Genomic DNA, 142,978 nt, shown 5'->3' with positions numbered 1-142,978 from the left:
TATTTACTCATGAGACACACAGAGAGAGGCAGAGACACAGGCAGAGGGAGAAGCAGGCTCCATGCAGGGAGCCCGACGTGGGACTCGATCCTGGTTCTCCAGGATCACGCCCTGGGCTGAATTCAGCGCTAAACTGCTGGGCCACCCGGGCTGCCCCCCCCCTTTTTTTTTTAAGATTTTATTTAAGATTTTACTTAAATATCTCCTGACTCAGTCCACTGGTCCCCCTGCCAGCCACCACTTGCCTGCTTTCTCTTGCCACCACCTGTGGCAGCTTTCTAAATAATCCTTCCGTATCCATGCCTGTTGCGACCAGAGAGCTTTTTAGGATGCAAATCTGATCTCCTGGGACTTTCTTCCCTCACCCTGTTAAGAGAGTTTCCATTGCTTTTAGATTTCAGACCACGCTCTTGACAGTGTTCTACAGGACCCTGCCTGGTCAGGCCCTGTGCACTTCACCAGTCCTGAAGTGCCCCCTTGTCCCACACATGTCTCTGCATTCAGTTCCTCACATATGCTAAACTTCCTACCACAGGGCGTTTGTACATGCTCTTCCCACTGCCTAGAAGGCTCAGACTCCACCATCCTCACCAGTTCACTCCTCTCACTTTTCAGAGATTGGGTGAAACATTGTATTTCTCAGCAAACCTTCCCTGTTACCACCACTCCCACTCCTCAGACTAGGTCCCAGGATCTTTATCTTCCTTTGGGAGCCTTTGCTTTTCTGTCATTTTGTTCTTCCCCCACTAGATTGCAGTTTCTGTGAGGGCGGGGCTCAGTCTGTTTTTCATTCAATACTCTCTCCCCTCTGCCAGGGACTGAGCCTTGCACACAGTTAATCTTACTGCATAACCCAGGGGGTGGGCTTGCATTTCAGCTTGGCTAGCTGAGTGTCCTTGCAGAAGGGCCTCTGAGACAGGTGTGGCACACTCTGTATAGAGGGTAAAACTGTGGATGAGTTGGCCATGCATATTTATTTTCCTGCTACATCGGTGATTGCTAGTCTGGGGGAGGAGGGTTGACGGAAAAACTGGAGGGCGAGGAACTAGCACTGCATACCAGGCTTATTGGCCTCATTGCCACAAGCAGGGCAATGTCCTGTTGACATTGGAAGAAATTAAACCTCAGAGAGGCTTTAGAGGTCATGGAGTGGGGGCACTGGCAGAGAAAACACTTGACCCCCGCTATATTTTAAGCCAGAGAAATGAAGGACACAACAAACTTGTCTTCGTGTCACCTTGTTTCTAGCTCTTGTAAATGATTGGATGGGGAAAGTCACTGGAAATTGCCTTTGTGAAGCCTCTCTTCTCCCGGCCCTAGCCAAGCTGGCCCGGAGGGTGCCTTCAGAGGAGCTGCATAAACTAATGCCTTCTTCTTTGGCACAGGGAAACCTGGAGAGCATGGCTCAGCATCCACGCACAAACCCATACATTTTGCGAAAAAGCTCCCAAGTAAGTAACTCTGCTGCTGTTCCTGGGGCGCAGCACGGCTGTGGCCAGCCGGGGCTCCAGCCGAGACCCTTACAGGCATGGCTGCTCCCACCAGCCTGGCCCAAATTGCTGGGGGAGGGGGGCGAGTGCCTCTGGAGATGCATTTGGCCATGGGCCACTGAGTAGGAGCTGGAGGGGCTGTGGTGAGAGCTCCCCTGGGGTGCTCAGCAGGACTGGCCCATCAGCACTGGCTCTGCAGGTGGCCTGGGCCAGCAAGGTTACCAAAGCCCGCTTGTCTTGAGAAATATTTGCCAACACCCAAGTTTTGGTCCTTAGACAGAGTCGTCCCCCCTGGTCCCCATCCCGGGAGGAGCCTGGCGATGGTCCCCGAGAGAGCCAAGGTGGCTGCCCCTCACGGAGCTCAGAGCTGTTCTGTCTTGAGTCATCCTGTGCTTCTGCTGGCAGGGCACTTCCTGACCTTCCTCCCTTGATTGTCTTTCCCTTACTGCCCCCTGCCCCCCCCCAGCCACTGAAGACATTATTTTCCTAATCGCCCCCACCCATGAAATTTTAATACCGTGCATATGCAGTATGTCTATTTATAGACTATGCTTTTATACATATAAAGAATAAGATTTTTTTCACCTTCTACCAAAAATCCATTTTGGCCCGCTTGGGGGCATATCACCACCACGGTGAGAAGGCACGTGCTATTAGAACAGAATAGAGCCAGGGCCTGGGTGCTGGGTATGGGTGGAGTGGGGAGCCCCCAGCTCAGTGGGCAGATGTGGAAGGACACTTGGCGTGACCAAGGGAAAAGGAAAAATAGAACCAATGCAGTGCCCCTGTGTCCTTCTCAGAGCACCACCCCTGCCCCCAGCAGAATTTCTTGCCCCTGCCCCAGATCACAGCGCCACTCTGGCAGGAGTGAGCTGTGGATGCTGGCCACGGGCTGCCATGGGGCAACGGGCAGGGAAGGAGTGGACCAGTCACAGTGTAGACGGGACTCGGAGCAACTGCGATGACCTGGGAGGGGGCCCTCTGGAGATGGTGGTCCTGCGGGAGTGGGCGGGAGAGAGGGAGATGGGGCCAGTGTGAAGACAGCATCTGGAAACAGGACTCAGGAGTGGGAGGAAGGGGGACACGGGGTCATGTGGGGCTGAATGGGGGCTGGCGGGGAGGTGGAGAATGATAGAAGAGAGCCGGGCATGTCCACCACGTGAAGTGCCCTGCAGGCAGGCAGGGATAAGAGCCAAAACACCCCTTTTCATTCTAGGGGTGGGGAAGGTGGCAGAAGGAACCCGAAATCCTCTAGCTCCAGTAGACTCGAATATGTTTCAGACTTACCAGGGGTTTGTAAAACACAGATCGCTGGGCCCCACCCGCAGACTTTCAGATTCATCAGGGTCATGGGTGGGATCCAAGAGTTTGCATTTCCTACAGATTGCCCAGCAGTGCTGATGCTGCTGGGTGGTGGGGAGGTACACTTTGAGAGTCTTTGCTTTAGCTAAATTCAGTTTTCATAGGTGCATAGTCCAGATAGTTTTTTTTTTATTTTAAAGATTTTATTTATTCATGAGACACAAAGGGGGAGAGAGAGAGAGAGAGAGAGAGAGAGGCAGAGAGAGGCAGAGACACAGGCAGAGGGAGAAGCAGGCTCCATGCAGAGAGTCTGATGTGGGACTTGATCCTGGGACTCCAGGATCATGCCTGGGGCTGAAGGCAGGTGCTCAACCACTGAGCCACCCAGGCATCCCTCTCCAGACAGTTTTTATAAATTTTTATTTATTTATGATAGTCACACACACACAGAGGCAGAGACACAGGCAGAGGGAGAGAGGGAGAAGCAGGCTCCATGCACCGGGAGCCCGACGTGGGATTCGATCCCGGGTCTCCAGGATCGCGCCCTGGGCCAAAGGCAGGCACCAAACTGCTGCGCCACCCAGGGATCCCTCCAGACAGTTTTTAAAGACTCTTGTGGTACTCGGCAAGCACCTTTCTTTGCTGACTCCCTTTTCCATCTTTTTTTCTTTTTTGGGGGTATATTTTCTTTTGTATTTTTATTTTACAGAGGTATAATTTAATTAGAGTACAGTTAATTTTGACAGACGTGTATGTGTGTGCCACCTTACCCAAATCAAGTTAGAGAATTACCCCAGAAAATTCCTTCATGCTCCTCATTATCGGTCCCAACCCCCGAAACCACTGATGCATGTTTCTGTCATCATTGATTTGTGTGCTTGCATCCAATGAAAATATCCTAGTGAAATATATTCCCAGTGAAAGTATCTGTGTGGATCACATTCATGCAAATGGTTCTCATGGGATTTTGAAGGTGTCATTGGGCTGTGCTTGCAAAGATCTTCATTCTGAAAATTTTCTTTTTCAGAAGAAGAAAAGAAAACCAAGAAACCTGGTAGGTTATGTACCTGTGCATCTTTTTGTTTCTGGAGATTGCTCATGTGTGGAGCTAAGTGCTGGCAGGCCGTGAAGGCTGTCCTCTGGCATTGGGGCTCTGGGATGGAGCCCGAGTTCTGGGATTATGTTCCTTTGGGGCAGGGTGGGGATGAGGCCTGAGGTTGAGGGTGAGCTCAAGTACATGTGAGCGAGATGAATAGTGAATGTTGCCCTGGGTGGGCTCACCTGTATCATGCCAGCTGTCCAGGTGTGTTTGTGGAAGTAGCTCCTGAAGATGAGTGTGGAAGGGAGGACAGGCCATCTAATCGCTCAGTGTCATGTTTCTCCTTCTCATCTGCAGCCACTGCCTCTGCCTCAGCCTCGTCTGTCAAGATGCCCACCTTCGGAGCCCCAGAGCAGTTACTGGACCTCAAACAAGAAGGCCTGGAGAGTGAGTTATTGCGGGCAAGGGGCAGTGCGGGGTGCCCACGCGGACTTTGTTCTGAAAATGGCTGTCTGTGTCCTCACCCAGCTGGAGCCAAAGCCACCTCCGAGCAGCCAAACCTCGTGTCCCTCAAAGCCAAGGTGCTGGAGAACTTCTTACTCAAGTCCAGGCCCGAGCTCCTGGAGTGTGAGTAGTGTTGTCTCTGAGATGTGATGCTGTTGGCTCTCAGGCTCTGGGTGGCTCTGTGCATGACTTTGCCTTCGCCTCCGCTGGGAGGTCCAGCTTGGTCCCCCTTCTTGCTGGTGACTGGCCTATCCTCCACTCTGCCGCAGCCTGACTGGCACCGTCCCACCAGCACCTGCCTCCCCCCTCCCCAGCTTCTCGCCAGCACAGATTCCATAGATGGTGCTCTGAACCCCTAGCCCTGCGTGAGCCCAGCTCCCCGCTTTCTCTGGGGTCCCACCTGCTGTGCCTCAGGCATTGCTGGGGGCCCACTGCCGGTACTCTTGGTTCCAGTTTTCTCCTGACTCCTCTGCCATTCCAGAACCTTCCCACTTGCCATAGCCAGTCTTCTCCCTGTCCCCCACCACCCTCGCTTCATGGAGAAGAGGGGCCCCTCCTTCCCTTGTTACTGCCATCTCTCCTGCATCTCCACCTGCCCCCTCCTGCACCCACCCCAAGGCCAGCTACTCCTGTTCTGTCTGGACTCAGGCTCTGAGTTAGGCCTCCCATCCCCACCTCTTCACCCTCACTGGCTCTCCTGGGGCCTGCCCCTCCACAGCGTGTTTAAATTTTCCTCATCACGAGAGCAAAAGCGAAACAGAGGAACACAAAAGCAGCCAAGGCAGCCCGCCTTTCTTGGCTGCTGCTCTGTGTCTGCTTCCCTCTCACCTGAATACTGGTTAAAAATACAAATTCCTGGGCGCCGGGCCAGTGCTGCAAGATCAGGCTGCAGGGGACCAGCACAGAAGGCTGTGTGGTTGTCTCATTTCCTCCGTGATCCTATTGAGGGAAGTTGGAAAAATACAGCCGTGTGGAGGGGAGACTCCAGTGCTGGGCCTCAACTGTGGCTGCATGTCAGACCCCCCCCTCTGCCCTGCCCGCCCCAGGCTTGACCAAACCCTGCTGGTGGAGCTGTAAGTCTCCATGTTGCTGGAAGCCCCCCAGGGCTGTGGGGGCCAGAGCCACGGGCCTCATTCTCCCACGGCAGTCTGGCCTCTGACCCTGCTTCCTCTCCAGGCCAGCTCTGGCTGCGGGTAGTGGCAGCCCCATGCAGCTAAATGTTAAAGCTGCTTTGGCTGGGCAAAAGCAGCCAAAGCTTCAGTTGGCTGGGCTGCGCAGCTCAGCAACATTCATCATTCTAGAAGGGAATACTCGCCATGCTGCTCTGGTGCTCTTCCTTAAGCTCCTTTGTGAGCTTGCCTCCCTCAACCAACTGGAAGTGGTTGGAGTTGCGTCCTCAGGCCCAGCTCTGGGCTCCTCCTGCTTGCTCTTTCTGTTTCCCATCCGCACCCGCAGCCTCGCTCAACAGCCACCCGTACCCTCGTCCACGCAGTAGCCGAGACTCCGCCACGGAGCGTGCCCCTGGCCCTGCTCCCTCCGCAGCTGCAGGGGGCCAGGTGTGGGGGGGCGAGGGGGCTCGGCTTTCTCAGGGCCTGCCTCCCCGGAACTTCCTGCTTTCCTGCCCCCATCAAGACCCAGGCCTGGCAGAGCCTCGTAGCCGCTGGTGGTGCCCTGACCCTTGTGTTTCTGGAGCCCTGTGCTCCTTGGGAGCAGACACATGAGCAAGGGAAGGCAGTTCTAGCAACTCAGGGCCTTAGAGAACATTTTCCCTTGTCCGTTCGTTCATTTTGCCCAGGGGGAGCCTACGGCCTCCATGAAAAGCATCTTGCCCTAAACCACCTAGCAAGGGAGTGGCAGGTGGGGGGAGACTCCAGGCCTCTTGGTTCCCAAGTTCCCGGGCTAGGGATTTCCCCTCTGCCCTGCTGCCCTGGGACCTGTTTCCCACAGTCCAGGGTCTCCTGGGAGGGGAGGGGCAGAGATGAGTGTGTCCCAGGAAGGAGGTGGAGAGTCAGGACAACAAGCAGCTGTGCTCCATCTTCAGATCTCCTGGAACTGGTTGAAAGTGTGGCAGGAAGGGTGGGGAGGCCAGTGCTGGTGTCCCAACTAGGAATATTCAGGTAATCGCTATGTTTACAAATGCCATTTGGCTCCCTGCTGCCCACCAAGTAGAGTCTAGATTCTTTAGCTCTCAGCTATGTGGCCCAGACATGTCTCTCTTCTCCTGCTAGGGCTTCTCTCCCAGGTGCTCAGCCTTGCCTGGTCCCACCACGTGCCCACCAATCATTGTGACCCCAAGCTTTGCTCTCAGTATCCCCTCTGTCCAGAACAGCCTCTCCCTACCCTACTTGCTTCTGTTTAATTTTCCTCATCAAACAGCGATATGTTTCCCTGTACCCTCCCCACCCTTCAAGTAGGGCCACTTGTCCCTCTAGCAGTGTAGGCAACCATTCTGTGGGGTGCGGTCTCACCGTGTTGTTATTGATGGGCTTGTCTTGCTTGTTGCAGTGTGTACTCTGTGGGGTCAGGTACCATGTCTAGTCAGAGTTGTGCATCTTGCCCAGAATCGGGTGCTAAGTAAATGGCCTTGGGTGGATAAATAGACAGCTTGGGTGACTGATAGATGGAGAGACAGATGGACAAATGTCTGGCTGGCTGGACAAAGTGGATGGATGGATGTGTGTATGATGGGTGGATGGGTGGGTAGATGAATGGATAGATGGATGGATTGGTGGAAGGATGGATGGATGGATTAAAAACCTTTCCCAGTTAGGAAAGGCTTAAAAGTGAGAGCACTTTGGGCTCCTTGTAATCGATTCCTTGGGTGATGCTTTCTTAGATGCTGTGAAATTCAGCCTGGACTACAACACTGCCCACAACAAGGTAGCTCTGTTGGAGAACTACACTGTAGCTTCTGTGGCAGACTTACCCCTGAACTACCAGCCACATCCCAAGAGGTTCACATACTGCTCCCAGGTGCTGGGCCTGCACTGCTACAAGAAAGGGATCCACTACTGGGAGGTGGAGCTGCAGAAGAACAACTTCTGTGGGGTGGGCATCTGCTATGGCAGCATGCTGCGCCAGGGCCCGGAGAGCCGGCTTGGCCGCAACAGTGCCTCCTGGTGCGTGGAGTGGTTCAACACCAAGATCTCTGCCTGGCACAACAATGTAGAGAAAACGCTGCCTTCCACCAAGGCCACACGGGTCGGCGTGCTGCTCAACTGTGACCATGGCTTCGTCATCTTCTTTGGGGTCTCTGACAAGGTCCACCTGATGTATAAGTACAGGGTGGACTTCACTGAGGCTCTGTACCCAGCCTTCTGGGTGTTCTCTGCCGGGGCCATGCTCTCCATCTGCTCCTACAAGTAGGCAGGCCGCAGACACTGGCCTCTGGGTGCCCGGGACTGGGATGACAGAGCTGCCAGTGGACCTCTCCGAGAGCTTCCTGAGATTTCCTCAAGGGTTGGGAGTGTGGGAGAGGACCTGTGGAAAGCTAGGGTTAGGGGGTTGGGGTAAGAGGAGCGATCTGACCAGGGGAAGAGGTGGGGTGATTGCACTATGGGCCAGGAATCACGGCCACCTCCTGGTGCCCATCAGGGCAGGGAAACCTCCTCCCCCTTGTTCTGCTAGGTCCCTGGCTACTGGCAGGTGGAGGGGGCTTTGGGGAGTAAAATCATTAGCACCCTTTCCTCTTGGAGGGAATCTGTAGCCACTGCACACTCTTTCTCAGGCCATGTGGTATAGGCTCCTTTGCTCTCCGGAGCAGCCTTTGGATCTTAGCTTTTTTGATTACTCTCTATAGGGCTATTCAACTCAATAGATTTTTTTAAAAATTCCAAAATAATTGAATTTCAATATTATTCATCCCCCACCTGTGGGGGGTTCAGGTGTATGCTCAGGTTCCTGGTTATTTTCTATCCTTAAGCTACCCATAGCGGGTCTCCACCCAGATCAGTTTCTGGAAGAAGTGTGTCCTCTCCCTCCACTGGAAAATAGCCCTGCTTCGCTTCCTCTCCTCATACCTGACACCCCTTGGATGGTTTTTAGGACGTTGAATCCAATGGGAAACTTTTCAGGCTAAGGTTTTGAGCCCTGATCTGAATCCCCCTGTGTGGGATTTGTGATTCAATATCAGGGTGACCCAGGTCCCACGTATGGCAACCCCTCCCAGTCCTATCCTTGGTAGATACTCTGGCGGCACCCAGAGAGCCTTGTGGGAGGCCTTCTTCCCAAAGCTCAGGCATTGGGGCAAGGGACTCTACTGGGCGAGGGCTGCCCTGGGTTGACAAGGTGTGGTGGTCCTGCTCTCCGGAGTGTTCTCTTGCCTTGCTGCTAACTGTGCTCAGCGAGAGCCTCTCCTCTCCTGGCTGGTGTAGATACCACGATGGCTGGCAGTCAAGTGCCTACAATCGTGTGGACAGGTCACTGGGACAGCCTTGGGGACCATGTGAGCTCACCTGCTGGGGTGACTACCTAGGGCCAGAAGTGCCTTCTGGCAAATCCCAGGGAAATGGCAACGTTCCTGTTTACCCCTGGCCATGGGCTGCACACCCAGTGCTGGCCTTCGTGGGAGTCAGATGCCCGTCACTGGCTCTGGCCCCTTCTCTTTTCCTCCTTTGAGCTAATTCCAGATGTGGGGATTGACCAGGACAAGGGGCACGGAGACTTTCCGGGCCAGGGAGGGAACACGCTCCAGGGCCCAAGCAGAAGGGGATGACTTTCCTGCAGTGTTTCTCTGCAGTGAAAAGAACCGTAGCCCACGAAGGGGAAGGAGGGCATGGATTGCCGAATTCCCCGAGCTCCTTATGTCCTGATGTTGTCAGGACATAAATTCCCAATCCAAGAGTGGGAGGAATTTAGCCTCTTGCTGGTGAAATGAATCCTGCTCTGGACTTTCCTAAGAGGGGAGCTCAGATCAGGCTCTTTGTGATATAAAGAAGAGGTCACCATTGGGGACGTGGGGACCCCAGACCTCTTCTATGAATATTTGAGAATTTAACACATCTCTGACCTTGTGCTGGAATTCCAGGGCACTTCACTCAGGCCCAGAGCACTGGAAATTCCTGACAGGTGTGTTCGTCTGGATTGTCTCCCAGCAAGGACTTTGACTTCCTTGGGAGGGAGATCATCTTTGTAGGGAAGAGATCCCTGCAGTAGCTGAGATGTGGTTTTTAAAAAGCTTTCTTCCCTTGATACTGGGAAGGAGAGTTCTTTAGTGATTCTTCTCTGCTTTTGGCCCAGGTCAGAAGCATCTTTATTGATCTTCTGAAACAAAAGTCCTGTCTGAAGCCAATTCCTACTTGGGGAATGGGGTTAGAGGAGGGGAATGCTGAAGGCGAATCCAAGGGTCCTGCTGTGGCCTCCTTATGCACACCTGAGACTCACAGAGTGCTCGTCCCTGGAGATCATACAGCTCGGGACAGGGAAGCAGGGTTGCCTCTGTTTCTAAAAGAGGCAAGTAGGTAACCCATGCTGAGCTCTGTACAGGGCACTCTGGAGTTGTAAATGGAGGAGTGCACCCTTGCTGTCTCGAGCCATTCTATTTGCATTGGGGAGACAGTGTTCCCTCCCCACTGCCCACCCCAGAGTTTGGGGCAACTTTGTATTTATCTGACTTCTTGTTTTGCAAAGTAAGTCAGATGAGGAGGTTGGAGGACTCTGCTTCCTACTCTTGCCATCCCATCATGGAGGAGATGCCTCCTAGATGCCCCCTGGTACCCTGGGGAAGAGTCAGAAATCCCCAGGAACACAAACATAAAAATACTATCCTAGATCCGGGTATCAGGGACTGACAGTCACTCTGGCATGATCAGGTCAGGGTCAGGTTTTTGTATTATTCAAGGCTGGCTGGTCTGTCTGCTTTAATTGTTCTGAAATGGATCTGTGATCTGTAATATTGAGACATAATCTCTTTATTCTTCCTCCACCCCCACCCAACACACTATTGATTTTAGTTAATTAGGAGTATTTGAGCTGTTATTTCACAATTTTTTTAGGGAGTCGATTCTTTCTTTTTAAGATTTTACCTATCTATCCATGAGGGACACACAGAGAGAGAGGCAGAGACACAGGCAGAGGGACAAGCAGGCTCCATGCAGGGAGCCCAACGTGGTACTCGTGGTACTCGATCCCAGGTCTCCAGGATCACGCCCTGGGCCAAAGGCAGCGCTAAACCACTAAGCTACCCGGGCTGCCCAGGGAGTTGATTGTTTAAGAGCTGATTAGGGTCATTACCACAGATCTTTTGAAACCCAGAAGAACTACCAGCACCAAGGCTGGTTGACGTGCCTAGGAAGCTGTAATGTAACAAAGCAGTGTCTGGTACTTTTTCTTGCGTTGGAGACATTGTATGTATGCATTGTCTACACACAGCAAAAAGTATAGCACTTTCTGAGTTCTGTGAGTCCTTCATGATTTTTTTTTTTTTTAAGTTTTCACGAATTCTTGAGCCGGAGGGAGGTCGTGTGCCATAGACTAGGTGTTTGCATTGCTTCAAAGATTATATGTTGAAAATTAGCCCCCAGTGCAATGGTATGGGGGGGGTGGGTTAGGTCATAAAAGTGAAGCCCTCATGAATGAGATTAAGTACCCTTATAAAGAGACCTCCATAGAACTCCCTCGCCCCTTGTGCCATGTGGGGACATAGCAAGAAGACGGCTGTCTTAATCAGCAAGTGGTTCCTCACCAGACATTGAATCTACCAACAATGGATCTTGGCTGGATCTTCCAGCCTTCAGAACTGTGAGAAATAAAGTTTGTGATTTAAGCCATCCAGTTTCTGGTATTTTTGTTATAGCATCCCAGACGAAGACACCGTGGGAGCTGAGAAACTGAATAAAGGAAACTTCATTTAAAATGGAGTTGAGGGTGGGCACCTGGGTGGCTTAGTTGGTTAAGTGTCCAACTCTTGGTTTCAGCTCAGCTCATGATCTCAGAGTCATGAAATTCAGTGCTACCCTGGGCTCTGCTCAGAGCAGTGTCTGCTTGTCCCCCTCCCTCTGTTCCTCCCCCTGCTTATGCCCCATCCCCCCAAATAAATAAAATATTTTTTCCTAAAAAAAATAAAAAAATAAAAAAATAAAAAAAACAAAAAAATAAAAAAAATAAAAAAAAACTCCTCCAATGGAGTTGGGAAGCCAGAAGGGGGAGTTCTCATGCTGTACCACTCCTTGCAGCCCTTTGCAGACCCAATGGGAAGAAAGCACCTTGCATTCCCAACAGGAAAGCACCTGCACTTTACCACCCCAGCAGGAGGAAGGGAGATTTTTCTCCTCCTCCTGGCAACAGCTCAGCCAATGAGAGACCCTTACAACTTAGCCAGTGGAAAGCCTCTTAGAACTCCCAGTTTACTCCAGCAGGTGTTTTGTTGGTAACAGCCCTCCCAACTCCCCCCACCCCACTTTCCTCTATAAAAGAATGTCCATCCCAGGTGGTATTGGAACACCACTGCATTCCTGGACGATGGATGGAACCTAGCCTTTCCTGACCCTGTAGTTATAGTCTGCCTGCATTCTGCTGCAGAACAATCTCAATACGTAAACTATAGGGGGGCAGGTCTAAGGGGAAGAGAAGGGACAGTAACATAATAAGGACGGCTAGGCAGGTGGGAACTGTTTTGGGTGTTTTGGGTGAAAACACGTCATGACCGATGATTTCCCCGGCCCATTTTTGTGACAGAATTTTCTATGTTGAACAGTTGTTTCCTTTGGGAAGTCCAAACACTTGAGGTTTTTCATTTTTTCCATGTGCTCCTCCTGGGTTTTCTCAGTTGAAAACTTATAGCTGGGGGCACATCTCCCAGTTGGATTTTGAAACATTCCTGGTTGAATGTCCATGAAGCTTGCTGATGAGATGCCAATGCATGGGGCTAGGGCATGGTGCATGCTATGGTGCTTCTAGGATGTTCAGCTGTTGCATGTGTAGCTTTGTGGGGGCATTTATTGTGCTTGGTTTTCTGTGAGCTTCCTGGATCTGGACTGATGTCTGACATTAATTTGGGGAAATCTGCAGTCATTATTCTGAGGAATAGTTCTGTTCTTTTTTTTTTTTTCTTCTTCTGGTATTCCATTATGTGTATATTATACCTTTTTAGTAATCCCATGGTCCTTGGATATTCTGTTCTGTTTTTTTTTTCAGTCTTTCTTTTTTATGCTTTTTAGTTTTTGAGGATTCTGTTGAGGTACATACTTTAGCTCAGAGATTCTTTCCTCAGCCATGTCCAGGCTACTAATAAGTCTGTTAAAGGTATTCTTTAGTTGTTACAATGTTTCTGATTTCTGCCATTTCTTTCTCTCTTTTTTTGAAAATATTTAATTTATTTATTTGAGAGAGAGCATGAGCAGGGAGGAAGGGCAGAGGGAGAGGGAGAAGCAGACTGCCTGCTGAGCAGGGAGCCCGACTCTGGGATCATGACCTGAGCCAAAGGCAGATGCTTAACTGACTGAGCCACCCGGGCGCCCCCATCTTTTTGGTTCTTTCTGCTTACAGCACCCATTGTTCCTGTATGCTGTTTACTTATCTATTAAAGCCCTTAGCTTATTATAGTTGTTTTAGTTTTTTATTTTATTTTTTAAGATTTTATTTATTCATGAGAGACCCAGAGAGAGAGAGAGAGGCAGAGACACAGGCTGAGGGAGAAGCAGGCTCCATGAAGGGAGCACGATGCGGGACTCGATCTCGTGACTCGATCATGTCCTGAGCCAAAGGCAGGTGCCAAACCACTGAGCAACCCAGGCGTCCCAATTATAGTTGTTTTAAATTCCCGGTCTGATAATTCCAACCTCCCTGCCATGTCTGGTTCTGATGCTTGCTCTATCTTTTCAGCTTATGTTGTTTGCCTTTTGGTGTGCTTTGTAACTTCTGACTAGCCAGACGTGGTGAACTAGGTGAACCTGCTGTAGACAGGCCTTTGGTGTGGTGGGGAGGAGACATGTACCATTGTCCTGTGATGAGGTCTCAGATTTGGGTGAGCCTATTCCTCTGGACTGTGAACTTCACAAATATTTATCAGTTTTATTTTCCTCCCTCTAAGTAGGACAGGATGGCTAGAGGGGGCTGGAATTGAGTATTCCTCTGCCCCCAGATCATTAAGCCCTGATAAAACCCCAGCAGTGTAGGCTCTGGTTAAATAGTTTCTCCTGAGGGCAGGCCTTGCTAAGAAGAGCAGAGTGCTCTGCTGTGTTTCAAAATGGTTCCTCTTGCCCACCCTCCTGAAAACTCAAGAGGATTATTTTCCAATATTTACTGTGGGAAACCTGATTGAGCTCTTGGAGGTAAATCTCACAATATAGTGGGAGTACCTCCATGACTGGGTCCCCTTGGAGTTTTTAACCTTCAGAGTCGTCTACAGAGCCTCCAGCAATTCTTCAATTACACTCTAGGTGTTTCTACTCCAGCACTGGTTCCACTGGTGAGTGTCTACTTTCGGAAGTCATGATTCCTTGTGTTTGCCTGTCTTTCCAATCTTGGGGACAGCAGTTTGCCCTGTGTCCTCCCCTCTCATATGGGTCCAATGGTTGATCATTCAATCTGTCAGCTTTTTACTTCTTGGTAGGAGGAAATTGCAGCTTCTAAGCTTCCTATCTATGTGTGGAACTGGAAACTGGACATTCATTCATGCTTTTATTTTTATTCAGTTCAAAATACTTTTTAGTTTCCCTTATTTCTTCTTTGACCCATCAGTTATTTAGAAGTGTGTTTTTTTTTTTAAACATATTTGGGGGTTTTCTAGATATCTTTGTTACTGGTTTTTAATTTAATTCCATTGTGGTCTGAGAATATACTTCGCATTGTTTGAAATTTATCAAGTTTTTTTAAAAAAGATTTTATTTATTTATTTATGAGAGATAGAGAGAGAGAGGCAGAGACATAGGCAGAGGGAGAAGCAGGCTCCTCGCAAGGAGCTCGATGTAGGACTCAATCCTCGGACCCCGGGATGACAACCTGGGCCAAAGATATCTGGCTCAACCACTGAGCCACCCAGGCATCCTGAAATTTATCAGGTTTTGATTTATGACTCAGAATATGATACAGCTTGGAAAATGTTCATATGCCCTTGAGAAGATTGTGTATACTGCTGTTGCTGGGTGGAGTGTTCTATAAATGTCAGTTGGTCAAGTTGGTTGATAGTGTTGTTCAAGTCTTTTATTTATATCTTTACTGATTTACATCTATTTATTGTATTGATTCTTGGGAGAAGGGAGTTACAGTCTTTGACTCAAAGTGTGGGTGTATCTACTTTCCTTTTTATCAGCCTCATATTATGAAATTTGAAGCCTTCCTATAAGCACCTAAATATCAGTTAGGGTTTTTATATCCTTTTGTTGAAGTGACCCTCTTATTCTTATGAAGTGACCATTATATGTCCCACTAGAATTCTTCACTCTGAAAACTACTTGTCTGATATTAATACAGACATTCTAGCTTTCTTTTGATTAATGTTAGCAAGGCATATCTTTTTTCCATCCTTTTGCTTTTAACCTATGTCATATTTAAAGTGGATTTCTTATAGATGGCATATATTTGGTTCTTGCTTCTATCTGCAATCTGACAATCTCGTTTTTTACCTGGTATGTTTAGACTATTTATATGTAATGTAATTATGCATGTAGAATGGGAAATAATGCTCTGGTCATCTTTGAAAAAAAAAACTGCCATAATGCTCTTCCTTTTTTTCACCTCTCCTCAAACACTTCTATGTGGGTTTTGGAGTGGCCAGTATCTATGTTAATTTATTTTTTGTTCTGTGAGATTACTATTATTTTACTTTTGAGAATAGGGAAAAGTTCATATGAAAAAAACTACTCAGCTTGTAATTTTACATTCATCTTCTCTATGTAGAAGATTCACACACACACACACGCACACACAATAACATTTGAACCTTACTACCAATATTTATTAATAATATTGTATTATTCCCCTTTGATGTTCCTGGGACTACCAAATGTGAAAACTCTTGAAGTGACACAAAGAGTAGTGTCACCTGCTTAGTTGCACAGAAACTAAATTCTTAAAAGGCAAAGGCCTTTTTTAAAATTTATTTTTAAGTAATCTCTGCACACAACATCGAGCTCAAACTCACAACCCTGAGATCGAGAGTTGCACGCTCCACCAACTAAGCCAGCCAGGTGCCCCCAGAAATTATTTTTTTTTCAGAAACTAAACTCTTAAAATGCCAAACCAAATTAATGCTTCATTAACAGAAATTGCTTCTTTATTAAAAAAAAAAGCTCAGAAATGCATACCCACTTTATAAAACACTCATTTATAAAGGAATCACATCTCTTTATGCAAGACCAAATGAAAAGGCTGAATGCAGTATGTGCTCTATTTCTTTTTGGGAAAGTTATTTTTAAAAATATAAATCGAAATTTGCTAATGATAGAAGGAGTGTCAACTAACTTTAGTCAGAAATAGATGCCAGCAATGTAATCTTAAAAAGAATTCTATGAAACGTAAACAAAAAAGCTTCCCCATTTACTTCCCTGTTGTGGGGTGGCCACACAATTTTGTACTCTTCTATGAGCAGACCTCTGCTCTATTACCAGGAGTCCTGCCTATTAGGTGGGGTGGTTTCTGTTTTGCCTTTGTATTCCTTAATGACTCATAATGAGACATTACTCTTGATGTCTAGCAGTTGGATATTTCTTTAGCATATTTTAACAGTGACACAGAAGTGACCTTTCATTTATCACCTTTCTGGAAGGTGGCCAATAACCAGAAACTAAGTGCAACAGTATTAGGTATGGTTGTACACTTAGGAAACTGCAGGCTTTGCCATGGGGAAAAGGAGAGAGAATGCTAGAAGTGATCATTCCCAACCTTCTGGCAAGGTGGAGACTAAATGAAGGTGAAAAGTAGATGCTGGAATTGTATCCCAGAGTTGTGTCTCTTCTCTGTTGTGTTTGTGATCATTCCCTTTCCATGTAGTTCCTTTCCCCTGTGCGGCCAAGTATGCCCTGTGTTCCTTTAACAAAGCAACAATAGTTGGTGAAAACCCCACCAACTTGCCAAATCTGGTATAGCTTAAGGGCGAGCCTCCCCAGGTCATAGGTCATCTTCTGTTGCTCTATTTAGGACACTTGTCCCGCCCCTGCCCCAGATATGCCTCTGTGGGTCATCAGTGGTTCCTTACGTGAAACTCTGACTACAGATCCCCTCCCCACAATGCTACTGTTGCCACACTGGCCTAATGGAGGGGTGACTTACTCATTCAGTGAATACTTTGGAATTCTTACTATATGCCAGGTATTGTTCCAATGCCGGGGATACAGCAGGGCAAAAAAAACAAACCCAAATCCCTGCCTTCATGGAGTCTATGTTCTAGGAGAGAGAACAGAAAACACAGATAAATATTAGGGAAACAGTGCTGTGAAGAAAATAAAGCAAGGTCAGGACATAGTGTCATAGATTTATGTGTGTGTGTGGTGGTCTAGATAAGATATTCAAGGAAGACCCCTCTGACGGGGTGGCATTTGATCAACATCCAGAATGAAGTGATGTAGAAGGTCAGACCATATGAAGCTAAGCTTGGGGAGAAGAGCAAAGGCCTTGTGGCAGGAATGTGTCTGTCATCTGGAGGACATCATGGCATAGTTTTGGATTTTATTCCAAGTGTGAGGTAATGCAAGGAAGGCCACACTTCCCTGTAGTCTTTCTCTCTCATTTCCCTCCAGAAAGTAAGCTCCATGAGAACAGGAATTTCAACTCTCTTGTTCACGGCTATTTTGCAAACATGCAGAAAAGTGCCCGGGACATAGTAGATGCACAAGAAATGTTTGTCAGTTTGTGAATGAACATTGAGAATACATGCTCCAATGTGCATGAAAGACTGCAATATGTTTGGGGTCAGCCAGAGGAATTTAGAGCAAAAAAGTCATAATATTTAACACTTGATGCTAAACATGACTATTTCCAGAGTTCTAGGGGAAAAAAGCAAAAGTTAAATCCTTCACAGATATTCCCTAGAAGCCTTCTGGAGCTTAGCCTATCTTTTCTGGTCTGAGTCCATCTCATTTTACTGGGAGGAGAGAGCCCTTTCTTCAAACTTGAAGAAAGAGAAAACAGAGAAAACCTCCATACCCCTCACAAACCCCGGATACAGACTGATTTTTGCTCTGGGATTTAGTTCTTCCCGTTTCTCCCCAAAGGACAATTCATACGACACAACATCCTTAGGAGCAAATTCCCTTACACCTAGGTATTTAGTCTGGATGATTCTCAGACATTAGACGCATTTGAATCACCTGGAGGACTTGTTAAAACAGATTTCTGGGCTCTATCCCCAGAGTTTCAGATTCAGTAGGTCTTGAGACTTAACATTTCTTTTTTTTTTAAGATTTTATTTATTTATTCATGAGACAGAGAGACAGAGACAGAGAGACAGAGAGAGGCAGAGACACAGGCAGAGGGAGAAGCAGGCTCCATGCAGGGAGCCTGATTGTGGGACTCGATCTCGGGTCTCCAGGATCACATCCTGGGCTGAAGGTGACACTAAACCGCTGAGCCACCCAGGCTGCCCGAGACTTAACATTTCTAGCATGTTCTCAGGTGTTGCTGATGCCGTAGATCTGGGGACTGCACTTTGAGAATCACTGGTCTAGAAGAACACCTTCGGGGGCATCAATAAGTATATCCATCTGGGCTTTTGCGTGTCTAGTTTGGGTCCCTTTGACGTCCACTGACGCAAGAGAAAGAACGTTCATTTGGCAGCTCTCTACATGGTGGAGCCTTCCCTTGAATACTGATATTTCTCATCTCCTTGACTTGGATCATACTTCACTTCCCCTTTCCTGGTTATTTGTCATTTCATCCTGTCAATCCTACTTGTCCACTTCCCCTTAAAGGTGAGTGTCCAGGGTCCCTGCTATTCTCACCGTAGCACTCTGCCCTCCAGGAACCCACCCACCATCACCATCACCACCATCATCAACATCACCATCATAGTTAACACTGATTTCCACTTCTTATGTTCCTGGTATCAGACTTTATACACACATATTAGTTAGGACTCCACTTTTGATGCCAATGAATAGAAAACCCAACTTTAAAAAATTGGGAAAATTTTCATCTCACGCACCAAGTAGTCTCAAGGTAGGGCAATTCCAACGTTGACTGACTCAGTGGCTCAACATTGTCATCAGTGGGTCTTTCCTTCCTTCCACACTGCCATTCTTAGCCTGTTGGCTTTGTCTTCCTTCAGGTCTGCTTATCTCATGGTCAGAAAGCGACTGCAATGGCTGCAGGCATTCTGTGTAGTCATGATGATGCTGCAGACCCTAACACATATTACCTTATTACATCTTCCAAGCCACGCTGAGAAGGTTCTATTCTCAATTTTTTTTTTTTTTTGTAGATGAGGAACACAGGCTCAAGAGATGTTAGAACCCTGAAGGCGTTATGTTATGTGAAGTAAGCCAGATGCAAAAGGACAAATAGCGTATGATGCTATTTGTATGAGGTACATAGAATAGGCACATTCGTGAAGAGAGAGGGCAGGACAGTGGCTCGCAGGGGCTGGGAGAAGCAGGGAGTTGGGAGTTAGCGTTTCATGGGTAGGTGGTTTTGGTTGGAGAAGATGAGAAAGTTCTGGAGATGGATGGATGGTGGTGACGGTTGCACAAGGGGAATGTACTTAGGCCACTGCATTGCACACTTAAAAATGGTTAAAATGATACATTTTGTTATGTGTACTCTACCAACAGAGCAAGAGCGAGATTCCCCAAACGGCCACAGCCCTTCATGCTTTTCCAGAACCTTCCCACACTCTAACAGGCAGAGCTTATTGCTCATTTTGTTGAGATTTGGCAGTTTTGTCACCACCTTGGTGCTAGAAAGTGATAGAGGTGACACTGTGGGACTTTACAGGCCAAGTCACAAAAGGAGCTAGGGCTTCCGCCTGGCTCTCCCTCTCCGGCTTTCCTGGGAACTCAGACACCGCAGATGCCAGCTGGCGTCCCCACCCGAGGGGTATGTGAATGCGTGAGCCCGCAGCAAACAGACCCCGTGAGAAGTGCACGGGCCCCGCCCAGATTGCAGATTCAGGAGCAAAGTAAATCTTGGTACTTGAAGCTACTAAGTTTTCAGGTAACTGGTCACACAGCCGGGCAGACTGGAACGCACACACAGTGAGTGACAGCCAGAGCCCGGACCCAGGACCTGGGGCTGACAACTGCTTGCTGGTCCCCCCACTTCTCCAACGATGACGCACAAATCTGGTCACGGGGCTCCAGCCGGCGTGACTGTCCCGCAACTTCAGTCTCTGGGAGTGTGTAGGACCGAGCTTATGTCCTGTTGCTCAAAGCCAGCTCTCCCTCGCCTAGAGGACCAGCTCTGCCAGGCCAGCGTGACGTCCTTGCCGGTACCGCTCAGGCCAAGGCTTGAAGCACGCCGTAACTGAATCTTGCTAGAATGCCTTGTGATCCTCCCAGACGTGAGACGCGAGGTCCGTGAGGAGCTGGTGCAAGGCTGTCTTCTGTTGGTCTCCGCATCCCTCCTGGGAAGCTGTCATGAGAGCGTTTCTCAGCTCCCTGAGGTTCCGGCGAGGCGTGGGTCTCAGAATCTCAAACCACTTCCCTGCAGTGTAGAACCAGCTCCTCAGCAATGCTTGCTCCACGCTCATGCTGCAGTCACCTGGCCCCCTTTCGTGTCGCTGGTGTGCTTTTTGGTGTGTGAGGCAAAGATCCCTGGGAGCTCATGCTTTCTCTCTCTCTCTCTCAAATAAATAAATAAATAAATAAATAAATAAATAAATAAATAAATAAATAAAATCGTTAAAAAAATAAAAATAACAGTTTATTACTTAAAAAGCAAAAAGAATAAGCAGAAGGTGCAAGCTCCCAGGGAAAGGGTGAAGTAGAGTCCTCGCTGAGCAGGGAGCCCGATGCAGGGCTCCATTCCAGGACCCTGGGATCATGACCTGAACTGAAGGCAGACGCTTAGCTGACTGGGCTCCCCGGGAATCCAGGAAAAAACTGTTTAAATCTAAAAGTGGCTCCTTGTAACTTCACTGATTCAATCAGTCAGGGCTTAGCCTTGGCAATGTATGTGTGAACTTGAAATCCTGCATTTCTCCATTCCTGTCATTTATGTATTCACAATTCATATTTATTGAACAAATTCATTCTTCCAAGGCTTGGAATCTTTTTTTTTTTTAACTTATTTTTATATATATAGAGGCAGAGACACAGGCAGAGGAGAGGGAGAAGCAGGCTCCATGCCAGGAGCCCAACACAGGACCCGATCCCGGGACTCCAGGATCGCGCCCTGGGCCAAAGGCAGGCGCGAAACCGCTGAGCCACCCAGGGATCCCTAAGGCTTGGAATCTTGAGACAGCTTAACCCTTTCCTTGAGGTATCCTTCATCCAGACCTGTCAATTCTTCCTCTGTAAATGTTCTCATTTCTGCCTCTATTCTCATCTGTGGTGTCCACCTGCCTTTAAACCCTCATCCGCTCACTCCTAGATTGTAGTAGTGTCCTTGAACTAGGCTTCCTATTTCCAATCCTTCTCCTTGTGAATCATCTTCCACGGTACTGCCCGAGTAATGTCAAAATGCCATTTCATACGTGGTACCCCAAGGTTTTCAGGCGTACAGTGATGCTTTGGCTTCTTGTTCAAGGCTCTCCGATTTTTGCTGTTATCTCCACATTCATCTTCCAGTAATCCTCCATGTTAACCTTTTCTTCTCACCAGCTTGGCCAAAACAATGCTCTTTGAATATGATGCCAGGTGGCATCTCCCGTGAGGTTCAGGCCAAGTGCCACTTTCTTCCTTCCTGATCCCGTGTGCTGCTGAGTTCTCTGTAGTACTCAGTGGGTTTGTGGATGAGTCCGAAAAGAAAATGACTAGATTGCAGAGGATAATCAGAACAAGTTCACTGCCAGTTGGTAGTAAATGTCTGAGACATCTCTGCTGAGACTGGTGATCGTGGCTCAGAAGTTCGTTAAGTGGAGTCTAGGAGGTCCCTGGAGCTGGTTGTAAAATTCTGCTGTGCATGTATAGCAAGACTGTAACACTGTGTGTGTGGGTGTGTGTGTCTGTAACTATAACTGGCCTCTTACAAGGTCTGCTTGTGACCTAGTAAAGGCTGAGAACCCCTGACCTAGACAAAACATGGCAGGACTTAGAGACAGAGCAACAACAAACCCCATTAGATTTTGGAGTCACAAGACTGACCGGAATCCCAGCTCTGTGAGACACTGGCATGTCACTAGCCTTTCCGAATCACAGTGTACTTGTTTGGAAAACAAATTACATCTCCTCTGCCTACTTCAGTTGGGCTTTTGTGAGGAATAAATAAAATATATGAAATTGCTTCATAAATGATCACTCTACAAGCATAAATTATTATACCACTTAATTCCAAGCCATATGGTTCTGTGTGTATGTTCCAGTTTACACAATTTATTACCTATCTTGAAATAACAAGTTCTTACCAGTCTTTTTAATTTGAAATAGAATTGACAAATTCTTATTTGTCCTCTCTCCCCCTCCTTCCTGTGATCTGTTTCCTTGGTTCAAAGTCCTTTGTCATTACCTGGATCATGGCCACAAACTTTGGTAGGATACTAAAGGTCACTGCTCCTATCACCAAATTGCAGCAAGTCTCCTGCAACATTTCAGGCAGAGCTTCTTTGTGAGGAGACTCATTGCAACTGGGCCCCCTCCTCTACTGAGGGATGTAAGGATTTATTTAAAGCAGGGCTTCTCAAAGCTAACTGTGGTGGACCAGGTGGACCAGGAGCCTGGTCAACGCATTAGATATTGGTATTTTTATAAAATAGAGAAAAATGACATGAAAAAGACAAACTATAAGCCACATTTGATTATCTTTAGATTCAATAATCAACTGCCAAAATAAGGTATAAAAATGTCTAAATTCTTTTTTTTAATTTTTTAAAAAAATTATTTATGATAGTCACACACACACAGAGAGAGAGAGGCAGAGACATAGGCAGAGGGAGAAGCAGGCTTCATGCACCGGGAGCCCGATGTGGGACTCGATCCCGGGTCTCCAGGATTGCGCCCTGGACCAAAGGCAGGCGCTAAACCGCTGCACCACCCAGGGATCCCCAATGTCTAAATTCTTAACTCAATTTCTGCATTTACTGCCTGATAGATTGCAATCAATTTATGGGCCATGCTTTGAGTATGGATTTACAGGGGTTATGTGAAAACAAAGCCCGGCAGAGAATCTGGTTACTGGTCAATTGACGGGCTCCTGGGTCCAATCAGCCACAAGGGAGGAATGATCATATGGCCCTTTGGCAGTCTTGGACTGGGGCCACTTCCCAGGGAATGGGGCATGAGATACACACAGGTATGCTGTTTGCCTGGACTGCCCTAGGACTGTGCCTAGCAAGTTCATTTGTTTGAAGACTATGGAGTGTGCTCTGTATGCTGGAAATTGGATGCTGAAAGTACTGTCCTGCAGAGTTAAGTGTTCTGTAACACAGACGGAACTTTCATAAAAGATGTGCAAATGCTCGTTAATTTGAATGCAGGGATGAACAAGATAAGCTCCCTGCCCTCAAGAGCTCAGAGTGTACACAGCTTTCTCACAGACTAATTAATTCAGTTCCTAGTTCCTAGTTCCAAAACCCTACTGAAAAAATTACATTCTTGTGGCCAATGTGCAATGCTTTCAGTTCATCAAAATCTCTGAACAAGTAATTCGTCTTTTTATGTATGCGATGAGTTTCCTTGTGTGTGTGTGTGTGGGGGGGGGAGTCCCTTTGAGGGCTTATCATAAACCCTAGCATTCTCAGTGCCCAGCATAATGACGTGTCTGCCCACACCTTACACTGCTTTCCATACTGTACAGGGTTGATGGGTGTGTCGAGGGTAAAAAAAGCAGCAGGCGTGAGGACCTGGCATTAGCATCCAGCTCTGGGTGAGCAATCTGTAAAATGGACTTGAAAATGTCTACTTGCAGCACTGCAGACTATGAGTTGAAAGTAAAAACATCTAACATAGGACCTAAATGCCCAATAATGTGTTAAATAAAACTGCATAAAAAAAAAAAAAAGTACTTGTCCAGGGTTCTTCAGTTAATAGACTCTTCCTTGTGAACTTCCATGGGGGTCACAGCCAAGCGGGGTAATTCATGTTTAAACTGACCGATCAGGAAAAGGTACACTGTCCTTGGCATTGTCTGTTTAAAAAAAGCAGGTAAGTGAATAGGGAATTTTAAGTTACTTCAAAAAATTTGTAAGAATGGAACTTTTGGGTAAAGATGACAAGAATGAATGTGCGTTCAAGTACAAGTGCTTTGCCCCAGGCTACAAGAACCATTAGCGGTACAAATCTCATTCTTCTTTCTGTTCGCAAGCAGCTGACCCAGAGTCTCCCACACAGTTTGTCCTGCTGCAGACCAAGGACCATCTTCTGGGAAACTAATTCAAAGCTGCCTCTTTTATCTCACTGTTGTGTCAAAAAACGCAGGATCACGCTTTTTGGAGTGAACTTTAAGTTTTATTAAAAAACAAGCAAACGTTTTCAACGTATCAAATGCTTTAATTCCATTTCTCTGTCTGTAGGCATCGACCACAACAATACAGAGCAAATGCAACAAAGGCAAGTACAGCAGGGTAGTTAAGTGATAGGTCTGTGGCCCTGGGGCCGGGGTGGGGGAGGAATGCACAGGGCCGGTGGGCTGTGTCAGCGGGGCCATCCCAAGTGCTGACGCTCTGGGCTCCGAGAACAAGTGCCGCCAGCTTACCTGCCAGTGATCAGGGCCAAGGATCCAGGCTGCTCTAGACTTGTATAAAATAGAATTACAAACCAGAGTGCGCCCTATCTGTAGGGCTCATTCAAGCCAACCATTCTACAGAGAGACTGCCAGGCCCAGAACTAGAGGAACAAGATCAAATGTTCTGATGAGCCACCGTCCTCTGACACGAGCACGGCCACCCTTCCAGCAGGAATGTTCTCATACATGGCATGGTCTGGGCATCTGACGGATCCGTCAGATGCCCTGTTAGTCTGGACAGTGTGAGGGGAACAAGGACAGCAATCTAACTTCCCAGCTCTCCTCTTCAACTCCCCACACTGGTCACCAAAAAGCACCACACTGTGGCAACTTCTATGGTCTATCCTGCTCAGTGCCTGTGTATGCACGCTTCCCTTTCATGGGGAGGCAGCCCAGGCCCCAGCAGAAACTGAGGAAGTGTCTGGTGTCAGCAATGTGCTTGAATCTGCAGCTTCTAGGTGACTCACTTTCTTCAGACGTTTCTGGAGATTACTAACTTCAATCATTTAAGTTTTGTGAACTTCTGTATGAGACAGTGACATTTTTGGATTCTTTCTCCAGATCCTTGGAATGTACCCTTTTGATATTCCTGTGAGCCTCACACACAGACTACAGTCAGGGCCTTGGGAGTAAGTATGTGCGTGTGTGTGTGTGCGCGCACGTGCACACTGTCAGAACTAAAATTAACTGGATTCTCAGACCATTTCTTCACTAAAATTAGAAACATGAGGAACAGAGGTTAAGTCAGTGCTCTACTATTCAACAAAATGTCTTTAAAACTTTGAAATAGCCAAGTTGTCATATTCCAAGCAGCAACCAAGACCTCCAAAATATTTTTCACCAAAAAACATGAGGTTTCTGAATATGTACAAATCAGCAGAAAATTAACCAGGTGACAAAAGTCGTCAGAGTAGTGGCTTCTAAACCCTTAAAAAAAAAAAATACAGTGGAATCCTTTTTTTCAAGAAGAGGAAGGATTTTATCTACGGAAACTTATTTTAAGCAGCATCCAGCAGGGGGCTGTGCCGCATGAAGAGAGAAAGCAGGAGCTCCGAGGGGGTCTACTCCACTGATCCCTGAGCACTGCTTGTGCTCTAAGCTTCCATGGATCACAGTCCAAAACCGATTTCCATAGAAGGATCTGAGGCTACCAATTTTTAAGCAGTCGGATAGATTAATTTGGATAGGATATGAACAAACTGTTCATAGAATTCCTTTAGAAGAATGATTTGGGCGGGGGGAAGAAAGCAGTTAGTGGAATCTCCCTTCCTAAAATTTTTCTTAGACAATTTTAAGAACATCCAATTAATTCGATTTGTCTGCAAGGTATCGATTCAACAGAAGCCAACATGAGGTACAGTATGGGCCAGTAGGTTTAAAAATTTCAGGGCAGCCCTGGTGGCTCAGCGGTTTAGCGCCGCTTTCAGCCTGGGGCCTGATCCTGGAGACCCAGGATCGAGTCCCATGTCAGGGTCCCTGCATGGAGCCTGCTTCTCCCTCTGCCTGTGTCTCTGCATCTCTCTCTCTGTCTCTCTCATGAATAAATAAATAAAATCTTAAAAAAATTTTTTTTCAGTGTGCATCAGGAGCACTCGAGGTCCTTGTGAATAAAACCAGAGATGCCTATGTCCCATCTCCTGAAACACTGATTCATCAAGTCAGGGGCTGGGCTTCAGCATCAGAGTCAGTCAGCTCCCCAGGGGCTTCTGATGCTGCAGACCACCCGTAGATCACACTCTGAGAAACAGGAGATAGGCCTTAAAGGGAAAATTTGAGAAAGTAGGGACAAACTGTAAAACCAAAACCACCTCTTCCATCTTGTTGCTGGGAACATACCTTCATTCAGATTGGGACAGAGTAACACCACTGTTTTTTCTTTTTAAATTCCTAGATATTTTTTAGATAAATCTACCTATACTCTATTGTTCCAAATTAGGTAGAATTAAAAAAAATTCTGAATATAAAGTGCTGGTTCTTGCTTCAATATTATCACTTTAAGGAAAAACCACACAAAATTATCACCTATTCTGTTGACCTTTTTGGCCAAACAAGTACAAATTATGAATTCAGATCCACGTGAATCTGTAAATTAATATAACCTTTAAAGTCTTCTATTTAGTGCAAATTTAAAATTCCATAATATACAGTAAATACAATTTTACTTTATATTACAAATGCAAACCATTTTTCTTTTGACATGCTGGTAGTATTAATTTTTACAATGCCAAAAGGACTTTACAATTTCTGAGTCACAGAATATTTTACAATTCTAGGCAAACATATTTCAAAAAGCAAATACTACATGTTTTGACACACCCTACAAAAATAAAAATAAATAATTTTGACTATAAAATTTTTATAAACATTAGCTACATTAAGAGTTCACAGCTAATTGTTACAGAAAACCTAAAACTCATTTAAGATCACGTAATCTCCCTATTAGACAACCTGTATTTTAAAACACAAGTCAGTTTGATTTCTGCTAAACATAACAAAGCACTGAAAATTATCACCATCTACTGGAGGGATCCCTAGGAGCTGCCAGGTATTCAGTGTTTAAGCCACTAAGTTTAAGGAATTGGGAATGTACTAAGACGGTGAAGGAGAGAAATCTAAAAACAGACAAGGAGATATGCTTTACTTCATGTATTTCTTCCTGAGAATGTAGACTTTGCTATTATGTTTAAGTCAAGACACTTTAAAATGAACAGGAAAATATCATGGCAAGTTATTTTTGGAAAGTACAGAATCCCTGGTAATGTTGACATCTGCTACTCTAATATATAACTTGCAAACATGAGCCTTGTAAACTGCCCTTATTTAAAACAAGACATGTGCCTATCCATTTATTTGAAATGCTGGGTAAATGTACCTAAAAAGTAAATGGGCTTTGCTAAAATGGTACTTTATGATAATGATATTCAGAAATAACTTTCCTAAATGAAAATGAAGTCTGAATGACTGAATAAAGCAACAGAAAAACTTCATGAATGGTCAGTAGGGGAAAAAAACCTTACTGGATTATGAAAATTGAAAAAATTTGTTTAAATACACAAGGGTGTTATACATAAACCTGTTTTTAAGTCCAATGTAACATCAGGGTTAGAGTATAGTTTTAACGGTTAAAAACAAACTAGTTATTTTGGTTATTTTAATTCTGATATCCCAAACTACTTTGATTCTATAATTAGCATTATGGAATTATATTATAGATAAATTACAGCCTAAAGCAAAGTGAATTTAACATTGTATTTATAAAATGTGGTATCTGTAACAATGTTGACCATGAGTTAAGGAATAAAATTCACTATACTCAAAACATGATCAGTCCATAAAAGAAAATCTATAAAACTCTCCCACCAACCTCGACAAAGGCGTATGAAAAAGGTGAAAACAGATTTACTTACAAAATCTTTCAATACTAGAATTTAACATCTCCTGTTGAGATCTGGAAGAGAGGTTAACTTAAGCCGAATAAAAGTATTTTATATATATATATAATGCACTGACTACTCATTACTTTTTTCCTTCAAAACATGGCCCCAGCCTGAGGATCAATGAAATTTAAGTTTATGGCAATTCACGGATGACAGATCCAAAATGGATCCCTAAAGAAGGTTAATGTTGTTTTGGGAGTTACAGTCTAGTCTTTCAGAGATGAATGTCATGAAAGACCACCAAGCCCACAAAATGGGCCATTTGTTAGAAAAACACCAGGCTGGTTCACACCAGAAGAGCGCCCTCTAACGGTGAACCATGAGACTAGCCCTTCCATAAGTTTTTGGCAAATGAGGGTCAAATAAAAACAATGAAACAAAACTTTCAGTTATGCAAAAGTTGTTTGCCAGTGCTTTCATTCCCCTCTTTTTAAAAAATATTGAGTAATATTTTTGGAAATGAGATTATCTGGGTAATATATATATGTCAGGAGAATTAAATTATGGGTTTTAATTACTTAGTCAATAGGCTACATTTCTAATTGTGACTATGTGATAAATTTAACATATTAAATAAAGCCATGTATTGTAAACAGTAACCACAAGTATACCACAACGAAGAAAATAAATAAATAAATAAATAAATGTCTCTCTCATTTTAAAATAAATAAATATAAACATTTTAGCAAAGGAATCTGTCCACTTCCCCAAGGGAAATTTCTGTTAAATACTTTGGATATCAAAAACTACTGTACTTCAAAATACTACAAGACCACTGGACTTTTAGAAGTTAGTAATCATGACTGAACTTTTTTTTGAACAATTACTATGACAAATTTTCTGCAGTATTTTTTTTGAACTGTTGATACTGTCTTTTACTCAGGAGAAACTGGTCAACAGTCCAACTCAGAAACCCTACCTTTCAATCCAAAGTGCTCTGAATGTTCATCTTTACCATTTCACCTATGTGACTGTCTGCTGGCTACACGTGGTCATAAATGAGATGCTGAATTTCAGTTCAACGTGTTCATTAGTAAGATTAACCGAACAACATTTGGGGGTCTGAAAATGCTCTCAAGATAAAAATTATAACAAAAAATTTAAGTATTGTCTTTAACACTTGTCCTTTTAGGTTTCCTGGAAATAGATCCTTGCAGATCCACTCAGTGCTGGGAGGCAGGAAGTGTTCAGGGGCAAGCTGCAGGAGGAGGCCCTGCATTAACCATGCTGGTTTGACACTAAGCATATCCTTTCAAAAAAGTAGGTTAATTATTTAAAAATGTTATGGTGTCACACATTAAGAAGATGGCAATGATTTTTCCACCTACATCTTGCTGGATGGGTAACATGTCCATCAAATGTGTGCTCAAGAATAAGGAATGAGGGTGCATGCCTCAGAGCAAGGCCCATTCTCCAACATAAAGCCATGAGAAACACTTCACCTTCAAGTAATTAACATTCTGTGACTTTTTAAAGTTAGTGCATTATGAATGGGATGTTCTGCTGAAAAAGGAACAGGCATCTGTAAACAAATGGAAATTTGGCTGTCTGGGAAATGCTATTTACATAAATGTATCTCCATTATGCTACTGGTGAAATTAAGACTAAACAGTTGGTAGAGAATTTCTAACTTCCTGATGACTACGTATCTACTTGTTGGTGAGGATTTTACTCTTTCATTTCCTCATCCGCCTACTCAGTTTCCTTTATGTCCTCTTGATCTGAAGTACTGGAGATGTCATCATCTGTCTGTTCTCCCGAGAAATACAACATCAGTGCGTGTGTCTTGTGAGTTATGGTGACGGTGCAGGGCCCCTGGGCCCATGGCTCCCCATCTACCTGCATGGGCATCATCGAGCACTTCAAAATCAACTGGTATGGGGGAGATAATTAGACAAAAGTCAGTCCCCAAAAGTTCAGAAGGGGGTCCTCCTTAAGACTACCATCCACAGCCCCTTAACCTTTCTCAGGGAGTTCTTAGTCTTTCATTCTTACAAAATTAATCTGAATTTATCTTTGGTCATCAATGGTTTAAGGGATTCTTTTCCACTGAAAGCTTTGTTTCTTCTACACTTCCTGTCTCTTCCCCCTCACACCCAATCCTTCAGCAGAGGCTGAACAACAGTGCAGGCTGTAGAGCACCCTTCAAGGGAAGCTATAGTGTGCAGATCTTCTAACGCAGCAGTGGCTTAGAAATGAACTCAGACCATGAGCCTACGTACATATGAAACACAGAGCAACATTCCACCTACCCGCACCGTGTGCGCTTGTCCTATTCGGAAAGGGTTTGCCAGTTTCACTTGAATCTGAGCGCAGTGGAAAGACCCGTACACTCCAACGACCTCCAGCAAACCGTCGTCATGCCTACGGGTGGAAAAAGGAAACACCAAAAAAAAAAAAAAAAAAAAAAGGAAACACCAATTAGGTGATGCTGTGAAATACAACCAGCCATGTTAGGACAACATTTTCACCAAGGTGGACAACTTACTTATTAAATATTCGTATTAATGAGGTATGGAAAAATGAAAAAGTTTGAACACAAAATATTAACAGTTTATAGAGAACGAGGGAACATGACATATCAAAAGTGACCACAAGTGTACCCACCTGGCTAGAGGGTAAGTCTCGTCTCCCATCCCTTCCCACAGTCTGCAGCCACCGCCCCAGTATCCGATGTTCAGAACTATAATACCTTCCAGGTTAGGCAGTTCTACTCGCTCGCCATCCAGTTCTAGCTTTAAAGAAATCCGAGGAGTTAGTTACTATGGGGCATGCTATTTCCAGACATATCCCCTCAGGATTCACATCCATTTCCATACATGTAGGGTGTGAGAGACGCACATGTAAGAGTCCTTCCTACCCGCCCCCCAACCCCCCCCCCAAGGAATCTGCCTTCCTATTCAGTGGTTATTATAATACATTAATGGTAACGTTCTTTTTTTTTTTTTTTTTTTTTTAGGATTTTATCTATTTATTCATGAGACACACAGAGAGAGAGAGAGAGGCAGAGGGAGAATTCCATGCAGGGGGCCCAATGTGGGACTCAATCCTGGCACTCCAGGATCATGCCCTGAGCTGAAGGCAGGCACTTAACTGCTGAGCCACCTGGGCATCCCTCATTTTTTTTTTTTTACCAAGGTTAAAATGGCACAGTTTTTGTTAAATCTCAGTATCTTTTTTCCGGCCTCTTCTGATTTGCTGTGGCACCTGATCTACTCCCTTATTTTGCTTCTGGAAGCCAGACTCTCCTTCCTGGGGTGGTCCTTCTCAGACAACACTGACAGCCCCACCTCCTGCCTCAGGTTGGCTATGTCCAAGGCTCCACACTCTTCTCAGGCTGCAGACTATGGAGGAGAAGCTCAGGCACTGCCACGTCGTTAACTGCCATCTCGGGGCTGCTAACTCTAGCTCACTGGGCCGGGAAAAGCACTGGGCCAGAACTGTGTATCCTACTGCCCATAAAACACTTCAACCAATTGCGGCCCTTGAAACTGCTATGCATGGCACTGAGCTAATGTGAAGCATCTTCTCTACGGCCCCGACTACCTACTTCCCAGGAGAGAAGGCTTCAGGCCCCAGCTACCTAAGCCACAAAGCTAGGGCCATCTTTGCCTTCTTCGCTTTCACCCTCCACTTCTAAGGAGCTACCATTTCCCTCACTCCCAGTGATAACCTGGGAGTGAGGGAGGGCACTTCCTCAAGCTCCTCCCCCACGTGCTCCCACCAGCTGTCTCTCCTCTTCTTCATCGCTCTCAGAGCACTAACCAAATGCAAACATGCCATTCCCGATGATAGCCTGTCAGTGCCCGATTCGTGCTCAGCACAAAATCCAACTTCTCTGACAGGCCACCATGGCCCCTCTGTCATCTGGCCTCAGCTCTTGCCCCTCTCCCAGCCACAAGCTATGCTCCAGCTACAACTCACTCAAAGACACCACGTTCTTTCTTCCCTCTGGGTCTCTACACGTGTTCTTCTTAGCCTAGGACAATCTTCTTTTTTTGGAGGGGGATGGCAGTAAAGGTTGACTGAGCAAGAGTGAAGGTTATTGAATGATAGAGCACAAAGCTCCCAAAACCCATCTGAGAGGGTTGCCCAGCCTAGAACAATTTTCACCTCCTTTTTCACTTAGCTATCTCTTACTTAATTTTCAGATTCCACCTTGTCACTTCTTCAAGAAAGACTTGGTATGGTCCCTTTCCCTAGACAGTTTCTCCAGCCTCTGGGTTATGCGCTGCTCTTATTCTTTTAAGATCAAATACTTTCCTTATCACGTCATCCCTCATTCTGTATTGCAGCGTGGTTTAAGTATCTTCCTTCTCTCTACACCATAACCTTAGTGAGAATGAGGGATTGATTGATTGATTTACTAATCTCTGACTTGTCAAATTTCCTAATTTTTTAAAAAAGATTTTTATTTATTTATTAATGAGACACACACAGAGAGAGACAGGCAGAGGGAGAAGCAGGCTCCATGTTGGGAGCCCAAGGCGGGACTCGATCCTGGGTCTCCAGGATCATGCTCTGGGCCAAAGGCAGGCGCTGAACCATTGAGCCACCCGGGCTGCCCAGAATGAGGGATTTATCACTGTATTTCCAGTACCTAAGAGACAGTGCTTGGCATTTTATAGGTGGCTTCACAAGTAAATTTTTTTTTTTTGTAATATTTTACTTATTTATCTGACAGCGCAAGTAGGCAGAATGACAGGCAGAAGCAAAGGGAGAAGCAGGCTCCCTGCTGAGATGTGGCGCTCAATCCCAGGACCCCAGGATTATGACTTGAGCCTAAAGCAGATGCTTAACTGACAGAGCCAGCCAGGCACCCCCACAAATAATTTTTGTATAAATAAAATATCAGACACATAAAAATAAAGTATTATCATGTTTGCTTCACTTTACCAATGCTATCAGAGCCCAGGATAAAGGAAAGATGATAAAGTAGATGATAAAACTTTTTTTTTTAATGGCAAATCTTGCTATCTATCCTGAGCCGTGGCTGCAAAATCTGTGAGCTCAGCATCAGCCTGACCGCCACACTCTTCCTCAGTGTACATATCATCAGGCTCCTCACATTCCCTATTTTTCTTTTTTCCAAGCTGTTTGCCTGGCTTTCCCTTTTACTTATTTTACTAGTTCTAGGCTTTTCTGGCTTAATGTCTTTGTTGGTATGGTTAGCCATTACAGATTCTTTCTGGAAGCAAGCAAGGAATATATATATATATAAGACTTTGCCATATCATGATGTCAGGGATACTGCAGCAATAAGCACTCATTAACATTCTACTTTTGCTGCTTGTACATCATCTTTACTTTAGTATAGAAGAAAGATACATATCGCAACCTAATATAAATTCAACTTTGTGTTTAAACTTCCTCTGAGAGTCACTGATGAGGTCAGGCACTGTGTGAGGTTGCTTCACATCTGTCATCCAGTATGAAGGGAAGCTGTTCAGTATCAGTTAAACAGACTGGAGGTGGATAAACTTGGGTTCAGATCCTGATTATGGGTGTATATGGATGGACACTGTGTTAATTTGGGCAAATTACTTAATTTCACACAGTTTTCTCCTCTGCATAATGAGAATATAAAAGTACCTGCCCTATAGGGTTGTGGTGACAATTTAGTGGGATAATGCATATAAGGCATTTAATAAATTACGTGGCACATAGTAAGTATTCCATGTATGTTAGTGAAATATGTTAACAGAAAATTCAGCACTTTTGTTTAAAGAAAAAAAAAAGTTTACAACCCACAGATCACCTAAAACTTTAAAAACTTACCTCAATTTTTTTATTCAAATCTTTACATTCTTGCACTAAACAGTCTTTGGTTCCATAGAATAAGTAAACAGCCTATGAGAAATGGACAGAAAAAGGGATATTAAAGCAACCTACCAAGCTCTGAAAGCAAGACAAAGACCAAAGTTTCCTGACATGACCATTGAGCCATGTTTCCTTAGAATGGACCAGATTCTCATGGGAATAATGGGCACCATTACTTTTGAGCTGAATTAGTCCATTTTTCAGGGAACGTGAGAGGGAGAGGTTCGCCTAAGTGATGTTTTCTCTCAGTTTATCCAAAAAGCTGCATTTTACAAAGAAATACTATATTAAAATCAGAAAATTCTACCTTTTCCTAAGGTAGAATTATTCACTGAAACAGGAATACACATTATTCTCGTGAACATTTTATAATCACTTTTGGATATAGGAAGGTTGATGGAGGCTCTGAGATGTTAATCACTAATCATACAAACAGCAACACTGCCTTAGTAACTATATGAATAGGAAAGAACTCTGTAAATTTGAAATGTCTGTGAAACAAAACCAGGAGAAAAACTGTTTTGCATTTAATTTTCACATCTTGTTGCTTAATTATCAAGTCATTAAAAAAACTCCAAAATCAAACCTCCACCGAAGGAATTAATGGTACTAGAAATTAGAGTGATGATCATAGTTAAAAGCCATAGTAAACAAATTGCTGCTTCTCTTACTTCATCTGCATTTTGGAGTTTTTTGAGGCTATAGGAATCTGTTTTTTCCACTGAGGCCTTCACCCAAACTTTCTCCTGCCTAAAATTTTTTTCCTTAGTTTACATTTACATAAATAAGATAAGCAACATGTGTCTTTCCATTCCCAACTTCCATTAGTTGTCACCTAAGCAAAATGTGAATTTTAGAAAGCTTGTCACAGTTATAAATTACTCTGATAAAATACATTTAAGGATCTAATTTGACAGTCTTACACAAAACAGAGCAAGTAAATGATTCCATAAGTTCTATCCGAATCTACTTGAAAGAGTGCGAGATAGAATCGAACTATTGATTTTTACTGTACCTTCAGTGATAAGCAGGAAATGTTATTTTATCCAACACACCTTATTAAGAATTCTGCTAGAAAACAGAGATGGTGCCTTCTCACGATGAGCATGAAAATTGAGAGCCATGAGAGCATCAGGTCCAACAGAAAAATAGTTGTTCATTGTGAATTCCTGTGCAAAAGGGTAAGAGTAAGCAACAGATTATGCTTCAGTCTAAGTCTATGACATATGTAAAAAATGTAAATCTTAGTCTTTAAGTTTTTTGTGAAAATTTAATACTTTCTGCAGTTACTTTTCACTTAGAGCTGATGCTACCCAGTGAGGTTTCCAGAAATAAAGCTTCAGTTCAAAGGCCAATAACAACCTATATGAATTTCATTTTGGTCTTCTGGTTCACATGCTACACCTCAGATCTTTTCGTCTAGCACAGCTCTACTTTGCATCCAGGCTTTCCACGCCTGTGTTCCCATCACATGTGCTTTTCACTTTCATTGCAACTCTCAGGGTCCCTGCTTCATCTACTTCCCACCCTGCACAAAGCCCTCAGTCTCCATCTCAGCTCTGTCTCTTGCCCCTGAGCCTGGAGCCTGCACTTCCAACTTCCATCCAATGTGCCACAGCCTTGAGGGTGGTGTGCCCCAAATCTAACTTATCTTCCTCTTCTTTAAACTGAAACTCTTTCTCTTTTTCTTAGCTTGGTTAATGTCATTTCCATACATCCAGCTGAAACAACCAGAAACATGGTATAATGTGTTATCTTCTCTTTCCCTAATATCCAACAGCTGCCACATCACCCCTCAATTCTACCTCTAGAATATCTTTTAACTGTCTTCCTGCTGAGAGTCCCAGTGTTTTGCCCTTGTGCAAGTTTCCAGGCTATTTTCCATCCCCAGAGTACCTGCTGGAAAATACAGAGCTACTGAGCTACTGTCTCTGTAGTTGTTGCTACCCAAAATCTGCAACCTGTAGGATCTACTTCCTCTGCCTGGAAAGCCTTGTGTGCCTTTCTCTGTTGCTCTAGATTGTGTTTGCCTTGTAAGGACCCTGCACACATCACTTCCCTTGTAGTCCTTCCTGCCTGATCTGCTGAGGAGGTAAGAAGTGCACCTGCCCTATGTTTTCCCCCATGGCCCTCTTTGCAGTTCAACTTGAGGGCTGAACATGTGGGTTTCTTTTCTGCTCTGGGAGCAGTCCCTGGCGGTAATAAGCACCACATCTCTGCATCCCGGCACTGGGCCACACGTGTACAAGGGGCACTTCCCCATGTCTGCTGAAACCATCTGCTACTGAGGCCCGAAAAACATACCTTGGGTTTTCTTAAGTTGTAGTACCCTTTATTTGTTACTTGAACTTTCCATCTAAAAAACAAAAGTTACAAAAAAAAAAAAAAGGTAATTATTACTAAATTAACCACCAGTTAACTATAATTATTACCAGTCAATTCTGCATGCCTATAGATGAGGTTCTTCTATGAAAACAGGATTTGAAGAAATAAGCACGCCTAAATGACGATGCAAATTCTGAGGGATATCCTCAGCCTCCGTGACTCCAGTCCTTCCAATAATAACACAGTAGATAGCAAGAAAACAGAAGCCCAGTGCCTGTGGATGAGGACAACTAACACCATCTTGTACATTTAAATGACATCCGATAACCACAGGAGTCTTCATCTTTAAACCAAACGATATTCCTGAAGCTCCAGAAATCCAGTGTTCAGGGGAAATACTGCTCACCTGTCTAGTTTAATTCCATCTGCTTCCATCACGTTTCTTAAGACCTGTGCGACTGGGATCTCCCCTGCGTACCCCGTGCCCCAGCCCAGGGTGTTGGACAGATCGTTGCCTGTTCCCAAGGGCAGGACCGCCACCTGTGGAATGTACTTTTCTTGTCCCTAGAAAACCAGAGATACAGGTGAGAGGCTTCTCTTCAGACCATCTGTGGGGTAACAGTATTTGGTAAAACTCATAGACTGAACCATATGTTGCTTTTCTGAAGGTTAGGAAATCTGCTTAGTCATTATATTCAAAACTGGTAAAGTCTTCTAACACTCCTCAGTGTAGAAAGAAAGGCAGCCTGAATACCATAACCCTTGTTTTGGAGCTGCTGCTGTGGGAGGCGTACAGGTCTCAAAGACAGATACCTTCATCTTCATCTCATCCACTGCGTCCAGGACCCAGCCCACTGTGCCGTCCCCGCCGCAAACAAGCACTCGGGCTGAGTGATAGGGGAGAAGAGTACAGAGCTGCAGGGCTTTGATTGGGGGAGTTTTAGTCACATCGAAAACCTAGAAATGAAAGAAAAGGAAAGATTACTTTTATCCAACATTGTTCTCCATCTGTGAGGACAAGCTCCTTTCAGAGGAGTACACAAACGGGGAGCAGCAGGCACAGTGAGAGGGAGAAGCAGGCTCCCCACTGAACGGGGAGGCTGATGCAGCACTCGATCCCAGGACTCTGAGATCATGACCTGAGCTGAAGGTAGACGCTTCACCAACTGAGCTACCAGGCGCCCTGATTCTTATTTTTTTTTTAAATTTTTTTAAAGGCATTTTTTATTTATTTATGATAGTCACAGAGAGAGAGAGAGAGGCAGAGACATAGGCAGAGGGAGAAGCAGGCTCCATGCACCGGGAGCCCGATGTGGGATTCGATCCTGGGCCTCCAGGATCACGCCCTGGGCCAAAGGCAGGCGCCAAACCGCTGCGCCACCCAGAGATCCCCTGATTCTTATTTTTTAAATTGAGGTATAAGTTACATATAACAAAACTCTCATTTAAAATGAACCCACTGAAAGTGGACAATGAAGTGATTTTTGGTAAGTTTATGGAGTTGTGCAAGCACCACTAGAATCCAGTTCAGGACATTTTCACTGCTCTAAGAAGATCCCTTGGTGTCTGGATGCAAGCACTGGATGTAGGATCCCACACTGCCTGGCTTCAGGCAGCCACGCACCTCCTCTGTCTCTGTGCTCCTGGCTTTTCTGGATAGGTTATATAAATGGAGCCAAACTATATGGGTCCTTGCACTTGGCTCACTTTGTGCGTTTTGAGATTCACCCATGGTAGCATGTATGCATCAGTACTTTGTCCCTTCTTATCGCTGACTGATATTCCCTTGGGTAGGTACAAATTTGGTTTTACCAACTTGGCAGCTGATGGACAGCTGGGTTGTTTCCACTTTCTGGCTATTATGAATATTGCTGCTATGAACATCTGCATTAAAAGTCTTTGTGGGATGTCCCCTATGCTTTCACTTCCCTTGGGCAGTCTGCTGGAAATGGGATTGCTATGTGGTTTTGGTGAATTTCTGTTTAACTTTTCAAGAAATTGCTGCGCTGTTTTCTTAAGTGGATGCACCATTTTATATCCCCACCATGAGAACATCCCTTTCTCCATATATTCAAATGGTCTGATACTCTTATAATTTTTTCCTATAACAGAGTGACAACTGGTTTAAAGCATTAACCACCACTACAATTTAGGGAAAATGAAAAGCTAAATGTGACAAGATTAATATAGACAGAAGCTTTTCTCTTTCATTACCTGGACTGGGTTTAGGAGGATCCTAAATTCTCCCAGCAGCCCTTCTCCCATGTTAGTTCCACTACGAGAGTTGGCCAGGATTATTAATGGGGTCCACTGCTTTCCAAGCTTAGAGGCTAGCTAAAAAAAATTAATGTAAGTGAAAAGGATTTAATATCTCAAAGATACTGAGCAATAAAATTTTCATTTTGGTAATGGGTGCTGTAAATTTGCTGGGAGAAAAACAACTATCCCAGCACAATGAATACAATGTATAAATCAAAGAATTCTAGGAATGGAAAGTGAACTCAGAGAGAATAATTTAACTTGCACTTATGTCTTAATTCTCTTCTCCATTATTCTAGATAAGTCACCTGGGTGATGCCTAAATAATAATAAGGAACTAACAAGGTAGCCCATTCCACTATTAACTCAAATTATTAGGAAGTTTGACTTAAACGGAGTTAAAAATCTTTCAATAATGTCTCTTTATTGTTCTAATTTTGCTTTCTAGAGCAATCAGAAATAGTTTTATTTGTTCTTCCACAAAACTTCTGCTCCAACACCTGAAGCATTGTATCTTTTATGAGCCTTGTCTTCTACGTGATCCATTTTAAGTTCTTTCAACTGTTCACAGAATAGACAGATTTTCTCTGCTCTCTTACTTTGTCCTTTTCTGGATGTATTCTAATGTATTTTAGTTTGCAAGGTTTTTTTTTTTTATTAAAAAAAACTTTTTTTTTTAAATGGGGTACTCAAAATTAGTTTTAAGAATTCAGATTTGCACAAAGGCCAAAGTCAAATGAAATTCATGATCTTTTAACCAATCATTTCTTCCCTCTCCCTTCTCCTTGTGGATGTAAACCTGAATGGAGATGCTCCCTGGCCTTACTTACCATTTCTCATCCTGCAGGGTCTCAGATTGAATTCAGACATATTAAGGGACTGTATATTTAAAAAAAACATGTATAACATTAAACATAATGCCTTAATTAAAAAAAAAATATTTTAGAGAGCAAGTGAGCATGTGTGAGCTGGGGGAAGCCCAGGGCAGAGCGAGAGGGACAAGCAAACTCCATGCTGAGGGAGGAACCCAGGCTCAGGACCCTGAGATCACAACCAGAGCCAAAACCAGGACTTGGATGTTCAACCCACTGAGCCACCCAGGCGTCCCACTGTTTTAAAATTTTAAAAGGTCTTTTTCTTCAGCAGGAATACTGACAAAGATGACATTTAAGATATAAAATCCTAACTTGGAAAAGACATAAAATATAATTTCAAAATAAAATAGTTCAATTATTTTGGCATATTCAAGTAGGAAATAAATGCAGATTTTTAAAGTTATCCCTTAAGAACTACATAAAGACTGAGAGATGCATTTATATCAGTTTCCATACACATATATCCTGCAAAGTGTTAACACCTTTAATGTTCAAATTATTTGTAAGGAGCGCCTAATGTGCAAGGTAAATCTATCTTTAGGCACCCTACATAAAGTTCCAAATAAAAAATTCGGTTAGAATAACGTGTGAGGAAAATCCATATTTTCTTTTCACAGATAGTAATAAAGAATTTCAAAGCTGGATGTTTATCAGAGTTATCTGAGGACCCTAAAGAAATACAGATTCCTGGGACCTGCCTTCCACCCACTAAACCAAACCTGGTGATGGCGGGGGGGGGGGGGCGGGGGGGCTTGGGAATTTATTCTCAAAAAGCTCCCCGTGTGATTCAGATGCAGGCACTGATTGAGAAACCAGTAAGAGAACATTTCCAATTTCCCTTTCAACATGAAAGCGCTCCAGAGCCAAACCCTGTGGCACATCCCTGACCACTAGGCGGGGTTCTACAGCTCACCATAGTGATTCTTCCCTCAATGCCCCGTACTTGTTGCACACTGACTTCAATGACTTGTGAAAATCAATTACATAAGGAAAAATGAACTCTAATTACCACTGCATAATCCGTTTTTTTGTCTTTACGCATCTGATTGATAGAAGTCAAATAACTTGGGGGGATGATGAGGTTTCTGAATTCTCCAAAATCACATTTTTCATTCTTCAAGCTATTTTTCATGCACTCGTCATGTACTGTTTTCTGACACCAAATGCACCTGTGGGAAGAAAGAAACAAAGACAATACTTAATTTTAAACCATAATTTCACTGATGTGTAAACAGACTGTTCCTGTAAAAAAAAATTAATAGTAATCTCATCATTATTAGAACATAAAATCGGGATCCCTGGGTGGTGCAGCGGTTTAGCGCCTGCCTTTGGCCCAGGGCGTGATCCTGGAGACCCGGGATCGAATCCCACGTCGGGCTCCCGGTGCATGGAGCCCGCTTCTCCCTCTGCCTGTGTCTCTGCCTCTCTCTCTCTCTCTCTGTGTGACTATCATAAATAAATAAAAATTAAAAAAAAAAAAGATTTAGAACATAAAATCTACTAAATAAAAGATTCGTAACTGCCTGCATAGTGAAAAGGAGTGATCAGGTTTGAATATACTTGGCAGTGTAATCTAACAGTGGTTTTTAAAGTGTGGTCCAGGGCCCCCAAAGATCCTCCCAAGACGACTCTGAGGTTAAAATCACTTTAATAATAAGGGGCACCTGGGTGGCTCAGTCAGTTAAGTGTCTGACTCTTGATGTCAGCTCAGGTCTTGACCTTGGGGTCATGAGTTCTGGCTCCATGTTGGTCTCCGTGCCCGGTGTGGAGCCAACTTAAAAAAAAAAATCACTTTAATAGTAATACCAAGATGCTATTACATTTTCCTTCTCTCAGGAGTGTGCAGACCCAATGCAGAAGCAGACAGGAGTATGTAGGTGGCCTCTAAGCCAAAGAAATGTACCAAAAAAGTAAAACAGTGTCACTCTTCTCAAGTTTCATTTCTTTTTCATAAAAATATTATGTTTCTTTAAAAAGGAATGTTTAAACAATTTCTCAGTTTTAATGTGAAACATGGAAATGCCAGTAGACATAATCCACATAAACAAAAAAACTGGGTCTATGACAATGGTTCTGAATCTGAATTATTTGTGTGTGTGTTTTTTTTAAAGATTTTATTTATTTACTCATAGAGACAGAGAGAGAGAGAAAGGGGCAGAGGCACAGGCAGAGGGAGAAGCAGGCTCCATGCACCGGGAGCCCGACATGGGACTCAATCCAGGGTCTCCAGGATCACACCCCAGGCTGCAGGCGGCGCTAAACCGCTGTGCCACCGGGGCTGCCCAATTATTTGTGTTTTGGTTGAAATATGTTTGTGAGGCCTAAAAGTCCTTGCTGCTTAATGAAATGCTCCACTGGCCTGGGTCCAGTTTGAAAACTTCCTAAGTTACGACATCCTTGAACAGTCTAGTAAGTAGAGTAAGATAGTCAATTTCTTGTTGGCGGTTAATACAAAACTAGTCTATATATTGCATTTGAAATATGGGCAGAAGACATTTATATTCAGATTTACCTCTGGATGGGCGTGTGTGTGAAATAAACAGAATAGTGTTGGAAAAGGTCCCGGGTTTCTATTATTAATCTGCTAAGAATTTAATCCACTCACAAATAAGGCAGAGCTGACTGTATAGACAAAAGCAGGCTGACAGAAAATAATGGTTATAATTAAATGAATAATTAAAAAAAAAAGAGGATAAAAGGTTTTTGCCCAAGGTCAACCCTTTTGGACTTCTATTTTAAGGTTGTTTTTTTCCGGTGGATGTTCAGATTTGCCAAGTGATTACTGCTATTTACTCAGGAGTCCTATTTGCTGCTGAAAGAAGTGTTATCTGCATTATCTGTTAGAAAACTATAAAATAACCTGCATATGTTTTGTTTATACTTGCTTTTAAACAAAGCCTGAGAAACCACAATACATGTGTACTGCAAAGTATACCAACTCCATCTACTGTGCTATTAACTTTAAAAAAGAGGATATTGTTATTGAAAATAACCTGAAAGAGTACCCCTGAATTATTTCACATAGGTTTCCTCCAGTAAGAAAAGTGGGACTCAGGGGTAAGAAGAACATTCACTTTTTTTTACTCTATAGTCTCCTGTACGAGACATTTAGATAATTTATTTTTCTAAGTATAAACAACATGATGAACTACCATAAACAGAAATGAGATTATTTCTCTGGAATCCTAGAAGTCAATTTCCTGCTCAAAGGGCATGCATTTTCCTAAGATTTTTTTAAATAATTCTTTCATAATTTTTTTGAGTATAGTTGACACATAATATGTACATTCATTTTAAATATACAATATAGTCACTGATATGTCTGTCTAGTGTCCTTGTTTTCAGTGCATGGAGATGTTCATCATATCTAACACTTGCTAATCCTGCACATTAGTGTTTTAAATGTTTTCTTTGATAATTGGATAGAAGATTTTTGTTTTAATTTGGGGGGGTCTTTGATCACTAGTGAAGCTGTATATTTTTCTGCCTGCTTCTGTGAATTGACTCATGACCCATATTCATTTTTTACTAACTTTTAATAATTGCATGTACTTTTTACTTATGCAGGATATCAACCCTTTCTGTCACATTTATTGCAAATTTGTTTCAGGTTTTTTTTTTTTTTTTTCAGTTTTATTTTAAATTTACTTTTGAGGGTCGACTGGGTGGCTCAGCGGTTAAGCGTCTGCCTTCAGCCCAGGACGTAATCCTGGAGTCCAGGGATCGAGTTTTGTATTGGGCTCCCTACATGGAGCCTGCTCTTCCCTTTGCTGTGCCTCTGCCTCTCTCTCTCTCTCTCTGCATCTCATGAATAAATAAATAAAATCTTTAAAAAAAAATTTATCTCTTGGGCAGCCTGGGTGGCTCAGCAGTTTAGGATCGAGTCCCATGTTGGGCTCCCTGCGTGGAGATGCTTCTCCCTCTGCCTCAGTCTCTGCCTCTCTCTCTCTCTGTCTCTCATGAATAAATAAATGAAATCTTTAAAAAAAAATTATTTCTTGATAGATCTCTTTCCCTCTGTGGTTTATTTAAATGTTTTTATGCCCTGAAGTCCTTCACCATTTCCAAAAAGACACTTGCCTATCGTTATTCCGCTAAACCCCCATCCCACCCACTCAGTTTTCATACTTACATCTTTTTAAAAAAAGATTTTGAGAGAGAGAGAGAAAGAGAGACAGAGAAAGCGTACCCACAAGCAGGGGGAGGGGCAGAGGGAGAAGCAGACTCCCCACTGAGCAGGGAGCCTGATGGGGCGGGCTCAATGTAGGGGCTTGTTTCCAGGACCTGGAGATCATGACCTGAGCCAAAGGCAGATGCTTAACTGACTGAGCCACCCAGTTGCCCCCATACCTATCTATGTCTTTAATTACCCTGCTGCTTCTGGGGCTAGAGGTTCCACTGAGAAACTCATGGAAGTGTCTAGGTTTCTTGGAACCTTATTCATCTGTGAACTAAAAGCCCCTGCTTTAATATATCTAGTGTTTATTTTGGTATATAGTATGATACGAAAATCTTTTTTTTTTTTTTTAAAGATTTCATCTATTTATTCATGAGAGACAGAGAGAGAGAGAGGCAGAGACACAGGCAGGGGAGAAGCAGGCTCCATGCAGGGAGCCCGAAGTGGGACTTGATCCCGGGACTCTGGGATCACGCCCTGAGCCAAAGGCAGGCGCTCAACCGCCGAGCCACTCAGGCGTCCCGAAAATCTCGCTTCTTTTTCCCCCCCAAAGAGTACCTGTCCCAGCACAATTCATAATCTTTTCTATCCCATCTGATTTGGGACACCTTTATCATTTACTACATTCTCATAAATTTCACAACAGATTCTTTTAACTAAAATGATGGCTATTATCAGTCTTGGCTCTGTAAAGCTAGAGCCAAATGCTTGCAACCTATGAAACATTACTTTTCCTTACAACTACCATAGTCAAAATTGGGACTGGTTTCTTTATTTTGTTATTAGGGTTTAATCTAGATTTCAAACCTGATGGGAGAATAAGACACTACTAATGTCTTGATGTTTTAGTTTCAACAATCATGTCATTGACTAACTGCTTATCTTTTTACTTTGAAAAATTTTAAACCTACATAGAAGTCGAAAGGATAGCAAAATGACCTTAAGCCAACCTTTCACTCTGATCCTTAATCTTTTTTCCCACAACTGCTTTACCTCTTTTGATGTGAACTCATATACTGCTGAATCATTTAAAAGTATTAGAGACTTTATGAGATTTTTACCTTCCAATACTTCAGCAACACCCTTTCGTTTATGTACTGTCTAGGGCTGGTTTTGTATTAAGATGGACAGTGAGTTAAGTAATGGTCTGCAAAGCCTAAAATACTTAGTTTTGGCTCTTTATAGAAAGTTTGTCTGCCTCTGCTCTAGAAGGTGATCTGGTACCTTTTCACTGTTTCAGATAATGAATGAAATGAATAAATACATACCAAGAGAACACAGAAACATAAAGTTTAAGATCAAAGCCAAGACTGAAGTAGTCGGGATCCCTGGGTGGCGCAGCGGTTTGGCGCTTGCCTTTGGCCCAGGGCGCGATCCTGGAGACCCGGGATCAAATCCCATGTCGGGCTCCCGGTGCACGGAGCCTGCTTCTCCCTCTGCCTGTGTCTCTGCCTCTCTCTCTCTCTCTGTGACTATCATAAAATAAAAATAAAAAATTAAAAAAAAAAAAAAAAAAAAAAGACTGAAGTAGTCGATGTAATTACCTGCTAAAAGTCAGAAGCTTTGTTTCATTAATCAGCATGTTTGTGCGCCAGAGCCCACACGTGCGGGGGAGGAAGGGGGCATGCAGTGACAGGATGTAATGAAAAGGTCTTATAAATAAAAAGGTACCTTAAGTTTTCCTAATAAGAGATGGCATACTATGGGGAACAAAGGTTTATTTAAAAAAATGTAATGAATACTTATAATTCCCTATTTTAGTCAGAAGAGAAGTAGGAAGGAAAAGGAAGACCAGGAAGGCGTGTGAGACACCAGGTGCAGACACACATTATAGTGGTTGGGGAGGATGTGAGAATATACTCACAAGAGAAAAAGCCTACAGGGAAAGTAGAATCTGGCACAGTGCCTGGCACAAAATGGGTATTTGCTATGTGAAAATTAAATAATGACCTAATGAGTGTAAATTAAAGGGCCTTTGTCACTCATTCTGCAGAGCTTAAGTGCAGTGTGATAAAATCACTTATTACCTGAGTCTATGTAGTTCTCTTAAGTCTTGTACTTATTTAGATTGTGATATAGACATGGAAGGGGCACTTGCCACATGGTTGGATAAAATCCAGAGATGGACAGTCTGGCTTGTGTTTAAAGGTTCTAAATAGATATTTATTTTGTTTATTTTTCCGAAATATCTCATTCCTACAGAAGGTCATAGCAGACAGTAATCCTGCATAAGATTATTGGCTAAAATTAATCAGCACACTGCGGGACATTCAGGACATTGTGCTCTTTTCCCCATGGGAATAATAAACACTTCCTAAATTATACAGAGATCGTTTCTACCATTAGTGAGGGGTTCTAGCATGCTGGGAACAGATGGCTCAGTAACTGGTAAGAAGAACCTCGTGAGGAAAAGATCTATCCTCACATTCATTGCGCACAAAGGGGAGGATACAACACTAAGGACAGAGGCTGATGTTATGAAACGTACATAAATACAGCAGTGTCTCCTCAACTTTAGAATTATCTGCAGGGCCTGCTAGAGCAAAGATTGCTGGTCTCCAGGCCAAGTTCCTGATTCAGTGGGTCTGGGGTAGATGAGCGTTGCCAGGAAACTAGAAGATGTTTGGTTAAATTTCAATTTCAGATAAACAGTTTTTATCAGGTATAACAGGTATAAGTCTGTCTCAAATACTGCAAATGTGTTGTTTGCTTAATCTGGCAACACTAGAATTTGCATTTCTACCAAGTTTCCAAATGATGCTAATGCTGCTGGTCTGGGGAACCTACTTTGAGAACTACTGAAATATAGGATAGAATGTCATCACCGAGAAGAAAAGATGTGGGCTTGGGGGTGAATTGAAGATCAGGTAAGGGTTCTTGGAGGAAAGGGCATGAGATGAGTCCCTAAGGATAACCAGAAGCTACCCAGGGGAGGACAGCCTTGAGAAAGGGAAGGGCAGAATGAAAGAGTCTGATATTTTAAGGAAGCCACAACCAGCTCGGCGTTTTGTCATGCAGGTGGGGTCCAGAGAGCACATGAGACTCTGGGTACCGTGGTAAGCACCTGAAGTTTACACTGAAAGTTCATCAGGGTAAGTGACCAGAGCAACTGAAAGGGTTTAAGTAGAGCAGGGACTGGATCTGATAATGCGTTTCGAAGATTATTCAGGTGGAGGATCAGAGCACTAGGCTTATTTGTTAAGCAGTATCTAAAGCACAGTTAAGATATTTAAAGAAACCATTTTTATCTAATTCTGCACAGACACAAAGAAGGGAAGGAAATAAGATGCAAGTCATGTCTTCTTTCCAACTAATTCCAGCTTTTGAAGCTAAAGGTGACTTACAGAGAGAATTACAAAGTTTACTTAAAGACGCTGGGTTATAACCTAGTTCTCACTGATGCCAAAAGGACTTCTACATTTGAAAGATAACAAATAAAATCAATGGTTATAAAACTCTGTAGTTGTTTAAAACATATTTTTGAAAATTTTTCTTAAGTCTAAATCTGAAGTATAAAAATAGGTGTTGACCTAACAGTGCTCATGCTAAGTTAAAGAAAAAAAAAAAAAAGATTTTGAAGTAAAATACAAAATAAAGACAAAAACAAAAAAGTAACTTGCCATCCAGTGTCAGGTTTCTATTTTAGTTTCTAAATAGGTTTAGAGCCCTTTCCACTTGTCAGAAGTAAAACTCGTAACAATGAAGATGTCCAGACGTAAGGCTGAGCCAAGGCTAGGCATGTCGGTATGCCTAACCCTATCCTGGGGGTTACAAAGCTCAGAGAGCAGGTCTATTTTACCACGGCGTATAATTCTCTTAACTGTAAAATGAGTTAGACCAAATGATCTACGGAACCAGCCTCCCTCATTACCAATCTCTAACAAGAGCAAAGGGCATCTTCCCCTATTTTTCAGATAGTATTTAAGAACATTAATGTGTTGTCGTGTGTGTATTTAGAAGCTGCTAAAATATTTTTGGCTTAACCAAAGACTTTTGTCTGAGATGCTACATGTCCTGCCAGGCCACGTGACAAAAGGAGAGCCCCTCTAAGTGTTAACCTTTCGCTACAGTGGGGATGTCTATATTCGAAAAAGATGCTTCCAGGGCTGCCATGGAAGGACACTGGTTTTCACTGCCCATTTATAATACCACCGGGAGGAGGATCAGTTTCACGAGTCCGGAGAAAAGCGAAGAATTGTGTCCATACTTCGTTGTTCCTTACTTAAAATGGAGATAATCAATAGGAATAAACGCTAAAATACTACGCACAGTGCCTATGAAGTATGCAGCACTTGGAGATCTCTGGATCCGAATTAAGGCCCAAGTGTCATTACCTAAAAGGGCACGCGCGGGCGGAGGAGCAGGGGATGGAGAGGGATCATCCAGGCCGATGACCACTGCAAAGCTGCCCTGTTTGTCCGGTACCAGGGACGTTTATGAACTTGTTTCCTTTCAGTGGGCAGTGGAGGCCGCTGGCAGAGGTCAAGGTAGGCCTCTGCGCCCGCTCCAGGGGACCCTGCCGCTTACCACGCATTCCGGGACCGCGAGGACCCACAAAGGCCTCACCTGTAATCGCAGAGCTTGGGCTGGCTGCCGCACTGCTGCCTGCAGACCACGCAGTAGCTGCACAGGGGCACGTTGCCTCGGATCCAGTGGTGGGGCATGGCGTCCAGGGCCCGGGCGTCCCCCTTGAGCATGATCTCCTTGCACGGGAAGCGCTTGTCGGCCTTCTTGAGGCAGGCCTCGTCCACGCGCAGCCCGCAGCAGTCGCAGAAAGCGCCCAGCAGAATGTGCTGCGCGCACACGCAGCAGTAGGTGGGCTGGCTGAACAGGTCCGTGTCGCGCCAGCCGTGCTGGCTCTTGCGAAAGATGTCCCTGCGGTGCAGCTGGCGACGCGACCGCTGGAGGCTGCACCAGAAGGTGATGAACACCGGCAGCAGCACCGAGCACAGCGTCCACAGGACCAGGTGCCCGTCGGCAAACAGGCCCCCGTGCGGCGCCGGCCGCCTCTCCCCTTCCATCGCGTCCAACGCCGCTTGCCAACTGGGACAGGAACAGGCGGGGTACCCCCGGGCTCGCGGGGCCCGCGCGCCGCCTTCCGGGGGAGCCTGCCGGGCGGGGCGGGGCGCGGCGCGGCGCGGCGCGCGGGGTGGGGGTGGGGGTGGGGGTGGGGTGGGCGTGGGGGGCGCTGTCTCCCGGGACGCGCGCGCGCCCGGTGCTCCCAGCCGCCCGCCCCCGGAGCCCGCCCCCGGAGCCCCCCGCCCGCCGCGCCGGGCGCAGGAGCAGGCGGCTGCCCTCGGCAGGGACGCGGCCGCGACCGTTAGCCCGGGGCCCGCACGCCGCAGCCCGCAGGCCCCCGCCCCCCGCCCCTCCGGCCCTACCTCGCGTGGGTGGGAACGCGGCTCCGCGACCCAGGCCTGGGGCCGCCCTCGCTCCGCAGCCTGCCCGGGCGCCAACGCCAGCGGAGGGCCCCGCGAGGCCGCACGCACGCCGAGCCGGACGGCGCGGGCGCGGGCGGGGCGGGGCGGGGCGGGGCGGGGCGCGGCGGGGCGGGGCGGGGCGGGGCGGAGGGGCGAGGGGCGAGGGGCGGCGCGGAGGCCGACGGGCCTGGAGGGGCGGGGCCTGGAGGGGCGGGCCCGAGCGGGAGGGGCGTGGCCGTGGGCGTGGCCTGGGGCGGTGGGCGGAGTCACAGTCAGGTGCGGCGGTAGTGGGCTGCGAGGTAGAGCCGTGCACCGCTGTAGCCCTAGGAATTGACAGTAAGCGTAAGCGTACGGCCTGGCGGAGGTGGGAGCTGGCCCGGTTTTGCATGATGGAAGGGAGAAAACTGGCAGCTTTGATTGTGTTACATCCTAAAAAAAAAAAAAGCATGGAACAATCCAAGTCAGGAATTAATAAATGTCGCCTGCGTTCTTGCCAGTTGTTTATTACACACGCGCTGTGGGCCGGGTACCGAGGCCGGGAACCCCCAGCTCTCCCGGAGTGCCGGGCCTATTGTCACAAGCCTGACGAGAAGCATTTATTTAGACCCATCAGTAATGGCTTACTTGCACTGCAGCCTCCATCTCTGCACTTGCTAGGCACCAGGCTGAGTTTATCATCCCCATTTCCCAGATGAGGAAAACCAAGGCAACAGAGCGGCAGAGAAACACGCTTGAGGCCTCGAAGCCGATATTGGGACTGAGGTCCCTTTGTTTTAAGTTAGTGGTCCAAGTGAGCTTCAAATCCAAACGAAACCATTAGAGTGTCTCTTATTTTGTTATTTCTCTAAGAACCTTGCCCCTGGGGATCTTGTTAAAATGCAGATTCTAATTCCCTTTTTAGGGAAGAGGCCTGAGAGTCTGCATTTCTGACACATGGTTCAGTGATGCTGATGTTGACGGTTTCCAGGTCACGCTCTGAGTAGTCATCTAAAGTGTTTGACCATCTGGATTATGAAGCTTGGAGGCTGGGTGTGGGGGAAGCGGGAAGAGCGTAAGGCTGCATGGTGAGACCTGGAGCAGATCGATCCTGGCCGTACACATCTGTGGATCCTAATTGAGGCAGAGCTCTTAATGTAGTTTTGATATGAAAACATAACAAAGAATACACTTTTAAAAATTGAGGGGTTTTAAAAAAATTTCCATTGTGGAACATTTGGAAAATGTAGAAAAGGAAAAAAAAGGAAGAAGAATTATCCATCTCTCACCCCAATGACAACCTGTACTTGCAGATCCTGGCAAGTAAACTGTGGTTTACTTTTTCTTTTCTTTTTAATTTTTATTTATTTATGATAGTCACACACACACACACACACAGAGAGAGAGAGAGAGAGAGAGAGAGAGAGAGAGGCAGAGACACAGGCAGAGGGAGAAGCAGGCTCCATGCACCGGGAGCCCGATGTGGGATTCGATCCCGGGTCTCCAGGATCACGCCCTGGGCCAAAGGCAGGCGCTAAACCGCTGCACCACCCAGGGATCCCTGGTTTACTTTTTCTATACGTAATTTTGATTGTATGGTGGATATGTTCTCTGGCTATTTTTTTTTCACTTCCAAAATAACTTCTACACATTTTTTTTGAATTTATATTTAGTGATTTCTTAATATTCCATTCTATGAAGACAGTTCACAGTTGTGACCTTACCTCTGTTTTTGGCTCTTTGTCTCAAATATTTTGCTATGATATATATAATTCCTCTGTTTAGGTTTCTTTGCTCAGATTCTCACATTTGGGTAAAGGATATGAAACGTTTAAGGGTTATGGAAATTTTTTTTAAACAATCATAATCTCTCTTTCCTAAGTGAAAATCATCTGGGAAATTTATCTATATAGGGACAGATTAATAGAGATTAGCAGGTCTGAGGAAGACACTTTTTTAAAAAAAGATTTTATTTATTTGAGAGAGAGAGAGATTGAGAGTATGAGCTGGGGGGAGGGACAGAGGGAGACAGAGCAGCTGGCTCCCTGCTGAGCAGGGAGCCCAGTTACAGAGGATGCAGATGCGGGTCTCCATCCCAGGACCCCGAGATCATGATGTGAGTTGAAGGTAGACACTTAAGCGACTGAGCCACCCAGGCACCCCTGAGGGAGACAGTCTTACACTAAAGGAAATAATAATAATAGTTATTATTATAGCCAACCTGTGTTGCCTGCTTAGTTAGAGCCTGGGCACTGTGCCAAGTTTATCATCCTCATTTTACAGATGAAGAAAACTTGTTTGATGTCATATAGCCAAGAGTCAGTGGAGTTGGGGCTTTGACTCCAGTTAGTCTGAAGCCAAAGCCAGTCATGCTCTCAAGACAGGCAGATGTCTCAAGATATGTTCTTTCACCACCTACAGCAGCATTTTCTAAAAATGTGGATTCCCAGGTCCTGACCAGGTCACCCGAATCAGAATTGTAGTGCAGCTGAGATTCTGTGTGCCTAACAATTCCCCACATAATTATTTTATTTACTTGTTCGAACATTTTTTTTGGCTTAATTGTGAAATATATCACACACACAAAAGATCTTATGAAACATACATGCACATACATGCAGTTAAACACATATGCAGTTAAAAACACTAATAAACACCTGTGTGCCCACCACACAGGTTAACATGTTGAACATTAGGAGCCTCTCCTCTGCCCACCTGATTGCTATCCTCATCGGGAGACTACTATCCTAATCTTTATGTTCTCCACTCCCTTGCCTTTGATAGTTTTGCCATCCCTGAAAGTATCCCTAAACGATATAGTTTTCTTTCGAAAAAACAAACACAAACCTGGCTCTGTCAGGAAATAGGAGTAAAGGCACTAATATATGAAAGATCCTGGAGTTGATGCGTTGAGTGGTCTGGGACAGAGTCTGAATCCAGATTCTCCGAGAAGATACCACCTGGGGAAGTCAGTGAGCATGGTCTTGGGAAGATTGCTAACCACAGTGGGGACAACCGAGTAGGGCTGTAGTTTGATCATCTGGCAAAAATCTGGCTGGGCGGGGTGCCTATGGCTTTTCATTGGTTTTCTTTGTCTTCACCTTCCGCATGAGAGGCTGTTACAGATGTCTCATGAACCTCCAGGTGATTCTAATGCAGCTCTAGTTTAGAGAACCACTGCCAGAGTGTCTTAATCTCTCTAAAGCTGATCGTCCCAACTGAGATCCCACAGAGGAAAACAACACAGATTTCAGTACCTTTTTCCCAAAATCGAGCTTTTCTCTCCCAATTGAAGGTTTAGCACTTTTCCTGAATGAAGTGTAATGTGACAGCAGTCTTAGAAGTGGTTTCACAAATTATTCGATCCACAATCCACTCCTCCAGTGTGTTTATTTGTACCACCGTATGTTCCTACACTTTGCCTGTCATTCCTGTTTAGGTTGGAGGGAAGCCTAGCACTGGCCATTGGGGATCTGATGCTGACCTTGGCTGTCCCTACCTGCTGGGCAGATGGAAGCCGGGGCCAACGTCCACGTCCTGGGCCCAGAGCAGAAATTACAGCCCCCTTGTGGAAGCATGCAGCAGGCCGGCTGGGCTCCTGTCCAAAGCCAAACCATCTTACCATTGTATTTACTGCTCCAAACAGGAAGGTATGTGTTTGTGTAGAAGTACTGAGGGTATGAAAAGGGAAGCCAGGGGCATGGGGTGTAAACAGGGAATCAACTCCTCTTGGAAAGGGACCATGTTTTCTTTTCTAATAAAGATGGATTTTTATTTCAACAATATGCAGAATTATATATTATTTACTTACTTACTTACTTACTTACTTGTTTAAGAGAAGAGTGAGAGAGAGAGAGCACATGAGTCCAGGGCAGAGGCAGAGAGAGAGGGAGAAGCAGGCTCCCTGCTGGTCCTCAATCCCAGGACCCTGAGGTCATGTCCTGACCTGAAGGCAGATGTTTAACTGATGGAGCCACCCAGGCGCCCCTAGAATTATATATCTAAATATATGTGTGATTAATCTCTGCATCATTTGATCATCAAAAACATTTTTGTCGACTTTCTATCACATGCCTGAGAATGGGATGGACATGCAAATATAAGCAAAAGTGATTTCACAAAGAGAAGGAGGAATAATAACACTACTGATAATAATAGTAACAGTGGTTTCTGTGTATTAGAGCCTTCCTGTATTTGTCAAGTACTTTACATATACTTTCTTTTTTTAATTAATTTATTTTTAAATTAATTTTTCTATTATTTCTTTTCCTTTTTTAATTTTTAAAATTAATTAATTAATTAAGAGAGAGCATGAGTAGGGGGGCAGGGGCAGAGGGAGAGGGAGAAGCAGACTCTCTACCAAGCAGGAAGCCCAATGCAGGGCTCAATCCCAGGACCATGAGATCGTGACCTGAGCCAAAGGAAAACAATCAACAACTGACTGAGCCACCCTGGCACACTTTCCTTTCTTTTTTAAAATCTCAAAACACTGTGAGAGGTAAGTTATAATTATTATTTTTTTCTTATAAATGAGAAAACAGTAATTTGGGTAGTCAAGAAATCTGCCCAAGTACAGCTTCAGTATAACCTAGGTATGAAGTTTCAGAGCCAGGATTCAAGCTCAGGTTCACTGATGACTCTGCTCTACAATCTTTGCCATTATATCAAAAGGCCCACACACTAGATATTCATTCATTTTTGGGGGAAGTTTCTGTCAGGACCCTATAATAAACTTAGACTCAATAGCTCCTGGGTTGGGACCCATCTTGTAGGAACCCTTGTATCAGTTAGCTGTTGTCAGAAGGATGCTGTGTAATAAGCCACTCCTAGACTTAGTGACTTAAAATAACAATCATGTAATTTTAAGGATCTGTAGGTATTGGGTGGCTATGCTTCATGCTGTGGGGGCCAGAGGCCAAGTGAGCTGAGTGGGGCTGGGTTGAGTGGGTCTACTGCTCAGTAGGCTGAGCTTCTTGTTCAGATCCTTTCCAACTGAGATAATTCTGAGGCTCTGCTTGAAGGGGAGAGGGACAGCTATTTGGGGGAAGCTCTTTTTTGTAGCAATGGCAGAAATGCAGGAGGGTGCACCTTGCTGCACAAACACACTGCAGGTACCCTTGTTTGTGTTGTGTCTGATACCACCCCATTGTCTGAAGCAAGTTCCTTGGTTGAGCCCACAAAGGGCAGGTTGCAAAGTCATATGGCAAAGAGCATACGTATGTGGTGGCAGTGGTGACGAATCAATGTTGATGCTCTAATCCACCACACCTGCCCAAATCTAACATCTGCTTGTATGGTGTGCCTGTAGATTAACATGTATACTATTCATGTGCAGTTTATGCAGTTGTTATTATAAATATTATAAAAGAATTATATGTATACCGTAAAAATAAAAAGTTTATAGTCTAATGGGAAAGGTAGACAAAAAAAAAAGAAAAGAAAAGAAAAGAAAACAACTACAAAAAGGAATATTAGAAGTTATTTAATTGACTCCGGGCCTAAAGAATGTGAACATATTACAATTCTCTTGGGACAGATTCAGCATCTTCCTATAATTGGTTTTGTTTTTGTTTTTAAAGATGTTTCCTGGGACACCTGGGTGGCTCAGTGGTTGGACGTCTGCCTTTGGCTCAGGACGTGATCCTGGAGTGCTGGGATGGAGTCCCACATCGGGCTCCCTGCATGGAGCCTGCTTCTCCCTCTGCCTGTGCCTCTGCCTCTCTGTGTGTCTTTCATGAATAAGTAACTAACATCTTTAAAAGAAAAATAAAGATGTTTCCCTCGTCTCTGAAGTTCTTAAAGCTGACAGAATTAGAAATCACTGTCTTGGGGCACTTGGATGGCTCAGTCAGTTGGGCATCTGACCCTTGGTTTAGGCTTGGGTCCTGGGGTTGAGCCCCTCATCGGGCTCCAGGCTCCATGGGAGTCCGCTTGCATATTCTCTCTCTCTTCCCCTACCCCTGCTCGCACACTTTCCCTCTCAAATAAATAAATACATCTTTAAAAAAAAAAAGAAATTACTATCTTATCCTTTTTTTTTTCTCAAGATTTTACTCATTTATTTGAGAGACAGAGAGAGAGAGTAGGGGAAAGGGGCAGATGGAGAGGGAGAAGCAGACTACTCAGAGAGCAGGGAGCCTGATGGGAGGCTTGATCCCAGGACCCTGGGATTATGACCTGAGCTGAAGACAGATGCTTAACCCACTAAGCAATCCAGGGGACCCCACTGTCTTATCCTTTTAAGAGAGAATCTGGTGTGTTGATGGCAGGAGCTTGATGGTGTCAGGTTTATCATTGATCCTTAAGCAGTGAAATTTGAGAATTCTTTTTATTTTTTAATTTTTAAAAAAGATTTTATTTTTAATCTCTACTCCCAATGTGGGGCTCAAACTCACAACCCCAAGATCAAGAGTTGCATGCTGTACTGACTGACCCAGCCAGGTACCCCAAGAATTCCTTTTACAAAAAGACAGGAAACCCACACAAATGGAAATATCAGTTGTGTAAGGATGATGTGATTTTGGTTGGTAGCATTCTTTCTGTTGGTAATTGGTAATGAAGCTTTCCTAGGCCTCTGCATCCAATGAAGATCTTCAGATTTGATTAAAATCCTAGGAAAACAGTCTGAGGCACAGCAGGGCCATCTCTCTCCATTTACAGTGAATTCCTGGCAGCTTCTAGAAGAATTAACCTCCATGGCCTTGTGTTTCTTTCCCGTGACCTTGGTTATCCCCTGGTGCTGCTCTCTAGGCTGCCACCTTGTGGAGGTTTTGGGAGTTGCAGCTTCAACAGCACTGCAGATTCACCCCCTTTGTTTTTTTTTTTTTATAAATTAATTTTTATTGGTGTTCAATTTACCAACATACAGAATAACACTCAGTGCTCATCCCGTCAAGTGTCCCCCTCAGTGCCCGTCACCCATTCACCCCCACCCCCCGCCCTCCTCCCCCTCCACTACCCCTAGTTCGTTTCCCAGAGTTAGGAGTCTTTATGTTCTGTCTCCCTTTCTGATATTTCCCACACATTCTTCTCCCTTCCCTTATATTCTCTTTCACTATTATTTATATTCCCCAAATGAATGAGAACATATAATGTTTGTCCTTCTCCGATTGACTCACTTCACTCAGCATAATACCCTCCAGTTCCATCCACGTTGAAGCAAATGGTGGGTATTTGTCGTTTCTAATGGCTGAGTAATATTCCATTGTGTACATAGACCACATCTTCTTTATCCATTCATCTTTCGATGGGCACCGAGGCTCCTTCCACAGTTTGGCTATTGTGGACATGGCTGCTAGAAACATCGGGGTGCAGGTGTCCCGGCGTTTCATTGCATCTGAATCTTTGGGGTAAATTCACCCCCTTTGATCCCGCGACTGATTTCCTTGAAAATCGGGGTAGAGGGTAGAAAAGAATTCCCACCAGAGTGACACTCATTACAGAGTGATCGTGCTCTTTCAGTTTTCCTATAGTTATCCCTTTAGGACAATATCGGTAGAGGGACATTTGAGTGGCCCAGCCATCACACCTGAAGAGCCCTCTGCCCCTTCCCCTGAAACCTTGAGCTAGCCTCCCAGGGTGGGTTATAGGCCCCTGACTTGTCTCTAGAAGCACCTCTCTTGTCCACCGGAGGTTCCTTTTCTTCTTTTTCTAAAGTACAAAAGTAATACACACTTCTTTAGAGCTGATAGTACAGTGGAAGAGCCAGACTTTTAAAAGTAAACAAAACCAGTATTTACACATTATGGTGAGTACTATGAAAGTGGAGTGGAATAGTGGGGCGGGGGAAGGGGCAGGGAACCTTCATGAGGTTGGTACAGGCAGGCTTGCCTGAGCAAGAGAATTTCAAATCAAAACCTGAAGGATAAGAAGGATCCAGTCATTAAAAGAGGGAGGAAGAGCATGTGCAAAGGTGCTGAGAAAGGGTTTGTTAAGTGTGGCTGGATTGCAGGGAGCTAGAGGGGAGTGGTCACAGTGGGGCTGGAAAGGGCAGCAGGTGGAGATGCCACGGGGTTCTTTGGTGCATGGTAAGGATTCTGATTTTATTCTGAGTCCAGTGAGAAGAAAGGATTTTTTTAAAGCTTTTATTTATTTATTTGAGACAGAGGGCTTGCACGAGGGGGGGAGGGGCAGGGGCAGAGGGAGAGGGAGAAGCAGACTTCTTGCTCAGCAGGGAGCTGGAAGGAGCTAGATCCCAGGACCCTGGGATCACAACCTGAGCTGGAGATAGATGCTTCACCGAGTGAGCCACCCAGGTGCCCCAAGAAAGGATTCCTAATCAGGGAAGTGATGAGGTCCATTTTCTATTTTAAGAAAGTCACCCAGGGACACCTGGGTGGTTCAGTGGTTGAGTATCTGCCTTTGGCTCAGTTCATGATCCTGGGGTCCTGGGATGAGTCCTGCAACAGTTTCCCTGCAGGGAGCCTGCTTCTCCCTCTGCCTATGTCTCTGCCTCTCTCTGTGTGTCTCTCATGATTAAATAAATAAAATCTTAAAAAAAAAAGTCATCCTTGTTGCTGCATGGAGAATGAATGGATCGAAGTGAGTAGGAAGGAAAGTTGGGAGACTAGTTGGGAGCCTGGTGATGGAAGCTGAGTGAGGAGCAACAACAGTAGCCTAGATGCAGGTGGTAGAAATAGAAGGATCTAGATCCATGCTGTCCCATGTGGTAGCTATGGTAGCTACCAGCTACATGTGGTCACTGAGCACCTGAAATGCATGAATATAAAAATACATACCGGATTTTGAAGGCTTGATACAAAAAAAAAAAAACCTCACAAAATATTTCATTAGTAATTTGCTTAGCTTTATTACATATTGACATAAATAATATTTGGGATATTTCATGGTATATAAAATAGAATATAAAAAATTTCACCTGTTTTTTACTAAAAAATGTGACTACTAGAAAAATTTAAATTATGTATGCGGCTTGTATACTACATTATGTTTTGGGGTTTTTTTTAAAGATTTTTTTATTTATATATTCATGAGAGACACACAGACAGAGGCAGAGACACAGAGGGAGAAGCAGGCTCCCTGTGGGGAGCCTGATGTGGGACTCGATCCCAGGACCCCAGGATCATGACCTGAATCAAAGACAGATACCTTTCCAACCACTGAGACACCCAGGTGCCCCCACATCATGTTTTTTTTTTTGTGAACACTACTGATATGGACAAAAGTTACTGAATTTAAAAAATACTTTTCTTAATTTCTAATATGTCCAATTTACATTGAACACAGTAGAAATTTCTACAAAGGTATACGTTTTCTTTTTTTGTTCCACTGAAGATATTTATTTGATAAAACAATACAGTCAGTGTTCGATTTGACCATGAAGAGCAAAAGCAATGAAAAATTTAACAATGCACATAAAAAATCCCAAGATGCCTAATGTGACAAATATCTATTCCTAAAATAATACTCCTAAAATTCCTCAGTTATTGAAAACGATATAAAAACAGAAGGATGTGGCAGAGAGCAAAAAACCAAAGATCTAAGTCTGAGCAACTTTGCTGACAATGCATGATTCCCCCCCAACCCCCACACCCCGCCCCAGTTTACAATCTGTTCAAATTGTCTTTATACCATCAGAGCCCGCAGAACATTTAGGTTCAATATCAGTTACACAACATTAGCACTAACTCAGACAACTACAGAGAGGTCATTGTTTTCCTTTGAGCTGGCCAAGTGACCACAGAAATAGCAGCTTACTCCTCTGAATTGAGGATTTCATCCTCACCAGTGCTACATACCTTCGGGACATATTTTTTAAAGAATATAGTTAATAATTCCTTTTTAAAAGATTTTATTTATTTATTATGAGAGACAGAGAGAGAGAGAGGCAGAGACACAGGCAGAGAGAGAAGCAGGCGCCTCACAGGGAGCCCGATCCAGGACTCGATCCTGGATCCTGGGATCACGACCTGAGCCGAAGGCAGATGCTCAACCGCTGAGCCACCCTGGTGCTCCTATTTAATAATTTCTTTATGTAATATTTACAGATGATTTGAATTTAAAAAGGATGTCAGCTTACTGAGATTTTATTGTCTTTAGAAAAATAACCCTAAGTCTGGAGTGGGCTGCTTACCCCGCTCACTGACAGCATATTTCAGGAGGCCCTTTTGAGCACTGCGGGAAGAACAGTGGTCTTTAAAGACTGGAGAGTTTGGCTCTACCCCAGCATCCATAATGTGCAAACTTGATCGTGCTTCCATCTCTCTGAACCTCACTTTCTTATTTGTTAAGTGGAGATGGTGCTAGCTGCTACTTACCCATCTTTTTTTTTTTATAAATTTATTTTTTATTGGTGTTCAATTTGCCAACATATAGAATAACACCCAGTGCTCATCCCATCAAGTGCCCCCCTCAGTGCCCGTCACCCAGTCACCCCACCCCCCACCCACCTCCCCTTCCGCCACCCCTAGTTCATTTCCCAGAGTTAGGAGTGTCTCATGTTCTGTCTCCTTCTCTGATATTTCCCACTCATTTTCTCTCCTTTGCCATTTATTCCCTTTCACTATTTTTTATATTCCCCAAATGAATGAGACCATATAATGTTTGTCCTTCTCCGATTGACTCACTTCACTCAGCATAATACCCTCCAGTTCCATCCACATCGAAGCAAATGGTGGGTATTTGTCGTTTCTAATGGCTGAGGAATATCCCATTGTGTACATAAACCACATCTTCTTTATCCATTCATCTTTCGATGGACACCGAGGCTCCTTCCACAGTCTGGCTATTGTGGACATTGCTGCTAGAAACATCGGGGTGCAGGTGTCCCGACGTTTCATTGCATCTGAATCTTTCTTACCCCTCATCTTTAATCACACCCACAAGATAGGGACTATTATCTCCTTTTACGGGGGAGGAAACTGAATTTCAGAAAGGGTAAGTGATTTACCAAAGGTTACGTTGCTAGAAAGAGGTGAAGCCAGGACATGAACCCTGGTCTTTCTGGCTCCACAGTCATTTGGGAAAAAACTTTCCCCTTTACTCTGCACTTTGCCAGTTTCCCTTCCTACCTCCGAAACTCTCAGGAAGGTCAAATCAAATTGGTGGACGGGCTTTGGAGAAATGCCATACAATGTGCAAATGTAAGAGATGATTAGTGAAAGAGATGAAGACAGGTGGAGCATACTCTGAAGCCAGAGACATAAACTACTGCATGACCGTGTCTGTTTAAATGAAGCGAATATCGGTGCAGCCTTCTCAAATTCACGCTATGCAAGTCACATCCCAGAGGGGTAATTTCCTTGCTCAGGATGAAAACTGACAGGGTTTCAGAGGAAAATAGTTTAGTGGTCATATTAAAAACTCAGTCATATTCACTTAGCATCATACCGTAAGGGCAGCTAGTTGCAGCATCAACAAGCCTGGGCCGGACGTGGCTTTCCTCAAGTAGGCTGGCCCATTCCCGGGGGCGTTCATTCTGCAGGAGGCTGAGACGCGAACAAGGCAGGATGGAGAAGCTATTTGTGCTCATCCTCTCCCTTACCTTAATGACTGACTTCACAGGTGAGCATAAACTCTGAAAACGGCCTGCTTCTCTCCTGACATGATAAACTGGAATAAGCCTATTCTATATTTTTGAAATATTTTTTCATTTCAAAGAATACATAATATGTAATAATTCAATCCTCCCCCCTCACCAGGAGCAGGCTCCCAGAATTGCTATCATTAGAGATAAATTATTTTTTTTAAATCTTTAAATGTATTTGAATATTAATTCTCAGAAATGCTGATAAACCTTTAACTATACTATATTTTATTTGATTTATAAAAAAGATTGTATTTATTTATTTGAGAGACAGAGAGCGAGCATGAGTGGAGGGGAAGGGCAGAGGCAGAAGCAGACGCCCCACTAAGCAGAGAGCCCGATGTGGGGCTCGATCCCCTGGAATCATGACCTGAGCAGAAGGCAGATGCTTAACCAACTGAGCCACCCAGGCACCCCAACTATAGCATCTTTTAGAGTTCATATGAGATCATCAAGACTTGACGGACTTATTTGATGACATCATTTGGAGTTTATGTGTGATTATTAAAACTTAATATATAATTTTATTATCATAATATCTTCTTCAAGGGATCATGTGTGATTATCAAGTTTAACACAATCTTGTTCTCAAGGAGAATCTTCCAATAACAACTTTTAGTTGATTTAGTGTTTTGGGGCTTTAAAAAAAAAAATCAAAGCAAATCTAATGGAAGAGAAACACATTGACCAGAGAACTGAGGAAAATATGTTTTAAAAAACTTATCCAGAGGCATCCAGCTGGCTCAATTGGTAGAGCATACAACTCTTGGTCTCAGAGTAGTAAGTTCGAGCCCCATGCTGGTTATAGAGATTACTTAAAAAAAAAAAAAAAAAGAAAGAAAAAGAAAAAAACCCTATATTCATGAAGTTAGCACCCACTTTTAAAGAAATACACCATTGCAATAGGTAAGTCTGTTGAAATTGTACAGCTTTTGCTCTGAGTTTACCATGTTAGAAACAATTTACAATTCTTCTCGGAGCCTTCTGGAATGCCACATCCTTTGGGACAGTCGCCGTGAAAGAACTTTTGTGTGTGACCGAAACTGAACTTGTAAATCCTTTGTCTTAGATAGTGAACTGGAGCATGAGCTTGTGTGCCTAGAGTCCCTCAGGCCCCTTCCTGACTTTTTCAGGGTCCTCCCCGATTCTGACGGAAAAGCAGGCCAAACAGCTTCTCAGGTCCCGACGCCAGGACAGGCCAAGCAAACCTGGCTTCCCTGATGAACCCATGCGGGTGAGTGCCAGCCTCCTGCTATTTGAAGGGACAGTGTGATCTCTTCTCCTCCTCCTCCTCCTCCTTCTTCTTTTCTTTCTTTTTTTTATTATTACTTGTTATTTTTATTTATTTTATTAATTTAATTATTTAATTTTTATTTATTTTAATTTAAATTGATTAATTTTCTTTTATTATTACTTATTTTTATTTATTCCTTTTTAATTTTAATTTAATCATTTTATGAATTTATTTTAATTATTACTTATTATTTTTATTTATTTAATTTATTTATTATAAGTTTATTTAATTCATTTATTTGAATTTAAATTCAATTTGCCAACATACAGTATAAGGTGCTCATCAAGTCACATGCTCTCCTTAATGCCCAGTTACCCCACCCTCCCACCAACCCCCTGTTCTGTAGCCCTCCGTTTCCCAGAGTTAGGAGTTGCTTATGGTTTGGTTTGTCTTCCTCTCTAGTTTTTCCCCTAGTTACGGTCCCTTTCACTATTTCTCATATTCCACATATGAGTGAAACCGTATGTTGATTGTCTTTCTCCAAATGACTTATTTCACACAGCATAATACCCTCCAGTTCCACTCACGTCGAAGCAAATGGTGGGTTTTCATCATTTATTTTTTTATTATTAAGATTTTACTTATTTATTCATGAGAGACACACAGAGAGAGAGAGAGAGGTTGAGAGAGAGAGAGACACAGGCAGAGGGAGAAGCAGGCTCCATTCAGGGAGTCTGACGTGGGACTCGATCCGGGGTCTCCAGGATCAGGCCTTGGGCTGAAGGTGGCGCTAAACCCAGGCTGCCCCTGCCTTGTCTTCCTGAACCCATCTTTGCCTTCATTTTGTCGGTTGTGCTGGGTGCTATTAGATCCTGCCACACTGACCCCAGGCCTGGCTTGTCCCCCCATTCCCTGGAGAAGTACTAACATTCCTGGTATTTTATTATTATTATTATTATTACCAGGATGAGTTCATTTAAAAATCTCTTATTAAGGTACAGTATTAAAAAAAAAATGCAATGTTGCGCAGTGCTGAAGAGTGCTGGTTCTGGGTCAGACTGTGTGGGCTTGGCTTCCCATTTTCTACCTGTGTAAACTTGGGCAGCTTTCCACATGTTTCTATACCTCAGTACTCTCATCTATAAAAGGGGGCTAACAATAAATATTACTTACCTTCCTCTAATATTGTTATTCCAAATAATAACATAAAATAACTATAAGGATAAAATAAAGGAATTCCTAGTAAGGCGCTTATAATAATAATACTCAGCAAACAGTAACTACTCCTTTGACTATTAAGTACCAGGGACCAGGCAAGGTGCAGAGGCTGTCAGAGCAGTTGCTTGGAATTCTGCTCAGAGTTGATAGCAGACACAGAGAAGTCCGTGAATGGCTGTTATACAGAGTGGCTTAGAAATGAATCAAGGACTTTAGGCTGTCAGGAGTGGGCATGCCTTATCTGTCTTTTCTTCCTGTCTGTCTTTCTCTCTCTCTCTCTCTCTCTCTCTCTCTCTCTCTCTCTCTCCCTTCTCTCTTGAAGTCAGATGTGGCTTGAAATATCTAAGCGCAGGGTAGAAGGGGCCTGGTGGGGCAGGTGCAAATCAGGGAGGGTTGGAGTTCCGTGGACTTTATCTTGTGTTCGGTGGAAGACAATGGGGAGGTGAAGACTGGAGCTTCAGATAGATGGTTTGAGAAGTGGTTAGAAGAGAAGAGGCCGAGGACTGAAGTCTGGGGACACCAACACTCAGAGGTGAGCAGAAGAGGAGGAACTCGAAGGGGCTGAGAAGGAATGTGGGCAGACATTGGGGAAACCCAGAAAGTGTGGGGAGCAGAATGCTTGGCTCGAGGGTCCCCAGGGGCTCCAACTGGCACCTTGTGCTTTTGGCCTGATGTCTGGAGGGGCTGTTCCAGACGCTCTTCCTCAGCAACCTAGGAGGCTACAGGTCTCAGAAGACAGGCTCTAATCAGCAGTAGAGTCGGCCGCTGGGCATTTTCTCTGCCGGCATCTGCCCCTGGTTCCTCTGAGCTCCGGCTGGGGAACGGCAGCCTTCACAGGAGCTGAAGGCATCTTAGACATTGGGCAACAGGTGAGTTTGGATGGTTGTAGCAGGGGAGGTTGGACCATGCAGATCAGCTTCCTGCTTCCCTTGCACCTCCTGCGTCACCCTCCCTGCCATTGTAGTCTTGTGTCCCCAACACGGCTGAGTGTGGTCCTTCCCTGCCCAGAACTTCCCAGAGCTCCTTCTCTGACCATTTCCTTCCTTTGACCTCTGGTTGCCACTGGTCTTCACCTGTGACAACCTGCATCTTGCTTCGAACTTTGTGATTTTACTGAATGTCTGACTTTTCTGGTTTTGTTCTGTTTTTGGTCATCTTTTATAGGCTGATCACCAATGACTTCTCTTAACTGCCTTGAGCCTACAATATCTAGTTTCCGTGTGATTCTCTCTTGCCTCAGAACTCCCTGCTGACCCCTCATGCCTCCTGTGTATAGCCCAGCCCTGCATGTCCCTCCCCAAACACTGAGCCCAGTGTCCAGAATCCTCTGCCACTCAGCCGAATTTGGAAAAGTGCTCATGTGACCTACAGTTGAAGTGGGAAATAAATATGCAATAAATTACTTGGTGGCTAGTCTATATCAGTAGTTCTCATCCAGGGATGATTTTGCTCCCCCATCCCCAGGGACATCTGGCAGTGTCTGGAGACATTTGGTTGTCACAATGCAGAGGAGGCAGGGGGAGAGGGGAGAGGGCAGTGCGGGGGTGGGGGGGTAGGTAAGGTGGGAAGAGGGAGGGTTTGCTACTGGTGTCTCATGGGTTAAGGCCAGGAATGCTGCTAAACATGTTATAATGCACAGGGCAGCTCCCATAACAAAGAATGATCTTGCCTAAAATGTCAACAGTCCCAAGGGTGAGGAACCCTGGCTATACCATGCGGAACAACCTCTTTCTCTTTTATTCTGTGCTACTCTATGCATCTCTTGCACTATCATTTATTATTACATTATATTATTTATTATTATATTATATTATATTATATTATATTATATTATATTATATCTACCCACATGCAGAACCAGCTGAATCAACAAGCAATTTCTGGTATCACATTTTTCTAGGAATGTGTTTCTTAACCTTGGCTGCATGCTGGAACCAACTGGGAAAGTTAAAAATTTGATGCCTGGGTCCCAGTCCCAGGAGGGGATGGCCTGAGGTGTGGCCTGGGCATTGGGTGGGTGACAAAGCCCCTCAGGTGGTATCAACCTGCAGCCCGAAGCTGGGAACTACTGTGCCAGGCCTTCTGGGAGAGACCTGGCATATGTAATACCAGCTCCTGTGGGCCAGTCGGGAACATGAAAGCTAAAAGCACTACATGTTTAGGGAACAGTTAAAGGTTGAACTGAGTGATATGGAGAGCGAAGGCACCAGTCTGGATTCAGTTGAGTCAGAGAGAGTAGGAGGCTCATGGGGTGCATGCAGAGTGTGCTCCTTGCTGACCTGATGTGCACTTCATTAAACTTAACACTGATAGGGCCTTACCAAGTGCCAGACACTGGGGACATAAAACAAACTAGACAGTCTTCCTTCTTCCAGGTGCCCATGTCCATTGTGTGGAGACAGAGTCACAGTGACTCAACTAGATTCGAGTTCTCTAATGAGGTTGAGAGGAAAGGGTCTCTAGCTCTACCTGGAAGGAGGGAGGAGGTGTCCACCGGCTAAGGCTTGAAGGATGAGGAGTTTTCAGGCAAGGGATGGAGGGGAGGTGGGAAGCATATTCCACCCAGTGCCGTTCAGTCCACATTCTCCCACTAACTAGTCATGGGCTTTGGGCTTTGGACTTAGGATGAGTCAGTTTCCTTTTTCTGGAGCTCACGTTCCTCTAGAGTGTAGAGAATTTGCAGTGAATCTGGCTAAAAGGTCTATTCTAGGTCTTGTATTTTAGGGTACTGAATAGAGCTTTGAGGGAACAAGTCAGGTTTCTTGGTGCCAGTCTGCAACTTGAGGAAAAGCCAAGGACTGCAGGATGCGGCCCCCCGGTGAGAAGCCAGAGGAGTTTATTCAGAGGGTCTCTAAAGCTCCAGAGCCTCCTCCCTTCATACCTGCTACCGCTGTATCCAACATCCAAGACCTATATTTGACCTTTTCCCCCATATCAGGTCTTGTTGTTGACTTTTCCTTTTCATGGATTCGCTGAGAGCAAAATGAATACCCATCACCTGTCATGTAGAAGAAGCGATTTACTCATTTTAGGTGACAGCTGACATCGCGATGATCCTGGTTCTTCATCACTGTTGACAGTGATGGAGCCCTGGACGGACAGGGTGAGCCCACATTTGTCTGGTCCTGAGTGGAAACCTGTGGCCATAGGGGAGGTCAGGGGTTGGTGGGTGGGACTGCCTCACAGGCTTAAACCCTACAGCATGGGAACTAAGGGCTTAATTAAGTCCCTTTGATTTGTGAGGAAGGAACCACACTTCCTTGCTCTTTATCTTTTGCCAAGATAGCTGCTACCCTCCTTGTTTCTCTGTGCAAACCTTCTGCTTAGATGTCCCTTTGCTAGGGAAAGGGCACTGTCCTGCAGATGCACCATCCTGTGTATTCAGTGCACACGCATCCTGAGTGTTGTGTATGTGTGTGTGTGTGTGTATGTGAAGGTGTGTGTATTTGTTGCATATATGAGGATGTGAATATATGCGAGAAAGTATGTGTGTAAGAGTGTATATGTATGGGTGTGTGTATCACTGTGTATGTATGTGAGGCTGTGTGTGTGTGTGCTTTGGAAAAGACCTTGTGAAAAAATTTCTAAAAAGATTTTATTTATTTATTCATGAGAGAGAGAGAGAGGCAAAGACACAGGCAGAAGGAGAAGCAGGCTCCACACAGGGAGCCCGATGCAGGACTTGATCCCAGCACCCCGGGATCACGCCCTGAACCGAAGGCAGATGCTCAACCACTGAGCCACCCAGGCATCCTGCAGAATAATTTTTCAGAAGGTCTGGATTCCAATTCTCTCTCTTCCACTTTCAACCTTGACTTGAGTCCCTGGAATATGTGAAAGGACAGGTGATGGCAACGGAAGGTCCTGTGGGGCTAGGTTGGAAAGCCATGGCTGTCACAGGAGAGCTGACTTCCATTCTGTACTCATTAGGAGCCACCAGGAATTTTGGACAAGGGAGTGACAAGATTGGAGCTAGTTGCCAGGAGCCATGAGGTCTAGGACAGAGATCTGGGACACAGCCTCGTCAAAGCTACCCTTCGGCTACCACTATCCATGGGTAATGGGAAATGACACTTTTGGACAGGTTATGGCCCCTCCTTGCCATGTGACTCAGGAGATGACCAGGTGGAAATGAGCAGAGAGAGTGATCTTTGGGAAATGCATGCACTCTTGGGGACTGTGCTTAAGACTCATGCTCACCCCTGAGTTGAAATCACAGAGATGACTAGTTGGGTTCTTTCATCTCACTTCTTCCCTCTGAGGGAGCATGCAAAAGAAAACCGGTACAGAGAGGAGAGGCTAGTGATGGGGGTGAAAGAATGGAGCTTTGGACCGAATTCCAAATGCAAACAAGTATGAAGATTTGCAGCATCCCCTGTTCAGGAGTATTTACTAAGCACTGTTTATGATCTTGACACGTGGCCTAAGTATTAACAGATGTTGGCTTCTTGTGGACACACAGGTGTTTTGGAGACACATTCAGGCAAGCTGTGCCCGTGCTTCCAAGGGGCTGGACTGTTTTGACTGCAATTCACTGCAAGGACTGTTCTTTTCTGACCATGCAGTGGCAAGAACATCATGCTCTTGGAAAGGTGTGGCCCTGCATTGCAGGGAGCATTGGTCTTGGCCTCAAAGGAGTGTAAGCATGGTGCTGGGGTCCTTGATAGAAGAAGGTGGAACCCTGTGGGGATGAAGACAGAGGCTGAGAGGAGATATGGCTCTGGGGAAGAAAACAGGAAGGATGTTGAATGTATGGAGGCAGCTGGGCAGGAAGGGGTAGGGGACACTTATTTACAGCAGTTCCTGGCATTAAATTTGCAGCTGTTTTGTGCTCTGTGTGTCATTACCCTCTGCAACCCCTAGACCTTAGGAGAAGCCTGCTAATTTGGCAACCTTGTGTTAGTGGTTCTTTATGGGGAATGGCAGGTGGCGGGTGGTGTGCTGTGTGATTGACAAAAGAGGATGGTAATCACTCAAATCTGGAAGGTACAATGGTGGCAAAACAGGCCATGGGACTGATTTGGGAGAAACATGGCTCCCAAATCTTCAGAGATTTGGGGGAGTGGGTTCTAGATCTCACAGGAATGCGATGGGCACTCCCAGAAGGCTGAGATCCACTGGGGGGAAGGAGGCAGCCATCTGGATTAGGTGTCAGTTGAATCATTTTGGGGTCTACATTAGGACCCCAAACAGTTTGCAAAGACCTTGTGTTAGAATAGTTTTAAGATCCCAAGGGAAGGAGGGGCACCTGTGTGGCTGAGTCAGTTAAGCGTCTGCCTTCAGCTCAGGTCATGATCCCAGGATCCTGGGATCGAGCCCAACATCTGGCTCCCCATATCGGGTTCTTGGCTCGGTAGGAGGGCTGCTTCTCCCTCTTGCTCTTCCTCTCCCTATTTGTGCTCTCTCTCTCTCTCTCTTTCTCTCTGTCAAATAAATAAATAAATAAATAAATCTAAAAAAAAAAAAAAGATCCCAAGGGAGGGGAAAAAAATCCGCCTTGGGTGAAATTGATGCATGGAAAGAAGGGCTACGTTTATGTTTGGAAGGAAGAAAGTGGAAAAAATATTGAGACTTCCCTGAATATTGCCTCAGTTATGATTCTGTTTCTGTTGGTCTTTGGGGTTTGGGTCTAAACTCTTGCTATTCAAAATGTGGTCCCCAGCCCTGGCCACCTGGCTTCTTGGAGCCTCACACTCCTCCTTGCACCTCCCACAGGCCCCAGGGGGCCCGTGCACACCGTGGTTTGAGAGCAGTAACTTCAGTCCTGCAGAGCTAGCAAGGGGGGGCTCTCAGCCTCTGTTCCTGACACCCCAAGGCCCAGGAGCCAGCCCGTGTTTGTTTTGCATGACAAAATTGACTTTTCCCCCTTCCTTCTGGGCACTCTGCTCCTTTGGATTCCAGTCTCCCAGGACACCCTGCCCCTGACTTCTCTGCCTGCTTGGCACTTTGTGCACCTCCATCTGCTTTGCTGGATCCTCAGTCCTTTAAATGTCAGAGAGTCCTAGGGCCTGTCTTCCCACCTCATCAGTCTCGTGAGTTTAAATATCATGTCTATGGCGACAACTGCACATTGCCTCTCCCGGGAGCTCCAGACTCATTTACGTGACCGTCCACTTGCTTGGCAACATTTTCCAGACAGCTCAGACCCAACAGCCCTACGTTGAATCTGACACCAGCTCCTGCTCTTGCCTCCCACATCAGGATGAATAGTGCCGGCTTCCCCTAGTTTTGTGGGCCCCATATCCAGACTCTGACCACTCCTCACCCTCCACTGCTAACACTGGGGTCCCTAGAGGAGATAGAGAAATTCTCTTTTACCTGGCCTCCCTGCCTCCTCTCTGGATCCCTCTGTGTCTGTTCTCAAGAGGGCAGCAAGAATCAGATGTTAAAAATGTAAACCAGATCTTGTCCCTCCCTGGCTCAAAACCTTCCAACGACTCCCTGCCTTATGCCCCATAAAATCCCTAGTCCTACAGTGGCCTACCAAGCCCTAGAGGCCTGTCGTCCCCCTCTCGGCCTCCACCTCGGCCTCCGCTCTGCAAGCTGGCCTCATCAGTGCTCTCTGAATGCATCAGGCTTAATGTATCCCTTCGCAGCTGCAGTGAGGCTGTATGGTAAGTAGGGTTGGCTTTGTTCTGCAACTTGCTATTTTTTTTTTTCATTCAGCAATATGTCTTCATCTTGCTCATTTTTAGCTGAAGCATAGTAGAAATGTATCATGCTGTGGTCTGAATGTCAGTGGTTCCCCCTCCCCAATTCATATGTCAATGTCCTCACCACCCCCCTACCCCCCATGTGATGGTATTTGGCTCCAGAGAGCTCCCTAGCCCACTCTGCCAGGTGAAGCTACAGAGGGAAGTCTGTGACCCGAAAGGGTGCTCTTACCCGGCCATGCTGGCACCCTAATCTCCAACTTCCAGCCTCCAAAACCATGAGAAATACATTTCTGTTGTTCATAAGCAACCCAGTCTGTGGTGTTTTGTGAGAGCAGCCCAAATGGATGGAGACATATTTCAACTTAACTTATTTAGCCCTTCCCAGAACAATGGACACTTTTGGTTATTTCCAGGGTATGATGAAGATCCTTGTGCACATGTGTTTTGCTGAGTGCAATGATAACAAATGGACTGGCTGGGTCAGAGGGCTTATGTACTTTTAGCTGAATTAAATATGGCAAGTGGCCCAATCAACTGTACCAACCCTCACCTCGAGCATGCGTAAGAGTACTCGGGTCCCTATACTCTGGCCAGTACTTTCAAAATGAAAATAAATAAAGTTTTTATTATTTATTTATTTTCAAAGGACTTTATTTATTCATGAGAAACACAGAGACAGAGAGGCAGAGACATAGGCAGAGGGAGAAGCAGGCTTCTTGTAGGGAGCCCAATGGGGGACTTGATCCCAGGACCCCAGCATCCCGCCCTGAGCCAAAGGCAGACGCTCAACCACTGAGCCACCTGGGTGCCCAAGAAACAAGGTTTTTTAAAGTTACCACACTTACCTACTCTTCTATCTGTACATGTTTATAGAGACATGTTGCCAAACAATAGGGACCATATTTTTCTTGGTGATAAGATTCAGGGCAAATTTTGTACTTTCATCTTTACATCCTTTTTCCTATTCCTCAGTGTATTTGTCTCCTATGGTGGCCGTAACAAAGTGGCACAAGTGGGGTGGCTTCTGACATCAGACGTCAATTCTCTCTCTCATTGATTCTCTAGTCTAGGTCTAAAGACCAGAAGTTGAAAAGAAAATGTTGGTACGTTTGGTTCTTTCCTGCCGAGGGGGTGGGGTGGGATGGGGGCAGAGAACTAGCTCTGGGGGAGAATCTGTTCTGGCTTTCTCTCCCAGCTTCTGATGGTTTCTTTAGTCCTTCCTTGGTGTTTTTTCAAACAGGCTCTCTGTCTGTGATCACAGGGCCTCGTGTCCCATGTGTCCCTGTGTCCAAATTGCACTCATTTCACAAGGATACCACTCACCAGATTTAGGGCCCACCTTAATCTAGGATGGCTTCATCCTAGCTTGGTTACATCTGCAAAGATCCTCCTTCCAAGGAAGGTCATGTGTGCAGGTTCCAGATGAACATAAATGTTGGGGAGGACACCATTCATTCCAATACGCCCAGTCTCCTAGTTTCAATAAACTTATAAGTCTCACAAAAACAATACAGGAGAGTGGTAAGAGGTGGTCACAGATGGCTGGGTCTGAATCCAGACTTGCAGGTGTCTGTATGGACAACTTGGCACCGTTCATTGGCATTAGAAAGCTCTGAGGAGAAGCAGGTTGTCTGCTATGATGGTGTTTGAATTTGAAATTCTCTTATCGCACTTGCCTTTGCATTTGTTTCTTCTGCTCTTGTCTACCTGGTTAACTCTTACTTGTTCACAGAGATTCGTGGTAAATTATGCCTTTTTTGGGAGGCCTCCCTGATGCTCCTACCCTCCCCACCATGAATTAGAGCACCACTCTGGCATAACACAAGATAGCTATTTCTGACTTTTTTTTTTTTTTTTTTTGGTCTCTCTTACTAGACTATTCTAAAGTGCTTGAGCAGATGGACTTTTTGTTGCATTTCTGGGTCCTCAGCACCAAGCACAGTATTTGGCATTTACTAGATGCTCATTATACTTATTTCCATTCCTTTTTTTTTTCTTCTCTTCAGGGGAGAAATTGTGGAGGATATAACTCTATCCTACAACTAGGAGGTTATTTCAAAGACATCTTTTCTATGGCCTCACTTAAATTCATTACGTTTCTTGTAATCATCCCAAAATTTAGGGAAGAAATTATCTGCCAACTGCTGGGGTGAGCCATGGAAATTCTTTAGAAAGATGACATTGGAGCTAAAATTATGTCTTCCGTGAGTGTATTCATAAGTGGTCATGTGCCCTGGGAATATGCTTTCCATTCTGCCTGTGTTTCTTTAAGGAATGTTCTTGTTGGGCACGTATAAATCATATTAGCTTTATTGTAAGTAGTCTTCTTAAAATATGCTTTCATGTTTAGCTCCTTGACAAATATGTGTAGTCACTCTACTACCCTTTTGTGCCCCATGATGTCAAAGGCCAGTTTGGAGTGACAATGATGTAAATCGCACACATCACTGATCTGCTTTCTTTTAGCGCTGAGCCCTAAAGTTACGTTTGGAGCCACCGTCCTGCGTAGAGGACTATCTTGCTTGTACTAATGAGCAAAATAATTCATCCAAATGTTGATGGACTTTTAATTTCACGCAAATGTCAGAGGAAGGATTTTGCCTTCTTGGAAAAAGTTCCTGCCTTGATAGATTAACTGTCCATTCTATAATAATTCTCTGCTTAGATCAGGTTCCAGTGAGTATTTAATTTCATTATCACACCAGTGCCATCACAAAGGATCGCTTCCAATTTCCTCTCTAATTACTGGAGATTATTTACTTAAATCATTACACTTGGGATTGGACATGGAATGCAGATATTGGTATTTGTTTTGCTTTAGTTTTTTTCCCCTTAAAAGAAAGGAATCTAAAAAAAATTAAAACATTTTCCATCTATCCTTTCTTTCTTGATCCAGGAACATTTGAGTTTATCATTAATGTTGGGTCATTTCTAATGCAGCCAATGCAATTGTTGAATTTGTGGTTTTCAGTAGATTTGCAGTTTGGCTTTTCATCTTAGACTAATGATTGCTTCTAGGCCTTTGTGGCATATCCATTTTCCTAACGTTTTAAATAAATAGGGAAATGTCATGGAAACCAGTGCTTGTTTCTTTCTCTCTCTATGTGTGCGTCTGTTTTGGTTGTTTTTCTTCAATGCTGATTTCAGCTGCTATTTAGGAGTGTGAGATATATATTACTCTTTGATGCTTTTTATGTATGTTTGGCCTGGGCCATTATAATGAGCAGATTGACACAGATGTTGAGGAAACTTCCAAGAAGGGTTTAGAGTGATTATGGAAAAAGAAGAGTAATTTCATCTATTCATTTACTCATTTGTACATTTCTCCAGTGATTTTTATTGAGGTCCTACTATGTGCCAAGTGCTAAACCTTATACTAGGTATACCTTGATCACTGCCATTAAAAAGCCTGTTTGGAGGTTTGGCTGAATGGGACAGAGATTAAATGAGTAGGGATGCAAATAAGCATATAAAAGGTATGCAAATGTGGGGTGCCTGGGTGGCTCAATTGGTTAAGCGGCTGCCTTTGGCTCAGGTCATGATCTCAGGGTCCAGGGATAGAGCCTCATATTAGGCTCTCTGCTCAATGGGGAGTCTGCTTCTCCCTCTCCCACTACCCCTTCTGCTTGTGCTCTCTCGTACACTCTCTCTCAAATAAATAAAATCCTTTTTAAAAAAACGAGGCATGCAAATGCTATATGCTAGCGGCGACATTTGTTAAGATCCCCACTGATCTCATCAGAAAAATCTGTACGTATTGGGAAACGGTCAGACTCATGGGAAGAAGTTTATCGTTTAGTAACTAGTACTGTCAGTTGTTTTCCTTGAAGTGACAAGCTCACTTCATTCATTTTCAAAAAGATGCTTGCCAAACACAGCTAGTCCTTGACACAACAGTCACTTAAGGGCTCTTCTTTGAGGAAACCACTGTACTTGGTCATGCGACAGAGGTGCTGCCTGCATGCTTCACATTGGGTCACTTTCGTCTACCTCACAGGGTGTTCTTCAGAGAAACAGGCATTTTTAGAATATTCTATATTTATTTATGTATTCTCACTGTGAGTGCGTGATGGTAAAAGACACAAGGACAGTGATAATGGTCGTCACCATCACTAAAATGGTTAAGGTACCAGTTTTATCCATCTATGAAAAGGCAAATAATGTCTTAGATTATCCTAAAAAGAGTTTTGACCTCATGGAGCCCTGAGGGGGAGCATAGCCCCCACTTTGAGGACCGCTGCTTTGGTCTTTCATTCCGCCAGCATTTATTGACAATTTCCTGCAGACCAGTTCCTGGGAAAGGGGCTCCACCTACAACTTCAAGACAGGCTCAGATCTTTCTTATCTAATTGTAACCACAAAGAATTGGGCAGCGCATAAGGAAGAGGCTTCTTGCAAAGGCATTGCAGAGTTCAGGTCAACTACCAAGAGATGATAAATTCCAGGCTCACAGCCCCTGGGCATGAAGGAGAAAGGCAGGTTCCCGGAATGAGAGAGCCTTCAGGAGAGGATGCAGCCATCTGACACTTTGGGACTCCACTGGAGGCATCACTCTCTCCTACGTCTAATCCCCTGCTGGGGTCTCTACTTCAGACCCATCTGCAAGCCCCAGGTCCCTAAGGGAGTCTGGGCTGCACTTCTAGGCCAGCTTCTCATTGTACAGGGCCAGGTGAGGGAGGAGAGAAACGGATTGAAAGGCGTAGATGGAGACTACGTATGTGGCACAGAACCTGTATCATTTCATTTAATCCTGACAGCCCAGGGAAATGAGTGCTAGAGCCATCCCTGTCGTGCAGATGGATGCAATGAAGATGGACAGGCCAACCGATACCGGCAGAGTCTGGACTTGAACAGACCCCGCCCCAGGCTCACACCCAGACCTCTTAGCCTCTCTACCCGACCGCCTGGCACACAGGCAGGCAAGAAGGTGGCCACGTGGGCTTCCTTCAGTGAGCTGCTCGCAGGGAACTGTAGAAGGACAGCTGTGTGCTGGCAAAACTTTGTTCTTTATTTACAAGACTCCACACTGCTTTCCTGTTTCCCTCAATTATTCTTCTTCTGCCCCCAAACTCCCCAGACAGGGCATGAAAGGGCAGGATTCAGCCCAAAACTCACAAACAGGTCCTTGCAAGCTGCTAGGGAGTCGTGGTCCTACAGTGGGGTCCCGCAGGAGCCTCTCACCATCTGCCTCCTCCTTGGCTGCCCCAGAGACTCCCTGCCTGGGACAAGGAATGCATTTTGACAAGTCAGATGAAAACAACAATGATAAACAAAACAAATTCAAACTGCATGGGTCCTGCAGGAAAGGGGGGAAAAAAAAAACCTCAGGAAACTTGGACACTTTATAATTCATTCCTTTGCACTGTCATTAAAAAACGTTTTTTTGTTTTTATTTTATTTATTTATTCATGAGAGACACAGAGAGAGAGGCAGAGACACAGGCAGAGGGAGAAGCAGGCTCCCCGGACTCAATCCTGGATCCCCGGGGATCACGCCCTGAGCCCAAGGCAGACGCTCAACCCCTGAGAAACCCATTATCCCTGCTTTTTTTTTTTTAAAGGCTATATTTAATATAAGATGCAGACTTCCTACAGGGTTTCATAGAAACTTTAAAAATTACAGTTCTAAACTGGATTCCTCTCTCAAAGCTTTATAATACCACAGGAGAGTGTTCAGGATTTGGGATTTTTATGATATTTATACATACCAAAATAATTTAATCTTGCACAGATATTACTGAATATGATTACTCTCTCCCAAAGTGAGATACCACTTCTCTGATTATTGACCTGCTGTTTTGGGATACCCATGTGCGTTTATATGGATCTGTTTTACACTTTGCAATGGTTCCCATCCCATAATTACAGCACCCAGACTTCATTCAGAGCAATGTCAACAGCCTACCTCCAAGTTAAAAATTATTCTCATCTTCACCTACTCCCTTTTGGGGAGAAACTATCAAGTTCATGTGGCAGTATGTAAGCCCACCCACATGGCACCACCACTAAAAAATATGATGTAGGTCAAATACATCCTTACTTTCAGGGAGAGGTCACTGACAAAGAGAGTGACCAGGGCAATGCTGGAGGATGTCTGGAGAGCTCTGAGGTCACAGGGAATCTGAGAAGGCTTCCTGGAGGAAGGAACATTTAGGCTGAGGCCTGAAAAGTCAGGTGAAAGTGAGACAGCAGAAAGAGAAGGCACGGGGGTGTTCTAGGTGGAGAGAATAGCATAAGCTCAGAGAGCAGAGCAAGTGTGACCCATCCAGGAAGGCTCGGGCAGATTGATGGTGAGGGAAGGTCAGGCTGGATCACAGAGAGCCATACAAACCACATTAAGGAATTAAAATTTTCTCCTAAGCCCTGTGTATCCCATTCAAGTAATTTCATCAAGGAAGCAACATGGGTAGATTTTTTGTTCTAGGCAGTCTGGGCTTCTCTGTTTGGATCAGGAGATGGAGAGACAAGGTCTATAAGGAAGAGATTTTTGTCACTTCACTCTTATTTAAGAAGCAACCTGTTGACTTATCATTTATCATTTTTTCCATCTTCTGTATCATTTATACGAGATAATGCAATGAGAAACAATGTGGGAAACTCACAGGCTGAGCTTGGTTGAAGACCAAGCTTGTTGGGAAGAGAAGACCACCCTTACCCTGGAAGCGACCCTCACGTGGATGGAGGCAGAGCATGAGCGAGCAAGGACGTGAGGGGAGGGAGAACCACCTCACGCAAAGCAAACAGCTGTACTTCCGAGGCCGGATCCCGGTGCTCAGTGTATTCAGTGGGCGGCTCCTCTGCAGCATAGGTCGGTAGCATCTACTGTCTGTGCTCTGTGCTCCTTTCTTGGACAACGGCGCAACCCTAGCACCCATGATCCTGTACGGCTGCTGGGTGTCTCCATCCTGTTCCCCATCCATCCCGTACCCTGCTCTGCTCAGGTGGCTGACCTGCACAGTCTGCACCGCTGGGTTCCCTGGCCAGCTGGCTTCTGTGTGGGCTCAGCAGGACATGGAGGGCAACAGGAAAAAGAGGAGAGAGGGGCTGGGGCATTTGTTCCCTGCTCCCTCCCTGCTCGGCAGAGGCTGCACCCCTCCATGACCCCCATGGCCTCTTCCTCTGAGCCTTGTATAGGCATAGGCATGTCCATGGCTTCCCTCTATTGCTAGTCCCTGGGTGCTGGAATGCTCTTTGGTGGTCCCCTTAACCCTGTTCTCATGGACGTGAATGGCCCTTCATTAAAGACCCTTCAGGTGAACCATATGAGGGAGAAAGTGATTCTAGAGAAGCTCGGAAATCAATGAGGCTGTCAATGACAAGTGGAGCAGGGCAGGGGGCAGGGCCTCTCTCTGTTGTTGTGAAGCATGGGGAAGTGGAGTAGATCCTACAGGAAGCTGCCCTTACCTGCTGGGTACAGTGACGTTATCCAGGGCTGCAGACCAACCCCGAGGGCAGAGTGAGTTGTCACCTGCTCCTCCGTCCAGGTGGGCAGTGCTGGTGAAGGCCCAAGGGCAGCTGTGACCCCTTTGGACAGCATTTTGAACTGGTCACTGTCAGGATGGAGCAGAGATGTTGGGGGCAGGTGTGGTGTTGGGTGGAGGGGTAGGGGGGCTAAGTGAGGAGTGGAGGGGTGAGGAGGAGGTTGTCATAGCCTGGGTGGGGAGCACTGAGGACCTGACCTACAGATGCGGCAGCGATGGAGGGGTGCAGATGAGACTATCAGATTTTTTAAAAATCTTAAAAAAAAAAACATTTTTGAGGAACTGCTAGGCTGTTTTTATGAAATGCCCCTCTCTCCCTAGTACTGTTTTGTTGTTGTTGTTGTTTTTAAAGATTTTGTTTATTTATTCATGAGAGACACACAGAGAGAGGCAGAGACACAGGCAGAGGGAGAAGCAGGCTCCATGCAGGGAGTGCCATGTGGGACTGGATCCCGGGACTCCAGGATCACGCCCTGGGCCGAAGGCAAGCATTCAACCACCAAGCCACCCAGGTGCCCTGTTTTGTTGGTTTTAAAGTCTCTTTTGTTTGATAATAGTATTATAGCAACTTCAGCTTTCTTATAGTTATCCCTTGCCTCTTAAAAAAATGATTTTTATCACAAATGCATGCAGCCACAAATAATATTTTATTTAGTGATTCATGTTTTGTGACTACATAGGTAGCTATAATTCATTCATGGACACTGCTGTATAATACTCCATGGTGTGAGCCTGCCCCAATTTATGTATCCATCCTCCTGTCAATGGATATTTGGCACCGTGCTAGTGTGTTGTTACTACAGGGTTTTGCTGCTGTGAACATTCTTGCACAGCTCCTGATATACATTTCTCTGGTTCTCAAAGTGACCAGCAGTATCAGCATTGGCTGGGAACTTGCCCAAAATGTAAATTCTGGAGCCCCACCTCAGACCCAGTGAATCAGAAACTCTGGCGGGTGGGGCCCAGCAATTTGTGTTTTGACAAACCCTCCAGGTGATTCTGATGCCTGATATTTGAGGGCCGCAGCTTAGAGTCTAACTGAGGAGTGGGATTTCTAGATTGTAGGCCACCAACCAATTTTCAAAGTGGTGGCTCCACGTTACACCCCACTAACTGTGTGTGAGTTCCCATAGACACACGCCCTCTCAGCACTTAGGGTTGTCAGATTTCTTTATTTTGCCCATCGACTGCGGGCTGCCTGACTGCTTCCCCCCCCCGCCCCCACAGAGACCTGGGCATGACGGGTTCGCCTCTGGTCTGACCTCCCAGCCTCTCTCTCGGCCTGTCCGCACCCTGTCTCAGAGGCACCGCCGTGCCATGCTCCATAGCAGCTCAGCTGTCACTGTGGATAAAAGACTCTCTGCTGTGTGGGTTTGTTTTGACAGGAGTACATGCACCATCTGCTCCGCCTGGAACACCGCGCCGAGGAGCAGTTCCTGGAGCACTGGCTGAACCCTCACTGCAAGCCCCACTGTGACCGGAATGTGGTCCATCCCGTGTAAGGGGCTCAGGACCAGCTTCTGGTATGATCCTTTTCCTACCCAGGCCTTCTGGTTTCGGGAGATGGCGCTGGACAGCACATGCATGGGCCTGGAGCTTTTAAAGCCATGGCTTAGGGGAGCCAGCTAAGCAGCGGGCTGAGGGCTAGGGAGTGGCAAGAGCCACGCAGGGCGGAGAGGCGGCAGCCAGGATGAGAGAGGTCCTGGGGACACACAGACCGACCCCTACAGACTCACCAAGAGATCCCAAATAGGGGAGGGATGTGACCCTATTTGCTGTCCAGACAAAGTCACTCCGGGATACACATCTAGAGGTGAGTGGCTCTTGGAGACTCTGGTTTTTACAGCGGGGGTGGGCAACCGTGGGCTTGACCAGTGACCTCCATCACAACCATCACCACTGTGGCCAGGACCAGCCACGTCTTCCCTGCCTTCCCCTAGCCTTCCAACCCCGGGGGTCTGCCCAGCCCACCCATTCTGCATCCCTCTTGCTCTGGGTTTGCTTTGACAGGCCACCTGCGCTGGACTGTGAGCGTTCCCCGCGCCCCTATGCACCTGCGAGGCGTTCCCTGCGCCCCTATGCACCTTCAAGGCCACTTGATTTTTCCCTCACTGTCTCCCCCTTCCCAGATCCTGTTAGATACAGTAGCAGATCCCTTCGGAGGGTGAGCCTAGTGGGTGTCTCTCCTCCTCTGGACTATGGACTAAGCAGAACAGGATATGATTGGGTGGTTTATCATCTGCAGTTGGGAGAAATCGTACATCTCCATTCTTGTTGATTTTGTGCCAGCGGAGGAGCAGTCCCTCTAGTCTAGGGTTCTTTGTAAGTTTTGGGGTGCTCTCATGTGATGTCTCCTATTTCATCCTCTTAACACCCCTGTGCTATTTAAGGGCATACGTTTAGCCCTGTATTATGGAGGAGCTAACTGAGCATGATTAAGCCGCTCACTCGTGCCAGGCAGCAGTTGGGATGGCACCCTCCCGGTGGATGGTGGCACTGCCGGTCCTGTGTGTGTCCGGGGGCGGGGGTGGGGGGATGTGGAGTCCCTCTGAGGGGCATCAGCCAACAGTGAGAGGAGGAGCATCTGCCCGGCAGTGGAACAGAAGCTCTGCTTTTGAGGGGCCGGAGTTGGACCAACACCTTTCCATAGAGGGAGACACTGCCATTGTGTGGGCGGGGTGAGAGCAGAGGTTTCGGGGTGCGAGCCCCCAGGACGGCACCCTCCAAGGCCTGACTGAGGAAGGCCTTTGCCTCTGGGTGTGCCCCGGGGTGTGGACTAGGCTGGCTCCTGCAAAACCAGGTTCCACGGGAGCCTCACTGCAGGCAGTTGGCGCTCACCTGGAAACAGGGCAGCAGTGGCCCGAGGGATGCACCAACTTGGAACGTGGATTCAGAGAGGATTCGGGTCATGAAAACTGATGGGGGGGGGGAGACAATATCACTTTCTCTCCGCTTCCTCATTTGCAAAATGAGGACAGTAAGGGCTCCTCCCTGACATGCTCCCTCTGACCATTAAAAAAGTCGGATGCATGGAAAACAGTGCTTCCCTGGTGCATATGGGGGAGTGCTAGGAGATGACAGCTTGCTGGCTGTTGGCCCTCTCCCTCTCTCCTTTTTATCAAGTCGATCATCACAAGATGCTTCTTTTCTTGTTCTTTTCCAGCCAGCAGTTTGATAAGCAACAACCTGGCTACTGTTGAAACACGGGATGAGGCTCCTTCTTTCATTTATTTTTCAGCCATGGAAACGGATGTTTTCAGACCTCTGTGGCAAAGGCTGCCTCGGGGACTGATGGCAAATATATATACATGTACGCTGCTTCATTTGACTAACCTGCATCACTCATTAAAGCCAATAGCTTGAAGTATCACTCCCTTCCCTGCCCCTCATGGCCTTCCTGCAGGTTTGATAGGGTGGGCAGAAGGAGAAGCTCACCTGGGGCCAATGAGCTGGAACTTCTGGAAAGTCTTGCAGGGTATAGTGAAGCCCAGCCCTGGGGGCTGCAAAGGGGTCCCATCATCTATTCTGCCCCCCATCCTGTCTGCTCTAATAAACGCTGGTGTTAAACCTACTTTCTGTGCTGTCTCCTTTCTTTTCCCTCCAAAAAGGACAGCTGATATTTCCTTGCCTGTGAATCCAGCATTGGAAAGCTTATGGTTCTGTGAATAAATAGATGGATGCAAATACAAAATACCTAGCAATTTTTCACAAGGACCATCCTTTTTTGGTAAAGGGATTACTTGCCCAAGGCTTGCCCTGGAAATAGAGGCATCACTTAATACCAGGTGCACACCCTGGTCTTCTAGCAAAGGATACATTTTTTTTTGGTGGAAAATGGATGGTGGCTCCCATGTCCCTCACGTACCCCCAACTCCCAGAATCAGAGATTACACTATCAAAGACCAACAGAAGCAGGCAGAAATTGGGAGGGAAGGGAAAGTGGGCTGAATGGTCCTACAGAGAATCTGCCATCGTCTTTTTGGTGGTTCGGAGAGTGGCCCAAGTCCCCTGGGTTACAGCGGGGAGGGAGGGCCTGTCACCTGACCCAAGGGACCCTGGGCAGGCTTGTCTAGGGAGCAGTCACGGAGGATCTCAGGGCCAAGCCTGGCACTAGGATCTTTACATACTAGGATTTTTGTTGAATCATCACACCCATGCAGTAGATGTGGTTTATTATTTCCACTGTATAGGGGAGGAGACTGAGCTTTACAGAATTTTGATAGTGTATTCATTTTCGGTCTTGGCTGCAGCAAATTACCAGAAACTTAGTGACTTACAACAACGTGAATTTATCATTTTACATTCCGAGGTCAGAAGTCTCACTCCGCAGGACTGCGTTGCTCTCTGGAGGCTCCAAGGGTGAATCTGTTTCCTCATCTTTTCCAGAGTCTAGAGGCTCCTGCACTTCTTAACTGGTGTCCCCCTCCTCCACCTTCAAAGGCAGCAGTGACAAGTTGCCTCACACAAGTCTCTCTCACACCACGTCGTCGTCTGTCTCCCCTGCCTCTCTCTTCCACTGTTAAGAACCTTTGTGATAATGTTGGGTCTTTTCAGATAAAGCAGGACAACCTCACTAACTTTGGGCCAGTTGATTACTGTGCCCCTGCCTCCCCATTGTCATGTAAGGTAACATATTTACAGACTCCAGGGATTAGGATGTGGGTGGCATTATTCTGCCTCCCACAGGCAGTTTGTTCAAGTTCACGCAACTGGTAGGTAGAGCAGCTGGGAGTCTGAAGCTAAGAAGCCCCTCATCGCCCAGGGTCTCCCAAACACCCTGAACCTGTGCCCTAAACCTGAGATCCTTCTGCCTGGAATTAAGTGGTTTTCTCAGCTGAGCTCCTTGAGGGCTCAGCATGCGTCTTTACTGAGACACCATTGCATCCCTCACCTGGTAGGGGGGCATCCGTCAAGTGCCCGAGCCATTTCACGGACTCTGACATTGAACACAGGGATTTGCCCGGGGCACGCAGAACAGCGGCAGACAGGACGCTCCTGCTCAGTACCCCGTGCTACCTGCCTCTCAGGGTGCTAAGAAGTAGGAGCTGAGTACCTGTGTATCTGTGTGTGTGGGGGGGGGGGTGGGGCACAGAATGCAAGGGGCTGAGACTAACAGGTCAGAATAGAGAGAAGGACTAGAGCAGAATTAAAAATGCAGTGGACCCACAGGGAACCAGGGTCTTATGTCTGAGCAGAGGAGGGACCCTATTGAGCTTCCAGGACCCCCAGGCATGGTTCATTTCTCAGCGGCAAATGCTCCCCTTAGGAATAGAGGCGAGTCTGCATCTGTCATATAGAGCCTGGCTTTCAACCTCCTCCCCTTGACAGCTGTGATGGATGTACTTGCCCAGAACACACTCCCCCGATGCCCACAAAGGGGCTCGGGTACTATAGTTCCCAGTGAGCTTGCTGCAGCCTCACCTTCCCCCCTACTCACGACAGCTTTTCAGATGGCAGGTGAGTGACAGCAACAGCGTGCCAGGACTGTCTTGATGGCAGCAGACATCAGTGGTTCAGAATACGGGCCTGGAGTCAGACTGCCTGCGTTCCACTCCTGGCTTTAGCACTGACTAGCTGTGTGCCCTCAGGCAAGTTGATTGACCTCTCTGGGCCTCCACTCCCTTATCTATAAAATGGAAATAATAACAGTACTTATCTCAAAAATGCTATTGTGAAAATTATTTTGTTGAGTAAACACTTCATATAAGTAGTGATTACTGCTTAAAAAGATTAAAAGGTTACTGGGCGTTACTTCATTATCCAAGATAAAGTCTCTCTCTCTCCCTTTATTTAATTTTTAATTTTTTACAATAACATTAATGTGATTTCCCTAATGTTAAACCATCTTTAAGTTCCTGATCCAGTGTGGCTTGTCTGGGACAGCTTCTTGGGGGGGGGGGGTGACTTCAATGATTGTGAGGGAATTAGCTGGAAAAAAAGATGGAGTGGAGATGAGAGGTAGGACAAGGGGAGGGTTCAGGTGGGGAGTGTTGTTGCAGGCAGAGGCAATGACAAGTGCAAAGGCCCTGAGGTGGGAAAAGGAGCTGGTTTGTTTGAGGGGCTTCCACAAAGCCAGAGTGACCTCATCTCTGAAGAGAGAGGGAGAGCATTGGCCCCAAGGAGGTAGCCAGTAAATCTCATACAGCCCAGTTAACCTTCTCCTCAGATTTTTTCCACGGATTAAAATGGACTACTCATTTTTTGGTGTAGTTCAGTTTTCAGATGGTTCAAATCTCTCTCTTTTAATGAAATGTGGGCCCTATCTTTTCTGTACTGGGTTGTATATCAAGGTTCTTTTTCTCTTGCAGTTTAATGGGAATAGAGAACAGTTGTTCTTAAAGTGTGGCCCCCAAGGGCCAGTAGGAAATTGTCAGACATGTGAACTCTCAGGCCCCACTTAGACTTTCTGAATCCGAAACTTGGGCCTGAGGTGCCTGGGTGGCTCAGTGGTTGAGTGTCTGTTTTTGGCTCAGGATGTGATCCTGGGGTCCTGGGATCGAGTCCCACATTGGGCTCCCCACAGGGAGTCTGCTTCTCCCTCTGCCTATGTCTCTGCCTCTCTCTGTCTCTCATGAATAAATAAATAAAATCTTTAAGAAAAAATGTAAAATACCCCTTTACCCAGTGTTTGCACTCATCGTTCCAAAGTCTCTATGTCTTTGCCAACATTTGTTATTTTCCTTTCCTTTCCTTTCTTTTTTTTTTTTTTTTTTTGATGATAGCCACCCTAGAAGTTGTGGAGTGGTATCTTACTGTGGTTTTGATTTGCATTTACTAATAATGTTGAGCATCTGTTCATGTGCCTGTTGGCCATATCTTCTTTGGAGAAATGTCCAAGTGTCTTGACCATTTAAAAACTTGTTTGTTGAAGGGCTGATGTTTTAGGTGTGCTGGGAGCAGAGCTTACTAAGGGTAGAATCTTGGACACGTTTCTGAGCTTCTCCTGCCTCAGTGTCCTCTTCTGCAAAAGGGGGATTATAACAGAAGGTGGAGTAAAGGATGGCTGCCAAGACTAAGGAAGCTGCTGCATGTACAGCTCTTGGAACTTTGCATGGCATGTGGTGGCTCTGTGCGATGTAACTGATAGTTCTTACTATACACCTGAGGTGAGGCTAACAATAGTAACGGAGCAAGAAGTTACCAGAGATTCATGACTGCTGGGAAGAAAATAAAACAGTGATGCAACAGAGAGTGACTGGAAGGCTATTTTAGGTCGGTTGGACAAGGAAGGCTTTTTGGAGGAGGTGACACTTGAGCTGACACCGGAATGACAGGAAGGAGCCAACTGCATGAGGATTAATGTACAGGAAGAGCTGAGGGAATGGCCAGGGCAGAGATCTTAAGACAGGAACAAGCTGACCAGTTCAAGGAGCCACTTGGGAGAAGGACAGGGCGGCTGGTGTGGGGGAGGGAGGGAAGGGGGAGGGGGAAAGGGGAGGGGGAGGTGGGCGGGGTGGTCCCTCTGTGAGGTCCTGGCGGGCAGCGAAAGCATGAGGGGATGAGAGCTGGGGAGTCAGGAAGCCTGGGTGTCCAGGTCTCTACGTGCTAGTTAGGCTAGCACAAGTGACTTAGCCCATTTGGAACAGGCCTCTGTTTTCTCCCAGTAAAAGTGGGGCTGTTTATCCTTACCTCATGGGTCTGCTCTGAAGCTCAAATGAGATAAAATACAGAGGGACACACACATTTGAGATGGTATTAATCACAGGAACAGGAAAGTAGCACTGCTAAGCCCCCTGCCCTGGCCAAAAGAGTGTGGGTGTTTTGGAAAATACTTTATGGGGGGGGGGGGGCGCTGTGGTTCACTCAGCCCTCCTAGCTTCCCTCCTGCTTTCCTACCTTTCTTGAACCTTCCTTCAAGGTCCAGTGTGGTTGGGCTTTTACTGAGCACCTCTCTATGTGCTAGGCACGAGGCTGTGGAGGTGAGCAACAAGGTCTGTGACTTCAAGGAGCCTCACCCCTCTTCCCCATGAGGATCCTCCTTTGGAGGCAGTTAGAATGACTGCCCCCTTTCCTGTGTGGCACCAGCACTTTGTCCTTAGGGGATAAAGGGAGTATGGGGAAGGGCCAGGGTTTGGAATCGGGGTCTCCTTACCAGGCAGCATCCAGGTGATGGCTGAGAGCACTCTGAGGCCACACTGCCTAGGCCTCATGCTGGAGCCAGCCCTCGCTCGTTGTGTCACCTCTCTGTGCCTCAGTACCCTCATCTGTGAGATGGAGGTAATAATCGTACCCTGCCAGGGCTGTGATGAGGATTCAACACAGGTAATTTGAATACAGGTAAAGCACTAGAAGAACGCCTGGCAGGAAAGTTCTGTGCAAATATCTGCTCTTTAAAACAAGTCAAATCACACTAGCTTTGTGGCCTGGGCACGCCGTTGGACCACCAGAGCCTCACTTTCCAAATCTGCACATTGGAGCTAGTGTGAGGCTCCGGTGGGATAAGCGGTGCATAGCGCCCGGCCCTGGGGGGTCTCCACACACTGGCTCCCTTCCTCCCTCTCAGCCCTGTGTCCTGTTGGGCCCCTGTCTGTTTTCCCCTCAACCCTGTAAGCCGGAGACACGGGCCTTATCTGTAGCCCAGGGCCAGCACCCCGGAGGTTCTTAGGAAATCTGTGCTCCATGGAGCTGGAAATTGGACGTGAGGGTGTGTATGTGTGTGTGTGTCTGCGTGTGGGTTGTATGTCCATGCATCTGCTTTTGTCTGTGTGTGTGCCTATCTCTGTGTGTGTCTGTGCGTGTGTATGTCTGTGTCTATGTGTCTGTCTATGTGTGTCTGTGTGTATGTGTATGTCTGTGTGTGTGTGTGTGTGTGTGTGTGTCTGGGTGTCCACGTGTGTCTGTGCGTCTGTGTGCATGTGTATGTCGTGTGTGTGTGTGTGTGTGTGTGTGTGTGTGTCTGGGTGTCCACGTGTGTCTGTGTGCATGTGTACGTCTGTGTGTGTGTCCGCGTGTGTCTGTGCGTCTGTCTGCGAGCGCGTGGGCGTGCTGGGGCACCGCCAACCCCAGGGCGCAGGGAGGGGCTGCCTGCAGGCCCCCGCGATCTGGCCGGCGGGGGCGGGGGGCGGGGGCGGGGCGCCAGGGCTGCGAGGGCCGCGCCGGCCACTAGGGGTCAGTGTGTCTCCGCCGCAGGCGCCGCGGGCCGCTCACCTGACGGGGCAGGCGCCCGCTGACAGTCCCTGCCTGACAGTTTGCAACATCTCCCGCCTAAGGTTAAAAAAAAAAAATTAATTAATGAATGTATCTTTCTCCGTAGCAGAGAAGGGAGCCCAGACAACCGAAATAACAAGTCGACTCTCTTTGCAGGAAAATGCAGAAGGTGGTTAACCCGCCCCGTCCCTCGCATTCCTGGGCTGAAGGATTAGGAACCCAGTTGTGGTTTCTCCTCTGGCTATCTTGGTGCCTCCGAGGGTGCCACGGGGGAAAATCTGCTGAATTCTTCCTTTTCTATTTTCTGCCTGGGCGAGGAGGAGGGCGTTAATGCCGGCTGGCAGTTACATGAAACTGAGATGGATGGTAATGGGGTGTGTTAACAAACAGGGGCAGGAAATAAAGTGTCATATTTTCTGGAGGGCGAACCGCTCCCCGGAGACAGAGAGGCAGGATTCTACAGAGGAGACACTTTGAAGGAAAAAAAAAAAAACAAAAAACAAAAAAACAACCAACCACCCTGCATAATCTTCCCCTCCCCCTTCTCTCGCTCCTCTTCCCTTTCTGGTGCCTCTGCTGAGACATAAATTCAGTCTCATCCTGGAGCTGGCTAACAGGCAAATAATTGGGCACCGAAAAGAAAAAAGAAAAAAAAAACAACCTCACTTAGCTTCCTACTTGGATATTTGGGTGTTCCTTTGTCTCTGGCTGAATCTGGAGCTACAGAAGACTTTGGGACTTGGACGTAGAATTTGTAACGTCAGAGCTACCAGCCTGGGACCCAGCTCCTGTCTGCCAGTGGTACCCACCCATCCCCAAACCCCCTGACTTGCAGATGGGATGCCCTGAAGGGGCCCCTTACTCTGGTTTTGCACATGCAAACAGCCTCACCCTGTTTCCTGTGTCCTGGTCACCTTCCTCCATGGCACCTTCTCTTATTCCTTCTGCAAGGACCCAGGACCCCACCCCCCCTTGCCTCCTCCCTGCTTTCCTTGCATCACACAGCCTCTCTGAACAAAGTGCTCTTTGAAGGCCTGGCTGCTATCTTGTCCTTGGTATGCCTGGCACCTGGTGCCATGCCTTGTACGTTGTTAGTAGGGTGCTCGATATATGTTTGTGAAGGAATAATGGTGGTGTCCCAAAGTCCTCTGCTACAAATAATAATGGCCAATGTTGATGGAACATGTGCCCTGTCCTAAATGCTTTGTGTGCTTTTTCTCATTTTGTCCTTACACCATCCTTGTGAGACAGGAGGTAGGGTGCCGTCATCACCACCATCATCGTGGCAGGCAGACAGGAATGATGGCCTCTTTCAAGCTTGTGCAAGCCTCTTAAGGTGAGAAGAGGAGGAAGGGCTGCAATGAGAACAGGGCAGGGACAGTGAGTCGTGGCAAACCTACAGAGGTAGGGAGAGATTTGAGAGTGAGCCTCAGAAGAAGAAACTGACCCACCCACAGCCACAGAACTTAGCAACCAGAGCAGAGATATGGACCAGACAGACTGGAGGGTGGGAGGACCCCCTGTCTGCCCAGGAGGCCCCACCTTGGCATGGTGCATGGATCCCTCACAAGGCACTGTGCACTTGCTAACTTGTGCTGTTGTAAAACGGGGTGCTTCTTGAGGGCCGGGCTGTGCTTCCAGCTACTCTGTAGCCTTCAAGAGAGAAAAGACCAAAGCAGGGCAGGGTCTGAGTCCTCCGGAAGTGGGCACCTGGGCTTGGCTTTGATTTGTACTGAATGTGTCCCCAGGGGGCCCCACTGCTTCTGGATTCTGGAGCCAGTCTCCCTGGGTTCCAGTTCCACCTCTGCCGCTTACCAACTGAGCCAGTCACTTAACCTCCCCGCATCTTGGTTTCCTCATTTGCAAAATGGGGATAGTAGTAGCACCCGCATCACGGAGCTGTGGCGAGGATTACATGGGGTTCATGTGATGGTGCTTGGCACTGATACCGGCCGCTTGTTTGAGACACTGCGTACAGAATCTGCATTCTTTGCTGCCACTTATGAGCTCTATGTTGGTCTCTATAGAGTTCATGAAATGTCTCAGGGCCTCAGGACTCCCTCTTTTTCATTTAAAAAGTAGTCATCCTATTAAAAACAAACAATATGCCAAACCAACAACATACTTGCGCCTTTGAGATGACAGGGGAAAGGCAAACACTTGGCATTCGGCCTTAGCCTCCACTTCATGTCACTTGTTAACAACATAGAAAGCAACAAGGGATGCCCATATAAGGCCTGGTATTCAATACATTCAGTGTATGGCTGCTTCGGGTGGACATACGCTTACAATTAATGAAGCCAGCCAGCTTCTCCGGATGGCTATAAATACTCTAAGGAAGAGAAACCCAAGACCAGAGGTTCAGGACACCCCGCGCCGGCGGCGGCACCAGCTCAGGCTCTTCCTGTGTCTGATGCAGCATGACTCGGTACTTGCTCCTTCCTGAGAGCTGGGTGAACCCGCTCCGGCCACATTTTTGTCAATGCGCCCAGTGGTGTCACCAGACACTATGACCAGACACTAAGACCGGATTGCATGCCATCGAGTTTTCTTCAAAAGGTGCACCAGGAGGAGTGTGGGTAGGGATACTCAGAGTGCTTGGGGGTGATTTTCATTGTTATCACGCTGGCTCCCAGGGTTTACGGAGCAGCTGCTATATACCCTTGGGCACTGAGCCAGGTGTGGGGATGGTGGTGGGTCCCCATCTCCATGGAGGGGCAGCCTGGTGGGGAGTGGCTAGTAGACAAGAGGTGCTGTGACACTGAGCCCTGTGCAGGAGAAGGCCAGGCTGCTGTGGAGTTTATGTGGGGGTGAGAGAGATCAGGGTAGGCTTCCCAGGACGGTGCTGTCTAAGCTGAGTAGTGAGGAAGGAGCAGGAGGATGCTAGGCAGACAGGGATGATGGCCTGTTCCAAGCTTGTGCAAGCCTCTTAAGGTGAGAAGAGGAGGAAGCCCTGTGGGGCTGGAATGAGAACAGGGCAGGGACAGTGAGTCATGGCAAACCTACAGAGTAGGGAGGATGGCTCATCCAGAGCCTTGATAGCCACGTTAAGGATTTGAGGATTTGGGATCCCTGGGTGGCGCAGCGGTTTGGCGCCTGCCTTTGGCCCAGGGCGCGATCCTGGAGACCCGGGATCGAATCCCACGTCGGGCTCCCGGTGCATGGAGCCTGATTCTGCCTCTCTCTCTCTCTCTCTCTCTCTCTCTCTCTCTCACTATCATAAATAAATAAAAAATTAAAAAAAAAGGATTTGAGGATTTATTACAAGGTAATAAGATATAGTTAAAGGAAAATAAAGTAATAAGATATATATATAAAAAGTTACTTGTGCTGCGGGATGCCTGGGTGGCTCAGTGGTTGAGCGTCTACCTTTGGCTCAGGGCGTGATCTTGGAACTCTGGAACCGAGTCTCACATTGGGCTCCCTGCAGGGAACCTGCTTTTCCCTCTGCCTATATCTCTGCCTCTCTCTCATGAATAAATAAATAAAATCTTTTTTAAAAAAAGTTACTTGTGCTGCAATGTGGATTGGAGGAGATTAGAGAGAAGCAAAGGTGACCCTGGAAGACCAGTTAGGAGCCTCTGTCCTAGGCTTGGGGAGAGATACGGGCCATCTGTGGGAGGGTGGGAGGGGTGGTGGCAGTGAAGGTGGATCTATTCTACAAACACTTAGGTGATAAAATGGATAGGATTGGATATGTGAGGCAGGGGCAGGGGAGAGAGAGGAATCATAGGTGACTCCAAGGTTTTTGAGTTGGAGTAAAGGAGTGGATGGGAAGGGAAATAGGTTTGGGGTAGAGCAGACTGGGTGTTTAATTTTGGACATGTCGAGTTTGAGGTCCTGGTGAGATGTCCAAGTGGGGGTACAGGAAGGGTCTGCAGTGTGAGGATAGGCTGGACGGTGCTAGAGATGGGGAGCTGTTGGCCATGGATGGCATTTAAAGGCCCAGAAAGGATGAGGTGGCCCAACTAGGTGAGCAGGTTGGTCCTGGAACGGAGAATATGAATGGCTCTCAAGGAATTGGAGAGGTGGCAAAGGTGACTGTTGATAGCACTGTTGGGCTCCCCTGCAGCCAGTTAAGCATAGGTCTGGGTAACCCAGCTTCAGAGGCAAACCAGTTTTTGTACTCTTTGGCTTTGGAAGAAACAGCAGTGACATAGGCCCTTGGAATTTCAGCTACAGGATGAGAATTTATAATCATTTCCTAGTCTGTTTGGGGGAGCTGCCTAAACCTTGTTGGGATCTAAAAGTCACAGGTCCTTTGCTGGCTGCTTGTCTTTGCATGGTTGAACTTCTTGCCACCTGACCTTGCTGGATCAAGGATCTCTTTTGGGTACTTCCTGTTTCTCGATCCATTCTAAATCTTCCTAGGCAGCCACTGGGCAAGGTAGGGAGGGATTCCTGATAAAAGAAAAGCATTTGTGTGTGGGGTTCTGCTCGCAGCTGGTGGGCGTCTGATTTGGTGCTGGCTGGGAGTAAGAGCTACTATGGAGGGAAGAGTGTGTGGCCCTCACAGATTTGAGCATTTAGATGCATGACCTGACCCTTGCCCTCTCACTTTTTGCACTCTGAGTCTCTTTTCCAATGGAGACAATGTCTTCTGGCATGGGAGATGATTCTAACTGGTAGAAGGGCATGACATTAAGTAACATCAAATCACATAGTGATGAACTTACTTCATTTTCAATCCTGTTTATGGAATGGATATCCCAGGATATTTTCAACTTTGACTCATCTTTCCTTTGAACAAAGAATGAGCAGTTTCCTGGGGCCAGAAGGAGGCTTCAGCTGCACGCACTCTCTAATGACAATGGCTTTATTTTCATTGATTTTAATGGTCTTTTCTCTGTGTAGCACGAGATGCTGGTAGTGCTGTCCACTGCATTGCTCCAGCTCTGTTTTGTGGGGTTCTTTGTTGCCTCAGCTAATCTGGCCTATCCTGACTGCTGCAGCAATGATGTAACATATTCTTTTGAAATAAATGTATTTAAGTGATTTGACCTTTGGAACACAGCTATTGCAAAACATATAAGGGTGAGAGCACGAGTGGCAAAGTTTGGAGAATGATGGATGAGATCATAGAATTAAAAAAAAAAAAGGTATGTGTGTGTGTGTGACCTAATTTGGGTGATCAGCCATCCCCGTTTTCCTGGGATTGTGTTTCTGGGATGTGGGACTTTCAGCTTTAGAACCAGGAAAGTCTCAGGCAACTGGAGTGAGTTGGTCAGCCCGGCCGGTCAGTCTTCATCAAAATGGGGTGGTTGGTGTACTTACTCATCAGAGTCCCTAGGGGCTCTGGGTCAGATGAAGGAGTCACTGGGTCTTATCAAGACTCCTCTACCCAATGTGGTTTAACTCTCACGAGATAGATGAAGAAACTGAAGATAATAAAGTGACTGATTGGTGGCACAGATAGTAAGTGGCCAAATGGAGAACAGAACCGCATCTCCTGGTGGGTAGTTCCTGTTAACTTTCTTCCTCTGGATTTCCAGGTAGAGCTCTTTGTCCTACTGTCCTTCCCCCCATCACCTCTGTTGGCTTTCAGATGCCTCAATGAAAATGTCGACACAACGAATAATTAGATGGCATTTATTTATTAAGTGTGCAACACTGTCATTGAGAGCTTTCTCTATATTGATCATTGATCTTCACCACAACCCTATGAAGTAGCTATCGTTGTCATCCCCTTATTACTACTCATGAATAAATGAGGCATCAGAGAGTTGAAGGCACTTGCCCAAGGCCATCAGCTAAGAAGTGGCAGAGGCAAGACTTAGAACCCAGGCTGGCTGACACAAGAGTCCATGCACTTAACCACTAAGCTACCCTGCTCCTTTGGGCTTTACCAACCTTGCCTGTTTTTTTTTTTTTTTTAAAGATTGTATTTATTTATTTTAAAGAGAGAGAGAGAATGCTGGAAAGCGTGTGTGAGTGGGGGAGAGGCAGAGAGGGAGACTCCTTGCTGAGCAGGGAGCCAGACACAGGGCTCCATCTCATGACCCTACCATCATGACCTGAGCTGAAATCAAGGGTCAGATGCTCAACTGACTGAGCCACCCAGGCGCCCCTCAACCTTGCCTATTTTAGATGGCACCCTCCCGGAGGGCAATGTCCCAATTGATGTGGTGTGCTGCAGTGGAAAGATTTTGGGTGTGTAGCCATCAGGAGATCTGACTTTGAATCCTGGCTCCAGCATTCATTTAATATGCCTGGGCCTCACTTCAATTGTGTGTAAAATGGGAGAAAATAATACATAATATATTATTCGTTTTTCTCTGCTAAGTTGTCATAAGGATCCCACACGAGTAAGTGTGTGTGAGAAGACTTTGTGAACAGCAAAGCACAAAACAGATACGCTTAGCTTCTGTAGAGCAGACGGTGGCCCGATGAGATGCTTGTTAAAGGCGTGATGATGGTGGGCAAGCCCTCTGTGAAAAGGCGGCGGATTCGCTCATCAGAAAGGCCCTGATTGAAAGTCCGTATGGCACAGACATAGATAATAGGTGCTCAGCTGGGACGAAGGAACCGTGAGAGCTGGGAAGCAAAGCGTGGGGGTTAAGGTGACGGGAGGCGCACAGACCAGCCTGGCTCCGTGCTAGGCTGCTGTTCCCGGGTCTGAGCCCAGCTTCACCGCAGGGAACCCCTGCGCGGAGCGAAGGGCCCCATGCACCTGCGCTGGGGGGGGGGGAGGTGGAGGTGGAGGTGGGGGTCAGCCCGCGGGAGGGTTCCTCCCGCGGCCCTTACCTGCGGGGAGCCTCATTTGTCTCCTCGCGCCTTCAGGGAGGCAAGGATTAGATGAAACAGCAGCACCCAGGGCTGTGCACTCTGTGGGGCCCTGAAACTCCCCCAGTCAACATTAGTCCTTATGATTAGGGGTGGAAGGCCCTTTTTATTTTTATTTTTTAAAAATATTTTATTTATTTATCCATGGAAGACACAGAGAGAGAGAGGCAGAGACACAGGCAGAGGGAGGAGCAGGCTCCACGCAGGGAGCCCAACGTGGGACTCGATCCCGGGTCTCCAGGATCGCGTCCTGGGCGGAAGGTGGCGCTAACCCGCTGAGCCACCCAGGGCTACCCTGAAAGGCCCTTTTTAAAAAGCGAACCGACAGTCGCCACAGGGAAGATGCGGATTTGCATGGCTCCATCTCCACCGAGACGTTGCAAAGAGTTGGTAAGGAGGTCGTGAAGTGTCCCTCTGCTTGCCGAACCCTGGCATCCTTCCTGGAGGCGGAGGGCTGCCTCTCACGACCCCTGGCAGCAGCCGGTGTTTGATGCCCGCCCGCCCTCCCTCCGGGGTTGAGTGTCTTCGTTCAGGTAACCCCTTAACTCGTGGAGCTTTCGTGTGGGGTTACCAGATACAGGGACGAGCGTTCCCACAGATGCCTTGCTGCTTGCCTTCAAACACCAAATGCTCCGGGTGCTAACAAGGTGTCTTTCAGGCGCAGCGCGGGGGCGGGGCGGGAGCGCTGGTTCCAGGGTCCTGGGGCAGCGCCCCTCCCCCTTGCACACGCTCCCCTGCCCCCCCCCCAGCGTGTTATCTATGGGGATTGCAAAACATTATCAGAACAGGCCCCATCTGTTCCTGAAACTGTGGGAGAATACTTGTGTGATAGATTTACAGGGTCACTGGAAGACCCTCTAATTTTCTGGGAAATGACAAGGCGTCTGTGGCCACGTTGTGTAAAATTTCCTCTTTTATACCCTAGTTACATGCCATGGACTATTTACTCGGAGTCTGAGGGCATATTTACCATTCAGGCAACATCACAAGCCGTCAAAGAAATCTACTCAGAGTAGGATGTGTTGGGTGTCTGGCCTTTCTAAAAATGACACTCAGTTCTTCTTCTTTTTTTTTTTTAATAAATCTTTTTAGGCGCTATGTTCACAGTGCAAATAGCTCAGGAAAGACACTGGTAGGAAGTCAAAGTTTAAGTCAGGGCAGACGTCTTGCATGGAAACAAGACCCAACCCAGCGGCTTTGCCAATAAAGGAAGCTGGCTGTGTATTGGATTCCTCTGCAGTGCTCCCCCAAAGCCGATTGCTGATATATTGATCTGCTGAGAGAGCACCGCCAGTGTTCCAAGCCTCAGTGTGTCATTCAGAGCAGAGGTCGGATAACCACATGGTATAGAGAAGTTGCCTCCAAAGTCAATAAGCCGAAGGAATGCTTTGGGGAGAGATTGAAGAACATGTTTTTCCAAATTTAGAACCCACTCACATTTCGTGGGTTCTGAGATTAATATTGAACTTGAACATAAAGTTCTGGCAAAATACAATTTCCTGATTCAAAACAAGATGCTGTCCAAGGGAGCCTGCAGAGGTGTCTTGGAAGTCCTCTGTCTCTTGCAAAACAGCCTGGTGGAGGATTCAGCTGTGAATGAACCAGGACCAGCCTGACTCCCTTCCCCTTAAGCTCCATGTGGCTTTTCGAATTAAGCAGCCTCGTGGTGGTAGTGGGGGGTGTGGAGTGTAGGAAAGAACTCTGGAAACAGTGCTTTTGAGGTTTTGCTGACCCGAAGATGTTTGAAAATGAGTTTGAATCTCTCTGCCAGGTCCTGACAGTCCAAGAATCTTGCAGACTCTGGTTTTGGTCTGATAATAATCCCCAGGGGGAATTTTTGGAGAACAGAGCAGACATGAAGCCTCCCCAAAAGAAAGAGGGCCACCCTGAGGCTCTGCCTGTCTTTATCATGATGCTTTGTCCCCTGGATTGACCCTGTGTGGTCCCTACTCCCAGGGAGGGGAAGGCACTGCCACCGTGCATGGGTTTTGGTCCCGAGCCTGAGGCTCCCACAGTCCAGTGGCCCCATACACTCTTTCCAGCTTCTCTAATTGTGTCACTTCTAAGCTTCAAGTCTACCGTCCTTAGCATGGCCCACCCCATCCTTTCTGGTCTTGCCCCTGTCCATCTTCTTGAGGGTTTCTCTTGTTGCCTAGCATCCTTGGTCCTCCAGCCCTGCTCACCCACTTTTGTGTCCCCCTACAGCACCATGCCTCTCTGGCTTCTCTGCCCTTGTCATCTGTTCTGCTAGCCTCTTCCCATCTCCCTCTTTACCCAAGAGTGCTTCACAGAACCCAGCCCTCTTCTGTACCACCTCACACAGGTATCCTGAACTTACCCTATCATAGTGCTCGCCACTGTCTATATTCTAGTAGTCACGTGTGTGCCAAGTTGGAGCACATTATATTCACCAGATGCTGGGGACAGCCAACTGTCCTGGATATGTCAGAGTAGGGAATGAGGACTAGATGACTCTCCCAGGGCCTGTGCACTGGGGAGGGTCCCATGTTCATAGCTTGGGCTTTTGGAAAGAGGAGGGTTATTGGGAAACTAGCAAGCTGAGGGAAGGCTGTAGAGTGTGGGACGTAATCCTTCACCAGGACTCCTCAGGTCTTCAGTAAAGTCATTATATCTACAAAATTACCACTGGAATTGTATTTCTTCTGGAAAGTGGTAGAGGGGCCTAGGGCCTCATCCCAAATGGCTCAAGGCCATATTGGGGTTGGGATGACACTTATTGACAGGAGTGGAGACTAGGTCAGGAGGAAGAAAGACTTTGCATGAATTGTGGAGAGGGGATCTGGATTCTCATAGGTTATAAGATTGGGGATTTGAGCTATGGGTAACACTTGTTTGTCTTGCCATTGGACTATGAGCTCCTTGGGACTATGAGCAGAAAGTATGGCTCATTCATTTCTGGATCCCCAGTGTCTAACATAATACCTGGCACACGGCACTCAGGGCTTAGTGGCTCAGTGAATAGTTGTTGGACGAATGGATAGATGGATGGATGGAAAGAAGGAAGGATGGAGGGATGGATGAATGAGTAGATAGATGGAAGGATAAATGAATGGATGGGTAGATGGATGGAAGAAAGGATGGATGAGTAGATGGGTGGATGGGTGGGTGGGTGGCTTTCTAAGCATGCAGACAGATTAATTGTGATTTTTTTTTTCCCTCTGCCTCGGATGCCTTTCCTCATCCTCCTCATTCCTCAGCCTGCTAACTTGAAGTCACCCTTTAGAACAGAGAATTTGAAGCAGAGGGAGTAGTGTAAGAAAAGGCCACAAAGCCTAAGAGAGCAAGGCCCAGCTGGGAAATTGCAAGAAGGCATGTGGGTGTGTGTGGTTGGAAAGCACATTTTAGGGGAGGGGGCAGAGGTGGGTGGTGCAGCTGGAGAATTTCAATCATGGGTCAGACCACAAAAGGACTCCATACCTCAGTCTAAACCTTTGGACTCTATCCTGGAGAGAAAGGTTTCCTGCAGGGCAGCATCCTGCACGTTTACATTCTGCTTCTTTGTCTATACTGCTTTTCAAACGGATGCTTACAATGGCCCTGCTAGGGACACCTTAACCCCTTAGAGCAGAAACCAGGCCAACCCTACTTCAGCAGGAAGTATTCTGGACATGGAATCAGAAGGCTGGGGTTAATTTGCAGCTTGCCCTTTTAGTTGCTGGCTGAGGACATTGACAGAGCCCCTCACCTTGCACCTTGGGATCCTCCCCTGGAACATGAGTAAAATAGAGTTTACCCAGGGCTGCCTTCATGGTTGTGCAACTTGTGCAGTCCCCAGGATGCTGTGCTTGCCAACGGTCCTGCCCCTGGTTTAACACTCTGCTGTCACTATCTTGAAATTCTTACTAATTTTTGTACAAAGAGCCCCATGTTCTCATTTTGCACCAGGTCCCACAAATTATGGAGCTGATCCCTAATCTATTTGACAGGGATGATATGAAAATAAAATAACATCTAGCATGTGAACGGTCTTTAAAGATGATAAAACACTAGCTAAATGCAAGGCCTTATGGATCTTATCAGAAGTTAAACAATCATCCCAGGTTTGCTGATCCCTCTGTAGGCCAGGAGCTGGGGACCTAAAGATGGTTAAACCTGGTTGCCATCCTTAAGAACTCTGTGCTTTTCCATAAAGGGCAGAGCTGGGACTTGAACCCATGCTAACAGTATCCAAGTCCAGCATTCTTTCTTCTACAATCAGCTCTTGCTAACATGCCTGTCTGCTCCACTGTTCTCCAAGAGCTTTCGTGCTGGGGTTTCCCAATCCTCAGTGCCTGAATGGTGCTTTGTACATACAGGTGCCCAGTAAATGTTTGTTGAATGAATTAACACATTTGAGAGAATAAGATCATGTTCCAAGCATCCCTGTTCAAATCTCCTTTAAGGCTCCCTATCACTCATTTTGGGTTAAGACCCAAACTCTGTGTCTTGGTGCAAGGCCCTTAATGGTTGGGCCCCTGCCTATTCCTCTGTCCTCCTCTCCTGTTACACCCCTACCCTCTGGCAGCTTCTCTGGCTTCCTTTGTGTCACTTGCATCCACCATACCCCTACCTCCCTAGGGCCTTGGCACATGCTATTCCCTCTGTCTAGAACACTGTTCTTTGCTCTCATCCATTGCCGGCTTACTCCCAGCTTGTCACTTACATTGCATCTCAAGCTTCACTTTTTCATGGAGGTCTGTGCGCATCTCCCTTGCTGTCCTAGCACTTCTTGAGACTGCAGCTTTGCACTTTGTGTGGTGGCGTCAACAGGTGCCCATCTTGCACACTAGCAGGATCAGATTCGTTTTGTTCCCTGCGGCATTCCTCATGAGCAGTGCAGTGCTTGCCATAGAAAAGGTGTTCAATACATATGTGGTGAGTGCATGAAGAAGCATCAAGTGTTTGTGTGTTTGAGCCTGGGTGTTTTCTCCAGCACCATGGGGGAAGCTCTCCTAGGCCTGGGACTATATTGTAATCATATAACAATGAACATGTAGCAGGAGCTCCTTTATGCACCAGGCATTGTGCCAAACCCTCCAAATATACCATCTCATGCTACCCCCATATTCCATCCACGAGATGGGATGGCCCCACTTGATGGATGGTAAGACTGAGGCTCAGGGAGGTTAAATGATGTAACATCCCCAAGGTTGTAGATCTCCTAAGAGACAGTCTGAACTTGAGGCCAGCTCGGGCTCACACAGAAGTCTGGGCTCTTCTTTGCTCTTTTACCACTTCTCTTTCCTCTTGTTTTTTCCAATCCTGCTTTTCCCAATGATGTGCCTTGTTGATCTTTGTGGGCAGTACACATGCAGGGCTTATGCTGCTCACATGTGAGCCATGACATATGTGACACATGGAATGAACACGGGCAAGAGACTCACTGGCAGAGGGGCCAGTCCTGGCTCTTAACAGTTGTGTCATTCTGAGCAAGTCATGTTTGCTATGTGAGCCTCATGTGCTTTAATTGTGAAGCTGGAAATTGCACGCAATGACTACATTTCTTTCCGGAGCTAATTCTGGGTTAGGTCCTAACTGAATCTATATGGTTCTTTCTAGATCCGTCCTTTTCCCTTCCCCAGCCACACTGCGCTTCTTCCCGCTTTTTGAATGTGTGAAGCTCCTTCCTGTCCATGGCTTTGGCATGGGCTAGGCCCTCTGCCTGGAGTACCTTCCTCTGATCTTCAGGGGGCTGGCTGCTTCCTTGGCATGCAGATTTCGGTTTAGGGCTAAGGTCACAGTGGGGCCTTTTCCACCCACTTGAGCAAATGATGGGGCTCTAGCCCAGTCACTCTGTTACCTGGGCCTGGTTGGTTTACTGCAGAGACCTCATCATCATTTAAATTGTGTGTGTGTGTGTGTGTGTGTGTGTGTGTGTGTGTGTATGTATGTATATATAACATCTATACATGTATATATATTGCATATATATACACTATAGCTATACATACAATTTGCATATAAAATATAACTTACAATCTTTCTAAATAAATATAAACATTTTATCTATCTGTGGTTTTGTCCATAGTCTCTGTCACCAGACCCATGGAAATAAAGCACTGGGTATCTCATGTATTTCTGCATTTTTAGCTCTTGGGAGGAGTGCTTTGAGTACTTACTGAATACATTGGAGGATTGGTTGAATGAATGAGTGAATGAATGAGTGAATAGTTCTGTGCTCTTTAAGGCACCAAGGATGAGGAGATAGCAGAGACGGAAGGTCAGGCAAGATCAGGGCTACTTGGTTCCATTGTCAGAAGCTTGGCCCAGCCTGAAACAATGTCAGTAAACGCCCCCCAAATAGTCATTAAACATAGGAATTTATGTAACCCAAATGGCTGTGGCATCTGCCAGTATGGCAATTGTGCTTGCAAACCCAGCAAGAATTATTCTAAAGAAGGATCACAAATCCAAAACAACTCAGAGGAAAGGGCATGTCCTACCCTGACTCTCCTGCCCTTTCCCTCTCTTCAACCAGAGTGTTAGTGCTCAGCTGCCGGGAGGCACAGCCCGTTTGAATCCAACCATTGCACTCAGGAAGCTTGTATTTAAATTTGGGGGCATTTCCAAAGCTCTCAGGTGCTCTGCTGATGTTAAAATCTAAAGTCTCCAGGGGCTCCAATGGTTTACATGTGATATTTTAGAAAATGCTCCACAACATGAAGTGTCCTCTCTGCTTTACTCCTGCCTGCCACAACCCCTCCCCACCTCCCACCACCCACCACCCACCATCCTGGTTTACCATTTGATACTTTCGGGTTGCCCAAAGACTAGAGAGAAACTGGAAAGATTTTATTTTACATCCTACAGCTGTTGCAAAGCTGGAGAAACCCCACATATTTAAAATAGTGAAATGGCTTCCAGGCTGAGAATATTTCTTCTTCAGCATTTGAAGATCTGGAGCCCACTATTCAGTTGGCCCATCTCCGAGAAACACAATAAAAAATAAAACGTGTAGGCAGCACCGGTGGCTCAGTGGTTTAGCGCTGCCTTCAGCCCAGGGCCTGATCCTGGAGACCCAGGATCGAGTCCCACATCAGGTCCCTGCATGGAGCCTGCTTCTCACTCTGCATGTATCTCTGCCTCTCTCTCTCTGTCTGTCATGAATAAATGAATAAAATCTTTTTTTTAAAAAAGTGAAAGTTTTCATCCTACACTGGTTGCCCCCAAGTACTTAAGAGCAATTTAAGTACAGCATGGTGACTATAGCTAATAATGCTGTATTGCATATTTGAAAATTGCTCAGAGAGTAGATCTTAAAAGTCCTCATCACAAGACAAACAATACTTTGTAATGACGTATGAAGACATGTTAGTAGACTTATTAGGCTGATCATTTTGCAATATATAAAAATATCAAGTCATTACGTTGCACACCTGAGGCTAATATAAATAATGTTATATGTCAATTATACCTCAATTAAAAAAACAAATATGGGGAAGCCAATGAGAAATAAAGAGCAATTTAGGCTGAATATAATATCTACTGTTTTCACCTGCTTTCCAGACCAACTCTCCAATCGGAGAAGTGGGGAGGCTCGGTTCTTCAGCTGGCAAGTGCCTTCTGAGTGAGAAAAAGGGGCCCTGAGAATTGGTCAGGTCTCTCCGTGCTGCCCCTGGGCTGGCCCTCAATCCACCGCAGCCCCAAAACAAGAATCTAAACACTTTGAGAGAAGGCGATTTCACAGTCTCTCTGGGAGTCCTCTTTCATGGTCCAATAAGCCCTTACAGTCAGGAAGTCGTTTCTTGGTCTGACCTACGGTTCTTATGCTGCATTAAACCGTGTTGATCTTAAAGACTCCGGGTTTCCTGGATGGCACCTATCTCGGGCTTTCCTGGGGCCCATGAAGGTAAATGAGCCGCCTTTAAAGGGACATTTTAGAGGAAATCTGTCTTCCACTGTCTAATGGCTGGAGTGTTCCTGCTGCTGGAGCCTTTGATGGTTTCCTTGCTCTCCAAACTGCCTGCCCCACAGCGGGAGGCTGCCCCGGCATCTGCAGAGTTGAGTCGGGTCCTGGGGATGGTCTCTGAGGTGAGGTGCAGAGGAGGGTTGATGCACAGTATTCCAGTCCTCACCCCTCCGGGGGGTGGGGGGACAGTGCTGAGAGTATCCTTAGCTTCAGTTTGTCATTGCTTTACTAACCCACAGCTCCATCCGTCCTTCACGCCCCTCTCTGGGATACCTCTCTCAGGTCTCTCCATAGAGACCCTGCCTCTGGGCTGTACTGAGCAGTATCGTCATAGACTGAAGGCGCTTTCCCCTATCCTAACATTCCAACTACCATTGGTTCTCCCGTCCAGTTTTGAATGAAGCTTCTAGACCCGAAAGCCCTCGCAACGCAGCTGCGTGTTGTGGACGGGCAATAGATATTTGTGAATGGAGGTGTTAATGAATGAATGGGATAGTGCATTACCGTGTACCAGACGAGACATGTTGGCATTTTGGGTTTTCAGTCGCTTCCCTGTTTAGCAGTGGGTTTTTTTTTTTTTTTTTTTTTGCCTCCCACTAACTGAGATCACAAAGCACATTTAGTAAGTAGATAATTTGCCAGGAACTCAGGACAGGGAAGACCCAGCTGGGAATCCGGGAAAGAGTTTGACCAAATTTTGGCTTCGGCACTCAGCCATGAACCAGGCAGTACAGAGGCCGAGGAGACAAAACCACTTCTTGTATTGGTGGCATCTGTTCCAAGGTGCTTCTACGACTCCACCTTCCAGATCCAGGAAACTTCTTTCTACCCTTCTCTGAACCCCCACCTCTGCCTCAGGCCTAACGGAGCCAAACAGGAGAGCAGTGTCAAGTTCAAGGGGCTCTGAACTGAGAGGTCAGCTTACTTTCCTGGAATTCCTAATGAGGGATATGCTGTAAATACTATGTCTGCATCTCCCTGTCCTCCCCGGACAAGGTAGCCCCCAGAGCTTGGAAACCTGGCTTCTAGAAGCAAATGTAATATTGTAAACTATTGGACTGAAGGGGTTGACCCTGTTTTACAGAGGCTGTGCTGTGAATAAGCCATGAGTTTGGTAACTGATTGTCCTGGGAATCAAATCCTGCTCCGTGAGCTGAAAGGGCATTTCAGCAAAAGAAGCTTGTCTCTTTCATATTTCCGTTAGAGGCATAATAACTCTCCCTCCCTGGGCACATACCTGGTTCCTCCAGACCCAGAGAGACACCGCAGCCTCTTGCTCACCAAGCCCACGGCCTGGCGTGGGCGACCTTCTCCCGAGCCTTCCCTGGGACCGCTGGGGACCTCAGTTCTCCAACACCCTAAGAAAGCAAACCTCCACATCAGCCCTTGTGGTCAGACCAAATAACACCCCAATGTCACCAGAGCACAAACAGTTCAGTGGATGAACAAGTCAAGGAACCAGTGAACTAGGACTTCTTCCTACTTGCTCTCTGGTGAAGGGAGCTAATTAATTAATGGTTCTCAGCTTTTTGCAGTTTGAGAAACAAAATAAAATACAGTAAGGTAAATCTGGACTTTTATTATTTTTTTTTGGAATGTGCTTTCAACTCCTTCATTTGTCCCTGACCCCAATTCCCTCTCTTTCCTGGGGGATAGGGTGCCATTCTTAGGGTGCGATACCCTTTCTTGAAGTTCACATGAGCTCTGAAGGGCTTCTTTTTAGGTCTCAAGTTTATTACTGAGTTCTCAGGCCTGTGGGAAGCTCTCTTCACTGTAGGACTTTTTCTCCATCTGAATTTTACCATCCTTACTGCACTTGATGGTCCCGAGGGCAAGAGGTTGACTTGCCTCACAGACCAGCCTGCGTCTTTTAATGGCTCACTTTGAAGAAGCCATGCAGTATTGGGCAGAGTCCTAAAGGACAGGAGGCCAAGTCAGAGCCAGAAGGATGAGACAATGTTTAGTCTTTCAGCGGGATTGGAGCCTGAGTAGGGCCCAAGGTATGAGGTTCCTTTCAGGTGGATGATTCAGGATTTTGTTCATACATTGATTCATTTATTAATTATCCATCCATTCATCCATTGTTCCATTTATTGAGAACATATCCTATGCAACATATTTTCTAGGCCCTGGAACATAGTGAACAAATCTGACAAAATTTTCTGTCTTTGTGGAGCTTACATTCATTACATCTCACAAATACATGAAATACATTATGGGGAGACAAGGTAAGAGAGGTCACTGGAGTGAGAGGGTTGTGATTTTATATAGAAGGCCTGGGACAATGGGGGCCATTGAAATGAATGAAACATATATGTCAGGGAAGCCCATTTACATGGGAACAAGCGTGAGTTGGTGTGGTCTAGTCAGCCCCTTCTAGAAGTAGAAGGGATGGCACAGAAATAATAATCACTGTAGAGATTTTCACACCGAGCCTAAGCACTCCTCTGACTTTGCACACACTTGGAGAGTGCTTTCCATCCTCTCTGTATCTTCCACTAAGCTGAAGCTCTTCTGAGCAAAGAGAGTATTTAGCGCATCTTTTCAACTGCACAAGAAGACTCCTAGAAAAATTGAAGGTGTGAGGAAAGAGAGAAAGAGAGAGAGAGAGAGAAGGAAAGATAGAGATAGATAGAGACAGAGATAGAGATAGAGGTAGATAGAGCTCTCCAAAAGAATGTGGATGTGGCTTTTGGTGCAAAAATTGAATAGAATAAAATTCATAGAAAACTTACAAACTTTTTGAGAGAGCTTATCGCCAAAACTGCCACCAGACTGATTTAAGAGAAAATGAGACTGTTGGAGATGTAAACAAACTTCTGGGTCCCTGCCTTTCTTCAGGAAGGAAGCAGACTGGCAGTGTTGCTCTCCACTTAGAAGGACGTGTTCCCCAGTGAGCACTTCAAAAGTGCTCAGGCTGATGGAAAGGGAGGACTTCCAGAGGGCAGAGCCAGGAGCTTCAGAAAAGAAAGGACTAGGGAGCTGGTCTGAGAATATAGAACAGGGCCCAAATCAAGGAACATTCTCTACTCCCAGATCCCTCCCATTTCAGATGAGAATGTTTTTGCAGTGATTCTATCTTTGTTCCCACCATTGTATGTTGGGTGTACATGGGGGAAGCAACTCGTCTTTTTGATTTTTAGGTTCCTGGTCAAGAGGATCCTCAATGAGATCTGATGTAGGTCATGAGTTTCTGGATTTCCAGCTCAGTGTCAAGATTGGATATGATTTTTTGGACTGTCTTAGGGCTGGAGTCAGTGTATTTTGCATGTGGGAAAGGATATTTGTGGCCAAAAGGACAGAAGGTGGGCATTTTCTGTAAATGTTCATTCCTTCCCCTTCTTGTCCATCTCCATGGGGTAAGTATACTTGACTTTGACTTTGGGCTTAGTTATTTTACTTGTTTTGGCAAATGAGATATTAATGAATGTGACATGAACAGAGGCTTGAAACATGCTTATGCTGTTTCAAAGAGCTTGCTATCTTGCACGTCTCTCCTGTCATAAGTAAAATATGACATAGGCCCTGGAGAATGAGAGAGATGTGAAGCCATCCTGCCTCAGGTGACCTGCAGATGTGTAGCTTGATGCAAAGTCACCCCAGCTGACCCTCAGGCATTCAGGTGAGAAACACTTATTGTTGCATGCCTCCATTTATATTTGTGGTTGTTACACAGTGGTACCTGACTGAGACAACCCACAATAGCAACCCAGAGCCCCAGGGCTTCTTGAAATGTAGGAAGTGAATAAATGCCTCACAAATAAGGAGTGGGTCAGTGCCAACAGAAAGGAGAAATGATTATATCCTTGAAAGGGGCTGAGAAAGTTCTCCCAACTGCTTTGAAAACTCTGCATAAGTAGTGGTGGGTCCTGGCAAAAGCGGGATGCTGTACAGAAGCAAATGCACCTCAAAGTCTCCCATGCTGGTCAAAGGAAAGGAATAAAGAGTTGGTTGAGGTTGTGGGTGAGGCGAATGGGTTTATAGACTGTGGCTGCCCAGGAATTTTAGTGCATATATACAGTGTACATAGTTAGTGTTTGATATATTTGTTATACAGTCATTTTCTGATAATTAAACTTCTTAATATAACCTTGTGGTCAGAGTGCTTTTCCCACATTCCAGAGATTACCAGGAGTCTGACTTTTTTTTTTTAATCTTGTTGTATTGTATGTATTTTTAGAAGGAGGTAGAGTAAAAATAAATAGATTAACCAGAAGTGCTGGGAAAGGGGGTTGGGTGGGAAAGAAAAAAAATGCCATTCACAAATAGACCATGAAACTAATTACCTGGATAAACCAATGTAAAAAAATTTATTGTTTGAGAAGGGGGTCATAAACTCAAATGCCTTAGGGGTCAGGCAGGTGACAAAAACAAGGGAAGCAGGCCGGGTGGGGACTTGTGGTGATAGGGAGAGTGTGTGCCCTGTCCAAGGCAAGCAGCTCTGAGTTGGTTCCCTCCAATTTTTGCCATGTGGGGATGGGGCCTAGTGGTGCCAAATCTGAGTTTTTCTGAGAAGTAGGGCTGCCATGGGTGCTTGTGCAGGTTGCACACTGCACAAAAGTGCTCAACTCATAGGGTAATGGAGACTGAAATATAGTCCAAGCTTCACTTCACATGCCCTGGGCCAGGACACAGAACTTGGAGAGCAGAGGCGGGCTGGATTTCATTCCCCACTCACTCCCTTCAGCTTACCTTTGTGTAGTGCAGAATCATACAGGGTGGCCCCAGGATGCAATATCCTGCTTCACATTGTGGAACTCCTCCCTGTCGATGGCAGCCAGGGCACAGGTGCCCTTCTGAGGTTCAGGCAATCAGATATTCATTCCCAGGGCCTGGAGTCTTGTGTGAGTGACAGTAGCAGAGAGATGGAGAGGTTCCATGGGATGGCGTTAGCTGTGTTTCAGTGCATTTCACTGGTGATTGATAGAGCACTTTGGAGAACGCTGAGTTGTCAAACAGAATTCACTGGCATACTAATTGAGCCAGCAGGTCTCTAGCTATCCACCTTTGGATTACTTCCTCCAAGTACTGAGAGTATATTTAGCTGTTCTTAGTAACCTTTGCATGTACATAGGCTGCTGCTTCATGAAAGTACCCTAAATTGTGTGTTTTGCCACAGTGGGCTGTCCTTCCTGGGCATCAAAGTACCAGGCAGTAGGGTTTGTATTTGTTCCTCCTCTGCTAGAGCTTGGTCCTGAAGTGTACCAGCTCTGTGATCTTGGTCAAGTTTTGGTCATATGACCCTCAACTTCCTTACCTCTAATGCTGACTTTGAATGCTGGTACCCATCGAATCCCAGGGATATTGTGAGGGTCAAGTCCAGTGAGATGATGCATGAGAAAGCGCTCTGCAAACTCTGACATAGCATGTTAGCACCAGGTATCACAGCTGCTGAAATGTGAGGATTCGTGGTATTGATGTTTTAAGCAGAGACGGAGCAGGCTACTTGATAATTATCCAAATGCTGGAAAAAGGGCTTTGCGCTGCTTCCTCAGGCAGTTGGCAAACCTGTGCCTTTCCCATGTCAATAAATGCTTGTATCACACCTTTGTATTATTTCACCTGATGCTCACAAGGGTCCTTCCTATCTTCTGCTGAGGAGACAGGCTCAGGGCCTATGGTTTTATGGCCAGCAAGGAGCAGAGCTAGGGAGTGGATTCAGGTCTTCTACTTGGAGTCTCCTGGGGCCATCAGAGCCAACCTGTAGTTCCTCAGCACTGTCAATGATAGGAAGGACTCAGAGCTCCTGAGGGGACCAGCTGGAATCTCTTCTCTTCATCTTCTGGAAACAGCCTCCACCCCAACTTTTAGGGAACCACCTCCTTTTCTATTCAATACCGTTCCCTGTAAAGCTGCTTCTTCACACCTGTGAGGGCAATTTAATCTAGACTAAGGAGGCATATGCTCCCAAGCATTTGAATCTTAAAAGGTGACACACACAAGATGGCAGGAAGATAGCAGCTGGGTCATCCCAAGGCCAAGACTTGCACAGTGATTCTCAAGCTTGAGTAAGCTCCAGAATCATCCAGAAGGCTTCTTGATGAACAGATTGCTGGGCCCATCTTTAGAATGTCTGGTTCAGAAGGTCTGGGATGGCGGCTGAGAATTTGCATTGCTAACAAGTTCCCAGGTGCTGCTGCTGCTGCTGCTCAGGGGACTATGGTCAGAGGTTCTCAACCAGGATGCTTTTGCCTCCCAGGGGACATTTGGTAACTTCCATAGACATTTTAGATTTTCACACCTGGAGGGCTGGTGGGCATCTAGTGGGCAGGGATTCTGCTAAACATCTTATGGTACATAAGGCAGCCCTCACAACAAGGAATTATCCAGACCAAAATACCAATAGTGCTGAGGCTGAGAAACTTTGCTCTAAACGAATGGTCTATGTGTTCCCACACCGAGGATCCAGAGATACTGGGTTCCTGCCTCCCTCTATGCTCTTCTATTGAGTCTGTGGGCTATACCAAGATCCTTCCAAATTGTTCCATTTACTTTTATTTAATCAAAGTCAGTTTTTGTTACCTGCAGCCAAAGATCTTGTAGAAGTAAAGATTTCACTATTTTAGAGGGTCAGGTGGGTGCTAGGAAGAGCATGGGCTGGTTTCTGGGTTGGAATGACACATAAGCCACATGCCTGATTTTCTTTCTTCCTGTGATTCTTGTCCTGCAAGGTAAATGCTGTACACTACCCCATGGTAAATATATACCATAGTTTGTTTGTTTTTGGGGAAAAACTATTCACATTCTTTGCTCTTCCCCTTTTTCTTTTTCTTTTTCTTGCTTGTTTTATTTCTTAGTGATTTGTAGGTACTATCATATACATTCTGGTTATCAGTCCATTACCAGTCAGATAAACTGAACATCTATTCTGTGACTTACTTGTCTGTTTAACTTTTGTTTATGGTGTCATTTGTTGTATAGAACTTTTAAATTTTACTTCAGTCAAATGTACTCATTTTTTTTCTTTTTGGATTATTTTTTCCACTCTGTTTTGAGGCTTTATGTACGCCAGTATAATATAGTGTCCTCTATTTTCTTTAAAAAATGTAAAGCACTTAAAACATAAAAGTCTAGTTTTTAATCCATCTGGAATTTATTTCTATTTGTCGAGTGGGCCAGAAATCTTATTTTAATTTTTCCATATGAGTAGCTGTTGGCCCTGCACCAATTATTGAACAACCCATCTTTTCACCATTGATCTATAATGTCACCAATGCATGTAGCTAGTTTCTATTTATTTGTGGATCTCTTTCTGGGCTCTCCATTCTGGTCTATTGGTCAGTTTCTGCACCAATAATATACTGACTTAATTACTATAAATTCATAATATGTGAAAGCATGAATCTTTCCTCTTTTTGTCCTCCTTCAAATTATCTTGGCTAATTAGTCTCTATATGTGTGTATATGTATATATATGTATGTGTGTACATATATGTATGTGCATATATGTAAAGCATTATATATATAAAACACCATATATGTGGAAAATCTCATTGAAATATTGATATATTAAATTAGGAAAAATATCTTCACATTACTTTTGCTTGTTTTAAAATGTGAACAGTTAACTAAAGATCACCTAATATTTGAGAAACATTTGTAATGGGGTGGGGGAGAGATTGAGAGAGAAAGAAAGAGAAAGAGAAGAGGTGGAGAGAAAGACTATAAGAGATACCTTGGGAGATATAATTTAGAGAGTAAAGAACTACAACTTTTTTTTAAAGATTTTATTTATTTATTTGACAGCGAGAGAGAGAGAGAGAGAGCACAAGCAGGGGGAGCAGCAGGCAGAGCGAGAGGGAGAAGCAGACTCCCTGCTGAGCAAGGAGCCAGATGTGGGACTTGATTCCAGCATTCTGGGATTGTGACCCCAGCCAAAGGCAGGTGCCCAACCAATTGAGCCACCCAGGTGCCCCTACAAGTTTTTTCTAATTAATATTCTCAGAGATTTGAGAAGATACTATGACATGATAATTCAGTGTGGCCTAAAACTAACAACTACAGAATAAGGTCTAGCTCTTAGGGATGAAAAATGTAAGTAATATGAAAAAATTAGTCAATGGTTGACTTGTTTGATAAGAACAATGAGATAGCTCAGAAAGTTGACAGAGGTGGAAACTATGAGAGATAAAATAAAAGACAAAAGTTTAATCCAGAAGGTATAATATTCAACTTACAGGGGTTCCAGAAAGAGAATAAAATAGGAGAGATTTTGTAAATGGAATATTTAAAAATTTCCAGAGCTGATTAGACATGTTTATAAATTGAAAGGTGAGTGAGAAAGTGATTGATAAAAGGTATATTAATGTGAAATTTCAGAGCATAAAGGGAAATGAAAAGATCCAAAAGGAAGGAAGGAAGAAAAAGGGAAAGAAAGAAAACATGTCATCTACAAAGGAATAAAAATCAGATTTCTTAGTGATGCGGGATCCTGGAATATGTAATATAGCAAATGACTTCAGAGTTACAAGGACAAATAATTCTCAACAAATTTCTCTATTCAGAAAAGTTATCAATTGAGAGATATTTTCAAAAGATACAAGGATTTAGAGAAGGTATCTCTTACAAATTCTTTCTTAGGAAGTTACTTGAGATTGTGCTACAGTGAAATTGAGGGAGTAAATTGAGAAAGAGGAAGTCATAGCCTTCAGAATATTGTAGAATAATGATGCAGGAGAGCACTTCCTGAGAGTTTTCAGGAGGGCTAAAAAGGAAACATGTGGAAGTTAGGGTAGGGTTGTTGGGCAGTATTACTAACTGAACACTTTGCTTGATGGAGAATTTGGGAAAAAAAAAAGAAGTATAATAAAGATAAATAATGTAGGATAAAAAGCAATCAGAAACTCAAGGAAAAAAGCTTAGGATAAGGAAATCACAATTATTATGCATTATTTAGGAATATTGTTTATAATAATAATGTACATACTATTCATTTTCATATTTTAAATTTTTCAATAGATAAAGAATTAGGGATCCCTGGGTGGCGCAGCGGTTTGGCCCCTGCCTTTGGCTCAGAGCGTGATCCTGGAGACCCGGGATCGAATCCCACGTCGGGCTCCCGGTGCATGGAGCCTGCTCCTCTCTCTGCCTGTGTCTCTGCCTCTCTCTCTCTCTCTGTGACTATCATAAATAAATAAAAATTAAAAAAAAGATAAAGAATTGAAGATTTAATTGCACTTGCCAAACAACAGAATGTAAATGTTATCAACCTTGACAATGTACAAGTAAATATGCCAGAAGTTAGACGATAGGTGTGGGGATGAGAGCTAGGAAAAGACAGAGGCCCTAATATTTTTATAAAGTAGGAAGTTAAATAATAACAATAGTTGAAGGATTAACATAATGTAAATGTATTATTTGAAGTTACAAGTATAATTAATCAACAGTGATGTAAATATTTGAAGAGAATAGAGAAAGAAAGTGGGAGTGATATAAAGCAGCTAAATTCACATCTTGATATAGCAAGGGATCAATAGTGAATATATAAAATCGGCAAATCAAGAAACAAGTAAGTATATTTAGAGATTTCAAGTTAACTACAAGAACTACTAGGTGAAAGAGTTAAAAAATAATTATCTTTGTAGAATGGAATGAAGGGTGAGGAGGAATGAGGTCCTTCTGTACTAGTTTATTTTTTAACTATGTACACTGTTAATTTTACTTAAAAACAAAATAAGACAAAAGTCATGGGTCTTAAGCAATTCATATGCTATCCTAGTGTATTTGAAATCCAGCTTTGATACTTGCAAGCTATGTAGATGTCTGGCCCAGAAGTAGGGGCTAGGAAATATTAACTTCTTAACCCTCCTTCTGAGGGTTCCTTGTTGTTAACACCAGGAATGAACACTTCTTGGCTTAGTTTCATTCAGCCCCTGACCTTATGCCCTGAACAAGAAAACAGAATTGCTGTGCCAAAATTCTGGGATCCACTTCGTCATAAGTAGTTTCCTTACACATGTGACCCCAGCTCTGGACACATAATAGCACTCAGTAAATATTTGCTGAAGTGGAATAAAAATGCCTAGAGAGACCAAATGCCCCCAGCAGGTTCTGTCTGTGAACTTCTCTTCATCCAGAACCAGAAATAGTGACATGTTTATTCATTCAACACATGTTTGTGCAGATCCTACTATGTTCCTGGTCAGCCAGTGAGACAAGGCCGCAGCCTTCATGGAGACTAATGTGCAATAAATTTGTATGTAATTACACACTGCAAAAAGTGCATGAAAGAAAAGAACTGGACTGCTAAGGGAGGATAAGTTTATTGGAGGATGAAGGGAGAACTTTCTGAGGGAGTGACGTCTAAGTTCAGGATGAATAGGGCCAAGCCAGGTCAAGATAAAAGAGGGTTGTCTAGACAGAAGGAGCAGCATGTACAAAGGTCCTGAAGTGGAAAAACTGAATGTGCAATAGTGGTGCATCTCATACTTTAAGGTGCACCCGGGGGTATCATTAAAAGGCAGATTCTGATTCTGGAGTTCTGGGATGGGGCTAAACTCCTCAATTCCCACCCAGCTCCCAGGCAATGCTGGTGCTGCTGGTGTGGGGCTGCGGCTCACACTTAGAATAACACTGTGTTAGAGGAACTGACAATGCATGGAGAGAAGGAGGAAGAGGAGGAGAGGGAACTAGGAGAGTTAGACAGGGATCAGATCACGCAGGGTCTCATGAGCCACCTTGTAAATGCAAGCGGCAGACTCACACAGTCTGATTTGGTGATTGATAAAATGCTCCTTAAATTTTGTAAGTGCTCTGTGACAGTGCAGCGAATGCTAGTGGTTGAATCAGGCACACCCTTGGGGGTTTACAATGCTGGGCTTGTTCTTTGATGCTGGAAAACTCTAAGAACCAAGGGATTGCTAGAGGTGTTCTAAGTAGAAACTGGTAAACCACGCAGCCAGAAGCCCACCCTGTCTCTCATCTTCCCTCTGTCCCACCCTCAGATCTGCTGCTGCATTTACAAAAAAAAAAAAAAAAAAAAAAAAAAAAGGCAGTGTGGTATGCTGGAAAGAGAAGCCTGAAGGTGCAGGGGAAACCTCAGCTCACTGCCTGTGTATCTCCCTGACCTTGGGCACGCCCTTCCTCAGCCTGAGCCCTGGTTTCCACATCTGTAAAATGGAGATGTGTAATCTCCCTGGGCAGGCAGGGCTGTGTCCAGGGAGCAGGGCCATTCAGTAAACGAGATGTGTTCCCCGTAATTCCTAATCCCAAGTCCCAGACCTAGGGAGAGCTCACAATATGTCATCTTCTGCACCAAGTTTGAAGACCTGAGACTGTCGGGACCTTCTTTATCTTGAAATGCCACTCTGCTCAGAGAAATTTCCCTTGTCTTAAGTCAACCAGCAGTATCGTGGGTTAGATTGGTAAATGATAGGCCAAAAGAGAGAGAAAAAAAGAGTATTTTCTTTTTCTAAAGGAAAATTCTTTGCAAGACAAAAAAAAAAAAAAAAAAAAGAGCTGGGTTCCCCTGCTTAGGTCTGTACTGACTTTCTCCTCCCTGTCTGTCTGTCTGACTGTCTGACTCTGTCTTTCTACTCAACAACAGGATGCCCTCCTTCTCCCCCTCCTCTGGCTGCAAACAACCCGGAGCCACTCTGTCTGCCACGCTGTGCTCTGTTTAAAGGAACAGACACCCGTTTCTCACAGAGGAACCGTTAGGTAAACAGTAATATATTTTTTTAAGCCCAGAAAGTGGCTCAACGTACTCAGCATGGAGTGAATGTCTCTAGCATTCCCCAGCTAGTTTCAGGACAAAGGTCTCCAGGGGAAGGATGCTTCTTTTCTTTTCTTTAAAAGAGTCAAAGAGGACAACAGGAAACCTTGCCTGAGAGGGGCCGGGAGGCCTGAGGCCAGCAGGCCGGAGCCTTGTCTTGGCCTGGGGAACCCCAGAGGCTGCTCTCAGCATCCCAGGCCTGAGGGGGCAGGAAAGGATGGCTTTCACTCAAACATGCTTTGTCCCCTAAACACACCTTCTATTTGGTGAGCGCTTCCAGCCCTTTGCCAAGGCCGCTCTTATGTAACCTCCCTGCGCCCTCCTAAGGACGCCCAGAGGTATGCACTATTACCCCCATTGCACAGATGAGGAAACGGAGGCCTGGGAGTATAAAGGCATTTGCCCGAGGTCAAAGTTGACATCAGGACTCAAAGCCTATATGCTCCAACGTTTATTTCCAAACAACATTGACTTCTTGGATCCAAGCTCTTTGAATAACTTGACCTAACCTCATAGCTTTGCAGGAGAGGGAAAGGACCATGTTCTAGATGTGGAGAGTGGGCTACTCTGGGTTATCCTATGGGATGGAGAATAGGGCTGAGGTTCCCAGGGTCCTGACTCAAATACCCAATGCCATTGGTGTCAATAAGAGAAAAATCCCAAGATGCGGTCAACACCACCATTTCCCTGTGCGGATGTTCCACTAGGAGACTTGCCGCCATGAGCTTTTCCCACCTGCCACCCTCACCTGGGTGTGCTGCTCCCACAGCTGCCATCAGGCTGTGCGCTCATGTTCCCATCTGCTCGTGACAATAGAGAAATACAGCAGACTCCCTTATCTGGGGTTTTGCTTTCTGTGCTTTTAGCTTTCTCCGCGGTCAACAGGGGTATCATCAGAGAGTCCACCAGAGCCTGATGCTATGTCACATGTCTGCGCCATTCCCCTCACTGTGTCTCATCACGTAGGCATCTTATCATCTCACATCATCCCGAGAGGGGTGGGGACAGTGCAATCAGATCTTTTGAGAGATTCACATAACTTTTTACTACAGTCTGTAGTTACAGTTGTTCTGTTTTATTCTTAGTTCGTGTTGTGAACCTCTTACTGTGTGCCTCATTTAGAAGTTAAACTTTATCGTGGACACGTATGCACAGCACAGAACCTAGCAGATATAGGATTTGGTACCATCCATGGTTTCAGGCATCCACTGGAAGTCTTGGAATGTCTCCCTGGTGGATAAGGCGGAACTACTGTAATTGCTGAAAAATAAAGCCACAGAATGTGTTCTCAAACTGGGTAGAAAGAAAATATTTTTGGCTTCTTCAGAATATAGCAATGGTGCCCTGATGGGGATAAGTCAACTGGGAGGGGTGTTGCGGGGTGGGAGGTAGAATGACACTGGCTTTGGGCCAACGCAGACCTGGCTTGGAGAAGAACTTGCTGGAGTGGGTCGGCAAGAAACCCCTTCCTGGTTATGACCCTGGTTTCTTCCTGCGGCACGTCTGCACCCCAGGCTTGATGTGGGGAAGAAGAGGTTACGGAAGTCTTCTTGGTGTCGGGTCTCCTCTCTTCGTGGCAACCCGCAGAAGGGTAGCATTATTGTTTTTATAATGACGGTGAGGCCAGGGAAGCTCACCAGCCCGCCCGGGGTTGGCCTGGCTCCCAAGTGAATGCTCTTAATCATACTACTGAGCTACATTGGGTGTGTGAGTAGAACGTACCAGATACACTGTACAGGCTCAATTTGATCCATGTCCCTGATTCCTTGACTCTCAGGGGAAAAAAGTGGTTACAGATGGGAGCCCTGGCTGGTAGGCTTGCTGGTCGGCTGTTGGTAGGCCCAGCGGAGGGTCTGAAATCTTTGGTAAAGAGGGAGGTTTTGTAAAATGAGACCTGAAGTAAAGTCTGGTCATTAGCATGGAGCTGACTGCTGTCCTCTTCACCAACAGACAAGGGAAAACCAGGTCCTTGTGCTGGCCTGGAGGGAGGAGGGATGGGACAGAGCAGGGGGCAGTGCTCATGCGGTTGATAGTCTGACAAGGAGAACTGGAAGGCACTGTCTGGTGCTCCAGTGGAGTAGTGGCCCCGCTGGTGTGACAGCTGTGTCCTCCAGACACCTTCTTGGCCCTGCTCTCTGTGCCTGGGAGGCTGGAGTCCTGGGCTTGTCTGAGATATTAGCAGAGCATCAGAGGCCCAGAAGAAAGAGGTTGAGGGATTTCCTCCCCCCCTTGCTGCCACAGCTCTCTGTCCCTGTGGTGACAGCTCCTAGTGATGGGCCTGGGCCCGTCTTGTGCCTCCAGCTCGCCTGGGCCTCTGTCCTGGGGGAGGCAACAGCTTCCTTCCTTCGATAAATTCGCTTCGAATCTCTCCACTGAGCATGCCTTCTGTTCCCTGCAGCCCCCTGCCTGGATACTGCAAGTGCTTCTTCCCCTCTCGGGCAGCGGAGGAGGCCGAGGCCCAGGATAACAGATCTGGTCAAGGCCATGGGGTTTGAGATGGCAGAGGGAGGACCCAAAGCTTAGGATCTTCCCAAATCCACCACCTCAGAGAGGCCGGCCAGCAGGATGGCCGGATTGCTGCTTCTGAAGCAAACCTCTGGGTGGGGATGATGGGGGGCTGAGGGAGTATGTGGCCTGAGAGGTCAGCCTGACGGGCCATGTGTCTTCAACATAAGTGACTTGTACAGAGAACAGACGTGATCGCTCTGCCCAACCGATGGATTCCTGTATGAACTGAACTGGGAGGCAGCAGGGCACTATTCATTCCCTCAACCCACTTTCCAGCTGGGGACACTGAGGCACTTCCATCCTCAAGAAAGTCAGCTCTCTGTATTAAACCCTTTCTATTTTTTTTTTTTATTAAATAAATAGGCAGGCAATGCTGGTGCTGTTGGTGTGGGGCTGCGGCTCACACTTAGAATAACACTGTGTTAGAGGAACTGATGATGCATGGAGAGAAGGAGGAAGAGGAGGAGAGGGAACTAGGAGATTTATTTGTTTATTCATGAGAGAGAGAGAGAGAGAGAGAGAGAGAGGAAGAGACACAGGCAGTAGGAGAAGCAGGCTCCTTGCAGGAGCCCAATGCAGGGTTCCATCCCGGATCCCGGGATCACGACCTGAGCTGGAGGCAGCTGCCCAACCGCTGAGCTACCCAGGTGCCCCGAAACCCTTTCTATTTTGAGGACTCAAAATGATTTCTCTTTTCCTAATTGGTGCTTCCCATGGTTTCTGTGAGACTGAAGTTACTGGACACCTAAGCACTCACCCTGTGTTCGCCTCTCCCTGTTGTTGCCGAGACTCACGTCGTCCAACCCAGCTCACAGCTTTCCAAACCTTGGACTCCTCCTTGGCTCTTCGCCCATGCGGGTGGGATCCTTCACATCCATTTGTATCTCCTCACCTAAGCCCCGATGCCAGCCAGTCACCCACACGGTGCCTGCACCCTGCAAATCAGAGGTTGTTATGCCCATTTTACAGATGGGGAGACAGGCTCAGAGCCACTGTAGCCATAGGCCTGAGGTCGGTGGGGGTGGGAAGGAGATTGAAACCTAGATTTGTGAGATGCTAAGGCTGGTGTCCTCATCACCGTGCTGGGCTGTGGAGGAGCTGCTACAGTCACATTTTTCATGAGTCAGAAGGGAAGCTGGCTTATGTTTCTGAACTTTCTTTTAAAGTTTCTCTTTAGGGCAGCCTGGGTGGCTCAGCAGTTTAGCACCACCTTCAGCCCAGGGCCTGATCCTGGAGACCCGGGATCGAGTCCCATGTCCGGCTCCCTGCATGGAGCCTGCTTCTCCCTCTGCCTGTATCTCTGCCTCTCTCTCTCTCTCTGTTTGTGTCTCTCATGAACAAATAAATAAAATCTTTTTTAAAAAATAAAGTTTCTCTCTGGATGCTGCTGGTACTAGCAGCCAGGTGTGTGTGTGTGTGTGTGTGTTAGGGGGTTCGCTCCTCCTCCCACGCCCAAGCTACCTTCCCTGGGGCCTCCTGGAGCTGATGTGACCTTTGCTACGTGTAGTAAGGGAAATACTGGGTCTTGACCTAGAGTCTTTCCAGGTCAGCTGAGGGAACCCCTCCCTGAGGTGGGGGTACAGCTGCTATACTTGGAAGCAGGGACTAGGGAGAGGTTTCTCTTTTAGTTAGCCAGGTACAGAGTTGGGAGCCAGGTCGTACATGGCAAATGAAATGCCCCGTCAGTAGAGTCTGGCTGAGTAGCTTGTGGTGAGTCCATATAACAGAATCCTAGTAGCTATCAATGATGCATCCACACTTGTTGACACATTGTGAGGAAAGCGGGTGGGAGGACGGCACGTTGACTCTGAAGCTCTGTGCAGAGCGGGGTGCGTGTGCATCCCCGTGGACCGACAGATGCCTGGCAGCAGCGCAACGACACACCGAACCTAGCTGTCTGGCGGAGATCTCACTTTCGATTTTCAAATGTTCCTGCATGATTTGCCTCTCTTGTAAATGAACAGTGAGCATATGCATTTTAATTCACAGAAAGAGAAGCCCTAGAGGATTTTCATTTCAAAACATCCACGAGTGGAGAATAGAAAAGACGTTGTAGACTTGTGTGTGCCTGCTAGGAGGTTTCTCAGCCAGGAACGTAGCGGGGAAGCAAGTTGCCCCTTAAGGCAATGACAAAAGTCCAGGGCATTCTTTTTTTTTTTTTTTTTTCCGGGAAAGGAGGGATGTGATCAAGCATTTGGGCCGAGTGAAGGATGCCCATGGCTGGGACGAGAACACAGAGAGCAGAGGGGTGTGCTCCTTCGTGGGACAAGGACTTAGGGAGGTGGGGGTGGGGGTGGAACCTTAGCGTAGGTGGTGGGATTAGCCGCGGACAGGTGGAGGAACACCCCTTCCATGCAGCAGGAAGGGCAGTGCCAGTGTGCAGAGCTTGTAGGTGGGGTGGCAGGAAGGTGAGGGCGGCCTTTCCTGATTGTCTCTATTTTCTTTGCAAAGTAGGAGGCACACTCATCCTGTGAGAGTTAGCCTGTTAGCATCCCAGGCTGAGGGCTCGTGGGGCCAGAGGAGGTTTGGAAGCGCTGTGCGGGCCCTTGGTGGGGACAAGTGGAGGGATGGCCAATCTCTGTTGAGGCCAGCTGCTCTTAGAAGCCTTTCATTTGGCCCTTGCCCATGCAGTTAAATGACTCTCTCTAGTGGAATTCTGGTGTCCAGAGCTAGGGAAGGAAAGGGCATGTTGTTGGGTTAACTACAAGGCTGCAAGGCTCTATGGGTTCATGTGACTGAGGGACAAAGCGGGGAGGGGTTGGCAGTGACAGCAAGAGTGGGTTAAATGAGGAATCATGACCCTTGGGCTGACTAGGAAAGGAGGGAACTCAGTGTGCCTCAGAGAGAGGTCTTCTTTTCTTCTTCTTCTTCTTCTTCTTCTTCTTCTTCTTGTTCTTCTTCTTCTTCTTCTTCTTCTTCTTTTAAGATTTCATTTGTTCATGAGAGACACACAGAGGCAGAGACACAGGTAGAGGGAGAAGCAGGCTTCCTGCAGGGGAACCTGATGTAGGACTCAATCCCAGGACCCCAGGATCATGACCTCACCCAAAGTCAGATGCTCAACCACTGAACCACCCAGGTGCCCCGAGAGAGAGGTCTTAATGAGAACAAAGAGTGGGCTACTGTGACCAGGGATGAGGGGCTGGTACTGGGCAATGGAAGGTTCCCGTGTGATCATGGGGGAAGGGGCGGAAATCGACAGGAGTCAAAGTCATTGGATGGAGGCCAGAGTGGGGAAGGAATGGGTGGTGGGGAGATCACAGCAGTGAGGAGCGATGGGGACGCTAGGATGACAAGAAAGAGATGTTTGGGAAAGTGGAAGTATGGGAAAAAGAACAGGTCTGGGTTCCAAATGTCAGCAGGTAGCTTGGAGGCCATGAAGCCCAGTTCACAGTGGAGGAAGTTGAGACGGGAGAGGAGACGTGAGATGCTCATGGCTAATTAGCAGCAGAGACCACGTTCCCTAACGCCAGGCTAGGGCTTCTTCCTGTACTGAGATTATAAAACCACGAGCCTTTGCTGTTGAAAGTCATCCTAGAGGGCATCTGTAGGCCAGTCTTTACATTCTAAAGCCGAGCAAACAGAAAATTGGGAAAGTTAAGTGAAGCTTTGGGTAACCGGGACCAGATGCAAGTTTCCTGACTCTTGGTCTGTGCTGGGCTTTGGGATGGGACAGGGGAGAGGAGGGGTCAGGAAGGGAACGCAGAGGGTAGAGTGTGTGCATGCGTAGGGGTGCGTGAGCATGCACGCATGCATGTGTGAATTCACGTTCACATGTCTGTATTTGTAAGAAAGCTGGACCAAGACTGTGTTTCTCTTTCCAAAGAAAAACATGCGGCTGCCTTTGTAAAGGGTGTCGGTAAATGCTTTCCTTTGCCAGGAGTGGCGACGGGAGAAATGAGTCACCTATTCCGTATCTCCTGATTCCAGGGGATGCACACTGGGGAGGCAGCGACCTGTGCTCCGTGCATGCTTTATGATCTGCAGCCCACCAGAGCTGCCTGGGCATGGTCATACCTGCTCTAACCAGCAGGCTTGCGGGCCCACGCTCCCCCTTGCGTGTATCAGCACCAGGACACAGACGCTGAGCACATTTGTTTAGTCAGGGCTTGTCTGCTGGGGCAGCCCTAATAAAGTACCACAGACAGGGTGGCTTGCACAACAGAAACTTACTTTCTCCCGGTTCTGGAGGCTGGAAGTTTGAGACCAATGTATGGGTGGGGTTGGTTTCTTCTGAGGCCTCTCTCCTTGGCTTGTAGGTGCCCACTCCCTGTGTCTTCACATGGTCTTCCTCTGTGCATGTCTGTGTCCTAATCTCCCCTTATAAAGAGACCAGTCCTATTGGATCAGGGCCCACCCTAGTGACTTCATTTTAACTTAATCACATCTTTAAAGACTTTCCCTCCATATTATAACTACGTTCTAAGGTCCTGGAGGTTAGGACTTCAACATTCAATTTTGAGGGGCAAAATTTAACCCCAAACAGGACTATTTTGATTGCGAGGCACAGAACCCCATTCGAGTTAACCAAGTAAAAAGGATTTATTGCTAGGCTACTTGTGAGGACTATGAACTAGAAAGCAATGCTTCCCATTTCTTTCCTCCCTGAGGTGGTGGTTTTATATTTATTTATTTATTTATTTATTTATTTATTTATTTATTTATTTATTTATTTTTAAGTTTTTTTTTAAAAATTTTTTATTTATGATAGTCACAGAGAGAGAAAGAGAGAGAGGCAGAGACATAGACAGAGGGAGAAGCAGGCTCCATGCACCGGGAGCCCGATGTGGGATTGGATCCCGGGTCTCCAGGATCACGCCCTGGGCCAAAGGCAGGCGCCAAACCGCTGCACCACCCAGGGATCCCGAGGTGGTGGTTTTAAATCATGATTACAAATTCTTTGACCCCCACCCTCCAGCCCCCGGAGAGACAGGGTCTATATCCAGCCTCTTGAATCTGGGTGGGTTTATGACTTCTTCCACCAAGCTGAAACGCTGCTATGTCACTTCTAAGGCTCCATCATGAAAGAAGCCATGTGGCTTCTGGCTTGTTCATTGACATACTCCTGGAGCCTTGATCTGCCTGCAAGAAGTCCAATGACCTTGAAAGGCCATGCTGGAGACATCATAGTTAGGCATGCTGGTTTACAGCCCCAGCTGGGCCTGACTTCCAGCTGGCCTTGTCAAGGTGCCAGACACATGAGTGAGACCATTGTGGAGACTTCTTGCACCAGACCATCTGCTAGCATGTAACCTTACAGTAACTGCTGCTGATACCACGCAGAATGCAAGACTCACCCAGTGGAGCCCTGCCTGAATTCCTGACCCACACATTTATGATATATAATAGAATGGCCACTAAGTTTCGGAGTAGTTTGATATGCAGATAAATAAGCAGAACACTGGAAGTCTGCTTCTTTCTGCTTTCCTACCAATGGATTTTTCCTATTTACTCATATTTCCTGCTCCCCTATAAATTTAACCTGAACATGGCTATGACTTGCTGTGCTCTTACCAAGTTTTTGCTCTAGCCCCTCCATCTCTGGGATCAGAGTCTCCATATTAGTCAAAACACTTGAGGATCTGATCAGCCAAGATCAGGGGCTGGGCCACATTTATGGGGAATGGGTCACAGCTCTTGGAGATTCTCACCCAGCAGCCCCAGAACCTCATCTATGGTGTCCGCTTCCCATTTGAGTCTGGCCTATGAGAAGTTGCCTCAGGCTTCCACCCCTTCAGAGCGGTATTGCCCCTAGACTACCGCAGACTCTTCTTACTCAGGATCGCATGGTCAGCTTTGAGATGGAAGCAGGCCCTGAGATCATCCAGTTTATGCTCTGATCCAAACAGGAATTCCTTTGATGATGTCAGAAAGATAAAATCTCCATCGCCTCTTTTAGATATCTGCTGGGCCAGAGTTCATCAGGGCTCGCATATCAGGTGGCGCACTTGCTGCCTATCACTTCTGCTTGTTCAACAGTTCTGCAGGAAGAGCTGAAATTTGCTTCCCTCTCTCTTTTATTCTTTGGTCTTTATCCTATCCTCAGTCAGGCCGAGTAAATTACTCTCTCTTTTAGCAGAAAATACTTGAAATACTTGAATCCTTCATTTTAAGGTTTAACTCTCTTTAATTTTTGAGTACAGTTGATGCACGATGTTACATTATTTCAGGTGTACAACAGAGTGATTGGACAAGTCTGTGCTTTAATGCCATGCTCACCACAAGTGTAGCTACCTCCTGTCACCACACAACACTATCACAATGCCAGTGACTATATTCCCCATGCCGTGCCTTTCGTCCCCATGCCTTATTCATTTCAAAATGGAAGCCTGTACCTCCCACTTCCCATTTTGCCCTTTCTCCCACCCCTTCCCTCTGGGTTTGTTCTTTTTAAGGTTTTATCACAGCAAACCTTGGGGGACTCTGGGGGGTAATTACCAGAATGGGTGACCAGAGAGAGGGGAGCGAAGCTGATTTGATTTCCTTGGGAATTGAATGAGTGTGTGTGGATAAGGACGCCAGCATCAAGTTCACGGTCTCAACTGCAAGTTCTTTTTGATCTTTGCCGCTCTTTACTGATTTTCACAAGAAAGCATGTTTGGCCTGCCACCTGGCCCCACTTCTGTATTAGCTTCGTAGGGCTGCCATAACAGATTACCACGAACTCAGTGGCTTAAAACCACAGACATGTATTCTCTCGCAGTTATGGCAGTCTGAAAGAAGGTGTTGGTAGGGTTGGTTCCTTCTGTTCCACGCCTCCTTCCTGGCGTCTGATGGTGGTGGCAATCGTGGTTTTCTTTAGCTTGCAGATGCATCGCCCAGGCTCCACCTCTGTCTTTGCTGGATGCTCTTCCTGTGTGCTCTGTGTCTCATCCACATTTCCCTCTTCTCCTAAGGACATCAGTTATTGGATCGAGGCCCACCCTAATCCACTATGACCTCTTCTTAACTAATTAAATGTGAAAAGACTCTACTTCTTGATAAGGTTACATTCTGAGGTTCCAGGGGAACATGAATATTTGGGGGACACTCTTCAACCCAGTACACTTTCCTCCCTCCCTCCCTCCCTCCCTCCCTCCCTCCCTTCCTTCCATCCTTCCTTCTGTCCCTCCCTGCCACCTTCCCTGCATTTCTCTCTCCCTCTTTCTCTTTTTCCCCCCTTCCATCCGTATCTGCCTCCTGAAGAACAATTTGAGCACCTGGTGTGCTTAGAGGGATCATTGTTCTTGCATGTGCTTGGTGTAGCATATGTACATTTTGGATGAAGGTCAGAAAACCTTCAGAAAGCAGGGACTGTGTTGCTGCTTGTAGATGACTAGCAAATCACTCAGTGCTAATATCTAGATTAGATGTTCCTGATGCTCAAGAAGATTAGATAGTTCCTGATGTTCAGGAAGAAGAAGAAGGAAGATAGGGGGAAAAATACAGTCAGGAGCTGAAGTATCTCTTGTGCTTTGCCTACTTGATTACGGGAATATCAGATTTAGAGCAGAGGCTCTCCTCTTTAGAAGTGAAGATGAGTCAAACAACAATGATGCTTCCCTTTGCCTGAGATTCTTTCATGACCACACTCAGTGTCAAAGCCATGTTGAATCCCTCTAGTTTGATGCTGGCCAATAATGTAGACACTAGCCACAGTGAAATGAGAATGAGCTCAAAGTGCAAAATACCAGATTTCAGACATTTAGTATGAAAACAAAGAATGAAAAATACCACATTAATAATTTTTGCATTGATGGCGTGTTAAAACATTTTGGATATACAGGGTTATCAAAAGTTTATTATTAAACTCAATTTCACCTGTCTTTTTATTTCTTAAAAATGTGGCTACTAGACTTCAAAGGACATATGTGGCTAGATGACCTTTAACCTGGGGCTGTGCTGTTGAGAGTCCAGAGTAACATTGTATAAAAAGCTTATCTGAAGGGTTTGAATGTTGGTTTTGCCACTGACAAATTATATGCTCTTGGGCAAGACACTGTGCCTCTCTGGGCTTCACTTTCCTCCTCTGTGAAATGGGCCATGATGTGATAATGATTCCTAGCCCACCTGGAAATCTCTATGAGCATCAAAGGTGAGAATGTATGTGAGGAGGCTTCATGACTGAAACGCAGATGAGTATGTTTTGAGCAACTATCTACATCAGCACCACCACCATCACCATCATCACCGTCAGGATTGCCTCGTCTTTCAGCCAAGAGAATCAGGCCACCGGGGCAGGAGCATAATACCAGACCCGGGGTAAAACATAGCCCACAAGAATTTCTGCTTTCAGCTCTTCCCAAACTCTGTGGCTGGATTATAAGTGACTTACCCTCTGCCAGCTGCCAACAGTGCTTTTGTCTGCTTGGAGGGGGTGGGGTGGGGCAGATTTCCCAAGAAAAATGTGCCTTCCACCTAGTACTTCTCAATCAATACGGCGTTTATGCATACTTTTGGATTAGAATAAGACATCCCACTTCTTTTTTTTTTTTTTTTAAAGCATTTCTGTTGCATCAGACCACCAAAGCATTTCCCCTCTCTTTTTTTGGCCACCAAATATTTTTATGATTTTCCACATAAACAGCTAGGGAAAATGCTAGCAGCCACTCAGGCGGCAGTGGCAGGCACACTATGTCTCCCATGAGAGTAAGGAATTAAAAAGAAAAAACCCAACAACAACAAGACCAATGCCTAGGAGGTAGGGGTGGCAAGGGAGTGGTAACTAGTTTAAGATACAAGGATTTCTATGAATTCTTCTTGGGAATTCTGGGATAATAAACTAGAAGTCACCCTGTGGCTTCAGGCAGTGATCACTTGCTTTTCAAAGAGAACATTTGCAGATGGAAATAGGCATTGGTGGGGTTAGGAGGTGGGTGGGGAGCAACCTCGCCCAGCTGAGAGCTGCAGTCCTGCCTCTCTCTGGCCCCCTCCCTCCCAGCCTGACTTTCTGCCCTTCCCCCTCCCCTCCCTAAGTGAGAATCATGGCAAGGTTGGGGACCTGCCTCCTGAAGGAGACCGGGTGGAGATGGCCAAGAGCTCATGGTAACTATTGATTATTTGGTCTTTTCTTCTCTCTTATTTCCATCCCCAGCCAGCTTTCCCAGAGACATAGCGGGGCCTCTCGTAGCCAGCCAGCTGCTCTGTGCTGAGAGATTTAAAATCCTGCAATTGATTCTGACTGTGTCCAGAACAATAGGCGTCTGAATCTGATTTATTAATCTTCTGGGGAGTGAGGGAGGCGGGCTTCGTGTCCAGGCTGTTTACTGCGATGACAATGGGCTGGGCTTGGACTTGCATTTCAGCCGGGTCTATTAGGGGCCGGACCCCGGGAGCAGCAGGCGGAGGACACTTCTAACCTGGGTGACGCCGTGAGGACCCACCGCACAGAACCAGGGCAGACGTGTTGAAGGAGCAGTAGGGGGGGAGGTGGTTGATTTCGGGATGATTCCCAAATGGGTCACCGCAAGTGACTTCATGGAGGTGGCGGATGTGGTTCCTGGTGGCCGCGGCAGCCCAGTTGGTCCCATTATCTGTTTTGTGGTTGATTTTGCAGGTCTCTGGAAGACACGGGCTGGATCTGCAGGGCTAACGCGTGCCTTTCAAAGCGGCAGGCGGGGTGAGGCCTCTGGGAAGGATGAGGGCATGTGGCTGAAGGCGTATCCTCAGCTCTAGAAAGTTCGGATCAAGAAGCTAGGGTGTCACCCCAGCCTGGGCAACCAGACTGGATGACTGCCCCCCCAACCCCGGGCGGTGTGTCACTGTGCAGCAAACCATCTTGCCCTGTGAAGATGTGAACTTTGCAAAGGAAAGACAGAAAGAAACCAGTGCATCCTGGTGGTTGAGAGACCTGGCTTTGGAATTGGATTGCCTGGGTCCAGATCCTAATTCTGCCAACTGTGGGCTATGTGACCTGGGATCCTCCACGGCTCAGTTTCTCCGTCTTTGAAATGGGGCGAGTAGAAGGAGCTGTTTGGCAGAGCTGCCCTGAGGGCTGGGTGGAGTAATGCATGCAGAGCTCCTAGTGCAAAAAAAGAGCTGAATGACATTTGCCATTGCCCTCGGTGGTGTGGACAGTATCCTCAGGGTGGTCGTTTTTGTTTTTGTTTTAAAGATTTTAGTTATTGATTCATGAGACACGGAGAGAGGCAGAGACAGGCACAGGGAGAAGCAGTCTCCCTGTTGGGAGTCTGACGCGGGACTCGATTCCGGAGTCACGGGATCATGTCCTGAGCCAAAGGCAGACGCTCAACCACTGAGCCACTCAGGCATCCTTTTTATTATTATTGATGTGCTCCGTGTGGCCTCAGAGGGCAGAAGCAGGAGCAATGGGTGGAAATTGCAGGGAAGCTGATAATGGTTTGACTCCAGAAAGCACGGTCTTGTTAGAACTGCAGAGGAAAGGAATAGGAAGAAGGGGGAGGGGCGGCCAAGAGGGGAGGGAGGGAGGCAGGGAGGTGCTCACTCACATACTTGGACTGTAGTGGACAAATCTGTAAAGGACAATGAGAAACCTGATGGAGGCAGGAGGTGAGCACAGCCTCAGCAGGGGCTTAACCCTTGTCTGTGTTGGGGTGTCAGAGAGAGCAAATAACAGGGAAGCTTCTGAAGGCTCGAGTCACTGAGAACAGGAAAGTCTTTTCCCTCTCCTCTCCCCATGGTGATTGGACCCCTCCCCAAGGCTGGCCTGCAAAGTCAGTGAAGAAATGAGGTCTTGACATTCTGGAAGGGTGGTTCCAGGTTGATGTTGGACCTGTGTGTTCAAGGAGGGCTTCCAGTCTGAATAGACCCCTTAGGAAATCTAGCACTGTCTGCAAGGGACGAGAGCCCCACCCAATCAGGAGCAACCTACAAGGGCAGGTCTTCTAGAAAAAGGCATCCTTCACTACTTTATGCTTCATTTCTCCCAAGCAACCTGTCTGATTCTCATTCCATCCCGACCCGACCCTCTTCTCCTGAGCCATCCTTGCCCTTGAGCCAGCTGATCTTTCCCCTGTGCACAGCGGTGCTTCCACCTTGATGTACGTCCCTCAGGGTCTGGCTGTGTGCCAGAGCCCGGGACACTCATGCCAACCTTGACCTCTTCGGCCAGGGATCTCTTCACTGAGTGACCTGCTCCTGACAGCCTTAGGTTCCTTATTTGTAAAATAGGGTTTCCACATAGATTCAGTGAGATGGCGGATAGTAGCTCCCAGCACAGTTAAGTGGAAGCTGTGATTATATTATTATTGTCAGAGAGGGGGACAATGGAGCCCAGCCCTCTGTGCAGCCTTGAAAGAGACACCACAAACTGAGCGTAAGACAGGGCAGGGGAGGAGAAAGAGATTGGAGGGGGGCCATGGGGGGTGATGTTAATGAAGCTCATGCTAAAGATACTTGGCAGCAGGGAGGCCACAGGCCTGTGGCTGGGCGCCAGGCCCAACCTCGAGCCTCATTTCCATATGCGGGTCAGCCTGCGGCATGTTTATAGCTGCCTCTCCTCTCCCGAGCTTTACCAGGAAGGGTCGGCCCCCCAGGTCCATGGGAGGGAGGCAGGCGCTGGCTGTGGGAGGTGGGCTGCGTGCCTTTGGCTGGGAGAGCGCGGTTCCCATCAGAGTCAATTACCGGGCCCGCCCCCAACGTGAGGTCAGGAAGCAGGGACGTGTGAATGATGTAGGTGAGATCTATATGTGGGACTGTCCACACATGGCTGTGTGGTTATAAATACACACAGACCCACTCGTGCAGCCCTGTGGGTGCCCACATAGCTCTGCACGCAGCTATATATGAGATGTAAATACACAGAGTGGGCCTGGGTGCTCCCGACCTCCCCGGGTGAAATCAGGCAAGGGCTTCCTTCCTCCTCCCGCATGGGGCTGACAGGGGGCTGGGGGTGCACAGGCTCTTACCCCAGGACTCTGGTCAGAAGGCACCCGGAGGAAGGGCACAGCCCAGTCTTGGGTTGGAAGTGCTTCTTTATAAATAAAGCATGTTCTGATGGGAAGGCATCCTTCTCTTCCTCCTCTGCCTCTCTCGTCTCTGTAAAACTACCTGGTTGGGCAGATTGTAGCCTAGCTATCCCCTTCTCTCCACTTAGTGCCACCATGGCCCTAGATCTGGCCCATCTTCCTCACCGGTGCTCAGTGGTGTGCTGATAAATGTTTAACGATAGATTCTTTGGGGGGGGGGGGACAAGAAAAGTCCTGATTTGTAGCATTCGTCCATTTCTGCGGTGGGGATAGTCCCAACACGGCCAATTTCAAGCCACCAGCATGAGGTCACTGAGTGCAGCGCTGGGGAGGGGTGCACAGGGGCATGGCATCATGCAGCAGCTCCAGCATTCGGACGCGCTGGGGGTGAGGACTCTGAAGGGCAAAGCCAATCGTAAAAGGTCATAAAATCACGAGAAAGTGATGAGTTTTTGAGTACTTACTGCATTTGTTTTAAATGTAATCTATCCCATTGTAATTTTATAAAATCTAATTGTGAAATAATGACAGCATTCAACAGCTGGCTTAGAAAGATTCTGGAATATTTAACAACCAGATTTCACAGGCATATCTGCAGGACCCCGAGGACACGGCCTGTCCCAAAGCCACTATCTCTGAGCCGCCCGACCATCGCCAGTCTCTGTCCACTCCTGCGTTATGTTCCTAAACGACAAACCTGACTGTGTCTTTACCCAGTTTGAAGCTTCCATGAATTCTGTAATTTGAAAAGCCCTTCCTCATCTGACCCTGCTGACCTCCCCAGTTTCAACCCAGACCTCGGGTTCCAGCTTTCGCCCTCATATATCACACCTCTTTCCATATACCAAATAGAGACTATCTTTGAGCATTCTCAGGGTATGAGGAGACTTACACTGTGGAGCCATCCTACTCTTACCCTAACCCATCCCTTTGGCTTCCCCAGGGGTTTGGCAATTCAGCTTTTAAGACAGGTAGGCAAATGGCAGCCCAGTCTGACCTGCTGCCTGATTTTCTATGGCCTGTGAGGCAAGCATGGTTTGTATGCTTTTAAATAATTGAGAAAAGTATCAAGACTTGGCAGAGAGGTGGCTGGGGTCCCCTGTCCTGTAGGACCCTGACAGGTTGTGGTAGGACCCTGTCCTGTAGAACCTGGCAGAGCAGTAGCTGGGGATACCATCCTGTGGGACCCTGTAGGCTCTCCTGGGGATCCTGTCATGTGGTTCTTGGAGAGGGGTGGCTTGGGGGACCCTGTCCTTTAGGCCCTGCAGAGTGGTGGCTAGGGACCCTGTCCTGCAGGACCTTGGAGAGGTGGATGGACTCTGTCCTGTAGGACCTGGCAGGCTGTGGCAGGGACTTTGGACTTTATTCTGAGGAAGACTTTGAACCAAAGGGCAGTATAACCTGTGGTACATTTGAGAGCATCACTCTGTGCAGAACAGATCTTGTGTGGGAGGAGACCAGAGTAGAAGCAGGAGGAACAGTCAGGAAGCAATTGCAGAAATCCTGACAAAGATCCCGGCTTGCACCAGGGTGTAACATTAGTGGTGGTGGGAAATGTCCAGATTCTGGAAACAGTTTGAAGGGAGAGTTGACTGGCTTTTCTGATTGCATAATGATCATGATGAGATGAGATAGAATGGTAGGTAGGTACCTACGTACAACATGGAGGAGTTGCCAAGAGAAGTGATGAAGGCTGACCAGGGGATTAGGGAAGGCTTCTCAGAGCAGGTCACCTCCAAGTAGAGCCCTGTAGGCTGAGGGAAACCATCAGAAGATGGAGAAGTGGGAGAGTGTTTGGGGTCGAGACAATAATGTGAGAGGAGTCATGGTAGTAAACGTATACTTGGTGAACCCGGGGAGTGGAGGGTGGTCTACTGCAGTCTGTGGGAGTGAGAGAAGTGCCACGGGAGGTGGGCCTGGGTGGTGGAGGGCCTGACCAGGGAAGCTGAGGGCTTTACAACCTTTTCCTATAGGCAGTAGGGAGCCATTGAAGGTTTTTGGTAATGAGTGACACTGTCTCTGATGACAGCCTAGGAGGTCAACTTCAAGGGCAATGAGGGTTCAAAGCAAGCTTTAAGATCGGCTTCAAGGGCAACAAGGATACAAGATAGGAAGTCACCGTGGCTCGGGTGTGAGAGGATGAAGAGACAGAGCGGGGACTGACCTTGTGGAGAAAGGGAAGAGATGGGAGTCCAGAGAATTTGCAGGGCACCTGATCAATTGTTCTAAGCCAGGAAGGTGGGGGATCTCGAGGCAGCAGCATAATTTCTGGGGTCAGTGGCTAAAAGGTGATGCATGGGTTGGTGCAGCTCAGATAAGTTTTGGGGTAAGTTTAAAACATGCTGAGCATTGATGTGTGGTGCATATAAATGTGTTAATGAATGAATGAATCAATGCCAGACTCTGAGTTTTGTGGTCAGAGTAAAATCCCCCCTGGCCCGACTAATCTCCCAATGACTTAGATTAAAATAGACAATTTACAGCAACAGCTGCAAGGATGCTCCCTCCTGACCAGCCAGGTAGGTGCTGTGCGGAACCCAGAGATTGTAGGGAAAGGCATTTTTGCCTTTGGTTTTGGTAGGGGGCTGACTTCTAAAAATAAACTTTAAAAAAAACCCAACTTTAATTAAGAAAAATTTTTTTTAAAGATTTTTATTTATTCATGAGACACACACAGAGAGAGGCAGAGACCTAGCCAGAGAGAAGCAGTCTCCCCACGGGGAGCCCAATGAGGGTCTCAATCCTCAATCAATGGGGATCACGACTGGAGCCAAAGGCAGATGCTCAACAACTGACCCACCCAGGTGTCCCCAAACCCCAAACTTTTAATCAAAATATAACTGAAATGCAGAAAACTGCATCTCCGCTAAGCATTCAGCCTGGGGAGTGTCATCACACCTTGCAACCGGCACCTAGATCAAGAACAGAACATTGTCGGTGCCCTGGAACCTGGCTCTTTGATGGATATGGTGGTGACCTCCTCTCCTGTGCTGGCTGAAGGCCAAGAGCCCTTGGCTTTCCTTCCTCTGGGTGGCCCTGGGTTCCCTGCTATTGGTTTTGCTCTCAGTAAGCCTGGCCTGGGTTAAAGCCCAAAATCCTATCCCAGGGGTCTGGGCAGGGCCAGCAGTCATGAATGGGAGTCACCCCCGCTCCTACCCTATACCCTCCTTCGCTGTCCTCACCCTCCTACAACTCGTGCAGCCTGGGCCTGTGGGCAAGCCACCAACAAGAAACTTCCTCTGCTCAGGGGTGAGGGACTCTGGCTTCCCCATGGAACCAAGTGGCCTGTGGATGTCAGTCCAGGTCTCTGCAACTGCAGACCCTGCTTGAGTGAAGTCAGTCAGAGCCTTTTTCGATCTGTATGATGTTTGAAGCACAAGAATTATAAACTTTGTTGTGATGAAAGTAGTAATCGCAGTTACTAAGTGAGCACTCGCTCCATGCTCCAGGATGAGCTCTGGCCCATCACCACCTTGGAGCCTCCCAACTGCCCTCTGTGGCAGCGGCCGCCTGTCTGTTTTCACTGGGCCCAAAACTTCCTCACACTCTAATTCCTCATGCAGTGAAATTATAGGTCAAAGACAATTCTCTCTCGTGTATTCTTTCTTCCTTATAAGAGACGGTGCAGCCTTGCTGCTGTGGACTGTGGGCCGCCGGGGTTGGTGAAGGATCTCAAGATGGCTGGGCGAAAACTTGCTCTAAAAACCATTGACTGGGTAGCTTTTGGGGAGATCATACCTAGAAACCAGAAGGCCATTGCCAACTCCCTGAAATCCTGGAATGAGATGCTCACCTCCAGGTTGGCTACTCTTCCTAGAAACCACCTGCTATCGACTGGACTTACTACAAGGCCAGTGTGGCAAAGGCCGGCTTGGTAGATGACTTTGAGAAGAAGTTTAATGCCCTGAAGTTTCCTGTGCCAGAGGATAAACACACTGTCCAGGTAGATGCTGAGGAAAAAGAAGATGTGAAAAGCTGTGCTGAGTTTTTGTCCCCCTCAAAGGCCAGGATCGAAGAATATGAGAAAGAGCTGGAGAAGATGAAGAACATAATTCCATTTGATCAGATGACCATTGAGGACCTGAATGAAGTTTTCCCAGAAACCAAATTAGACAAGAAGAAGTATCCCTATTGGCCTCACAAGCCAATCAAAAATTTATAAACTTGAGTTGGGGAGAAAACCCTGGCCCTCATATTATAAACATTGGACATTAAAAATAATGATATGGTAAAAAGAGAGAGAGAGAGAGAGAGAGAGACAGAGAGAGAGACAGTGCAAAGGAAAACCATTCTTAAAGTTTGGTTCAATCAGGTAACTTTATTCCAAGCCAGTAGCTGACAGTCTCTTTGGGAACTAACCAACCTTCAGCTTGGATGGGTCAGGTACCTGGCCTGCTGTGCCTTTCAGGACGCCTCCCTTCTCTCTGGTCCTCTCCAGGTTGGCGCTGAGTGAGGACCCCGCAGGGGAGAAGGACATGCATTATGCCCGAGACCCTGGGCCTGAGCTTCTCCTGGTACTGCTGCATCTGTAAGGGGAAGGGACAGACTCTCCAAGGCAGCAGGGGATCTTTCTGGGACTGGTAGTGGTAAGAACAGGAGCTGCGGTGGCCTTGGCGGGTGCACGGGTGTGCTGGGCTGGCAAACCTGACCTTGGGGAGGCCAGCTGCACCTGGACCGGCAGCAGGAGGGCGGCTCTGCTCCATCCTCCCTTCCCCCATACGGGGAAGCGGTACCAGGCTTGTGGCTCCTGAACTCTGCTGGAGGCTGGGCTGTCTCTTCACCTCTAGCCACTACCAAGGGAGGGCGACAGAGCCTCAGGCTGGGCTTGCTCCTGGCTCCTGAGTGGGCAGAGCGCAGAGCACTTAAGGCTGTGCATGAAACAACCTCAGTGCGTGGCTGGAGTCTGGCCATGGAATGCCAAGATACACAGCCACCACTGTTCCAGCCCGGGTCCCCAGGGACGGGGGCTCCAGGGAATGAATGCCTGCACACTACCTCCTCCCCAGAAACCTGAAAGCGCTGTGCACAGGCTGGGCTTGGGGAGGGCATAACTGGGAACTGGGATGAAGCTGGCCCATGGGCCAAGGAGTGTGGCTTCAAAAGACACTGTTCTGAGCTGAAGCCAGAGTCACTAACTAGCAGATAGCGGAACAATGCTTTATTGTGAAGGGGCTAGGCAGAAAGGCAACGCGCAAATATCTGGCAAGATGAGCCAAGGTTTGGGAAGAGTGGGGAGGTGTCAAACACTGGAGTGTTTCCCTGAGGTGTTGAAATGAGACATGTACTGGGGTATGCGGGAGGTTTTTATAGAGAATTGACCAGTTTGGACCATCCATCCATCCATCCATCCATCCATCCATCCAAGCATCCATCCATTTATCCATCCATCCACTAAACCATTCATTCATTCAACGGCACTTAACAGTGTGCATGGAAATTTGCTGAGAGCAGTAGGGTATATCAAGTAAAATAAGGCCAGTCTTTCTCTGGTCTCTATTCCCCCAATATAGCTAGTCTGGGGCTCAAGGAATAGCCTATAATGGTACCACATCTCACATCAATACCCTTTAACATCCTGCCTCTTGTACCCATCTGGAGAAGAATGACAGTGTCTGTATTTTTCATATCTGCCACAGATGATGCACTGGGTGCTTGGAACATGTGCTCTCATGTAGGGCACATGACAACCCTATGAGAGGGGCAAGATCTGGGATGTTTAAGGAGTTTGCTGAAGTAACTTGCCGTGCTGATGAGAAATGGAACTGCAATATGACCTTAGCTTTGAGTCTGAAGTGGATGCTCACTGTTCGCTGCCCCCACTGCCTCTCACCTGGGGCTTGGTGGCTTTTAAATCCCTAGAGGGCATGGGTTAGTGTCTCCAAAGCAAGGTCTTTTTATTTCCTACCTCAAGAGTCTATGGTCACATCTGTAGGGGTAAAGCAAACCCACCTTCTCACTAGCAAAAGGAGACTTATTTTTATCTGGGTCACATATTGGATATTTAAGCAAATTACTGTACTTAATATTTTGTAAATTTGCTAATCTACATAAGTACTTAATTTATAGGGTTGCTGTGAGGTCTAAGTGGATTGATGCATTTGAAACATTTAGACATGTGTGGTATGTGTAAGTGCCCAATAAACATGAGCCATAAACACTGCCCAGCCATTTGTTTCCATACAGCTTTCCATGGCTAACATACCTGCAAAACTGATGCTGTAGCCCCGTCCTATTAGAGATGAGGAAATCTACCCAGGGAAGCAGACTCTGCCCAGGCTTGCTCAGTGAGCTCTATGAGCATGGGCCTTGTCAGTCTGCATGTTAGAAGTGCTTCTTGAGAGGGAAGATGATGGCTTACCGGGCAGATGATGGCAGAGGGTACCTTGACCCATGGGTGGTGCTGAGTCACTGCCGGGAGCTCTTTTCTTCCTTCTAGCTCTTGGAGTGCACCTGGAATGACAGCCAGCTCCCACTGTGCAGGAGCATGTGTCCTCTTTGTGGCTTATCTGTGGTCCCCATTCTCTTCCCCTTTCCACTGGATCAAAGATGACCTGCTGCAGAGCCAGGATGATGGCTCAGCATCTCTGACCCACAAGGGCTGGCACCTTGTAGGTATCCAGTAAGTTCCTCTTTGTGAAAGCAGAAGGGGTTGCTTTGGCACTAAAGAAGCAACTGTGTGGTTTAGGCATGTGTGATGCCAATGTGAGGGCAAACCAATGGTAACAAACTGGGGTGCATCTAATATTGGGGATTTTCCTTCAACAGAGTGAATGGCAAGAGTGACTTGACAGAAGAGATCAATATGTTCAATGACTAACTGAGGGCTGGGAGGGATAAGGGTGTGGAGCACCCCCCTGCCCCTGCAAGGACCCCAAGACCATTTGATTGAGTTGTTTGTTTTTGTTGCTTTCTCTTCCTTTAGATTTGAGCTTCTCAAGGTCAGGGAGCATCACCAATGTGACTCTGTGCCTGGGTAGCTTTGCACAGAACCAGGCACAGATGGGTGAGTCCATAGATAGCTGTAGTTTGGAAAATTGCCCTTGTGAGTCTGTAGTCCCCCAACCCAGGGGGAACCCCTTTGTTCTCCCAGTGCTGTTGCTTCTAATCCCACCAGATGGACCGCTTTTTTTTTTTCTAAGCCCATTCCTGGCCACTTCACTATCTTTCATGTCCCCTCCACATGTCCCCTCCACACCCCCTCACAGAAACACGAGGGGTCCGGGCTCTGAAGAAAGAGTGCCTGCCTAGATCTGATCAAGACACAAGTGAGAGGCAATGATTTGTGCAGAAATCCTGGTCCCGTCTAATGGAATTTTCCCAAAATAAATTCATGTAAACAACTTCCCACAAAGAGGCAGTCAGGGGAGCTGGGTGTGTAAACAGCGTGAACAGTCACAAGTACTCTGGGCTCCAGGGGTGCCGTGTCGTCTGGAGGGGGGGCGGTGGAGAGACTCCCTGTAGCAAAACACCTTTGGCTCCAGTCCTTCTGACATCATAATGTCAGCCAATTCATTAACTTAAAAAAAAATTCCTTATTTTACTATCATCCCCCAAACATTGTAACATCACTTTGTGGATAAAAAGACTGCAGAAGGGATTTTGTTTAAACTTATCCCCTTTCTAAACCAATGGAACCAGGAGATGATCTTTGTGCCTAGAGAAAGTGGGGGTGGGAATGAGGTGGGTGGAGAAAACAGGGAGGGTAGAGTGGTTAAGAGGAAAAATCCCTGGAGAAAATGATGTCTCTTCGGTGCTCAGTGATGGGTATGAATAACTCATACACTTCCTAGAATTAGATGAAAATCTGCTCTTCTTCAGGCGCTCAGGAGGACACTGAATACTTGTGGCCTGGACATCTCTGGCCACGTCCAAATGGAAGATGGCTGGGAGCTAGGCTGTGTGTACAGCCGTGCAGACCAAGCTTCCGGAGGGAAGTGTGTGCAGGGAATCTGTGGACACACATTTCCCCCAGACATTTTTCCCAACCCAGTCTGACTTTCCCAAAGCAGAGCTGTTTTCGGGATCCGAGTGTGATGACTTTCCCTCCCTGCCATGACCAGAGCCCAGAGACAGACTTGTTTTCAGGTCCCAGCAGGGCCACTGTTATGCTACCATGAGACGTTTAGCAAACTGCATAACTTTTCTGAGTCTCAGTTTCCTCATCTATGCAGTGGCAACCTGGATAATCCTCTCAGCCCTGTGGACTTCAAAGAGTTGTCAAGTTCAAGTAGGAAATGGCTGTGAAGTTGAGGGATTTTGATTATCAAGATCAATTTGATTCTGGTTTTTGCCTAAGCCCTGTCTTGGCTCAATGGAGTTTTGCTGAGAGATCTGTCTTTGCAAAAGCCAGGGAAACAGAAAGATTTGAGGGGGGTGGTGCCTGGATGCAGTGGGAGGAGCCAGGATGCCTCTGGGAGTTAGGAGGGGGCAGAAGGGAAGGGGAGCCAGTGGCCACCAGCCAGGCTGATGTGTCCATGCAAGGCTCCAGAGGATCTTGGGACTGCTTTCTGCCAGTCTGTTCTTTTAACCAAGCCAGAAGCCTGCTGGTCTTGATGATAAAGATGCTGACTGTGGCCATCTGGCTCTGGCTTTTGATTTTTTGCCCCCTGGAAAAAGGTTGTACATCCCCACTCTCTGCCATGTGACTTTATAGTGCTCTCCCACTGTGGCTGGAGGTCACTTCCTCACCCCATTGGTGTTGGCTTGGCCCATTCTGACTTGTTTTGGCCAATGGGATGCTAAAGAGACATTCAGAGGCCTTAAAAGTGCTTGTGCAATTTGGCCTCTTGCGCTTCTAAGATCTGCCGTGAAAAAAAAAATATGTACCAGTAAAGCTGGTCTAAGAAGAATGTGTGGCTATGTGGATGGACCTGCATGCCACCCTCCTGGGAGCCTGGAGCCAAGCACAGCTGATCTGTAGCCTGTCCCAGAGCTGCCCCAGTTTAACAAAGGCAACAGAACTGACGGTGACACAAATGCTTATTGTTGCAGGTCATTGAGTTGCGGGGAGTTTTGTCATGCAGCATTATTGCAGTCTGACACCCTGACAGTAAGGATGACAGAGGCAGTCTTGACTGCCCAGTCCCACAGCAGCCCAGATTGCGATACCCATGTGTTAATATGGTACCATGCAAAGTGAGGATGGCCTATAGGCATTAATAATACATTTCTTTTTTTAAAAAAGAATTAGCAGCAGAAACTTATTCCTCATAGCTGTGGAGGCTGGAAGTCCATGATCAGGCTTGCCAGCATGGAGTGGGGGGTAGGCTCTCTTCCAGGTCACAGACTTCCCTTTGTGTGCTCACAAGGCAGAAGGAGCCTGACACCTCAGTGGGGTCTCTTATAAGGGCATTAATCCCTTTACTGGGGGCTCCACCATCATGACTGAATCAATCCCCAAAGGCCCCATGGGCATACCATCTCCTTGGGCAGTAGGATTTCAACATGAATTTTGGGAAGATACAAACATTCAGATCATAGCACACCCTAAATTCTCATCTAATCCCTTGGTCATACTGGATGACCTACCCATCTGTGTTCCTGAGAAAACAGAGGCCATTGGGATGGAAACTTTCCCAACTTGTCACCACACTCCTCTCAAACTAAGGGAACTTATCTCCTTCTCTTTCTCTTATCAGAGAGGATTGTCCTTCTATTACATCCTTTTTCTTTGCTCTTAAACTTTATTTTAAAGAAAAGAAATAATGAGTAAATAAGGAAAAACTGTCCTGTAAATTATTGATTTCCTCCTCTTTGCCATCAGGATTCTTGCAATAGAATCAATTTCCATTCACTCCTCAGCCACCAGAGTGTGGCATTTCCTTGAGCTATTCTCCCAAAATGTTCGATGAAGAGCTCAAGTGTGTCTCAATTGTTCACATTTTATGGATGTTTTCTATTCTTTATCATAGTGAATATTTCCTTTTTAAAAAGCATCAACTCCCCAACACCAGAACCTATGGGGGAACACTGGGAGCCTATGACAACAGAGAAAGTGGGATGCCATAGAGCTTACTACATAAGAGCTTGGCCTCTGAAGTCAGGTAGCCTTAGATGTGAGTTCTGACTTGGCCACATTCATCCTTTGGGACTTGGACAATTTACTTAGCCTCTCTGAGCTTCAGTGATTCATCTTTGCAACAAGGATAATCATTTTTGTGAGAGGGACATGAAATGGGTTATTAACCTTTTTAGTACAGTGTCTGTACCTGGCAAGTGCTCAATAAACGCATCATTATTATTAACTATTAGTTTGAATGTGAAATAATGTTTGTTTCCATAAAGCAATGTCTCCATTAAAGGCCAAACATAGGGAAGATATAAGTGGCTGTGAGAAGATGTAAGGCCCATTTGCAGGGAGTCTTCTCGGATTGGAGGGTCATCTTGTCCCTACACGGGGACAAGCAGAGGGCAGGGGTCCAGGCAGCCCTGGGCTCAACAGTATCACCTGGGTGAAGTGATGACACTCTTCAGCATTCTTGAGTTCTCTTCCTTCTTTGAAAGCCCCTTCTCTGTCTTGTCATCTGTGCAGAGTGAGTAGAGTTGCCATTGCCATGTAGGAAATAGGATTTATTTCACTTGAAATAGAAGCTGAGGTTTGGGGGACAGAGAAGGAGCCACTGTTTTGAATTAAGGCCTGTGGGCTAGGGGCCCACAGGATTGAGATTATGGGCATGAGCCTTGGAGAGGATGCTCCTCTTTCTCCCCTGGGTTGCCAGCCAGAAAGGCACCACTCTTGCGCTTTATTTTTTATTTATTAAAAAAAACCGATTTTCTTTATTCATTCATGAGAGACACACAGAGAGAAGCAGAGACATAGGCAGAGGGAGAAGCAGGGTCCCTATGGGGAGCCCGATGGGGGACTTAATCCCAGGACCCCGGGATCATGCCTGAGCTGAAGGTAGACGCTTAACCACTGAGCCACCCAGGTGTCCCAGCTCTTGTGCTTTAAAAACTTCCTGAGTTGGACGCTTGAGGCACCTTCCCCATCAGCCTTGGCAAGAGCTGATGACAATGATGATGACACTAATGATAAGCTTTAGTTCAGAGCAATGTGCAGTTTCTGTGAAACACGTTATTTGATTTGAGTTCTCACAGCTCTCCTTGGAGGAAGGCAAGGCAGGAATTTTAGCCTCATTATTGGAGAAGTAGCAAGTAAAAATCTCAGTTCATAAACTCTGATGTGCAAAGATTCAACTGAAATTTCGGTTTCAAGCTCCCGTCTTGTTGAGGGGATACAATTAATTCTTGGTCAATTCTTTCACCTGTGCCGTGCAGCATTTCCCTGGGAGTTTTGTCTAAGTTCCAAGAGGCAGCCTGGTCTTCTCAGGTCTCCAATGACATGTCCCTTGTCCTATCTGGCTCTTGGTCAGTGAGGTCACCATGGTGTCTGCCATTCTTTCTTTATTCCCAATTTCAAGAGGTCTGGCTGTCTCTCAGATAACGTGTGGGCCTCTCTCAGGTACACTGGGAATGGTCATTGCTCCCTTGCCACTCGGGTGATGTTTAACTCAGCAAGGCTCCACTGCTCCTCCTTTTCTGGACATGTCACACAGCCCCTCTGCTGTGGATTTGCCATCAATGGGATTAATGCCACTCCCACCACAACTAATGAACTAAGGCTTTATTCATCACTAGCTGCTTCTCCAGTTACTAGTCCCACAAAGGTAGGAGAGTTCAAACACTATAGAAGTTTGTCAGTCATCTGACAAATGGGTGTTCCTCATCAATAGATGGCTCCCTAGGCACCTTCCTCTTGTGGCTCACTCATCGCTTCCAAAGTTACAGGGTGTGCTGGCATTGGGCCAGGGAACAAAGGAAGAGTGTCAAAGGATTGAGCTTAGAAGGTGTTTCTGGGCCAGGCCTAGAAGTGCCACATATTATTGCCAATCACATTCTGTTTGCTAGGACCCTATTACATGGCTATGCATACCCGCTGGGGTGTCTGGCAAATGTCTCCCTGTATGCCCAGGACCAAGGGGTGAGGGACTTGGTAAACAGCTCACCTGTCTCTGTCCCTTATATGCGGGGGGTATGTTGGGGTGTATCTTTTTTTTTTTTTAAAGATTATTCATGAAAGACACACACAGAGAAAGAGGGAAGCAGAGATATAGGCAGAGGGAGAAGCAGGCTCCATGCAGAGAGCCGGATGTGGGACTCGATCCTGGGACTCCAGGATCACGGCCTGGGCCAAAGGCAGATGCTCAACGGCTGAGCCACCCAGGAGTCCCCGGGGGGTATCTTTTAATCAGTCTTGGATCAAGCAACTTAATTCTAGTTCATGATATAATTGCTGTGTCCTGAGACCCCTGGAGTCTCTATTTTTGAAACCCAAGAGCTATTTTTTGCTTCTGAATTAGTTTTTCTTCCCTGAAGAAGTAGATGCTGTGAAATGTATTTGCCTAAAGGGATAAGGGAAACAGATATATGCTAGAAAGAGGAAACACCAGAGAAAAACACACTTGACAAATATTTCACAATCTTTAAGAGGTAAAGTGACTTGTTGGCAACTGCCCAGCTCATAAGTGTTGGGGCTGGGGGCTTGATTCAGAATCAAAAGCCTCAGCCTCTTTGTTGGGGATCCCCAAACCATATCCTCTGGTAGGCCAAGAATCCAGGAGATCCCCAGTTCATCCATATTCTAGTGTGTGGTGTCTGGACCAAAGATGATTTGGCATGGGAAGCCTGGAAGGCTCAGTGGTTAAGTATCTGCCTTCGGCTCAGGGTGTGATCCTGGAGTCCCAGGATCGAGTCCCATATTGGGATCCCTGCGTGGAGCCTGCTTCTCCCTCTGCCTGTGTCTCTGCCTCTCTCTCTCTCTCTCTCTTTCTCTCTCTCTGTCTCACTGTGTCTCTCATGAATAAATAAATAAAATCTTAAAAAAAAAAAAAAAGATGCTTGGGCATACTCAGGGATGTCAATAGGGATGGAACAGGTGAGCTCAGAGGCCTGAGAACTCCCAGAAGTCTGGGTAGGGATCCGCAACCCAGTGAATTTATGTTGATCACATCTTTCCTCCTTTTCTTTTCTTTTTTTTTTTTCTCCTTTTATTTTCTTACTTGCCTGTTCTACCCCAATTTCACCTGAGCTCTCCCTACTCCTTTCTTTCTTTCTTTCTTTCTTTCTTTCTTTCTTTCTTTCTTTCTTTCTTTCTTTCTTTCTTTCTTTCTTTTTCAAGATTTTATTTATTTATTCAGGAGAGACACAGAGAGAGAGAGGGGCAGAGACACAGGCAGAGAGAGAAGCAGGCTCCATGCAGGGAACCCGATGTGGGCCTTGATCCCCGGTCTCCAGGATCACACCCTGGGCCAAAGGCAGGTGCCAAAGCGCTGAGCCACCCAGGGATCCCCCCTCCCTGCTCCTTTCTAAGTGACCTCCCCCCCTTCCCCCGCCCACTTTATCAACACCTCCTGTTCTCCAGGGCTCCATGCTCTAGAGATTCAAATCAGTATCCAAGCTGGGTTGTGGGTTACAATCAACACTTCATTCAGCGAACCCTTATGCAGCACCCCCTTCTGTAACGGGCACTGTTTTGTGAGCTTTTCAGGGTGACATGCTGAAGAGAACATAATCTTTGGTTTGGATAAATTAAGGTCTGCATTCTGGCTTGGCTGCTCAAGAACAAGGTGAGGGGCAAAGGGACTTAAATTCCCTGGGCTCCATCCCCTCATTTCTAAAGCGGGGGAAAAGAAAACCAACTTTTCAGGTTTTGTCTTGAGGATCAAATGTGGAAGGGTCTTGCTCAGAGCTGGGTCCTCATTTCTCTGTAGCCAATGTATAGATCCTCTTCTATTTGTCCCCATCTTCTCCTTTGTCTTCTTAAAGGCTCATTCTCCCACACATGCTCTGGATCATTCCAAGCAGGGCTCTAACAACTGCCCAAATTTTTCACCTTTTTAAAGGGATGAAAAACATCCCTTGAACACCGCCCCCTCATCTTGCTCCAGTCCTACCTTTCTCCTACACCTCACCCACCCCAGATTCGAGCACGGAAAAGAACTGCCTACACACCCTGCCCTTGCACCCACCTAATCCAAGATGGCACCCACTCCACTACTTCACAAGGCGGCTCTTGTCGAGGTCACCAACTGCCACCATGATGCCATACACAAGGTCTTCTTCTCTGTCTTCATCCTACTTAATAGTGAAATAGCTATGGACCCTTGTGGACCACTCTTTTTTTTTTTAAAAAAAAATCAGTTCTTCCTCCTTTCTCTTGGGCAGTTCTTGTCAATCTCTTTTTCCAGCTCTTGTTTCTCTTCCTTCCTTCCAAATGTTGGGGTCCCTGGTCCTGATCCCTCCTCTCTTTTCTCTCTACAATCTTTCCCAAGTGATTTTACTCATTGTCATGACTTGGTATGACATCTATGTGTTCTCATTCCCAAATGGATAGCTCCGAAGTGTTTATTTCTTTGGAATCCTAGATTTCCCTAGGGAACTGCCTGCCTTAATCTCCAAAGACGGCTCTTCTCTTGCCCGACACCTGTTCCCCCTTCCGTCATTCCACATCTCAGTGAACTGTCATCTTTATCTTCCCTCTCTCTCACTTCCCACATCCATTTCATCACCAAGTCCCATTGATTCTATTTGCGGGTGTATCTCTGAAGTCCCCATACTGGCCTCCTCCCTGCTTATAATCACTTCCTTTCGGATGTCCTCCATTCTACCCTTCAGGTTATCAGCACAGCGATCTTTTGAGAAAGCAAACTACACAATGTCTAAACTATATGCCCATTTCTAGAACACTTCGCTGGCTTCCCATTGCCTTGGAGTGAAGTGCTCCATCCCTCAGGCTGCGCTCGGGGCCCAGCAGGAGCTGGCTTCTGCTTTCTCCCCCTCCCAGCCCCCCCTCCCCTGGCCCTTTCCGTCAAGCTCACTCATTGCAGCCACACTGGCCCTTGCCTTCCAATTTCCGATGGCACAGTGTTCACGGCCACCTTGGAGCCTTGGCACGCAATTCTCGCCTCGTCACCTCATTCCTGATCTCCTCTCGGTCCCGGCTTAAGTGTTACTACCGCCAATCTAATTCCAATGCCTCCTCCTATTTCTGTTATTCTCCCCACCCGCGCTATCCATCTTCTTCCCAGCACTCATCACAGTGGGTGATTATATAATTGTGTTCTTGCTTAGTATTAGCGGTTTGCCTCCCCAGCGGACCGTAAACTCTGTGAGTGGAGGACCAGGTGTCTTTGGCTCACACCTGCAGCTCCAACCCTGGCACACAGTAGAAGCTCAATAAATAGTCACTGTGGAATAACAGCTAATAGTGCATGAGCTCTTACTATGTGCCAGGCAGTCTTCCAAGCACTTTGCTGGATTGTTTTAGTCTCTCCTACGAGAGCCCTAGGAGGTACGTACTATTCTCCACTTTAGACGTAAAGACCTGGAGGCACAGAGAGTTGAAGGAACTTGTCCAAAGCCACCCAGCTAGGAAGTGGTGGAACTTGGATGTGAACCTCAGGCCCTAAGCTCTTAATGTCCTTGCTCTGCTGCCGCTCAAGAGTGCATGGACTCAGTCGGTTCTCAGGAAATGGGGCTGCGGGGTGGTGGTTTTCACTTACTTCTCTTGAGATCGAAGGGGATAGGAGCACAGAACATGGGGGCATCCCCCACCCCGGCCCACTGACCCTCCACAGTACCCTTCCTTCTTAGCTGGTAGGCCACAGGGACTCTGGAGCCTCAGGAAGGGTGAGGGTTGGGGGAGACCTAGAGCTTCAAGTCACCAAGGAAAATGGGCCAGGCTGTTGTTGAGAAGGATGTCCCAGAAAGGAGGCCATCCTCAGTCCTAAGGCACCAGGGGCAGGGAGGAGGCTTGCCCGGGCATGTTGTGGTCGATGTGGTGCAGTGCTCACCGACTGGGGACCGTTGGGAGAAGGGACCGTGGTGGAGGATAAGCCAGTTTTAAAAATGGCATCGAATGAAAAAATAATATTTACATTTCCTGCATCCCCAAGTAGGGAGCAGTGGGTGGGTGTGGAGAAGCCACTGGCTGATCCTGCTTTGTCCTACCTCTAACTAAGCCTTTCTTTGCTCAGGCAGTTCCCTTGGCATCAGTTTCCCCTAACCCACATCCCCTGCAGCCCCAAACCACATGTGGTGTCCTCTCTGCATTCTTCCCATACCCTCATTGGGGGCAAGGATTGGGATTTATTCACCCTGTACCCCCAGGTCCTCATACTGTGTTTGGCATTAGCAGGTTGTTTCTTGTGTTTATTAAACTGATGAATTCCTTCAATTCCTCAAGGTTGAGTTGGCTACTTTGTCTTCTGTGTTATTGTCCTAAAGAGTACACACCTCCATCATGGTGGCTGACCCATTGCACTTAAGTTATTTATTTATTCTCCTGCCTCCCCAGTTAGAATTGGAGCTCCTTGGAGCCCGGAGCCATGCCCAAGTCATTTCTGTATTTCTGATGTTCAGTACTTATGTTAACTGAATGAATGAATGAATGAATGAAGGATCTTCCTCCAGTCCCCAAGAATCCCA

At 46.4% G+C, this 142,978-nt stretch overlaps 3 protein-coding genes and 1 pseudogene across 3 annotated transcripts in view; 3 read left to right on the top strand and 1 right to left on the bottom strand.

Annotated features, from left to right (window-relative positions):
- TRIM25 (tripartite motif containing 25) overlaps nucleotides 1-11,102 on the top strand; it is a 22,489-nt gene extending 11,387 nt beyond the window's left edge. The window contains exons 5-9 of the mRNA XM_055328962.1: nucleotides 1,386-1,451; nucleotides 3,820-3,846; nucleotides 4,189-4,278; nucleotides 4,360-4,458; nucleotides 7,172-11,102. Of these exons, the coding sequence (XP_055184937.1) occupies nucleotides 1,386-1,451; nucleotides 3,820-3,846; nucleotides 4,189-4,278; nucleotides 4,360-4,458; nucleotides 7,172-7,701 (812 nt within the window). The 3' untranslated portion in view covers nucleotides 7,702-11,102. The remainder of the gene's footprint in view (nucleotides 1-1,385; nucleotides 1,452-3,819; nucleotides 3,847-4,188; nucleotides 4,279-4,359; nucleotides 4,459-7,171) is intronic.
- Nucleotides 11,103-26,226: 15,124 nt separating this feature from the next.
- DGKE (diacylglycerol kinase epsilon) lies at nucleotides 26,227-48,476 on the bottom strand. Its single transcript, XM_055328442.1, has 12 exons — nucleotides 48,359-48,476; nucleotides 47,544-48,020; nucleotides 39,810-39,969; nucleotides 37,881-38,000; nucleotides 36,480-36,623; nucleotides 36,073-36,230; nucleotides 35,646-35,697; nucleotides 34,397-34,510; nucleotides 33,300-33,371; nucleotides 30,129-30,256; nucleotides 29,774-29,885; nucleotides 26,227-29,393 (listed from the first exon to the last, which is right to left on the bottom strand). Exons 2-12 carry the CDS (start codon nucleotides 47,996-47,998, stop codon nucleotides 29,214-29,216), a joined length of 1,695 nt encoding a protein of 564 aa, XP_055184417.1. The 5' UTR covers nucleotides 47,999-48,020; nucleotides 48,359-48,476; the 3' UTR covers nucleotides 26,227-29,213.
- An 11,365-nt stretch (nucleotides 48,477-59,841) lies between these two features.
- CUNH17orf67 (chromosome unknown C17orf67 homolog) lies at nucleotides 59,842-79,838 on the top strand. Its single transcript, XM_055328435.1, has 4 exons — nucleotides 59,842-59,896; nucleotides 61,052-61,152; nucleotides 77,892-78,029; nucleotides 79,670-79,838. The coding sequence occupies exons 1-3, from the start codon at nucleotides 59,842-59,844 to the stop codon at nucleotides 78,006-78,008; spliced, it is 273 nt and encodes a 90-aa protein (XP_055184410.1). The 3' UTR covers nucleotides 78,009-78,029; nucleotides 79,670-79,838.
- A 50,332-nt stretch (nucleotides 79,839-130,170) lies between these two features.
- On the top strand, nucleotides 130,171-130,655 carry LOC129503407 (ATP synthase subunit d, mitochondrial-like; annotated as a pseudogene).
- The last annotated feature ends 12,323 nt before the right edge of the window (nucleotides 130,656-142,978 follow it).

Source organism: Nyctereutes procyonoides, unplaced genomic scaffold (assembly GCF_905146905.1).
Source record: "Nyctereutes procyonoides isolate TBG_1078 unplaced genomic scaffold, NYPRO_anot_genome, whole genome shotgun sequence".
NCBI classification, from domain to species: Eukaryota; Metazoa; Chordata; class Mammalia; order Carnivora; family Canidae; genus Nyctereutes; species Nyctereutes procyonoides.
Note: the sequence above shows the minus strand (reverse complement) of the source record. Positions and strands in the feature narration are given on the sequence as shown.

Coding starts and splice junctions, on each gene's coding strand:
- DGKE (XM_055328442.1), bottom strand. CDS start 47,998: ATGGAAGGGGAGAGGCGGCCGGCGCCGCACGGGGGCCTGTTTGCCGAC. Junction 39,970..47,543: donor CCCAAGCTCTGCGATTACAG/GTGAGGCCTTTG, acceptor TTCTTCCCACAG/GTGCATTTGGTGTCAGAAAA. Junction 30,257..33,299: donor ATTTGAATAAAAAAATTGAG/GTAAGTTTTTAA, acceptor ATTTCTTTAAAG/CTAGAACTGGATGGCGAGCG.
- CUNH17orf67 (XM_055328435.1), top strand. CDS start 59,842: ATGGAGAAGCTATTTGTGCTCATCCTCTCCCTTACCTTAATGACTGAC. Junction 59,897..61,051: donor CTTAATGACTGACTTCACAG/GTGAGCATAAAC, acceptor TGACTTTTTCAG/GGTCCTCCCCGATTCTGACG. Junction 61,153..77,891: donor TCCCTGATGAACCCATGCGG/GTGAGTGCCAGC, acceptor TTGTTTTGACAG/GAGTACATGCACCATCTGCT.